The following is a 144,179-nucleotide window of genomic DNA, read 5'->3' as shown; positions in this document are numbered from 1 at the left end:
TAATTTTCTTTTTTTGTGATATCTTTTTCTGGTTTTGGTATCAGGGTGATGATGGCTTCATAGAATGAATTTGGTAGTGTTCCTCCCTCTTCAATTTTTTGGAAGAATTTGTGAAGTATCAGTGTTAGCTCTTCTCTAAATGTTAGATAGAATTCACCTGGTCCTGAACTTTTGTTTGTTGGAAGATTTTTAATTACAGTTTCAATTTATTTACTTGTGATAAGTCTGTTTATATTTTCTAATTCTTCCTGGTTCAGTCTTGGAGAACTGTACCTTTCCAAGAATTTGTCCATTTCTTCGTGGTTGTCCTTTTTATTGGCATACAGTTGTTTGTAGTAGTCTCTTATAATCCTTTGTATTTCTGTGGTGTCAGTTGTGATTTCTCCTTTTTCATTTCTAATTTTATTGATTTGCATCCTCTCCCTTTTTTTCTTCATGAGTCTGGCTAAGGGTTTATCAATTTTGTTTATCTTCTCAAAGAACCAGCTTTTAATTTTATTGATCTTTGCTATTTTCTTCGTTTCTATTTCATTTATTTCTGCTCTGATCTTTATGATTCCTTTCCTTCTACTGATTTGGGTTTTCTTTGTTCTTCTTACTCTAGTTGCTTTAGGTGTAGGGTTAGATTGTTTATTTGAGATTTTTCTTGTTTCTTGAGGTGAGATTGGATTGCTATAAACTTCCCTCCTAGAACTGCTTTTGCTACATTCCATAGGTTTTGGGTCATCATGTTTTTGTTGTCATTTGTTTCTCTGTGTTTTTTAATTCCTTCTTTGATTTCTTCAGTGATCTCTTGGTTATTTAGTAGTGCACTGTTTAGCCTCCATGTATTTGTGTTTTTTACAATTTTTTTTCCTGTAATTGATTTCCAGTCTCATAGCGTTGCGGTCAGAAAAGATGCTTGATACGACTTCAGTTTTCTTAAATTTACCAAGGCTTGATTTATGACTCAAGATGTAATCTATCCTGGAGAACGTTCCATGTGCACTTTAGAAGAAAGTGTATTCTGCCACTTTCAGGTGGAATGTCCTATAAATATCAAATAAATCTATGTGGTCTATTGTATCATTTAAAGCTTGTATTTCCTTATTTATTTTCTGTTTGAATGATCTGTCCATTGGTGTAAGTGGGGTGTTAAGGTCCCCTACTATTATTGTGTTACTGTCAATTTTCCATTTCATGGTTGTTAGCATTTGCGTTATGTATTGAGGTGCTCCTATGTTGGCTGCATTATCATTTATAATTGTTATATCTTCTTCTTGGATTGTTCCCTTGAACATTATGTAGTGTCCTTCCTTATCTCTTGTGACAGTCTTTATTTTAAAGTCTATTTTATCTGAAACAACTATTGCTACCCCAGCTCTTTTGATTTCCATTTGCATGGAATATCTTTTTCCATCCCTTCACTTTCAGTCTGTATGTGTCCCTAGGTCTGAATTGGGTCTCTTGTAGACAGCATATGTATGGGTTTGTTTTTTTATCCATCCATCCAGTCTGTGTCTTTTGGTTGGGACATTTAAACCATTTACATTCAAGGTTATTATTGATATATATGTTCCTATTACCATTTTCTTAATTGTTTTGGGTTTGTTTTTGTGGGTCTTTTTCTTCTCTTGTGTTTCCCGCTTGGAGAAGTTTCTTTAGCATTTGTTGTAAAGCTGGTTTAGTGGTGCTGAATTCTCTTAGCTTTTGCTTGTCTGAGAAGCTTTTGATTTCTCCATCGAATCTGAATGAGATCCTTGCCGGGTAGAGTAATATTGATTGTAGGTTTTTCTCTTTCATCACTTTAAGTATATCCTGCCACACTCTTCTGGCCTGCAGAGTTTCTGCTAAAAAATCAGCTGATAACCTTATGAGGATTCCTTTGTATGTTGTTTTTTGGTTTTCCCTTGCTGCTTTTAATATTTTTTCTTTGAATTTAATTTTTCTTAGTTTGATTAATATGTGTCTTGGTGTGTTTCTCTTAGGGTTTATCCTGTATGGGACTCTCTTGTGCTTCCTGGACTTGAATGACTATTTCCTTTCCCATGTTAGGGAAGTTTTCCACTATAATCTCTTCAAATATTTTCTCAGACCCTTTCTTTTTCTCTTTTCTTCTGGGACCCTATAATTTGAATGTTGGTTTGTTTAGTGTTGTCCCAGAGGTCTCAGAGATTGTCTTCAATTATTTTCATTCTTTTTTCTTTATTCTGCTCCTCGACAGATATTTCCACCATTTTGTCTTCCAGCTCAGTTATTCATTCTTCTGCTTCAGTTATTCTGTTATTGATTCCTTCTAGTGTATTTTTCATTTCAGTTATTGTGTTGTTCATCTCTGTTTGTTTGTTCTTTAGTTCTTCTAGATCTTTGTTAAACATTTCTTGTATTTTCTCAAATTGGGCCTCCATTCTATTTCAGAGATTCTAGATCATCTCTACTATCATTACTTTGAATTCTTTTTCAGGTAGATTGCCTTTTTCCTCTTCATTTATTGGGTATTTTAGGTTTTTACCGTGCTCCTTCATCTGTTACATATATTTTTTCTGTCTCTTTTTTTAATGAGTGGGATTGTGTTCCTGTCTTACTGGTTGTTTGGCCTGAGGCTCCAACACTGCAGTTTGTAGGCTGCTGGGTAGAGCTGGGTCTTGGTGCTGAGATGAAGACTTCTGGGAGACCTCACTCTGATGAATATTCCCTGGGGTCTGAGGTTCTCTGTTAGTCCAGTGGTTCTGACTTGGAGCTCCCACCACAGGAGCTTCAGCCCGACCCCTGTCTCATTAACCAAGATCCTGCAAGTGGCATAGGGTGGCAAAAAAATAAACAGATAAATAAAGGAGAACAATAACAAAGTAAAAAATAAAATTAGTCTAGGAAACTAACAGCTATATTAGAAAAAAATAAAAATATAGATGAAACAACAATCAGAATGTAAAACAGAACCACAATAGTAAAAAAGAGGAGGAGGAAAAAAAAGGTGGAAAAGGCCTTGGTTGTGGAGGGTGGGGGCCTAAGAAGGGCTGAGGTTTGGGTGATGGGCAGGGCCTATTCTTAGTACCCACAGGGTAGGAAAAGGCGGGGTGGGAGGGTGGGAGGTGGGGCTTAGGCTCAACAAAACAGAAGGGACCCAAGCATGCTTCTCTCTCCCACCTCTGGTCTCAGATGGTAGGGGACCCCACCTGGGAGCCCACCAGGCTTCCTGGGCTCAAGTGGGCAGGGCAAACACCCTCTGCTCCTCTCCTGCTCCTCCTGTAATGGAGAGCCCCTCCCACCTGCCTCTCCTGATCTCCCCAGCCTCCCTTCTACACCCCCAGGACAAACCCAGCCCAGAAGAGACCTCTGAGAGCTGGGAAGACTTCCCCAACCGGTTAGGCAGGGGAAGTGCTGTGGCTGCTCCCCCTGATTCAAGCCCTTGAGGGTCCCTCCAGGTGTGGGAAACCCTCCATCCTCTCAGCCACCCCTCAGGGGCACTGGTCCTGTCCAGCCTCCACTTCTCCCCTCCCCTCAGTCCCCCCACATCCTTTCGGTTCCCTTGGGGGTTCTTCCCATCTCCTTGGATGTTGGGGTCCTCCACCAGCATCTGCAGGTGCCCTAGTTGTGAAAGCATTCTGTTGAAACATGTTTATACTCTATGTGAAGTAGTATAATATTATTTGAATTCTTACTACAATAAGAATGAATACTGTAGTCCTAGAATAATTACTAAATACAACACAAATTACAGGTAATAATCCAATAAATAATATAGAATGGAATCATAAAATAGTAAATTAATCTGAAAGAAAAGAGAAAAATCAGAGAACCTAATAACAATTTCAAAACATATTTAAAAAAACCTGATATAACTGAAAAAGGGACACAGTCAAATCCACAATTAGAGTTGAAGATTTCAACACTTCACCCTTAGGAATAATTAGAACAACTAAATAAGGCTATAGAATACCTGAGCAAAGTCATTAGGTAATTTTGCCTAAATAATAATTACAGTAAAATCCACTCACAAAAACAGAATCCACATTCAAATCCATATTGATCATTCAACAAGATAGGCAATATTCATAATAAAATTAAAAGGAATCAAATTACATAAAGTATACTCTTTGAACAAATTGAACTTAACTACAAATAAAAAAATAAAAACCTGTCTGAAACACCCTCAAATAATTGAAAACTAAACAATATAATTTACATGTAATTTTCTTTTTTTGTAGTGATTTTATCCGGTTTTGATGTTACGGTAATGGTAACTTCATAAAATAAGTCTAGGAGTGTTGCCTCTTCTTTAATTGTTTGGAATAGTTTGAAAAGGATAAATATTAATACTTTTTAAAATGTTTTATAGAAGTGACCTGTGAAGCCATCTGCTTCTGGACTTTTGTTTGCTGGGATTTTTTTTATTTTATTACATATTCAATTTTATCGCTAGTGTTCAGTCTGTTCAGATTGTCTGTTTCTTCCTGATTCAGTCTTGGAAGATTGTATTTTCCTAGAAATTTATCCATTTCTTCTAGTTTGTTCAATTTGTTGGCATATAACTCTTCATAGTATTCTCTTATGATTATTTGTATTTCTATGATATCAGTTGTTGTTTCTCCTCTTTGATTTCTTATTTTACTTATTTGGCTCATCTCTGTTTTCTTCTTGATGAGCCTGGCTAAAGGGTCATCAACTTTGTCTGTCTTTTCAACATACCAGCTCTTGGTTTCATTGGTCTTTTCTATTGTTTTGTTTTTGGTTTTGTGTGGGTTTTGTATTATTATTATTACTTTTGGTCTCTATTTCCTCTCTGTTTTTAAAAAAAATATTTATTTATTTATTTGGCTGCACTGGGTCTTAGTTGCAGCACACGGGACCTTTTAGTTGCGGCATGCAGGATCTAGTTCCCTGACCAGGGATTGAACACAGGCCTCCTGCACTGAGAGCGCACAGTCTTAACCACTGGACCACCAGGGAAGTTCCTCCTCTCTGATCTTTATTCTTCCCTTTTGCTGACTTTGGGCTTTGTTCTTCTTTTTCTAATTTCTTTAGGTTGTTTATTTGAGATTTTTCTTGTTTCTTGAGATAGACCTATATCTCTATAAAACTCCCTCTTAGAACTGCTTTTGCTTTGCCCCATAGGTTTTGGAAAGTTGTGTTTTTATTTTCATTTGTCTTGAGATATTTTCTGATTTCCTCCTTGTTTTCTTCATTGACCCATTGTTTTTTTTTTTTTTTTTTTTTTTTTTTTTGCGGTACATGGGTCTCTCACTGTTGTAGCCTCTCCCGTTGTGGAGCACAGGCTCCGGACACGCAGGCTCAGCGGCCATGGCTCACGGGTCCAGCCGCTCCGCGGCATGTGGGATCTTCCCGGACCGGGGCACAAACCCGTGTCCCTTGCATCGGCAGGCAGACTCTCAAAGAGAGGGAAAGTCATTAGATAATTCCTAATGAGGAGGTCCAGCAGAATCACCTGGGATTCTTTTTCAGAATAAGCATGTCTGAATTCATCTCAGGCTTACCTTTATAGAGGGGGCTGGAGAATCTCCATTTTAGTTTGGACTCACCATTGGGAAGGCCCCTCTCCTATTTTCATCTTTTGGAGCACCGGGCTCCTTGAGAAGATTTTCCCTATTGATGTAGACCTAACTTCCCTATCAGCTCACATTTGGCAAGAAGATGGCCCTCTGTGTGTATAAAGCACAGGACCTGGTAATAAGGGGACAAATTGTTTTCTGAAACGCCAGCAGAGGGAGCTGAGATACAAGTTTTCCTCTTGCCAAATATTCCCATGGCTACAGATGAAAAAATACAAACTTTTCCCTACTAGGTTATAATTTGGAACAGATTAAGCGAAGATCCTAATATTCCAGAATTTGGCAAGTGAGTGTGCCTGGTATTTCAGTACCACTTTCCTTCCTGAGCCAGCCATGTGGTCCTTGTCTTTGAGTGATGGGAGAACAGATGTAGCACTGTGTCCCAATGTGGACATTTATGCTGCCTTATGATCCTCTTCTGGTAGAGACAAAGAGAGGAGAATCAAACTGGATTACAAGACAAATGGTTAATACATTTCTCTTCGGCTTTTTTCCTAGTAAGTTAAAGAATGATTTTACTTAAAGTAATAGTGTTATTTATTCTTTGTGAGAGGACTTATTGAGGAGTCTGATGACAAACGCTTCCATTTGATCCATAAAAAGAACAGCTAATTACTCAGGACGGATAGTATGAGGTTGAGTTTATGCTAGGTCTGTAAATGAGTCAAATAGATAATTTATAAAGGAAAAGGAGAGTCAGTCATAGAAAGGGAGGAAAAAATAATAATTCAACCTAACTTTGCAATTGTGAAGAGAAATGGAAATGCTTAAGAGAAAAAAATTACAAATTTGAAATGTTAAAGACATGCACTGATGAACAGAATCCATTAAGTTCTTGAGTAAATGGAATAATGGCAATAATTTTATATTAGTGGCAGAACTTCACATTATTTCCTGGGTATTAGTGGGGCTAATAATCAGGCTAAAAACAGCCGTAGGACTTCTATTTATTTATTTATTTAGCCCCTATGATAAGTCAGGCCTGGCTTTTCTGATTTCTGCATAGATGAACACCAGCCTAGGAGCCCTCAGAGTTATTTCATCTGAAGAACATGCTCAGTTTTTGGAATAAAACTCCCAGTCCAGGTGCGAGCTCTGGACACACCTGGACCATCCCCTCTTCCTGGAAGATGTCTCTGCAGCAGTTGAGTAACAGTTTCTTCTCAGGAGTTCAAAGCCCTCAGTCATCTGGTTGAAATATTATTTCCTTGATATGAACTTGGTGGCTTTTTCTAGTTCTTATATAACTAACTGGTATGTCAATTGGGGGCTGACCTGCCCCTTGAGATGTAGGTAAAATTACCTTCAACTCTCTAATAACTGGGCCTGTGGAAAGTGAAACAAGATTTCTGCTACATTCCCCTAGGGCAGACCAGTCTTACATTGTTCTCTGAGTCTCCTCTGCCTCTCTGGCTTTCCGCTTCCTCCTGGGTTGTCTAGGTCATCCCATGCCAAATGTGAAACATAGTCGCTTTAGCTTCCACCACAAAAACTCACTCAAATAAGCATGTGTAAGACTCTTAACAGAAGAGGGCCCTGAGGAATTGATGAAGGATATCTAGGTGAGAGGTCACAGCTCAAAATGCAATTCCTCCTTCTCAATGGCACACAATTCTCTCCCTCCTCCTCTCTGCTTTCCAGTGGATTTCCTGAGGAGGTCCAATGACTTCTCCTTTTATTTTCAGAGTATTTCAGCCCTTTTCTCTTGAGCCTTGGTTTTGGCCTTCATGGAGGTCCCTGGTGATGGTGACTGAGGAGAAGTGGAAGTGAACTTTTCCCCCAGGTTCTTCTCAAATTATTTTTCCAAAGGGGAAGAGTCTTCTTCCTAAGACAAATTTTGGTGCAAACCATAGGTTAATATTTTGTCAACCTCATGATGATGATTTTAACTCAATTACTCAATAGCAACTCCCACCTACATTAAGCTCCATTCACAACATTGATATTGATACATAGAAATGACTGGTTGGAAAAAGGAGGAGCTGAAAATATTCTTTAATAAGAAAAATATGCACTACAAAAGCATTCTTATTAAAGCAATAATACAGATGAAAAGAAAAATCCAATCAGTTCAGATGGGCATGTAATAACAATAAAATATCTCATTACTTCCTTCTGCCCCCTCTGCTCCCACCTGCTCCCCAGAGGCAGCCACTTTTGACAATTTCTGCTTTTAGTTCTTCTGATGGTTACAATCATAACTTCCCTGAATGAGAGAAATGACTAAGCCCTGAGCATGAGTGCAGACCATGTGCATTAGAAGGTTTAACTTGAAACATGTGGGCAGGAAGTTAGGTTAGAACTACTTAAAATGCTGAAAGAGGATAGGCCCTTTCACTGCTGTTTGCCTCCTCAAACCCAGTGATCACGATCAGCATCATCTGGGAACTCTGCAGAAAAGCAATTTCTCTGGCCCCATCCTGGGACTTACTGAACCAGAACCTATGGGGTGGGGCCCAGCAATGGGTGTTTTAGCAAATTCTCAGGGTGATTCTGATGCATGCTCAAGTTTGAGAGGCACTGCTCTAAATCAGCCACAGAAATCCTATTCCTCTTGCCCATGATTGGCTTAGGGTGGACACGTGACCCTGTTCTGGCTAATGAGATGCCACAGGAGGTTTGTTTGAGGGGCTTCTGGGAAAAGAGTTCTTGCTCTTAAAAGAGGCGCATGGAAGATTAGGAGCCATCCTTGGTCCTTCCACCAGATATAGTCACCTCTAGGTGAGAGGATGGAACTGCTGTGGCGTCTATTGGTGGTGGGGTGAAGTGACAGAGTGAAGAGGGTGGAGTTGAGAGGTGGAAAGAATCTGATGCCCTAATGATATCCCAGGGCTCCAAAATTAACAATCTTGGACTCATTCTCCCATGGACTTTTTTTTGTTGTATGCATAGGGGAGGAGAGGGGATAGGTGAATGAACCTACTCCAGCATTTATTCCATAGGCATTTGTCCAATCATTTTCACACCTGACATGCCTGAATCCAGGACCCCTCTTCTGCTGCAGCCTTCTCTTGGGCATGTTCTGAGCTGATATCCCTTCTGCCAATGTTTATCCCTCAGTGTAATTCTACCCAAGAATCATGAAAATCCTTGGTCTGCTGATCCTCTCCTATGCTCTCCACTCTTCCTGGTCCTTCCTTATTGCCATTTAGATGGGATGTGGGGAGAGAAGAGAGAGAGGAATATGCTTAGTTTGCTAACTTGAATCAGAAGGCCTAGTTTGTTTGTTTGCTCTTATTGAGACTTGGCACTCATTGTCCCTGGTGACCCATTTCAAAAGGAGAAGGAAAGATGAAGTTCATGGAGAAGGAGGAGAGCTGTTCAGTGTGGTCTCTTCTGGCACATCCATGTAACCCTTGTGGGACGTTTCCGTATATGGAAATTATGCTTAACTCTTTCATGCTCAAAATGTAGATCCTTCAAGAGAGACAGGAATACTGCAGCAAGTCATTGTGGCAATAGAGAAGGCCAGCAGGGCTCCTGAGCTTGCCTTATGTGGCTTCTACCCTTTCCTGGAGCTTGGGCCAACATCCTTCCCTCCCAGAAGTTATTGAAACTGAAGTTTCAACTGCTGAGCACAGAAGGATTGAAAATGTGTGTATAGTTATATCCAAAACCTCAACCACATGATGTAATCTTTTTTAGCATACCTTAATTTAACATAACTTATTTTTTTATTTTTAATTTTATTGGAGTATCGTTGATTTACAAAGTTTTGTTAGTTTCAGGTGTACAGCAAAGTGATTCAGTTATACTATACATATATTCATTCTTTTTCAGATTCTTTTCCCATATAGGTTATCACATGATACAATCTTGAGTTAGCACTTACACTGGTGAGAAACCACCAGGGTCTCTAGGGACATCTTGGATAGGCATCTGTATTCTACTTTATAGAATAATTTTCCAGCTTATACTTCCTTCAATCTGATGTGCTTTTGCCACAGCTATTTCAATTTACTCTTTGATCGTAATTGAACAATACATGTGATTCTTTTTCTCTCTTTAAATGTCAGAACATGACATTCTGTTGTTTAGAAGAACAACCCTGGGTTGCTGAGGATGGCCCAGAATGAGGAGGCTTTTACTGCCTCTAGAACTGAGTCAATTCACTCCTTTCTTTTTGAGCTTCAGTTTCTTCCGCTGCAAAAGATGGAGATTAATCACAGCTTCTGACAGGTTTTGGTGCTGAGGCTTGACAGCAGTGGTAGGAAACACTGCAATGTTGTGTAAGAAGAGCCAAAGGTCTGAAGTATAAGTAAGTACACCATCCCCACCATTGAGAGCAGCAATAATCACTTGACCTTTTACATTTTCACTTAAAAAGTAGATGCAAGAGTGCGGTTCTTTCCAGGGAGACATCCGCGTGGTACCAGGAGTGTGTCTGATGAGGAGGAGGTGCCACATGGCCTTGGCTTCGTAGTGGTCCAGCCTGAATGCCAGTTCTTCTTCTCCAGATTGCAGGTTCATCTTCCACAGGTTGAGCAGGGCTAGTGGTGCTCACCCATCCCAGGTGGGGGTCCCTGACGCCAGGCCTGGAGTGGGGCTCCTCCCCCACCCCACCCCCAACCCGGCTGGAGGCTGGGCCACGTGCAGTTCTGAGTCCCCCAGGGCCACAGCCCAGGAGAGTGAGGTGCCCGAGCCCTGGGCAGCTGAGGAGATGTTGAAAGAACAATGGCAATAGAAAATCAATACAACATGAAAACTGGAATCTGCTTCCTGAATGAATTGGAAAATCAGGGACTAGTAGAAGGATAGCATACCACACAGAAACACTCTTCCATTCGTTGTTGCTGTGTGGCTGACAGGGTCTTGGTGCTCCAGCTGGGTGTCAGACCTGAGCTTCTGAGGTGGGAGAGCTGAGTTCAGGACACTGAACCACCAGATTGGCGAGAACTCTCCCAGAGATTTCCGTCTCAATGCTAAGACCCAGCTCCACACAATGACGAGCAAGCTCCAGTGCTGGACACTCCATGCCAAACAACTAGCAAGACAGGAACACAACCCCATCCATTACCAGAGAGGCTGCCTAAAATAATAAGTTCACAGACACCCCAAAACACACCACTGGATGCGGTCCTGCCCACTAGAAAGACAAGATCCAGACTCATCCAGCAGAACACAAGCACCAGTCCCCTCCACGAGGAAGCTTACACAACCCACTGAACCAACATTACCCACTGGGGGCAGACACCAAAAACAATGGGAACTACGAACCTGCAGCCTGCGAACAGGAGACCCCAAACACAGTAAGTTAAGCAAAATGAGAAGACAGAGAAATATGCAGCAGATGAAGGAGCAAAGTAAAAGCCCAACAGACCAAACAAATGAAGAGGAAATAGACAGTCTACCTGAAAAAGAATTCAGAGTAATGAGAGTAAAGATGATCCAAAATCTTGGAAATGGAATGGAGAAAATACAAGAAACCTTTAACAAGGAACTAGAAGAACTAAAGAGCAAACACATGATGAACAACACAATAAATGAAATTAAAAATTCTCTAGAAGGAATCAATAGCAGAATAACTGAGGCAGAAGAACAGATAAGTGACCTGGAAGATAAAATACTGGAAATAACTACCACAGAGCAGAATAAAGAAAAAATGAAAAGAATTGAGGAGACTCTTAGAGATCTCTGGAACAATATTAAATGCACCATCATTCAAATTATAGGAGTCCCAGAAGAAGAAGAGAGAAAGAAAGGGGCTGAGAAAATATTTGAAGAGATTATAGTTGAAAGCTTCCCTAGTATGGTAAAGGAAATAGTCACTCAAGTCCAGGAAGTACAGAGAATCCAATACAGGAGAAATCCAAGGAGAAACATGCCAAGACACATGTTAATCAAACTATCAAAAATTAAATACAAAGGAAAAATATTAGAAAGAGCAAGGGAAAAGCAACAAATAACATACAAGGGAATCCGCATAAGGTTAACAGCATATCTGTCAACAGAAACTCTGCAAGCCAGAAGAGAATGGCAGGACATATTTAAAGTTTTGAAAGGGAAAAATCTACAACCAAGATTACTCTACCCAGCAAGGATCTCATTCAGATTTGTTGGAGAAATTAAAACCTTCACAGGCAAGCAAAAGCTGAGAGAGTTCAGCACCACCAAACCAGCTTTAAAACAAATATTAAAGGAACTTTTCTAGGCAGGAAACACAAGAGAAGGAAAGGATTTACAAAAACAAACCCAAAACAATTAAGAAAATGGTAATAGGAACATACATATCGATAATTACCGTAAATGTAAATGGATTAAATGCTCCAACCAAAAGACATAGACTGTCTGAATGGATACAAAAACAAGGTCCATATATATGCTGTCTACAAGAGACCCAATTCAGACCTAGGGACACGTAGAGACTGAAAGTGAGGGGTTGGAAAAAGACATTCCATGCAAATGGAAATCAAAAGAAAGCTGGAGTAACAATTCTCATATCAGACAAAATAGACTTTAAAATAAAGGCTATTACAAGAGACAAAGAAGGACACTACATAATGATCGAGGGATCAATCCAAGAAGAAGATATAACAATTGTAAATATTTATGTACCCAACATAGGAGAACCTCAGTACATAAGGCAAATGCTAAAAACCATGAAGGGAAAATTAACAGTAACACAATAATAGTAGAGGACTTTAACACCCCACTTTCACCAATGGACAGATCATCCAAAATGAAAATAAATAAGGAAACACAAGCTTTAAATGACCCATTAAAAAAGATGGACTTAATTGATAGTGATAGGACATTCCATCCAAAAACAGCAGAATACACTTTCTTCTCAAGTGCTCATGGAACATTCTCCAGGATAGATCATATCCTGGGTCACAAATCAAGCATTGGTAAATTTAAGAAAATTGAAATCATATCAAATATCTTTTCTGACCACAATGCTGTAATACTAGATATCAATTACAGGGAAAAATTCTGTAAAAAATACAAAGACATGGAGGCTAAACAACATGTTACTAACTAACCAAGGGATCACTGAAGAAATCAAAGAGGAAATCAAAAATACATAGAAACAAATGACAATGGACACAGGATAACCCAAAATCTATGGGATGCAGCAAAAGCAGTTCTAAGAGGGAAGTTGATAGCAACACAATCCTACCTCAAGAAACAAGAAAAATCTCAAATAAACAAACTAAACTTACACCTAAAGGAACTAGAGAAAGAAGAACAAACAAAACCAAAAGTTAGCAGAAGGAAAGAAATCATAAACATCAGAGCAGAAATAAATGAAATAGAAACAAAGAAAACAATAGCAAAGATCAACAAAACTAAAATCTGTTTCTTTGAGAAGATAAACAAAATTGATACACCATTAGCCAGACTCATCAAGACAATGAGGGAGAAAGCTCAAATCCACAGAATTAGAAATGAGAAAGGAGAAGTAACAACAGACCCTGCAGAAACTCAAAGAATCATGAGCGATTACTACAAGCAACTATACGCCAATAAGATGGACAACCTGGAAGAAATGGATAAAATCTTAGGAAAGCACAACCTTCCGAGACTGAAACAGGAAGAAATAGAAAATATAAACAGACCAATCATAAGCACTGAAATTGAAACTGTACTTAAAAATCTTCCAACAAACAAAAGCCCAGGACCAGATGGCTTCACAGGTGAATTCTATCAAACATTTAGGGAAGAGCTAACATCTATCCTTCTCAAACTCTTCCAAAATATAGCAGAGGGAGGAACACTCCCAAACTCATTCTACGAGGCCACCATCACCCTGATACCAAAACCAGAGAAAGATATCACCAAAAGAGAATACTAGAGGCCAATATCACTGATGAACATAGATGCAAAAATCTTCAACAAAATACTAGCAAACAGAATCCAACAACACATTAAAAGGATCATACACCATGATCAAGTGGGGTTTATCCCAGGAATGCAAGGATTCTTCAATATATGCAAATCAATCAATGTGATACACCATATTAACAAACTGAAGAATAAAAACCATATGATCTTCTCAATAGATGCCAAAAAAGCTTTTGACAAAATTCAACACCATTTATGATAAAAAGCCTCCAGAAAGTAGGCATAGAGGGAGCTTACCTCAACATAATAGAGGCCATATATGACAAACCCACAGCCAGCATCATTCTCAATTGTGAAAAACCGAAACCATTTCCCCTAAGATCAGGAACAAGACAAGGTTGCCCACTCTCACCGCTATTATTCAACATAGTTTGGGAAGTTTTAGCCACAGCAATCAGAAAAGAAAAAGAAATAAAAGGCATCCAAATTGGAAAATAAGAAGTAAAACTGTCACTGTTTGCAGATGACATGACACTATACATAGAGAATCCTAAAGATGCTACCAGAAAACTACTAGAGCTAATCAATGAATTTGGTAAAGTAGCAGGATACAAAATTAATGCACAGAAATCTCTTACATTCCTATACACTAATGATGAAAAATCTGAAAGAGAAATTAAGGAAACACTCCCATTTACCACTGCAACAAAAAGAATAAAATACCTAGGAATAAACCTACCTAAGGAGGCAAAAGACCTGTATGCAGAAAACTATAAGACACTGATGAAAGAAATTAAAAATGATACAAACAGATGGAAAGATATACCACGTTCTTGGATTGGAAGAATCAACATTGTGAAAATGACCATACTACCCAAAACAATCTACAGATTCAATGCAATCCCTATCAAACTGCCAATGGCATTTTTCACAGAACTAGAACAGAAAATTTCACAATTTGAATGGAAACACAAAAGACCCCGAAGAGCCAAAGCAATCTTGTGAAAGAAAAATGGAGCTGGAGGAATCAAGCTCCCTGACTTCAGACTGTACTACAAAGCTACAGTGATCAAGACAGTATGGTACTGTCACAAAAACAGACATATAGATCAATGGAATAGGATAGAAAACCCAGAGGTAAACCCACACACATATAGTCACCTTATCTTTGATAAAGGAGGCAAGAATATACAATGGAGAAAAGACAGCCTCATCAATAAGTGGTGCTGGGAAAACTGGACAGCTAAATGTAGAAGCATGAAATTAGAACACTTCCTAACACCATGCACAAAAATAAACTCAAATTGGATTAAAGACCTAAATGTAAGGCCAGACACTATAAAACTCTTAGAGGAAAACATAGGCAGAACACTCTATGACATAAATCACAGCAAGATCCTTTTTGACCCACCTTCTAGAGAAATGGAAATAAAAACAAAAATAAGCAAATGGAACCTAGTGAAACTTAAAAGCTTTTGCACAGGAAAGGAAACCATAAACAAGGTGAAAAGACAACCCTCAGAATGGGAGAAAATATTTGCAAATGAATTAATGGACAAAGGATTAATCTCCAAAATATACAAGCAGCTCATGCAGCTCAATATCAAACAAACAAACAACCCAATCCAAAAATGAGCAGAAGACCTAAATAGACATTTATCCAAAGAAGATATACAGATTGTCAACCAACACATGAAAGGATGCCCAACTTCACTAATCATTAGAGAAATGCAAATCAGAACTACACTGAGGTTTCACCTCACACCAGTCAGAATGGCCATCAAAAAACCTACAAACAGTAAATGCTGGAGAGGGTGTGGAGAAAAGGGAGCTCTCTTGCACTGTTGATGGGAATGTAAATTGATACAGCCACTATGGAGAACAGTATGGAGGTTCCTTAAAAAACTAAAAATAGAACTACCATATGCCCCAACAATCCCACTCCTGGGCATACACCCTGAGAAAACCGTAATTTAAAAATAGTCATGTACCACAATGTTCACTGCAGCACTATTTACAATAGCCAGGAGATGGAAACAACCTAAGTGTCCATCGACAGATGAATGGATAAAGAAGATGTGGCACATATATGCAATGGAATATTATTCAGCCATAAAAAGAAATGAAATTGAGTTATTTGTAGTGAGGTGGGTGGACCTAGAGTCTGTCATACAGAGTGAAGTAAGTCAGAAAGAGAAAAACAAATACCATATGCTAACACATATTATGGAATCTAAAAAACAAAAAAAAGGTTCTGAAGAACCTAGGGGCAGGACAGGAATAAAGATGCAAATGTAGAGAGTAGACGTGAGGACACGGAAAGGGGGAAGGGTAAGCTGTGACGAAGTGAGAGAGTAGCATTGACATGTATACACTACCAAATGTAAAATAGATAGCTAGCGGGAAGCAGCCACATAGCACAGGGAAATCAGCTCGGTGCTTTGTGACCACTTACAGGGATGGAATAGGGAGGGTGGGAGGGAGAAACAAGTAGGATGGGATATGGGGATATATGTATATGTATAGCTGATTCACTTTGTTATACAGCAGAAACTAACACACCATTGTAAAGCAATTATACTCCAATAAAGATGTTAAAAAAAAGAAAAAGTAGATGCATATCCCTATAGCTTTGCTTGTCTAAGGCTTATCTGTAATGTACTGGCAGGAAAGTTTTGGTTTCTTTAAAATGGAGTGAAAATTTATAGGCATATTTTAAAGCATTCTAAGTGTAGACATTTTTGTGATTCTCCCTTGCATTTACCCACCTGTGATTTGACATATTTTATAGTGCTATGCATTTACTCTCTCTTTCCAAAGCTAGTAACTTAATTTTCATAGAAAGAGTTATGTTTTTTTCTTTGCAGAGACTCATATTTCATTAGTTTAGGTAATCAACTTCATCCTATAATTAGAATAGTAAGTACAGCTTGTAATACCTTGGGACACACTCACTTGGGAACAGATCCAACTGAGTTTATATGTACAATATACTTGGTAGGAGTGGAAGTGAATGAGGCGTGACCAGCCCTGGGCACTCAGCGGGCCTTGTCAAGTTTTACAGAGTAGTGGACAGAGTTGGCAAGGTGGTTTAGGGCAGGTCCGTTAATGCAGCCTTTTGTGTGCCAAGCAAATGTGTTCCCTCACCCTCCCACACTGTTGGTAGAAATTTGTGTAGCCACTATGGAAAACAGTATGGAGGTTCCTTAAAAAACTAAAAATAGAACTACCATATGATCCAGCAATTCCACTCCTGGGTATATATCTGGAAAAGAAAAAAACTCTAATTTGAAAAGATACACGCACCCCAATGTTCACAGAGCACTATTTATAATAGCCGAGACACGGAAGCAACCCAAGTGCCCATCAACAGACAATTGGCCTTAGAAGATGTGATATACATATCACATATATATATATATGTAATGAAATCTTAGCCCTAAAAAAGAATGAAATATTGCCATCTGCAGCAACATGGATGGATATATAGATATTATACTTAGTGAAGTAAGTCAGACAAGAGAAAGACAAATATTATATGATATCACCTATATGTGGAATCTAAATAAATACAAATGAATCTATATACAAAACAGGAATAGACTCACAGACAGAGAAAACAAATTTATGGTTATCAGAGAGGAAAGTGCGGGTGAGGGATAAATTAGGAGTATGGGATTAACAGATACAGACTACTATGTATAAAATAGGTAAGGAAATACTGTATAGCACAGGGAACTGTATATTCAACATCTTGTAATAACCTATCAAGCAAAAAATATCTGAAAAAAAATATTACTGAACCACTTTACTGAACACTTGAAACTAGCATAATATTGTAAATCAACTATACTTCAATTTTTAAAAATGTGTGTTCCCTTCGAATTGGTCCTCTAGAGCCTGGCTACTCAAAGTGTGATCTGGGGACCAGCAGTGTTGCATCATCTGAAACGTGTTAGGAATGCAGTGTCTCAGGCCTCACTCCAAACCTCCTGAATCAGAATGTTCATGTTAGCATGAACTCTAATAATTCAGAATCATAGGCTATTCTGAGAATAACTGGTCCAGTGTCTGCTTTAAGGCCTCTGTTCTTCCCACTCTACACACTGAAATAGGTACGTCATGAATATGTTCTGAAAAACCGGGAGAAACTGCTTTGTTGGAAATTGGCCCCCAGAGCCAGCTTATGAACTGCCCAAGAAAATCAGTTTTAGAGTCTTTGTATGAGTTTTTGCCTGCTATTACAACAAATTACCAGAAGCCCAGGGCCTTAAAGCAGCCCAGATTTATTCTCTGATAATACTGGAGGTCAGAACCCCAAAACTGGTCCTAATGCGCTAAAGTCAAGGCGTCAGCAGGGCTAGTTTGCTCTGAGGGCTCTTAGGGAGGACTTCTCTCCTTACCTTTTCCAGCTTCTAGAGGTCATCTGCATTCCTTGGTCTGTGGCCCGTTTCTCACCTCATTCCAACCTCTGCTTCCGTAATTCACATAACCTCCCCCTGCCTCCTTGTTAAAAGGCCCCTTATGATTACACTGGGCCCACCTGGATAGTTCAGGATCGTGTTCCCATCTCAAGATCCTTCTGTTAATCACATCTGCAAAGTCCTTCTACACATTCTCAGATTCTGGGGATTAAGATGTGGACATCTTTGGGCTGGCCATCACTCAGCCTTCCACATCCTTGTCGGATATTGTTTTAGGGAAAGTTAGCATCATTATCATTACTATTTAACAATGCTTGCCATGTCCTGGTATTTTACATACGTGAAACCTAATCCTCACAAGAATAGCCCACAGTAGATATGATCATCTGGTCCTTGTAGATGATAAGCCTGGGCTTCAGACATCACAGTGACACAGAGCAGAGATTGGCACCCAGAGTCCAGGCCTACTGAGCACCCCTTGACACCCGGCTAATTAACTCAGCATGAGTGACGTCGGACAGTCCAGGGTGGTCCAGTTGCCTGTTATGCCCACTGATCTAAAGCCCATGCTTATTTTGAGAAGGAAATTTTACATGTTATTCAAAGACCAAAGTGATGGTTTTGATGAAAACCCTGAGAGGCTTCCTGTGCGCTATCAGCTGAGTGATCAGGGCCCGTTTCTAGAAATCACACACCTAGACAGGAAAGGTCCCACGGTTAAAATTGCAGGAGTCAGACAGAAATGCTGTCCCTTGGCAGGAGGCAGCTTGTGAGATGCCACTCTAATGAGCTTCCATGGTTAAGTGTGGCTCAAACTTTTATGGGAGCAGAGGAATGAATCTGGGACAGAACAGAGGTGGCAGATGTGGAGACGTTTCAGGGTATATATATATACATGACTGAATCACTTTGAAACTAACACAACTTTGTTAATCAACTATATTTCAATAAAAAATTTAAAAAATAAATAAAATTGAAAAAAAAGAAATGAATTCCTTTCTTTATTTTGAATTTTATACTTTAAGGATTATATTGTATGTTTTTGGACTATTAAGGTTTGCAACAACTCATGGACAAAATATAGATCTCTGACCTGACCCTTAAACAAGTTACCTCTCCAGTACATGCCTCAGTTTTCTTACCTGTAAAATGGGATGAGTCATCCAAGTTTGTGATGAAAAACATGCGGGGAAAATGAGTTTGACTGAAAGTCAAAGTGTTCTCTTTGCCGATGTGTGGAGTTAAAGTGAAGTTACCCGCTCGCGTTAACTCTTCCCTTCCCCCAGCGGGGTCTGTCTGTTCTGTGTGTAGTTACTCAAAGGGAACCGTGGGTTTCATATCACTGATGAAATCAGCTGCCTTTGTCACTTCCTGTTCTGGCAGCGCCCTGCTGAGCTTCTCGTGATCTCAGGAGACTAGAAGCTGGCTGACGGAGCAGTCCAAGATGGACTTAACAGTACAGTTCCCGGATTGTTGGGTTAGATTTCCTCTCGGTGGCAAAGCTCCAGGTACACAGGAGACTACACGTTTACCTTTCTGCAACTTGGATCCCTTTCTCTTGTCTCTATGTCAGGATTAGAACTCTGCCCCTCCCCACAACACCACTTCCTTCCTCTAACTTGTCCAAGCTGATAAAATTGGGTGTGTCATTGTTTGCCCACGTGCTGGGCTGCTGGGTGGGCGAGGAGGGCTCTTGAAACTACACCACTGGTTTGTGGTCCAGAATTAGTCACCACCCTCAGCATCTCAGCCCTGCAGTGCTATGTGGACAGACAGCGCCCCTCCTCACTCTTGTCCACACCCCTCCCCAGCTGGCCCAAGTTGGCTTTGCAGCCTCATACGCCGTTTAAACAAGGCAGGTCCCTCCTGTTCACCAAGTTAGAGCCGACACCGCACATGTTAATTTGTTAACTATCAGCTTACTTTCTTATTAGATCACATGAAATGGAGCTTTACGGACTCTTCAGGTCACATAATTTCACCAGTGGAAATTAAATTCTTCTCTAAGCTTTATTAAGAACTACATGGCAGACATTATCTTGAGTGTTTTGTTGTTGTTGTTGTTTTTTTTTTTTTTGCGGTACTGGACCAGGGCACGAACCCGTTTGCCCTGCATCGGCAGGTGGACTCTCAACCACTGCGCCACCAGGGAAGCCCTATCTTGAGTGTTTTTGATGTATAATCTCATCTGATGGTCTCATCAGCTCTTTGAGATAGGTATAATTACCTTAATTTTGCAAATGGGAGAAGTAAATCTAGGAGAGGTTCCTTGACATGGTCACAGTCACACAGATAGACAGCTGAGCAAGGAGGATTCAAACCCGGGAGTCTGGTTCTAGGGCCCTTGTTCCCCATCGAGCTTCTGACTCCAGCTCAGGCTCCTGACCCCCCGAACTTTCCACAGCACTGATGGGCTCATGAGTCCTCAAGGACAGCTTCGTGAAGCCCTGAGCCAAGGATTCCGGGCAAACAGGAGCCAGTGCCACTAGGTGTGGATGCCCTCGGGCAGGAGGTGAAGAGGTGCGCCATTTCCCCACTCTCCAAACTGGGGGGAGTGAACTTGGCCTGGGTTCAGCTGGATGCCTGTGGGCCTGTGCTGCAGCAGAGGGACACCACCTCCTCTCTGCTCTCTCTCCTTACAGGGCAAGTGTGACAGTGGCTGCGTTTGACCCTTGAGCTGGCCATTTCCGTGCTCACTTAGCCCCATGACTACAGATGGTGAGGAGGGTGGAATCGCCGGCAGATTCCATGATGCTGGGCCCACTGGGAGGCAGTGGTCATAAATGGAGCTCCTATAGTCAGAGATTCCCAGCACACAATAAAGGAGGTCATTTATCATCCAACAGTCTGTGGCCATCCATTTGGGAGAGGTGGGCAAAAGTGAAGCCCCTATTCTGGAGCAGCGAACCTGGGAAATTCATCTGCTAGTTGTGGCCAGACCCCTGGGGATTGAGGCCTGCTCACTTAGCTGACCAGCAGTGCGTTTCTTTGATAGATTCCTAGTTGGCCCTCCTGATCCTTGGTGGCTGTTACCTCACTGCGCTGGGTGTGAGCAGAGATCCCATAGGCCTCTGGGGTCTGTGGGCTCACTCTAGTGGCTGCTGTACCCAAAGGCTCGTTGGGGTTTTTCATTCCAAGTGTTGTTCTTTTTTTTTTTTTTTCAGAAGTGGACCTCCCAAAAAGCATAACCCCACACTTGTAGCCCAGAAAAGGGAGACCCTTAGTAGCAGCTGACCCTCGTGCCCGTGGTCCCAGCCTCCACAAGTGATGGCGCTGGTGCTTCGTCTGGTAGACAGTGCTGATACTGGGTAAATACTGCTCAACTAGGCATGCAGAAGGGCTCGACGGGGTCCTCCAGGGTGGAAGATGTCTCCCCCACCCCAAGGGTGCTAGCAGGTCAGGGGAGAGCAGTAATCAGGGTGACCATGATGTCTGTGGGCCACTGAAATCCCTGAGAGGGCAGGTCACGAACCCTAAGCTTCTCCTCGTGATTGTGAAAGACTAGGGGAAGGATGGGACCAAAGATTCCTCCCCAGGATAGAGCAGTTACTGTATGAATATACTGTCGGGTCTCTGGGGAAAGAGAACTGGGCTTCCTAAGGCCCAAGTCACCAGAATCTCTTGATGGAATCTGTGCAGTGGAGTAAGGCCAGTGACAGGCAGTAAAGGATTAATGCAGAACTTTTTTTGGAAAAATAGGTATGGAGAGGGGCTGATCAAGAAGGCAGACACACCTGGCCCGGTCCTTTTTAATTTAAATTTTTAAATACAATTTTTAAAGGTTACTTTCCATTTACAGTTATTACAAAATATTGGCTCTATTCCCTTGTGCAGTACAGCCTTGAGCCTGTCTTACACCCCATGGTTCGCATCTCCCGCTCCCCCTACCCTTTTCTGCCTCTCCCCCTACACCCAGCCCAGTCTTGAACCGGACTCACAGTGAATAAGTTTATATACCCGTGTGGGGAACGGAGGAGACCCCAGATGCAAAGTTGAACAGCCCTGCCGAGACCACCGGTAGCACCCGGCTCAGCCTGCCCTGTAAGATCCCAGGCAGGATGGGTGCAACCCACAGGGCTCCACCCAGGAAAGAGGGGACAAAAGGTAGAGGAAGCCCAGAAAGGGAAAGTGGGTCAAATCTGCCATGATAACCCATCACCTAAAGCAGGATGGTTAACAGCATTTTTGTTAGACGAGAAATGGAGGGGTTTCTAATTCTTAAAACATGGGGGAAAATACGGAAAGCTTGAAAGGGGAAGCCAGGCTCGGCAGAGTTTCGGGAGAACCTGGGCATGTGTGCGTGAGCTCTGTCTCTCTCTGCACGTGGCTTGGTTGGCCTACACAGGGCAGTGGGCTTGTGTTCAAGGCCAGGGGTACAAATCTGGGTTTCAGAGAGCCGGCAGGCGGCCACTTAGGTGCCAGCGCTGTGGTCGCTAGTTAATAGCAAAGAAGGCAAGATCATTGGAGCCAAAGCAAAGGAAGAGGGGTTTTCAGCCCACTGAGGGCCATTCTGGTGGGCTTACCCCCTCTGGGCTCCTTGGGCAGTGTGTCCAAGCCTGTAGACCTACTGTGGGACCAGCTGTGAAACAGGAAGCCAGTGGGCTACCCCCGAGCCTGGATGGGCCATTTTTCAAAAATGATTGGAATGGACTTCATTCATTGAGAAACTTCTCATGGCAGTTCGTAATAGTTGGACAGGGTAAGAAGGGGCAGAAAACAACCTAGAGTAGGTATGAAAAGGACGGTGACCAATCAGAACACCGTCAAGGTCAAGGAAGAGGTAGGGCAAGAAGGGCTGCCTTTTTGCCCTAGGGCTCCCTCTAGGGATCAGTGAATCCCTACCCCGCACTGGGTTCCGAGGACAAGGGGAAATAAAGGCACCGAATCTTGGCACCTTGACCATTTCCATCCATCTTTGGGCTCTGGTGTGAGCTAAGTGCTTGAGAAATGCTGGGATGGAGGGACTCCCTGGGGGGCAATCACGAGGCCCAGGCTCCTCTGCCATGGGGAGACCCCTGGCCCCCTGAGAGTGGATGAGTGAGGGGTGGGAGAAACTAGGCCTGCATCCCTCGCTCACATGGCCGGCTTGGTCACGTTAGCCTCCAAGTTGCTCTGACCACCTGTTCTGGGGGTTGATGCCTTAGCTGCAGGATGCTTTTAAAAGGGCTTGAGTGAGGGAGACAGGGAGGAGACAGGCCCTGGTACTGCCTGTAGCCTGTCACTCAGGGATGGACACAAATTGGACCTACAGATGGGCCTTGGGTGATTTCACTAACACACTTTCTGGTCCCTGGAGGTTACCTCTGGTGGCAAGATGGAGATTCCTGGGTCCCCACAGAGTGTATTGCTCCAAAGAGAGGCATACATCACCTGGTTCACTTTGGAAGGAGTGGAAGACCCCCGCTGGTTGGGCATGGACACATCCAACACTGGGAAGGAGGTGGAGTGGGATAAACCCCTAATCCAGACACCACAGAGCTATGCCCTGCGTGCTGAGCCACTGGGGTCAGACAGCCGAACTGGAGCTGAGCAGGGATGTCTAGTGGGGGCTCTGCATGGCCAGGAAGCACGGCTTCCCTTCTACCAGTGGGATAGGCTGAGACTCCCATGGACTCAACTTCCCACTGGACTGGGGAACCCCAACTCTCCAGGTGTTAGGGCGCGGACATTTCCCCTAGTCTCCTGAATACCTGGCCTGTCCCTGAGACCGCTTGACCTATGAGCCTATAGCGTGTATTTCTCTTGGGCAAGACCTCTCACGCCAGCCCCATAAGAAAGGAAAACACCCTGCTGGGCCAAGGTCCACAGTGCGTGATCTCTGCAGGATGTGGAGAGAACGGGGCCAGGGGCACCTGGGGCCCTTCAGGTTAATACCAATTGCACTTGCTGATGTCCTTCCTGAGCCACTTGGAGGACCAAAAAGTGTAAGGTCAAGGAAATGTCTATTTACATGATGCAAAATGTCCATCCAGGGGACCTCAGCCCTGAACACCAGACTCCTATCCAGCTGCCCACTGGACTGTCTCCACTTGGACGTTTACTGGGCATCTTTAGCTCACAACGTGCTGACCTTCTCCACCACTCTGCTCCACCCCTTCTCCCCAGCCCGCTCCTTCCTCGCCTTTCCATCTCAGCCAGTAGAAGCCCTATTGTTCCATTTTCTCAGGCCGAGACCCTTGTAGTTTCCCTTGATTCCTCTCTTTCTCTCACACCCCTCACCCAATCTGTTAATAGAACTGACAGGATTGTTCCAGGATGTATTTAGAATCTCAGCCCTTCTCACCAACTCCTTGGCCACTGCCAGAGCCTGTGCTGGTCCATATGGTGATGCTTTTGTAATGTTTAGAAAAACATCACGCACATAACTTAATGGGTGGACAGAGCCTTTGAAGAGAAATGTTCCCTTCCCTCTGGAGGGATGCAGCACCACACTTAGGCCTTGGCTGGATTCCAGTGCCCCTTCACCCTACCCATGAGGGCAGTGCCTCTGCAATGTATCAACTGCACAACCATGTGTGGTGTGCTGGCTGGTCCACACTGGTCCAGACCCACTGTCCCCTCTCACCTGCACTGTTGCAGTCAGCCTCTGAAGTCTCTGCTTCTGTCCTTGCCCTCCTCACCCTTCAGACAATTTACCTCCTTTTGCTTCCTTCCTGCCTACTTGAGCTGGGACCTCTTATTTCCTCTTCCCCAGCCCTCAGCATGGAAACCATAGTGATTTTTTTTTTTTATTATTGAAGTGCAGTTGCTATGCAATATTATATAAGTTTCAGGTGTACAATATAGTGATTCACACTTTTTTAAAGGTTATGCTCTATTTATATCATAGTTTTAAAATATTGGCTATATTCTCCATATTGTACAATACGTCCTTGTAGCTTATTTTATACCTAATAGTTTGTCCCTCTTAATCCCCTACCCCTATGTTGCCCCTCCCCACTTTCCTGTCCCCACTGGTAACAGTAGTTTGTTCTCTATATCTGTGAGTTTGCTGCTGCTTCTTTTTTTTTTGTTTTTTGTTTTTTGTTTTTTGCAGTACACGGGCCTCTCACTGTTGTGGCCTCTCCCACTGTGGAGCACAGGCTCCGGACGCGTAGGCTCGGCGGCCATGGCTCACGGGCCCAGCCGCTCTGCGGCATGTGGGATCTTCCCGGACCGGGGCACGAACCCGTGTCCCCTGCATCGGCAGGCGGACTCTCAACCACTGCGCCACCAGGGAAGCCCTTCTTTTTTTAATATTCCCTAGTTTGTTGTATTTTTTTTAGATTCCACATATAAGTGATATCATACAGCATTTATCTTTCTCTCTCTGATTTATTTCACTTAGCATAATGCCAAGTCCGTCCATGTTGCTGCAAATGGCAAAATTTCATTCTTTTTTATGGCTGAGTAGCATTCTATTATATATATATGTATATATAAAAATATATGTGTATATATAAAAATCTTCTCTATCCATTCATCTGTTGATAGGCGCTTAGGTTGTTTCCATATCTTAGCTGCTGTAAATGGTGCTGTTATGAATATTGGGGTGCATGTATCTTTCCGAATTAGTGTTTTTGGTTTTCTTGGAAATATATCCAAGAGTGGAATCACTGGGTCATATGATAGTTCTATTTTTAGATTTTGAGAACTGTCCATACTGTTCTCCATAGTGGCGGCACCAATTTATATTCCCACCAGCAGTGCACCAGGGTCCCTTTTCTCCACATAGTTGCCAACCTTTGTCATTTGTGATGGTAGCCATTCTGACAGGTGTGAGGCCGTACCTCATTGTGGTTTTGATTTGCATTTCCCTGATGATTATCGATGCTGAGCATCCTTTCATAGTGATCTTTTAAAAGTACAAATCAAGTCAAGTCACTCCTCTGTTCAAAACCTCACTCAAAGTAAAAGTCCCGGCTGGGTCCTAGAAAGCCCTGTGCAGTCGGCCCCCTGTTACCTCATCATCCCATCCCCAGCGATCTCCCCCTTCTTCCCTCCACTCCAGGGACATGGCCTCCCCGCTGTCTCTTGGTTATACTTGGCTTGCTCCTATCTCGGGTGGGGCCCTTGCACTCACTCTCCTTTCTTCTGGAATGGTCTTCTGCAGATATTCTCCTGGCTCATTCCTCACTTTCTCTAGGTCTTTACTCAAATGACACACATCCGACTATTCACAGCTGCAGCCACCCCTCCTGAAACCCAGCACCTCTTCTCCCTTCCCAGGGAACATCTACTCTTTTCCACAGCGCTCATCCCTCGTAACATAGCACACTCATCCTGCTTATTATTGTGGTTATGTCTCTCTCTCCTCACTGGAATAAGCTTCACAAAAGCAGTTTTTGGCTGTCTTGCTTTTGGCTATATTCCCAACACCTAGAACAGTGCCTGGTACATGATAGGTGAACAACTTATTTGCTATTTGTCGAGTGAATGAGCAGCAAGAAGCAGAATGGAACTCTTCCACTGAAACATATGAAGTTGTTTTTGCCAGTCGAAAGTGGTCAAGTATCAGAAATTTCATGTGGTTCAGCCTAATATAATGCAACCCATGATTATGTTATGTGGGGGACACTTCCCCTTGATTTGCTCTGTGTGCTCCCATTCAAAAACTTCAGGTTCTGTTTAGAGCCCTTCAGGGACAAATTTCCCATTTAAATGGACATTTCTCTCTCTAATCCTGTGATCCATGGGACAGCCTTCCTCCAGGGAAAATTGAAAGACATTATTTTATATATATATAAAATATACATAATATAATATTATTAATAATATAACTATAATATAAATAATATAATATATTATTATGTAATTATATATTATAGTATATTATATAGAGTATAGTATATATACTATATATACTGTAATATACAATAATATATTATATTAATTTATATTATGGTATATATAGTAGATACTGTATAGTATAGTACCTATATTGATATATATCATTATATATACTATATACTTTTATAATAGTATAATAATATAATATCATATATATACTATATATACTAACATACTATAGTATATTATAGTATACTATATATTATAGTATATATATAGCTTTATATACTATACTATATATAAAAATTATATATAGCATAGTGTATATATAATTTTTTTTTGGCTATGGGATAGTTGGAAAAACTAAAAGTTAATAGACTATCAAACTGTGACCAGCCATCAGAATCAACAGTAGAGCCTTAGCAGAGGTGAGATCAGTAATGAGCAGGGCATGTCCACCTCATGGCTCAGGCCTGGAGGAAAAAGGCTCTGAGCTAAGATGCCGGTACCACATCCCTTGAGCCAAACCGATTGTTCAGAGGGTAGAGTCTCTTCCTCTGCCAGTTTGGATTTTTTTTGTTCCTGTTTTACTCGTATAGCTAAGGGAAAGGGAATAAAACATTGAACTTGTGACTTTTAAATACAACTCTCTTAAAGACGTAGACTATTAAAATCCATATGAAAAAGATCTTTCTCTTGATGTCTCTAAATGCCACACTTCAGGACACACATTCTGTGAAATCAGTCATATCCCTGAAGGTACGGCCTTTAACCCTGCACAGTTGAGTAGTAACTAAAAGTACAGTTGCTGGTTGACTGCACCCCTAATATGGGACCCACATTCCAGCGCCAAAAGGAGCCAGGCAGGGAATATTAACACATGAAACTAGCTCACTCGCGTCCACAAAGAAATGTGTTTTCTCCCAAACATCTTGACCTTCCCAGACTACCTTTATTCTCCTCACTTTTGAATGAGACATGAGTACAAAGTGTCATACTTTTCTTCTCAAATCTATTCTAAGGAAAACAACAGTCCAAGTGTGACTATAAATGGCACCTGGCTCTGCCTCTCTGGAGCAGAAGGGTCTTGGCACAGCTGACCTCTCTGAAGAGGGTCAGCCTCTGCCGAGATTCTGCTGACCGTGATCTTGTGGACACGCTGGTGCCTGTGGCTGAATCGCTGGCTGTTTCAGAAACTCAGATTCCTTTAGGAATCTCTTGATTTTAAAATCATGGCAATGAAAAAAAAAAAAAAACTCTGTGTGAACAAGACGGGAGGATGTCACAAAAGTGGGTGCTCTGCACAGGGGACTTTTAGGGCAGTAAAACCATTCTGTATAATACCATGATGGTGGATACAAGTCATCAAGCATTTATCAAACCTGTAGAATGCACAACACAATGAGTGAATCCTAATGCGAACTGCGGACTTTAGTTAATAAAAATGTGTCAATATTGGCTCATCAATTCTATCAAGAGTACCACACTAATGCAAGATGCTAATGTAACAGAGAAGAACAAACCTGACTCCACATTGGATCTATTCCTTTAGCTCTAATCCTTGTGTTCTGTTGCCTCTGCTTTGTCATGCTGGCTCTGCACCTTTGGTAAAAGAATGTTGCCTATACCCTGAAATATACAGGATAACCCATTCTCAAGGCTCTGACCTTTAAATGTGTAACTCTTTTCCATTTATGTAGAGATAAAAAGTTGCAGAACAGAAAATAAAAATTGTCTTTTTGGAGTTTTACAGGATCATTGTGACCAGACCTACATGGACACAGGCAAGGACAAAGGATTCCAACACCAAGACATCTGCAACAACCAGCCACACACCCTCCACTTTCAGTATAAAAGAAGCTTGAACTCTAACTCAAGTAAGACGGTTCTTTGGGACATGAGTCCACCATCTTCTCGGTCTGCTGGCTTTCCAAATAAAATCACTATTCCTTGCCCCAACAGCTCGTCCCTCAATTTCTTGGCCTGTTATGCAGTGAGCTGTATGAGCTTGCACTCAGTAACACTAGTAGGCGGGAAAAGGAGGAATTGTGTGGGCGCTGGAGGGTGGATTGGTGGTATGTGGGAACTCTCTACTTCTCATTCAATTTTTCTGTAAACTTAAAACTGCTTAAAGAACAAAGTGTGTTCTTTTTTTTTTTCTTTTTAAATATAGGTGCTCTACCTGAATTGTCAGGATAAAGTCATCAAGATGCAGTCGTTCAAGGCTTTTTTTAGCATGGCGTCCTGCAGGTTTTATGAACCAATTCACCTGGTTCAAATTCCAGGCTTCCTGGAAAGCTCACGAGATGAGGGGCATTGTTATAGACTACTGCTAGGGAAAGTAGGATAGGGGCTGGAATAGGGGTTCAAATCCTCAGAGAGCTGGAGTGGGAAGGATTGGGAAGGATGGGAGATGGCGCTGATATTTTCAGGTGGGCAGTGTAGTCAATCAAAATACACGAGCCCCGGGCAGGTTCCACAGCAAGGAGAGAGTTCTCACGTGGACAAGGTGGGACCATAACCAGCAGGGCTTGTCGGGCCTACCAAGGTGAGGGGTGGAAGTGTCCAGCTAAGGGGCAGAGTAGTTTTAGCGCAGACATTATTTAGAATTATCCTGTGTGGTGATAATAATAAAGGAAAGCCGAGGGCTTTTAGTTTCGTTCTATTTTTTAAATTCTCTACAGGCAAACACCTCTATTGCCTGCTTAGGGCAGGTGCCTCCCCTTTCCTCTGGCCACCCCACACTCACTACTGAGAGAGAAAGACATTAGATTCAGGGACCAGCACCAAGGGCAGCGCCCTAACCTTTCACCAAGCAACTCTTCAGGGGCTGTGGGAGACAGGTGGGAAGGAGGTCAATCCCCAGCCACTTCTCTAGAGCCCATGATTTTGCTGTTGTTAGACAGTGAAATTAAAGCCTCTTTTGTTTCAACTCTGACACCAAGATGCTCAAGATTTCTCTTTGTTTCTATCCACCCCCCTCCACTGTAATGTACGATTAATTTTATTAAGAACAACAGCAACAAAACCATTGGGCCAGCACTAGCAACAAAGCTCCTCTCTGTCCTCCTAGGAGAAGCTTACTGATCAACAGGGCACTGTCCTATCGCATAAGGACCTGGGTTCAGAGAAACCTCCCCGACTTCGTTTCACGGGCAGAGACTTCCTGACAAAGGTGGGCACCCACAGCGTGTCTCTCCTCGAGTCTGTTCTTCACTCAGAGACACAGACTGTGGAGAATCCAGAAAACTGAACTCCCCTTCTCTGCTGTACATTTCTTTGATGCTCCTCAGTGAGGTAGCTAGGGTATCATCCTTCCATTCCCTCCCAGGCACTGCTATAAATCCCTGCAGAAAATAGATGATGATGGCAACCACACTTGGGGCATGTGATGGAGAAGGAGAGGGAGAGATCCAGCGGCAAAGGACTCTCTCCAGCAGACCCGATCACTACTGGTAAGATGCGACTCTGTTTTCATACCCAGCATCACTTACAAATTTGCCAGGCAGTGGGTAGGGGAAAGTGGTACTTCAGAATTAAATACTGCCAAAAGTTTGGTATGCTATTCGGCACAATGTACATCAGCTTCCCCTTAAAGAAGGTTTTAAAGGAACCAAAACAAAACAGTAGAGTTAAAACCAAAACAAAACAGTAGAGTTAAAGCCAAAACTGAAGGCTTAAGTTTTAGCTGAATGTGGTCTTATAGAAATGCACGTTCCCTGTGGCTACATCTGTGGACGTTTCAAGAAGCAGAACTTATGCTTTGGAAAACCAAACCAGCCAATAAGCACATGGAAAGACACTCAACATCACTGGCCATCAGGGAAATGCGAATCAAAACCACAATGAGATACCAGTCCATACCCACTAGGATGGCTCAGATAGAAAAGAGAGATGATAACAAGCTTTGGGGATAATGTGGGGAAAAAATGGACCCCTCCTGTATCGCTGGTGGGAATACAAAGTGGTGCAGCCACTTTGAAAAACATTCTGGTGGTTCAAGAGTTTAAACATGAGTCACCGTATGATCCAGAAATTCCACTGCTTCGTACAGACCCAAGAGAAACAAAAGCATACGTCTACACAAAAACTTGAACATGAGTGTTCACAGCAGCATTATTCATAATACCCCAAAAGTAGAAGTAAGCCAAGTGTCCATCATCTGATGCATAGATAAACAAAATCTGCTACATACATACAATGGGATATGGTTTGGCCATAAAAGGAAATAAAGTTCTGATATATGCTACAAAATGGATGAACTTCAAAACATTACGCTGTACGAAAGAAGCAAGTCAGAAAAGACCCCATATCATATGATTCCATTTATATGAAATGTCCAGAATGGGCAAATATATAGAGACAGAAGGTAGATTAGTGGTTGCCTGGGGCTGGGTGGGGGAAGTGGGAAGGGGCTGCTAAAGGGTATGGGGTTTCTTTGGGGGATGACGATAATGTTCTACAACTGTGGTGACGGTAGAACAACTCTATGAGTATAGTAGAAAAATCATTGAATTTTACCCTTTAGATGAGTGAATTGTGTGGTACATAAATTATACCTCAATAAAGCCATTAAAAAAACAAAACCAGGGCTTCCCTGGTGGCGCAGTGGTTGAGAGTCCGCCTGCCGATGCAGGGGACACGGGTTCGTGCCCCGGTCCGGGAGGATCCCACATGCTGCGGAGCGGCTGGGCCCGTGAGCCGTGGCCACTGAGCCTGCGCGTCCGGAGCCTGTGCTCCACAATGGGAGAGGCCACAACAGTGAGAGGCCCGCATACCACAAAACAAAACAAAACAAAACAGTGAGATGAAGGACAAACATGAGAAACTGTCTCGAAATGCAGAGGACATAACAGAGGTGACAAAATGAAAGACAAAGAGGCTACAAATGAAGAACTAGCAGGCAGCTAACCAGAGTTTCTGAAGGAGATCCTAGAGCGAGTGGGATGAAAGTCACAAATAAAGGTATAAGATAACCTTCCTTTTGCAAGGTCACTCAGACACATAGATACCTAGACATATGTGACCCCTACAAATGGCCAGTAAGCACATTCAAAAGTAACTTGAGTTTCACTATTAATTAAAAAATTGTTTGAATAACTGGCAATGATTTTAAATAAAACAATGCCAACTTTTAGCAAGGCCATGAGGGAACTGGACCCTTCATATATCACCGATGTGAACATAAACTGGTAGAACCTTCTGTAAGACAGTTTGGAAACACACGTCAAGTCTTAACATTTTCATATCCTTTTCCACAGTATTTCCACCTCTAAGAATTCACCTGGGGGTGAGGGAAAAAGTGGGAGAATGGATTTCCGCAGATACTTAACTATAAGAAGATTATAAAACTTTGTGTATCTCTCAGATGCTCAGTGGTTACAGGGGTTTGTTGAATAAATTTAGCTTTCATTACACAATTAAAAACTATGAGGCCATTAAGAATGATGTTTTAGGAAAACGCTTAAGGATAGCTAACTATTCATTTTTTTGTCAAGGCATGATAGCAGTTTATAAAACAACATGCATGGTAGTTTTTGAATTAAAACAATATATATACAGATATGTGATATCTAACGTACAGCGCGGTGACTGTAGCTAATAATACAGTATTATTATTATATTATAATATAATATATATTATATAATATAATATATATATTATATATATTATATATTATATATTATATTATATAATATAATATATATTATAATACAGTATTATATTATAATACAGTATTATATGTGGGAAAGTTGCTGAGAGTAGACTGTAAGCATTCTGACCACACACACACACACACACACACACACACACAAGTAGTAACAATGTTAACTATGTGAGGTAATGGATGTGTAAATAATCTTAATCTTGGTAATCACCCATCTGCATTGTATATGCATATCAAATCATCACGTTGTACACTTTCAACATATACAATTATATTTGCCAATTATTTCTTAATGAAGTTAAAAATAGCATATACATACACTGCATCCAGAGAGGAGGCTGAGAAGGAGAAAATTTTTCTTTACATCTTAAATGGTAACAGTGATTTTTATTTTCTTTATGCATACTTAAAACTTGCATAGGCTTCTATAATGGTAAAAATAACAATAAAAGGAATGTATACGAAGTCCTCCAATGACTGTCACCTCAGAGTGGAGTCCAAGCCCTCAGCCAGTGCCTGAGGCCCTGGCCCAGCGGCCCTGCCCCCTCGGCCCATCTGTCTGTCTCCCCCTCTTCCAAACTTACCCCGCAGCCGTAGCCAGATGCCATTCCTAGCTCTTCCCTAAGTGGGTTTGGTGTTGTCGAGCTCTCTGCTCTTTCATCAGCCTGGAACATCTTCCTCTGGCTCCCTCACTATGCTTCCTGCCTGCCTGCTCTCTCCTGGGTCACCTTTCCTGGGAAGCCTTCCCTGGCCACCCAAGCAGAGCTCACAATTCCTGTTCCACCCTACTCCGTGCGTACACTATTTTTTTTGTCTCCAATGGCACTGGTTTACACTTCTCTCTCCTGAGTCATTTGAGGATTAGGCCAGGTTCTTAATCATCCTGTTTACTCAGCATCCAGCCAGCACAGTTCTGGATAAATGTTTATGGAGTGAATGAGGGAACGAATGAACGTGAGCTCTGGGTTCCCACAGCTGCAGGACATCTGCATTGAGCACCCCGCAGCTCTCTAAATGCCACCTCCCCTGGACTGACAGAGCCCACCATCTTCTCCTTGAGGTACCTTGACTCTCCCTCCTCATCAGTAGCCCTCACTCTTTCTGTCCACACTCCATCTCTGTGATTGGAGCTTCCATCTCTGCAGGGACTGGGGCCAGGACTGTGGGCATCTTTTTTCTCCCATAGAAACTCCCCGGGGCCATAAATCCTACCACCTGGATGGCTTTTGCCTTGTTTTCCCTTCTTTCCCTGAAAGCGGCCATTGATGTCTCCCCCGCTCTCACTCTCACCTCCATGTCTGCCACAGCCTCTGCAACCTCGCTCTAATAAAAACTCCCCGGTAGCTTCTGTTTCCTTCAGTGTAAAGTCAAAACTTTTCCCAGGGATCCACCATGATCCAGCCCTGGTCTCCCTCTCCAGCTTCGTCTCTCCTCCATCCCTCCCCTTTCATCCTTTTCTGGAGCAACCTGATGAGTCCTTTCTTACCTCTGTGCCTATTGCATGCTGCTTGTTTCGTATGGAAAACTTCTGCAACACTTTTCTTCCCTAACTCATTCATGAAGCCTTAATATAAAAGACACTTCCTTCAGAAAGCCTTCCCTCACAACCCAAGTCCCAATTAGGCCCCTCCAAGATAAAGTCCCATACTCCCCAAACTGCCCCCAGTATACCCTTCTCACGTAGTATTTAATTGTTGACTTAACTATTCTCTCGCAACAGACTGTAAGTTGAATGAGGGCAGAAACAAAGTCAGCTTGTTCATGAACATTCCACCAGTGTCCAGTAAAAAAAATAAGCTCTTAATTAATGGTTAGCATTCAGTAAGCAAATAGATGAATGAGTGTTTGCTTTTCCTTTTGCTATAGCAGATGCTGATTCAAACTTGGGAACCAGACGAGACATCTATAGTTCTTCATTTTCTGAAGGTCAAGAATCGGGGAGCAGTGCTGCAGCGACGCTGCCCGTCACCCCTACCCAAGCAGCTGACTGCTCCAGGGCAGGCTTTTCGGAGGGACGGCAGCTGTGCTGGGCCTTTCCAGGGGTGCTTTTCTTCTGGCTGCCTTTCCAAGCATTCATGAACAACTTCCCCATCAGTCATGAGATTTTTCCCAAGACTTTCAGGAACCTACCCTGAAGAGTAAGGGAAGTTCTCTCCATGTTTCTAAATGCTACCTTCAAGATATTTTCAGAGTTCTTGAGTTTAGGTCCCAGGATTGAACCTTTGCATGATGTCAAGTTCCCTGTGGAGATGTTGCTGGGCTGGGACTCGGGATGGCTATCCACACTTGCCTCCACCCCGAGTCAGGATAGAACAGAGAAGTGCTCTTTGGGTCAGGCAGGCAGTAATGCCAAGCGGGCGCTCCGAAGTCTCCAACTGACTAAGTTCAGAGGAATCCAGCACGCCTGGGGTGCTTGGAGGGTAGCTGAGCCGTGTTGGTGTGATGCACTGGAGCATTGATCAGCGGACATGTACTCCTTTTCCCCCCTGTCCCCCACCCCCGGGTTGTGTGTACTTCCTGTTTCACTGACTTTGGACTTGGTCACGTGATGTGTGTGGGTCACTAGAATATGAGCAGATATGATAAGAGCAGAGGCTTTAAATAGGCTTATGTGGTTCTTCCCTCTTACACTCCTTTCATTCACAATGAGAAGAATATGCCTCAGGTCACCCCTGCTCCTTCAGCCTGGTCCCCCGGATATAAGTTTTGGATTTTTTTTTTTTTTTTTTTTTTGCGGTACACGGGCCTCTCACTGTTGTGGCCTCTCCCGTTGCGGAGCACAGGCTCCGGACACGCAGGCCCAGGGGCCATGGCTCACGGGCCCAGCCGCTCCGCGGCATGTGGGATCCTCCCGGACCGGGGCACGAACCCGTGTCCCCTGCATCGGCAGGCGGACTCTCAACCACTGCGCCACCAGGGAAGCCGGATATAAGTTTTGGACAGTTTAGTTTGAGGTGGTTATTTGTTATATAAGCAGAGATGTGTATGATTTGGGGTTCAGGGGGCAGTCTGGGCTAAAAATCTACCTTGGATGGATCAGCAAATGCATGGCATTTAAAGCCTTGAGACAGATGAGCTCACCAACGTGTGGGTATAGATGGAAGAGTAGTCCAGTGAGTGAATCCTGGTTTCCTTCACTGTTAAGAGGTCAGGGAGATGAAATGGAATCAGCAAGGAAATGGAGATGAAGCAGAACGGCAGGCAGACAACCACACCAGTGAGGAACGCTGGGAGCCAAGTGGAGAGAGGGCTTGGGCTTGGAGAAAGGAATCAAATGTGTCAAAGTGAGATGACATGTGGAATTGACCAGTGGATTCAGTGACAGGGATGTGGTCGATGTCCTTGATCAGAATATATTCAGTGGAGTCATGGGAGCAAAAACATCAACCAAAAAGATTCAGGAGAGAATAGCAGGACAAGTGTTTGCAAGTATAGACAATTCTTATGAAAACTTGGCTCAGAAATGAAGGAGAGAAATGGGGCTGTAGCCAAAGGGGGAAATGACATCGAGAGAGATTTTTTAAACTGTAGTATATAAAAGAATAAGTGTGGGGCTTCCCTGGTGGCGCAGTGGTTGAGAGTCAGCCTGCCGATGCCGGGGACACGGGTTCATGCCCCGGTCCGGGAGGGTCCCACATGCCGCAGAGCGGCTGGGCCCATGGGCCATGGCCGCTGGGCCTGCGCGTCCGGAGCCTGTGCTCCGCAAAGGGAGAGGCCACAGCGGTGAGGGGCCTGCGTACCGCCAAAAAACAAAAACAAAAAACAAAAGAATAAGCGTGAATGCTGGTGGCAATGATCCAAGAGAGAGAAGAAACTGATGAAGCAGTAAAGATAGAGGAGTGATGACACAGTTTATCCTTCGGAACTGAGAGAAGATTGAGTGTGTGAGCTTCCATGCATGGAAGTGAGGGCGCTACAGTGATGGGAGCTTGCAGACGTTCTCCTCCAGTTGCATCAACTTTCCCAATGGAACAGGAAGCCAGGGCATCAACAGAGTGAGTACATGGAGGCAAAGAGGAAAGTATAGCAGAGTCATCCAGGAGGGCTGAAGAATGAATGGACCAAGGATGTGTAGCTCATATTCTGGCCAGTAGTGACTCTTGTGAGCACTCTTACCTACTATCTTATTAGTTCCATTACCTTATAGCCTTATTAGTCTTATTATCTACTCTCTTTAATAAGCCTCATGATAGCCCTCTGAAGTAGGTCCTATTATTTGCCTCATTTATAGATGAGACTATTGAAGCACAGAGTAGTCAAGAAACTTATCCAAAGTCACACAGCAAGAAAGTGGTTGGGCCAGGATTTGAACACAGGCATTCTGGCTCTTGGACCAAATACTTAATCACTAGGTCAGTCTGGCCCAGTTGAACATACGAAAGCCTGTCACAGAACTGAACTAAATGGAATAAGGGTTGAATTGATGTTTGTGGTGTAACCACTATGCGTCCAGCTCTGTACTAGATGCCTTCACAACTCTGTGCAGTCACGGTTATTATCAACCCTTTTTACTGCTAAGGAGACTGAGGCCCAGAGAGATTCAGTTGCTTGTTAAAAGCTGCAGAGCTAGGAAGTGGAAGAACTGAGTTGTGAACATATATCAGTCTGATTCCCAAACCCACACCCTGTACACAGGGTCAAAGAACCACGATAACACTTAAGTGGGTCTACCCAGCTAAAGCTCACTTATTAGCTAAATACATCAGCACCCTCCTGACATCAGGCTGAGATCACTTGGAACCTTTGTCCTGAGTAGGTGGAGAACTTACTATGTGGGCCTTATAGCAGGAAGAAGGTGACTAAAAGAAGTTGACCTAAACGAAGGTGACTTTGGGGGAAAGCTCTTTGTCTTATTGACCGTTTTTGTAAGCCCACTCTGTTCAATGAGAAGGGAGCCTTAGAGGTAGATGGCCAGAGTCTTAGAATTTTCTTTTCTTTTTCTTTTAATCAAACCTCTAGCACTCACTCTACTTATATAAGCATTTCCAAAAACCATTTTCTCAAGAAAGAGATTATAATGTATCATTACACTGAACAACCACCCACTTCCTCAAATGCAAGGAAGCAGACAGTTAAAAAAAAAAAAAAAAAAGCCAAGAGGCAGCCGTTGTTTATCACGACCTCGCCTCAGTGAGGCCTGAGATTCTTTTGAACAGGAGCTTTGCTTCCCATGACGCAGAGTGAAGTGTCAACTGGGATATTTCTGGTAATACTGAAAGCAGGAAAAGCAGGGTGCACACTTCATGAGGTACCAGCCCCCCGAGGGACCGTGGGCAGGTTTGGGTACCATCCCCGGTGACAGATGGATGGACCTTTCATCTGAGAAAGGAGAAGACATGCTGGCAGACCAACCTCAAACCGAAGATTGCTTGTGAAGCAATCGTAAAGGGGAAAACACACACACACAAGCTTGTGGGGCAAGAAGATCAAAAAGCCAAGAAGGGCGTGAATTGAGGCAGACTCCCTGCTTCAGCAGCAACTCACCCAAACCAGAAGCAAAATGTCCCTGAAGTTGCCAAGAAACTGGGATTTCAACCTGCGAGGGGAGGCTGGGAAAATAGGTATGGTCAACGTCTTTTTGCTGCCTTTGTGGTTCTCATGCTTGAGTTCCCACCATTTGCATGTCGGTCTGCAGGGAGCAGAGTCTACTTAAAAATGAATCTGTCGGCAGAGCTGGGTTTGGGGTCAAATTTGCATTCAAACTGATATGATGGCTCAGAGTTCCCAAGTGCTGGGGAGGGGTTCTTTTTTGTTTGGAGGTGGCGGGAATGGAGCTCCTTGGTGTGTGGGATCTGGGGTACTTGGGATGGACTAAGGCTACAGATCTCACAAAACATGGTGAGTTTTTCTCTGTTTATCATGGAAGGATAATTTCCCTCCTGTTTGGACACTCATCCGTATTTTGAGTGGATTTTGGTAGGAGTCTTTGGAAATGCTTGCTCTGTAAAGGAATGCAAGGTGTTCTATTTTGTGAGTCCACTGGGTCCCCAGACCTTCTCTGTGGACTCGGGGCTAAGGTGGTGTTACTTGTAGCAAAAAGTAAAGAGTGTGGACAAGACAGGAATACAGAGACCTTTGAAGGTATAACAAAGACACGTTTAATTAAAGGGACAGAATACATTTTAGATTAATTACCTTAGGGGACTCTGGTATGTTTTCTGAGATATTCTGGCCTTTAATTCATACCTCTTCCATTAATGATGTTGCTGATACATTGATTTTTAAAAAATTTTTTTATTGAAATATAGTTGATTTACACTGTTGTGTTGGTTTCAGGTGTACAGCAAAGTGATTCAATTGTACATGTATGTAAACATATATATTCTTTTTTACATCATCTTCCATTATATGTTATGACAAGATATTGAGTATAGTTCCCTGTGTAATACAGTAGGTCCTTGTTGGTAATCTATTTTATATATAGTAGCGTGTATATTTTAATCCAAAACTCCTAATTTATTTCTCCCCTGCCCTTTCCCCTTTGGTAACCATAAGTTTGTATTCATGTCTGTGAGTCTATTTCTGTTTTGTAAATAAGTTCATTTGTATCATTTTTTTTAAGATACCACATATAAGCAATATCATATGATATTTATCTTTTTCTCTGGCTTACTTTACTTAGTACGATAATCTCTAGGTCCATTCATGTGATACACTGATTTTAATCTGTTCTATAATTGTTATCATGAGTTTCTTTATACGGGTTCCGTCTACTATTAAATTGACCCCAGTAATTTAGAATAGAACAGTTGGGCTGGAAATGATTCCCTGTGTTTTGCCCTTATGCTTGTATAGTGAGATAACTTCCTTGTTAATGGACATAGATAAGTATTAAGGTGTTTCTAATGGCTAGGAAAAGTTTTGCTTGGAACAGTTTTAAACCTGGGCCTCTAACAGTGGTTAATGAGCTACTAAAGCAAGGGGTCCACTGCAAAGTCACATATCTGAGTGTTAATGATATAGGTCTGAGAAAGAATTTGAAAGAAAATTGAGAGTAATCAGAGAAGCCATTTATCTTGGTAACCAGGGAGGATTAGTGGTCCCTAACCAAGCTGGGAATCATCGAAGGTCGGTTCAGAGAATGAGAGATTTTACGTAATCAGAGGTTTTTCTCCTAACTACTGTTGATATCAATGTACTTGGCCAATGCTCATTCTATTGTATGTCCTAAAAAATTTGTTTTTAGAAGTAAAACTTCTCTGATTCTGTTCCTTTTGAAAATGTCTTGCTTCTCTTTACATGGGGTCATTCTACCCTCTCACCATCCGTGTTTGAACAAGTCTTATTCTCCTTCTTTTAAAAATGGAAGCTTGAGACAATTAATGGTTAGATGATTAATTGATTAAATGGTTAAATGATTTTTTTCAGGGATAGAGGACGTTACCACATTAGAGTGCAGGTCTGCATAATCTCAGACCTGGGATGAGGTTGGGTAGATTTCATGATTTCTACCAACGTTTCTTAAAACATGGTCCCATAGTTAGCCTGTGTTAGAAGTCACCACAAGTGCTCACTAAAAATGCAGATTCCTGGGCATCACCCTGACTTGTAAAATCAGAATCTTTGAAGGGAGATCCAAGCATCTGCAATTTAATAAGCTCCCAGCCCTCCATCTCACCTGATCAAGAAGTCCGGCTGTGGTCTAGGTTAGTAGACTTGGACAATTACCATTCATTTAGCATAGAGCATGGTGCCGGGTCCTACTGGGCACACAACAAATATTTGTTGACTGAATGAATGAGTGAGTACAAGCAGATATTATTTAGTATTTTTTAATGAAAAAAATCATAATTACATAATGAAATACAGAGGAGCCCTTGTCATTATCCATGCCATTTACAAGTTTGTCACTCCAAGAGATTGAACTGCAGCCAGAACACTTTTTGTGAGTGTCACGTTGATGAGAATTCAGATGACAGGCTGAGCCCTCTGAGGGAAGAGAGTCATTGACTCAACCATGGGACCTCTGGTCCCTTCTCCAGCACCCTGTGTCCAGGTGTGACGGTAGGAACTGACTTAAGAATAACCAAAGAAGCTCACATCTATTAAAAATTGTGTGGAGCTGGGAGTCATGACCTGTGGTTTTTCCAGACTGGGCTAGTCAGGAGTAGGTCTGGGTTTCTCAGTCTGGACACTACAGATATTTTGGGCTGGTTAGTTCTCAGTGATGGAGGCTATCCTGTGCATTATAGGATGTTAGCAGCATCCTCAACCTCTATCCACTAGATGACAGTAGCACTCCCCTACCACTATCAGTTGTGACAACCAAAAATATCTCCAGAAGTTACTGGATGTCTGGGGAGAGATAGCTCTCCTAGTTGAAAACCACTGGAATAGATCATCACCAAGAGGGTGTGGTTATCAGGTCACTTGGGACTGGAATCCAAGTATTACCTCATGATTCATTGTCAAGGTCAACTTTCAAGAGGCTCTTAGTAAGATATAACTTCAGGGAATGGGCAGTGCCCTAGGAGGACACCAGGTTCAGTACTCAGGGAAATAGCAAGGCACTGACCCATGATGTGTCCCAGGAAGGGGCTCCAACGTCTTTTTGGTGAGCGACACTTCTAGTTCCCTCTGAATCTTGTGAGTGCTGAGCCAGGGCTGGAATGAAAGTGGAAGTCTCCGAGAGAGGGTGGAGGACTCTCTGTACTTCCATCTCAGGGAGTGGGGAGGGCCCCAGTGGCTGGGAGGCTGACCAGAGACCACACCATGGGTCTGGAAGCGGTGGGAGAATGTGACCCAAGCTACCCTGTGTCTGACCTATTGGTCCTAGGAGGGAACAGGGGTTGGAGGCAAGGGAAACACAGAGCCAACAGACTTGACTTGAGGTGGAGCCGGGAGCACATACTTCTTCCTTCGATCCTTTGTCATCTTCAATTTTAGTCCAATGGTTAAAATCACGATAGCTTTCCATTTCTTTCATGTAGTGTTACTCATATCTTTTACTCTTTCATTTATGTGTCTTTCTAACTGAACTGTAAGCCCTAGAGGGTGGGTTCTAGGATGCAGTGTCCTTTCTTGCACACTGTCCAAGGGCATGGCGCATCCAGAGGCTGGCATGTAGGTGCTCTATTGAGAGGGTATTGACCATCCAGGGAAAGCCCTTCCTGCCCGGCTGCTGGGGAGGGCTTAGTTGGAAGATCTCCGGGTGAATTTCAGGGCCACCCACATTGTATCCAGTTGCAGGCACGTATTACATTGTTCTCTGCTCCCCTAAGCCGAATGAGGGGAGAATGTGCCCTAGAGAGCATATGACTCTGAGATACGTTAAAAAAGTGACTTTGGAGGGACAGTTGTTTTCAACTTTCTTTTACCCTCTGAAATTCAATGTTGAAAAAATATTATCCAGAAACAAAAATTCATTATTCTCATCTCCCAAGTAGTGAAGTGAAAAACAAACAACAGTAGTGGAGGGCTTTTTTTCCACTTGATAAATCATTATTTGTCTGATATGGGATCTAGTTTTGCTCTTTAGAAAATCAGAGTAAAGGGAATAAAAATATTTGTTACTTAAGACCCTGTAACTAGACCAATTTCCAATGTAGGTTATTATTCTTGTTAAAAGCTGTCAGATTTGAAAGTACAGTTTTAGATAAACAGATGCATAGATAGATACAGAGATCCACAGAGGCAGAGAGAATTGAATATATAAATAAGTCCTATGAATCAAAAAATAGTTTAAAAAATGAAGAAACAACATGAATAGGCATTTTACAGGATAGGAATAATACTGCCAATAAATATATGGAAATATGGTTGATCACAGTAATTAGGAAATGTAAATTAAAAGCACAATGACATACCTAACCTCACCCACCAAAATTACTAAAATGAAAAATTCTGACAATACCAAGTGTTGTCAAGGACACGGAGCAATAGGAACTCTCAGACACTAAGAATAAAACAATTTTGGAAAACAATTTAGCATTGATCAGTGAAACTGATGATGTACAAACTCTATGAAGCAGCCATTTCCCTCTGGAAACTGTCCCCTGGAGAAGCTATTGTGTATATGAACAAGAAGAGATGTACGGAAGTTCCGTAGTAGTATTTCCTGAAATAACAAGGGGCAGGAAACAACCCAAGTGCCCATCAATAACAGAATAGAAAAATAAATTGTAGTATCTTTATAAAATGTAATGCTACCCAAGAGCAAAAACTAATTAATTGTGGTCATATATTTCAATGAGTCTGAATAGCAAAAGCTTAATTTTAGGCAGAAGAGGGAAGTCACAGAAGATCAGAATGGGGATTCATTTACAGGAAGCTTAAAAACTGTGTATGTATATGGCAAAACTATAAAGAAAAATGAGGAATTGATTAACATAAAGTTCTGGATGGTTGTTACTTCTGTAGGAAAAAGAAAGGGAAATGCATTTGGGAAGGTCCAAATGTACCTAACTAACGTTATTGGTAGTAACATGAGAAGTTATTTTATTATTGTATATAAAATGAACAAAGAAACGAATGCGTAAATAAACACCAAAAATCTGGAAGGAGATATACAATTTGTTAATACAGTTGACCCTTGAACAATGGGGTTGTTAGGGGCGCAGGACCCTCCCTCCCCATTCCGTGCAGGCAGAAATCTGAGTACTACTATCTCTGCCTCAGAAACAAAGCAATTGATAAATGGCTCACTCAAGGGGGCAAGACGTTGAAATAGCAAAAGGATCTCCAATCGAACACAAACTTTTCGCTGAACTTAAAGATCTGTAAAATGAAAACACGGGAACTACATTTATCAAAAAAATTCACCTATAAGTGGAACTATGCAGTTCAAACCTGTGTTGTTCAAGGGCCAACTGGAGTAGCTAATCATGGGTGAAGGATTTATGGCTGAGGTAGACCCACACATGTATGTATTATTACTTTATAAGTATTTTCCAGAGTTTCTATAGTGAACAAGTATTAACTACATGATTAAGAATACTCAAAGCTAAAACAAATTCCAGTGCTTGGCCAGGTGTGTTGGCACAAGGTCTGGCGGCACGTGTTCTTTGGCAGTCGGCAGCCAGGTGCCAAGCCCTCCTGCAGCTGCAGAGGTTGCAACCAGCCAGGACCTACACGTGGTCATCGGCAAGCTGCTCATTATAGGGGTGTTGGAAAGATCCTGGGACTGGTTAAGAAGACTAAGTTGGTGATGATGGTCCCATCACACACAAGACAGCATGAAAGAAAAAATGCCTCTCATGAGGCAGCTCTGTGGTTGTTTCATTGGACAGAGGAGAAGGGAGTGTGTAAAGAGCTTATGTGAAGCCTCAGCGTTGGCACAGCAATTGAGACAAAAGGGCACCCATGGAGACTCAGGGAAATACCACAGGGAGAGCCAGGGTGAGGGGCAGGCCAATGGGACAGATTCCAGCCTGGGCGTGGTATGTAAGTTTTGTGGAGTCCCCAGAGGGGAACTGAGATATGGGAGTTACAAAGAGAGAAAATAATTTACATTTCTTGTCTTGTGCTTTACTCATCACCATTTTTCTCCTTGAAAGCTTTTTTTGTTCTTCCTTTGAATACGTTCTAAAAAATCAAAATCACTTTACACACACACACAAAATGACACCCATAGGTCTGGCAAGCAAATCTAAAGGCAGTCCTGCTCTCTGCTCCTCCAAGGCTTACAGGCTAGTGTGGCATAGACAGAGAAACAATTACAGGACATCAAGACCAGTCCTATGATAACAGCCGTGGGAGCCACAGGAGGGCTCCTAGATAAAAGATATCTATAGATATATCTTTAAGATATAGATGTGTATGTTCTTCAGTGAGTCCCAGACTTGCCATCCTTCTCAGACTGATTTTCCTGTACATGGTCCCTGTTCTTTTGGAGAAGAAAAAACTCTATAATTTTGTGTAGCTCCTCCTTGTGAAGGGATTAGACCTGCCCGCTTACTCTTGCCACAGGTGCTTCCCCAAGCAGACGCACGCACACTCTAGACCCCAGCCATGTCCTTTTCAGTTCCCTGCCCTTTCTCATCTGCCTGGAGCCCTCTCTACTCAGGGCTCCCTTACTACCACCCGATTCCTGCCCGTGCTTTAGCCCACACTTTGTCTCCTTTGGGGAACTGGCGTGCTTCCTCGTTTCTGTTAAGACAGCTGTGAAACTCATTGTATTTCTCTTTTTGTCTTGGCTGCCAGGAAGCTCAGAGCTAAATTAGGCTCTATCACATTTCAGTCACAGTGTAGACATCTTGTCCCCTGGGAGACCTTGAGTCTACCTATCACTGGAAGGAGAGTGTAACAAACTTTTCCCAGGCCATTTAAACAGAGAGACTCACAAATCTAGAAACTGTGGACTTCCTTTGCAGTGAGCTCAGCGAAGGCTCCTGAACTTGAGAGATTTGAGTCAAACCTACCAACTGATCGATTGGCTTTTATATTTTTAATTAATTAATTAATTTTAAACATCTTTATTGGAGTATAATTGCTTTACAATGGTGCGTTAGTTTCTGCTTTATAACAAAGTGAATCAGCTATACATATACATATGTCCCCATATCTCTTCACTCTTGCATCTCCCTCCCTCCCACCCTCCCTATCCCACCCCTCTAGGTGGTCACAAAGCACCGAGCTGATCTCCCTGTGCTATGCGGCTGCTTCCCACTAGCTATCTATTTTACGTTTGGTAGTGTATATATGTCCATGCCACTCTCTCACTTTGTCCCAGCTTACCCTTCCCCCTCCCCGTGTCCTCAAGTCCGTTCTCTAGTAGGTCTGCATCTTTATTCCCGTCCGCTTGGCTTTTAAACAAAGAAATTTCTCCTTAATCAGTAATGTGCAACCCCAGCACTCTAGGCCCTCTCTGGAGAGAATTAACTCGAATTGCCTGTAAAAAGTAGCACCGACAGAAGCTTGTCTAAGGGATGAATTGCCCATTGGCTTTTCTTGGTAAGAGTGTAGGAGTGCAGGAAGGTGTGTGTGGTACAGAAGAGAGTGCGTGAGCTTGGGACCCCTTTGCTGATTTGCAGTAAATCCCAGTAAAACATTCACTTAATTATTAAACAGAATTAATAATATGTATGTTGAGAGGAAGAAAACATTTCATGCACATAACACGTTAGGTGTTTAGCAAACACCTGTTTCCTTTCTTTATAGATAATCTGATTTCTAACCTCAGATCAAACTAGAAGCTGTGCTTGGGCTACATGACCTTGGCATCCTTACAGATGGTCTCACTAAGCTGCACTTTACTGTCACCCCATCAGTTTTAGTCATCACTGCAGGTAACAATTTCATGAAATCTGCTCCTCATTTTGTAAAAATGAGAACAAGAAATGAACAATGCAGGCGACTCCTATGTGTAACCCTAGATGAGAAAATTCACTGAGACTTCAGTGCTCATACTTTGTCTCCTTTGAGGGACTGGCATGCTTCCTCCTTTCTGTTAAGACAATTGTGAAACCTATTGTTTTTCTTTTTTTGCCTTGTCTGCCAGGAAACTCAGAGCTAAATTGAAGCTCAATCACAACTTTTACCCATTCAATTAGCAGACTTATATTTTCCTTTGTCTTTGGTATAAATTTATGTGCTCATTGCAAATGAGTTTTCTATTTGAAGGTGAAAAACCCATGAAGTCTTTTAAGGAGAGAGTGTGAGTATATGCAATCTATCAGTAAACAACTCCTCAGGTAGCCTGTGAATAAATTTCATACTTATTAGTGGCTACTGGGCATTATAATTTCTCTAAAAACAGTGTTCAAAGAACATGGGTGCTCAGAATCAATTCTTTTAGTTCATAAATGAAAACACAATTCTATGACCACTCGTATTTTATTTATTTATTTATTTTTGCGGTACGCGGGCCCCTCACTGCTGTGGCCTCTCCTGTTGCGGAGCACAGGCTCCGGACGCGCAGGCTCAGTGGCCGTGGCTCATGGGCCCAGCCGCTCCGCGGCATGTGGGATCTTCCCGGACCGGGGCACAAACCTGCGTCCCCTGCATCGGCAGGCGGACTCTCAACCACTGCGCCACCAGGGAAGCCCCACTCATTTTTTTGCTAGTTATATGTAATGATGGTGGCTTCAGGACGCCGAGGCCGATCATTTTCATTTCATTCATTCATTCATGTAACATGTATTTGCTCACCTCTACATGACAGGTCCTTTTCAAGGAACATTCTCAACATTGTGCCCTGTGACAGCCGCTTCACTTCATCCTTATGCTACTCACCCACCTCCAAAATGTGTACACACAGATGTTCCAGATGGGGCTGGTGATACGCTACTGCTGGAACCCTGGTCTATGGCTTCTGAACCATCTGTAGGCTTCCTTGTTGGTCTGAGAGTTTCAAAGTGAAAGAGGAAGTGGTACAGTATGAAGTTTCTGATGCTGATATAAAATATTTTTTAATATTTAAAAATGATTTTTATACAGTTTACCAAAAACCTTTCTAACAAAGTCTGAACTAGCTACAGTGACACACGCCAACTGTGCACAATTATGGTAGTTAGAAAGTTACCTTAAAGTAAATTCCACCGTCACTAGTTGCTAGTCATGTGACCTTGGTTCTCACTTTCTTTATCTGTAAAATGGGCATAATCACAGTGCTAACCCATATGGCTGTTGTGACGATTAAAGGAGACCATCTTGGTAAAACCCTTAGCATAATAGCAGACATCGGCATGTGCTTCGTATATCACTTGTCATCATCACTGCCGCCAAGCGCATGACTACAATGTGGGTACGCTATCAACTCCTTCTAGCCAAGTCTTTGGTGAAAGCCCCAGCCAGCAGTGTTACTTTAGTTTGTCTTGGTCCCGTTTAGTTCTTCTCTTTTCTCTTTAGACAAATGGCCTTTTCAGCATCTGCTGATCCCCTTTGCTGCCCAGTGTCAGCCCCCGGCTCACCACAGCACTGCTGCTCTGGGGTTGCCTGGCGTGTCTTGTTTCTGACTCCTTCACCTCCAGTCTTTGACTCTGCAGCCCTTCCTTAAGGCATGCAAATTTCATCCACTATGTTTACACAGCTACATCACTTTTCACCGTTTGTCCTTTTCCTTTCCTCTTGCTTTTCTTTTTTTTGTTTTGTTTTGTTTGTTTTTGCCATTTCTTTCCTAAGTTGGTAAAGTACCTGAGTTGTGACTTTCCTATAAGGGTGAGGAAGGGCTTGTGGTAAGTGTCCTGCAGGATGTTTGCTGTAGAGAGGTCCCTGTCTCCGTGCTGCTGTGATAGGGACCGTTCCTCATACTCCTCTTACTCTGGGTAGGAAAAGAGTGACTCTGGGCTGTGCACCACCTGGGTGACCCTCCTCCATTGCTGAGGAACCGCTTCCGCCAGAGCTGCAGACGTCTCCCACTGTCACGAGTATCTCTGGCCATCGAAGTGAGGTTGCATGCTGTTTGTTTGGGCCTCATTGGGGTCTATGGTTAATGTCTGTGATGTCTTACATGTGAGTTACAGCAGCAGCAGTTTAGTTTTTCCAGTTCTGTAAGAATCCCGCATGTGGCCAACTACTCATTTCCAGGTCGTTATTTTTAGATACAATTGTGAAGAAACAGCAGGACCTTCAAAATGAGACCTCTGTCTTCCTTGGCCTCAGTTCTCCTGTTGTAACCCAAGGGTCCTTGCGAGTGCACTCTCCCCTCTCCTTGCTCTTTTGCAATTTCCTCTGGGCACTTGGTCGTTTAGAACCCAGAAACCCATTTTGCTGGTGGGTGAGGAATCGCACCGGGCTCACAACCCAGATCTATGATGATCACAGGTACAGAGTAAGTTGGCATCCCCTGTCCATTCTCAGCCAGGGCCCTTTGTGCTCTGTCCCGAGCCCAGCTTGGCACCAGCCTTCTCCATCTGAGCTGTTCTGAGTTCCCCTGCTCAGCTAGGGTGACCAGCTGTCCCGATTTGCCTGGGACTCAGGGGGTTCCTGAGATATGAGATACTCAGTATGAAAACCAGAAAAGTCACCCTGGTCCCACGCTCTGTGTCTGAGAAAACAAGGCATTTTGAGAAAAGAATGCCATCATTGTAAAAGTGCTCTGTATTATCTATTGAACCGAATTTCCGGTGAGGTCGCACAGTTTAGGGTAAAAAAATTACGGGGAATCTTTAAACCTTGAATTGTTGTTCTTTTTTCAGTACTCATGGTTAAAAATCCTTCCAGATTCTTCCTTCAGCCTGCCTGAATCTGCCATGCTAGCTTCCTCTCTCTGCTTTTATGAAATTTTAAGTTTCTTGTTCATACTTTCTCAGGAAGGATTGGGAGCCACAGCTGTCAGTCATATAGCAGGGAACTTCTTTCCAGAATCACACAAAAATCCCTGCCTTGTGGAGTCTCTATCTGGCCCCTAGGTTTGCTCTTCTATTTTCTGGATTCATTTCAACTTTACCTGTCCCTCCCCATCCCCATGGCCACCACCCTTCTCCTCTTGGAAGCCTTCCTGAATTGGCCAAGTAGGATTAAACCCTCCTTCTTCTGTGACATTGTACCACTTTGCTCATTTGCTCATTGCCCTTCTGTTCTGATTGACACATATTTATCAGACACCTACAATATGCTGGGCACAGTACTAGGCTCAGGATGTAAGAAGATAAAAAAATATTAAGATCTTGACTTCAAGTAGCTCAATCCCATTGGAGAGACCCTCAAGGTTAGGGTTAAGCAGGGCTCTCTGTAAAGAGAATCAGAAAGTCATAAATGACGTAACTGAGACTGTGACATTTAAGATGCTGACGTAGGGTTTGTTCCGTAACTAAAGTTTCCTTGCCCACTTGAGCCATAACCCCTAAATATCTATAAGGGGCAAGTTTCACTCGTTAATTAAAACACACACACACCCACACACACCCCCAAAAGCTTCCAACCCCACATGGCTATTCTGACTAAGTGCCAGTAGAGGGCGCCCACAGACAACATAACTACGTTTCTACCCGTAAACTAGGTCCATTTCCCTTATTTCTCTCCAGAAAGACCTAGATTTAACCAGTCCCTGGTCATCACAAAGTTATCCCCATATCTCATCCTCTGTGGCCTGAAATGCCCAGCATTATAACGGAAGCGACGGATGATTTAATCACCTTTTGTGTCTTTACAGATACAAAGTAGGGTTCCAGATAAAAAATGTTTCTTGAAAGAAACGGCTCATGGTCCTAAGTAAACCATGTCCTCCCTCATAACTGTACCATCTCTGACGTCTCACTTGCAGGCACCCACTCCAGCGATTCTCGGCCCTCAGTGAGCTCCCATTCCATTGGTTCTGCCACTTTTTCACCATCAATCCTCCTTTATGTCCTCTTGACCACAGACTGCTAATTCTGGCATTGCAGAGCTGTGGAACAAACACCCTTAACTCCTCTGCCCCTAACCCTGTTTAAACCCAACAAGCCACTTTCTTGGCACCTGTACATGGGCTCCTGAACATTGCTGGGGAAAGTGAGACCACTGAGCTGCCTGGATTTACTTAAAATTTGTGAACCATCACGTGAGGTGTCTGTTCAACAGACCCAGACAAGCCTGCTACGCCTAGCTAGTAAGTTTCCTTTCCTTTTCCCCAAAACATTTTTTCTCTCCTCAAGGCCTTAACACCTACTCCCACTGTCACCCTCACTTTTATTTCTTAGAGAAAGGTATGTGCACCTGAATGAGAACCAACTCATTTTGCTACCTACAAGTGCTTCCGTCTACCCATGTCGTCACCTCCAGAACTGCCCTTCGATTTGGGCACGGGGCCACCGTCTGGAGGCCTGGATCTTACAGGGTCCTGCTCTGGTCGGGCTCTAGCTGCCGAGGCGTCTGCCCACCCGTAGCCTGGGCCCTGCTAGCTGTCTAGACCACTCGGGAAGGTGAAATTCCCCGCAAGGATAGCCAGAGCTGTTTCCAGGGCCGGCCCGGCCTGTCTTCCTGGGTCCTCCTAGTGGTTGTTCTGCAGAAGGTTGCTGGCAGGGAGGCCCGGAACAGAGCTTGGATGTCTGGGCTGGCGTGTCGACGTGCATGTGTGTGCGGCCTCTCACTCTGCGAAATGGAGCGAGCGGGCAGCGGGAAGAGAAGAGGTGTGGGCGGTAGGATGAGGGGGCCTCCATCTGTATAGTCTTGCCACACGTTCTCCAGTGCTGGTGGTCACTGGTCTCTTGTCATTCTGTAGTCAGCCAAATTAAGGACTGGTGCAGGCCACACTGCCAAGAAGGTCATCGTCAAAGTCACTGATTGTTGGGAACTTGGCCAAGGGTGCATCTATCGCTGTCCTTGTCTCACTCCAGTGCCCTGCGGTGTTTGACACAGTTGGCCATTTCCTCCCAGAAGTAATCTCTGGGCTGGCTTGATACCGTACTCTGGGCCTTCCTTACCCCATTAATCACTCTTTTTGAGCTTTCTTTGATGGAGTCTCTGTCTCCACCAGATTCTTAACTTTGAAGTGTCTGAGGCAGAAGTGGCTTCATCATCTGCAGGGCCTGGTGAGGAGTGAAAACGTGAAGCTTCTAGTTCCAAATTATGAAGAATTGCAAGATGGCGGCCGCAGAGGATTGAACCAGGTGCGAGGGACCTGAGGTTCAGCACAACCGCACAGGTTGCGTGTCTATGAGGCCAGCTCCGGCCCCAGGGCTCAGTTCCCTCGTCCTCTTCTCTCATCCGTCCTCACTTGCTGGGTAGTCTCATCCCTTCCCATGGCTTTAAACCCCGTCTATCCTTTTGTACGTTCACCCTGGTCTGTCTGCTGGGCTCCAGACTGCTCACCATCTCCACCTGGATCCCTCTCGGGCTTCTCTCTCCCGGTACGTCCGACACAGAGTCCAGAATTGTCTCTCTTCGCATTCCTCCCCACCCAGTTTAGCTGATGTCAATGAAAGACTCTACCTTTCACGCGGTTGCTCAAGCTTCCATCTACGGTCATCTTCCGTTCATGTTTTTCTCTACCACCCCGCATCTAATCCACCAGAAAAAGACATTTGGATTCGTTAGCGATTTGTGTTTCTCATCTGATTATTTTCAATTATCTCTGATACTGTAAACACCATCATTTCTTGCTGAGTCTTCTGCCATTTTTTCCTAACTAGTCTTCCTGCCTCCACTCTTGCCCTGTAGAACAGGGGTCCCCAGCCCCCCCGGGCTGCGGACTGGTACCGGTCCGCAGCCTGTTAGGACCGAGGTCGCACAGCAGGAGGCGAGCCGTGGGCCAGCGAGCAAAGCTTCGTCTGCCGCTCCCCATGGCTTCCCATTGCTCGCATTACCGCCTGAACCATTCTTCCCCCCGTGGAAAAATTGTCTTCCACAAAACTGGTCCCTGGTGCCCAAAGGGCTGGGGACCACTGCTGTACAATGTACGCTCTGCACCATGGCCAGACTTGATAGAATTTAAAAGCAGAAATCAACTTGTGGAACGTCTTCTTGAAAACCATCAGTATGAGATTCAAACTAATTATCCCTGCCTGTGGGGTCTGACCCCCAACCCCTTCCCCCAACCCACCTGCCTCTCCTCTGCTCCTCTCACACTGCCCTTCAGCCACGCCCACCTCCTAGTTCCTTAAACACTTGGAGCTCAAGGCCACCTCGGGCCTGTCTGCCACTCTCTCTCTGATATACCCTTACCCAGATCTTACCGTGGTCTTTCCTCCACTCCATTCAGCTTCGGCTCAAATATTTTCTCTTTAAAGAGGTCTTTCCTGACCCTAACACCTACTATAGCATCCCCCTACTGCAGTCTCTCTTTATCCCATCACCTTATTCTATTTTCTTCACAGCACTTTTGTACCGGAAATGATATTCATTTGTTTTCATGTCTATGGTCTCCACCCCCACTAGACTATAAGCTCCTCGAAGGCCGGGCTTTGTCTGTTTCCCTCACTTTTAGGCCATTGCTGCCAAGAACAGTGCCTGTCATACAAATAGGTGATCTCGGAGATTTTCGTGGGATAGCTGGGGACTGCCCTGTGGCCTGCTAACTTTGCCTCACCCCAGTGAAATCTGTACGTTACAACAACACCAACGCATGTTTTTCTGCTGCCCTTACTGGTGTGGAGCAATGGTTTGATCCAGACAGACAATTCTGCCTTTCTTTTGGAGAAGGAAGTAGAGCTTTTGGTTTCTGAAGCTAATTTGGAAGCACATGCAGGTGACTGAGAATCTAGCTGTTCTCAAGACAGGCTGGGACCTAAGTCACAGGGCTTAGGCTGCTGCATAGGGTGCCGAGGGATACTTCTCGCTCCTGTAATCAAAGTCTTTTTTGAAAACTTGAAGTATAGCTGATGTACAATGTTACATAAGTTACAGGTGTACAAGAGCGCGATTCACAATTTTTAAAGGTTACACTCCATTTATAGTTATTATAAAATATTAGCTCTATTCCCCATGTTGTACACTATGTCCTTGTAGCTTATTTTATACATAGTAGTTTGTACCTCTTCATCCCCAAAGTCTTCTTGATGATGGGGATTGAAGTGAGGCCAATGAATTAATCCCTCCACTTCAGACTCAGGGACTGGGGAGACATGTTCAGCAGCCCCAAACCCTCTGCCTCCCCCCTCCCCTTTTTTTTTTTCGGTACGCAGGCCTCTCACTGTTGTGGCCTCTCCCATTGTGGAGCACAGGCTCCGGACGCGCAGGCTCAGCGGCCATGGCTCACGGGCCCAGCCGCTCCACGGCATGTGGGATCTTCCCGGACCGGGGCATGAACCCGTGTCCCCTGCATAGGCAGGCGGACTCTCAACCACTGTGCCACCAGGGAAGCCCTGCCTCCCCCTCTTTAACTGGATATTGGTTAGCGCTAGGGTTAGGGTATCCAGGGAGCTCCTAAGAGGCGCAAAGCAGCTTTTCTCAGGAAATGGAAATATTAAAGTTGTACGTCAGTGTTGTCGTGTGATCAGTTAGTCTGGGTGGGTAGCTAAGATGAAGAGCGAGGGGGAGCAATGGAGAGGAGAAAGGAGGAAAGACAGAGGGTGGGAGAGGGACCCAGCAAAGGCAGAGGGAGGGAAAGAGGGTGCAGCAGGTGAGGTGAGTGGAAGACAGGTCTTGCCGTAGGGGAGGATGCTCTTCAAAGCCCTGCAGGTTGGCTTTCACCGACCAGCAGTCAAACTGAACTCATCAGCTGCGGATTCAGAAAGTTACCATGCTTTCAATTAGGGATGACAAAACCGGCTATGATTGTAACCCTGGACTCTCGCTGAAACGTCCTTCTACCTTTCCTTTCTTTGGAGAGACTGAAAACCTGAAACCAAGGTTTCTCAGACTCCCTCGTAGCCAGGATTCTAGAAATAGATGACGTTCTGCTGGGTCAATTCACTGGTATGCGATCCGGACCGTAGAAGTGAAGGGCAGGCATCTCCCTGTGTCTCCTTGGTTATTGCTGGCAAACAAGATGGGAACCCGTGAGGCTCCTGGACATCGCAGCTCCAGCGCCCGCTCTGTGGGGTCTCGGGCATGGGGGGCAGTGGCGGCAGTCTCTGCGGAGGGACCTTACTTGTGGAATTTCCCCAGAGGTGATCTGTCTCTGAGGGAATCAGGTTTGTTTTGCCCTGGTGCCTGAAGTCTGCTCTTTGAGCTCCTCCAAATATTCGATAAACGCTTAAATCCTTAATAGGCAATTCCTACTTCCCAAACTGAAGTTGGATGGATAAGTTTTCAAATGTCACCATTGCAGTTTGCACACAACCCTTATCATCTTCTACTCCCAGAATGGCACATTCCACAGACTCCTCCACCAAATGCATCTCCACAGTCCCCGGTGCCATTGACTCCCCAGCAGCCAATAGCAAACCAGAGCCCTCAGGGTAATCCTGCCGTTCAAATATTCACAAGAAATTCACCGACAAACAGGAAAATCTACAATAACAAACAGAAAATCTACCTCCTACAATAACCCCAGCTAGCACTTCTGTGAGTCCTTCAAAGAGACAGAGTCATCACCCAGTGGCCTTTCATTTCTAGGTGTCTCTCTCCACACACCCCCTGTATCGTCCACTCCTAAAGTGGCCAAGATCCTCTCAGTGCTGGTGCTTGGGTGTGCGACCTGGGCAACCGCGCAGGGTCCCCGCGCTTGGTTAGAGGCTCTTGAAATTCTTAATTATTTTTGAACAAGGAGCCCCACATTTTTACTTTGTACTGGGGGCCACAAATTATAGAGTCAACCTTGATGTTTTTCTACCTTGTGTCCCAAGAATGGGCTGATTGTTGAGCCGGACCTTGACCTCTTGACCAGGACCCCTTCCTTCCCCAAATAGAGCACATCAGTCCTACTAATTCTCTTACCTGTATCTCAGATCCACCCTCTTGTCTTATCTCCAGATTACTGCGAGCTTCCTAACCATTATCCAGCCTCCAGTTTTCACGGTCCTTAACTTATTCTCCACGAGCTCCCCAGTGCCTGCATGTGTTGATAGTTTCATCTATCAGAGCCATCATTCCAGGGCTCAAGAGAATCACATGAAGATGGCATCAGGTTCTTGAGCTGAACCTTCCCTACCCCTCCTCTAAATCATTGGTTCTCAAACTTGGCTGCTAAATTCCAACTAGCAGAGACACTGATGTAAGTGACAAGGGTGCCACCTTGGTATCTGGCGAAGTTTGGGTTCTGCTGCTGTGGGCGTGGCCAACATACAGGGCCAGCTGACACTATTTCACCAGCTCTAAGCATGAATTGCTTGTGGGGTAGCCTAGAAGGACTTATTTTGGGAATAACACTGTAGACTCCAAAATTTAAAGACAAATTCTCTTTCCATGTTTTTCATCTCTTCACAGTGTCTCATTCCAGCCCCAAAGGGATTGAGAGATGTTCATCCCCATTCAGAGCCCAGAGACAGGGTAGTGCTTGTAATACTCACTCGGTGAGGTGGGGATGTCAGCCTAATCCCACCCGGTCCCAACTCAAGCCTCACTGCCAGCCTGCCAGCGACTCTGGCCAGAAAGCACAGGGGGATGAGAAAAAACACAGGTGTGTAAAACAGGAACCCAGTATTAAGGGTGAAAAGAGAAGGTGGGGATACACAGCATAGATAAATATGTCTAAGGGGCCATACAGACATTTGGCACGTTCTAGAGGACAGTAAAGGGCTTAGTATCCTCCAATTGGCATAGATTTTCTCCTCCTTCTCTCTTGCCTACCCCTGAGCTTTTCCCTTTCTGTTCCAAATGGCTTCAGAGTGGCTTGTGACATACATGTATTACCCAACAAACATGTTTGTCAGGCCTGTATCCAGTGTTCTTCCCTCTGTGTCCTGGACTGGCTTCAGTAAACGCACGACCCTCCCAAAATTGTATGAAGAATTATATGTGTACGTGCAGACTCTCAAAAGGGTCTATACAAAGGCTAAAACCACTGTTTTACGTTTCCAAGCAACAAACCACTCCCAGCACCCCGCCCCCAGTAAGGAACCCCGTGATAATTAGACACAATGTGGTGCGCACATGGGTCCATCCTCTGTCCTGTCCAAGGGTATTTTCTGGGTGTCGTGTGTAAGAGAGTGGAGGGAGAGAAAGCTGAGTAGAGGGAAAATGCCACATGGTTCTCTAGTCTACAGCCTTTCCTGGCCCACTGTTCCTGGCCTGGGACAATACAAGGGTGACAACTAACTGGGAAATTCTTAGAATTGCTTCTTGGGACTGCATGCTGGTCCTTGATGTGTAAGCTAAAGCTGACTATGGCCACCAGAGGGCAGCACACTCAGCCGCGGCTGGGTCAGGCCTGTTGGTCCACCTGGACCTTTGGAGCTGCCTTGGGCAACTGAGCAGGTTCAAGGTCGCCCTGCCATTTCATTAGCTTCAAAATAACGTGACCTTATGCTGTAGATGACTGATTTTGGCCCCCACTGACTGTGTCGGGACAGGGATTTACTGTACTTTCCGTTATCTCATTCGGTCCATATAAACTTCAGGTGGCAAAATTACCCTTCATATCCTGACAGCTCTAAGCGGGTAAAACTTGGGACTGACATAAGGAAGCAAAACTTATTAAAGTTCATGGAATCAGCTGTGCAAACTGGGGAACATAAGTTACGGTTCTATTTGTTCTGTAGTAGCATAACAACCGCAAACTGTTCTTCAAGATAAAAAGGGAAAAAAAGGGAGATTATGAATTCCATTTCAAGGAGAGACCTGCCATTTCTGCTTCCAAGAGACCTGCGGCCCACGGTCATTTATTTAATGGTAGGCTTCTAGAGGGTAGATGGCCTTATCATCCCTTTACAGATACATTTAATAGCCTCTTTGGGGCTGTTTTCCCAGCTCCCCCTCTTGGCTTCCAACCCGTCTCCATGGGTGGCCACAGGCTTGGCCTTTGCAAGCCTGTCCTTGGACAGAGCTGACTCAGCGGCAACTAGCTTGTTTTCTCACAGCCGGAGGTTCACAGAGAACGGGCATTTAGAACCGAGCCTTGCAAAACGTAGGACACTAAGAGGAAGGGCCTTGAACTCTAAGAGCTCAAAACTTGCAAAATCTACCTTGATTTCTAATCATCCTGAGCCATGATCTTTTCCCCAAAGTTACCTTAGTGTTTTGAAAGAATATTTTCTTTTTAAAAAATTATACACACATGCACATCCATCATTATGTTTATACATGTATGTGTGTGTCCATACTTATAGCAGGGTTTCTCAGCCTCAACACTGTGGCCATTTTGGGCCAGACAACAGTTTGCTGTGGCAGCTGCCCTGTGCACGGTAGCGTATTTAGCAGCAACCTTGGACTTCTCCACCTCATGGCAGTGGCAACCCTCCTAGTTGTGACAACCAAAATATCTCTAGACATTGCCAAATATCCCTTGGGGGTCAAAATGTCCCCAGTTAAGAACAATGGGTTGATCTAATTATTGGTCCATGTATGTATGTGTCGATCTATCGTTCTAAGGATCTATTATCTATCTGTATTAAACCAGCTTGATTCAGAGTCTGTTTTTTTCAGCCAAAAAAAAAAACCAAGTCTGGTAAGACAATGATAAAACATGCACTATGTAGACTGCTCAAATATGAACACAGCAAGTTAGCAGCAGAACCAGGCCTGGCTAATTAAGTCTCCTGAACACTACCCAGTGGGCTTTCTACTACTTTCCACCAAAGAACTCCTTTTCAGAGTATTTAACGCCACCAGCTTACCTATCATTGTGCTTTCCCTTGTACTAAAACCTGGAAGCACTGGAATTCAGAGACCGTGTTGATGGGAGGAAACACCCCTGGCCAGGTTCCCTTATTAGTCTGAGACACCTAAATTAGTCATCCGGGTGAGGATCATGGTCAGACTTTCTTCGCAGGAGTGTGGGCTCATTGCTGGGGACGGCATGCCATGAGGTAGACCAGCCTTTGAAGGGGTACCATCCGCCCTCCCTGCTCTCTTACCATCTGGGGAGATTTAGCTTAATATTTTGGTCTTCCCTACATTCCCATGTTTTTCTGAGGCCACTCACCTAATCCAAGTCACTGTGGGATGGTAGAAGTCACTTTCTTTTTTTCTATTCAGAACTTATAACAAACAACCCAATCCAAAAATGGGCAGAAGACCTAAATAGACATTTCTCCAAGGAAGATATACAGATTGCCAACAAGCACATGAAAGAATGCTCAACATCACTGATTAGAGAAATGTAAATCAAAACTACAAGGAGGTATCACCTCACACCAGTCAGAATGGCCATCATCAAAAAGTCTGCAAACAATAAATGCTGGAGAGGGTGTGGAGAAAAGGGAACCCTCCTGCACTGTTGGTGGGAATGTAAATTGATACAGCCACTATGGAGAACAGTATGGAGGTTCCTCCAAAAACTAAAAATAGAGTTACCATATGACCCAGCAATCCCACTACTAGGCATATACCCTGAGAAAACCATAATTCAAAAAGAGTCATGTACCACAATGTTCATTGCAGCACTATGTACAATAGCCAGGACATGGAAGCAACCTAAGTGTCCATCGACAGATGAATGGATAAAGAAGATGTGACACATATATACAATGGAATATTACTCAGCCATGAAAAGGAATGAAACTGAGTTATTTGTAGTGAGGTGGATGGACCTAGAGACTGTCATACAGAGTGAAGTGAGTCAGAAAGAGAAAAACAAATACTGTATGTTAACACATATATATGGAATCTAAGGAAAAAAAAAAAAGGTCTTGAAGAACCTATCTCTACAGACCTACTAGAGAATGGACTTGAGGATATGGGGTGGGGGAAGGTTAAGCTGGGACAAAGTGAGAGAGTGGCATGGACATATATACACTACCAAACGTAAAATAGATAGCTAGTGGGAAGCAGCCGCATAGCACTGGGAGATCAGCTAGAGGGGTGGGATAGGGAGGGTGGGAGGGAGGGAGATGCAAGAGTGAAGAGATATGGGGACATATGTATATGTATAGCTGATTCACTTTGTTATAAAGCAGAAACTAACACACCATTGTAAAGCAATTATACTCCAATAAAGATGTTTAAAAAAATTGTAAAAAAAAAAGTCATGTACCACAACGTTCATTGCAGCTCTATTTCCAATAGCCAGGACATGGAAGCAACCTAAGTGTCCATCGACAGATGAATGGATAAAGAGGATGTGGCACATATATACAATGGAATATTAGCCATAAAAGGAAACGAAATTGACTTATTTGTAGTGAGGTGGATGGACCTAGAGTCTGTCATACAGAGTGAAGTAAGTCAGAAAGAGAAAAACAAATACCGTATGCTAACACATATATATGGACTCTAAAAGAAAAAAAAAAAGGTTCTGAAGAATCTAGGGGCAGGACAGGAATAAAGACGCAGTTGTAGAGAATGGACTTGAGGACACGGGGAGGGGGAAGGGTATGCTGGGACGAAGTGAGAGAGTGGCATGGACTTATATACACTACCAAACGTAAAATAGATAGCCAGTGGGAAGCAGCCGCATAGCACAGGGAGATCAGCTCGGTGCTTTGTGACCACCTAGAGGGGTGGGATAGGGAGGGTGGGAGGGAGACGCAAGAGGAAGGAGATATGGGAATATATGTATATGTATAGTTGATTCACTTTGTTATACAGCAGAAACTAACACGCCATTGTAAAGCAATTATACTCCAATAAAGATGTTAAAAAAAAAAGAAAGAAAGTCAGCATTTGATATTCAAAAAAAAAAAAGAACTTATATTAGCTACGGAAACTTTTGAAGGTCAGGAGGAAGTGAGAATGTCAGGTGGTTCTGTGTAACAAACATGCAACAAATGAGAGCAGATGAAAAACTTGTTTTGAAATTGACATCTAGTAAAACGTATTTACTTTGGTCTGCAGTTGTATGAGTTTTGGCAAATGCCTAGAGTCATGTGATAACCAACATAATCGAGATACAGACAGGTCCAGCACCGTCTCTTTTTAGCCAACCCCTCTTGGCCAACCCTGGGCAAACCCTCATCTGTTCTCCATCCCTATAGTTTTACTTTGTCCTAAATATCGTATAAATGGAATTGTATAGGACGTAGCCTGTCTGCAGTCTGATTTCTTTTAGACAGCAGAATGCATTTGAGATTCATCCATGTTCCTGCTTGTATCAATAGTTTCATCCTTTTTATTGCTGAGTATTATTGTATTGTGTGGATGTGGCCATTCATCAGTTGAAAGACACTGGGTTTGCTTCTGATTTTTAGGAGTTAGAATCGCCTGCTATAAATAGGTGCTTACAGGTTTTGGTGTGAATATAATGTCTCATTTCTCTTTGGTAAATTTTGAGTAGTGAGACTGCTGGGTCATATTGTAAGTGAATGCTTAACTTTGTAAGAAACTGTCACATTATTTCCCAAAGTAGCTGTACCATTTTGTATTCCCACCAGCCGTGTTTGAAAGTTCCGGTTGTTTCTCATCCTTAGCCGTCCTTAGTACTGTTAGTTTGTCTTTAAATTTTATTTCAGTCACTCTAATATGATTGTGAAGGTACCTCATTGTGGTGTTACTTTATGGTTTCCTGATATGGTTTCCTGATGTTTGGCATCTTTTCATTTAGTGAAGTCTCTGTTCAATAGTTTGCCCGTTTAAAAAATCGGTTTGTTTGTTTACTTATAGTTGAGTTTTAAGAATTCTTTATATATTCTGGGTACAATTCCTTTGTCAGAAATGTGGTTTGCAAATATTTTTTCCCAATCTGTGGCTTGCTTTTCATTCTCTCAGTGCCTTTCAACGAGCAAAGGTTTTAATTTTGACAAAAACCAATATCAATTTTTTCTCTTATAGATAGTGCTTTCGGTGTCAAGAGTAGTTTGTAATAATCCCAACCCAGGACACTCCATGGATATCAAATATGTTTTGTAAATTTTATAGATGCTCTGAGTCTCTCATTCAGCTCCTGCTTGCAATGGTTTGCAAACATTTGCTTTCATATTTCCTCTCCAGCCCTGCCCACGTGAACACACCCACACACTTAAGCGTTACAAACACAGATTTCCTGTGCCACTCTGAACCCTTGGCCCTCCCTTTCCAGCCCTCCTCCCAAAGATCACAGAAGTCACATTTTCCAAAGTATTTTTTATCATGCAGGGGAAAGTGCTGGAGATTGGAATGGTCAGTGCTATTTTTATGGCCAAACACTCCAGAAGGTCATTGTGAAGCCTCTTTCTCAAAATTATGCAAGTAGAAGTGGCATTATGGAAATTCATCCCCCAATATACATCCATCCCTCGTATAACAAAACTCACACTGTGTATCAATGGGATTTAACGTTCAAGTGAATTAATTAGCTATGTTTGTCTATTTGTATTTTGAAAGAGCTTTCAATATATTCAAAGGAACAGATGTTTTCTGGGGCTATTTTTAAGTCTGAGTACAGCTTCCTTCCACTTCTCTTAGGTTGGATTTGAAGTTCTCACATTTCACAGTTGATACAATTAAGGAAATGCCAGAAAAGTGAAGGAGAGAGGGGAAGGGCGGAGATAAGGAGCTGAAGGAGAAAAATGTATGATCCATTATTGAGCACACGAATAAACCCTTTCTTCCATGTTTTAAATTCCACATTAAGAGGTTTACTACTTCTTTCCTGATTGTACCCCATGCAAGTTCATTATAAAACATGTCAGTTATTGTATCTCCATTTAGTGCATACACTGAGTTGAGTGAAATGATTCCCTTTCAACAAAACCTCATGAAAACATAAGTGATTTTTCACCTTGAAAAGGTCTTTTATGCTATAAGATGCGCCAGACCAGTGGGACTTGGAAGTGGGGGCAAATCCTGCCTGTCACGGTATCAATCACCGAGTCACCCATGCGTGGTTCCCCATCTTCTGCTTCCTGTTTGTCCATCTGGGCTTCCTGCTTCTTCAGGTTCTGCACCTACCACTTCAAGGCTTAGTTTGTCTTTCAGTGGCCATCGGCTAAAAGCAAACAAATGGATAAAGGAAAAAGAAAGAAGAACGATGTTCTTCTAGATCTTCAGGTGATGTGGTGCAGAGGCTGGGAGGACTGTCAAGGGGTGGCCAGCCACAGAGAGAAGGATCAGGGCGAAGGTCTGTGTCTGCCTGTCGAAGAAGCCCACACTTCAGACAGATGCTTTCAGAAGAAATCCTAACATTTTTCTGAGGACCTTGGCCGATAATAGGGGAAACCCCTAGAGCATTTTTTTCAGACAGCTGATAAAGTTTGACAGCTTTGAAGAGGAAACAGAACTGCAGGATGTCAGCGGCAGAGTCACAGGGGAAACTCTGCCTCCTGCGAAGCCTCTCTCAAGTACCGTGAAGCATAGCCTGAAATGGATAGAAATGCTGGTAAATAATAATATTTTATGAAGGAGTAAAATCTCAGTGATTTCCCACATCAGTAGCTCTAAGCAAGACCTTGACATTGATTTTTTTTTTCTATTGGGTTAAGTTTCATGGATTTTAGAATGATTTCTTCTGTGAATCCTCAAAAAATTTTTAAAGGAATTGTAAAATGTCACAGCAATGGAAATGTTCACACATTCCACAGCTCTCGAGTATATGCCACAGTAGAAGTGTCAGAAATTTTCTGTTGTGTCATTTTGTGTTTCTTTGAAACTCTCACCTTCATCACTTTTCCTTATACAGCTAAACACCAAACACTTGGCCTTGCTCCTAAGAACTTTTTCTTGACGTTTTCTTGAAGAGTTTTTCAATTTTCAGTAGTTGAATTTTCAGCAACATAGAGCATTCTTTCAGCTACCTCTCATTGGTTTGAGATAGACACTCCTTACCACCTAAGAGAGTATTCTATTCTTGATAATTAATTTTGCAATATCAATCGATATTGAAATTTATCAAATGTAAATTCACAATGTTTTGAAAACATATGGCTTTTCAATTCTTTTACCTATTGCTGTAATAAACCATTGAATAGTTTTCCTAACATTGAAATAACCGCATTCTTGGAGTATTCTAGACACTTGGGCTACCTGAGTGGCAAAACAGGCAAATCTCTCACTTTGTGAAGTTTATGGTCTATTTTAAATGGTCTTTATAAAATGAGTGAGGAATTGGCCCTTGTACAGCAATGACCACAATTCAGTTTTAGAAGACTTTCATCTTTCCAGAAAGTTCCCTCCTGCCCATTTGCGGCCAATCTCTACTTTTACCCTCAGCTCCAGGCAACCTCCCATCTGCTTTCTGTCTCTAGAATGTTGACTTTTCTGGGTACTTTTCTTCCATGGATTTGCAATATGCTGTCTTTTGCATTCAGTGTCTTTCACTTGCATAAGGTTCTTGAGGGTTACCATCTTGTAACTTGTATCAGTACTTCATTCCTTTTTATTTGGGGGCAGTGTTGCATTGCACAGCTATGCACTTTGTGTTCATGCATCCAGCAGCTGATGGACTCTAGATCGTTTCCAGTTTGACCATTATGAATAACGCTGCTGGAAACACCTGCATACAAGAAATCTGTGGACATGTGCTTTCACTCCTCGTGAGGAGATTCCTAGAAGTGGAATTGCTGGGCGGCATGGTAAGCGTACCTGTAACTTTTTAAGAAGCATTCAGTTTACGGAGTGAGGCTCTGTTCATGGAGAATTTCTTTTTTTTTCTCCTTGGCGAAGCCCCAGGTTAGTTGGAAAAGGCTTCCCTGCTCTCACTGGTTCAATGGCCCAGGTTAGGAGCCAGCAAGACAGGCCCTCCCACCCTGGCGGGACTTTCAGCCCCTGGGGTAAGCAGATAGCACAGCATGCCCAGCCAGGTCTTTGTGCTCTGGGGGCCTCCCTCCGTTCCCCCCAATGAGTGCTGCTGGCCCCCTCTAGGAGGTGGTGCAGATTCTTTGGGGGACCATCCCACTCTCGTGGACAATTTCTCCTCCACAGACACTGAACTGTGGGTTGGTCGGCTCTTTCAGTTTGGTCCTGCCTAGCCTCCAGCTCACAGAAATCCTCCTCTCCACAAATAGCTCACAGACAGCATGCTTCCTTACTTTTACTTTCATTTCCCATTTCCCATTGTTATCACTGAAGTCATTCTCTGGTCATTTTGATGGAAATTTGGAAATGGGGCTGTTACACCATGGGGTCAAACCCTCCAGAATTTCAGGGGCTCCTTCCTTCCTGGGGTCCCCCGGAGCACCCCCTTGTGCTCCCTCAAGCCTTTCTGCTGACTCTTCTCTTTCCCCAAGCCCTGCCCTTTCTCAGCCCCAAAGAACTTGTTCTGGTTCTATGGTTTCTGTGATCTCCTCCAAACTATACTGATCTCCCTCCCTCGCTGAGCACATTCTCTCTTATTTTCTTTCCTAAATAATGAGTCTGCTCTGCTCGCCTTTTCTCTAATTCGACACTCTGAGCACATTAGGGTATTAGTAGAAACTGCTCATATACAAAGAGTAGAAGAATTTGGGGTCTAGAAGGACCTTAGCAAACCTCCTGTTCAACAGCCTCATTTTACACATGCAGAAACTAAGATCTGCAAAACTTATTCTTGTAAATGACAACAATAATAAGCAAACCTATACCTACTGTATATTTCATAAAGGACATTTATATATTGTATCCTGCTGGTAAGTAATCCCATCAGGCAGGGAAGGGTGATTTGCCCAAGAAAGCATAGCTAGCTTCTGAAATGCTCTATTTGAAAACTTTTGGAATTCACTTTGGTTTAGATTATGAAAATTCTTCCTAACATTGGGACTGATTCCTCTCAGTCAGTTCTTTCTTGACTCATGTTAAGTTTTAAATTTTTTAATTGGGGAAACAGCCTGCAGATCATTGAAGAAAAAGCTGACGTTCAGATTTTACAAATAACTTTTGTTCCATTTTGTTTGAAAAAATGACAGCATGAGAAGACATAAAAATTACCCATAATCCCACCTATCAGGAAAATAACCTATAACCCTACACCAGTCTGGTGTGAATCTTGCATTGTGTTTTTCTGTGCTACACCACACATGTATTTATGACTTTCTTACACTATAGTATGTTGTGTGTGCGTGTGTGTGTGTGTGTGTGTATTTTTAACAAAATGGAGTCATCCTGTGTATATTGGAGTAAGCAGTTTTTAACCAAACTACATAAATTCAATGTTTTCCATGTCATTATTATTTTTTTTCCATGTCTTTATAACTCAGGAAAGCATCAACTTTAATGGTATATAGTATTTTACTTTATGAGTATACCATGCTTCGTTCAACTGATTCCGTGTTGTTGGACATTTACTTGTTTACATTTTTCAAGCAACAATGCTGCAGTGAATATCTTTGTAAATAAATTTAAGATACATTCATTATTATCTCAACTAAATTAGTAGAAGGCTTCTTGGTCAAAAAGGCGTGGATGTATTTGCAGATGTTTGTATGTAAAGCCTGGTTTAAAGTTGGAGAGATGGGGCTTCCCTGGTGGCGCAGTGGTTGAGAGTCTGCCTGCCGATGCAGGGGACACGGTTCATGCCCCGGTCCGGGAAGATCCCACATGCCGTGAGCCATGGCCACTGAGCCTGCGCGTCCGGAGCCTGTGCTCCACAACGGGAGAGGCCACAACAGTGAGAGGCCTGCGTACCGCAAAAACAAAACAAAACAAACAAACAAACAAAAAGTTGGAGAGATGCATCCAGAAAGATGATGGGGTCCGTAATATTTGGGGGCTAAGGTATCACCCCAGAATAAATCGATCACGCAGCCTGTTTAATTGTCAGCCCTTGAGTAATAGTTGCAGTGGCTTTTGTCTTTGTACCTCCTACCCTGTATTATTACTGGGACTTCTCAGGGGATCTTCTTTAGCCTAATATCGAAATTCACACTCTAACCAGGACGTGTCAAACCATCTGTGTTTGATTAAAATCACCAAGATTATGTCTTTTGCCAAATTCATTTTTCTTAATCAATTACATAAACGTATCACTACAGACCTGTGACCTTGATATGGAACTGGATTCTTGCCTGAGTTGGCAAATTAAGTTAGTCATGTTGCACATTAAAAACAGGATTACAGCACAAAGTATCGGCTGAAAGATGTTTGATAGGTCAATCAAAAAAATTTAGAGTTGAAAAAATTTTTTTTTAATTTAGAGTTGGAAAAGCATTCAAGATGGTTTATTTCCATCCTTTTATTTTACAAATGAAGAAATGAAGACTCAGAAAGGCCCTGAGAGTTACACAGCTGGTTTGTGTCTGAGCTGGAACTTGAATCTGGGTCTCTTGATGGCCAGTCAGATACGCCTTCCACTGCTCTAGGCTGCCTGCCTGCCTGCTTGCTACAGGGCTGGAAGGGAGTCTATCATCCAGTGTTGGCCATCTACCAGGCCCCAATAGCCTATGAACTAGCACTTCCGCCCATGTTGTCATTGTAAACTCTGATAATCAGTCACTCTATTCTTTCCATTGATCTGGAACTAGGCCTCCGATGTCCCAGACATTACTTCCGGTCAGAAGGAATTGTCTAGCAAGTCTCTTTGCCTTCCTTGCAACAGCTGTTTTTTTAAGCTCCTTCTGTGACCCTGGGGAATTATATATGTGCGTGTGTGTGTGTGTGTGTGTGTGTGTGTGTGCGTCTGTGTGTGTGTACATGTACACAGACAGACCATCACCACCATGAACAGTTTGAGTACAAGCTGACTTTACAGGAAATATTATCCGTAACTGGAAGCATCAGGAGTCCCTCGGTTCTTCCCCTTCATTAACTGATAAAGTGACAGCGCGGGGGCAACGGAGGGGCTGGATCTGTCCGGGGCGGGGGAATGTGTACGTGTGTGGTAGAACATCTGTGTAACATCACTTCGCTGTGCTCAGAGGAATAACTAACAGGTCTGGAAATGCAGGCCTGGGAAAACCAGCAAGTTGAAGTTCAGGGCAAGAGCTGATGTGTGAAAAAATCTTAAGCCTAAAAGAATTTATTTTTTAAGGCCTAGTAGAATCTTGAAAAAGATTTTTTTATTATACATACATTTCAAACACCAACATAGAGAATAAATATAATGAAATGTCATGTAGATCCATTACTGAAATTCAAAATTATGAAGAATTTTTTACATCTGCTTTATTCCTTTGTTTCTCTTTTCTTTGCTGAGATATTTTAAAGCCAATCCCAGACACTGTGTCATTTTATTCCCCATGCTTAAGTATGCATCTTTGAAAATACGGACATTTTATTTCCTAATCACATGCCTAATCACACCTACGAAACTAATTCATAATTTATGGGTGTCCTCTGTCCTCCATCCATAATCTAATGGCCTCCATTTTTAATAAAATCTTTTATCAGATTGTAGAAAAATGATACAGATGAACTTCTTTGCAAAGCGGAAATAGAGACATAGACGCAGCGATCAAACATATGGATAACAAGGCGGGGAGGGGGGCGGGATGAATTGGGAGGTTGGGATTGACATATACACACTATTATGTATAAAATATGTAACTAATGAGAACCTGCCGTATAGCACAGGGGACTCTACTTGGTGTTCTGTGGTGACCTAAAGGGGAAGGAAATCCAAAAATGAGTGGAGATATATATATATATATAGCTGATTCACTTTACTGTACAGCAGAAAGTAATGCAACATTGTAAAGCAACTCTACTCCAATAAAAATTAATAAAAAATGAATCTTTTAATCAGATTGTAGAGTAAGAGAGACCTATTATGACTTGTATGCCAGGCCCATTCCACTGCAACAACTGTTCGTTGTTCACACTCTTATTAGAACCGTATGGTTAAAAATCACTATTCCCGAGGACCAGAGAGGGCCTCAGGAACAGACTGGAGTGACATCTGTAGGCTGGTTGATAGCTTGTAGCTTCATCAAGGCCCAGTGCTTGATTATTGAGGCCAGCCAGCCCTTAGGCAATGGCCTGGTTGGGTCACTGCTGTGAGTTCCTGGAGCCACAGAATTTAGCTGAGCTTATAAAATATAAATACTTCAAGCATTCTAATGCACTACCTATTTATGAATGCTAGTGACTAAGCAGAACCCCTTACCTGGAGCAAATGACTGGCTTTGACCGTGGAAGGGTCAATAGTTCTGGAGCTTACTGTGTCAATGATGCAAAGTCCTTCCTTCCATCCATATCTGGGAAGCCAGTTAGCTTGGATACAGTTAAGGGGCCACAGTGTGGACCTCGGGGTGTGTGTGCCCCCCGATTGCCAAATCTCCACTACACCGTGTGCTGAGGAAGAGGCAGTTCCGAGCAGTGTTTAGTCGGAAGCACTCACGATTCTACATGCTTCTTGTTTTTATGCTTGGCTTCCTGTTATGCAAAGATAGGCCGAGGGGGCTGGTGAAGTGTTGCAATGGATGGAGACACAGGCCCACGAGAGACAACTGCTCTCCACATTCCCAAGACAGGCGAGCTGCAGAATGAACACCAGAAGGGTGGCCCTGGAAAGGTAGCCTAGTCAGGCAGATTCACAGTGTAGCACTTGCAAGCCTGAAGAAGAAACCGAAAGCCAGCTCTCTCTCTCTTATTCATATGCTACAGAGACCGCATTTTTGCTTCTTCCTGCAAAAGACGTAGCTGCGTGTGCTAAATCTCTTTGTGAAGCAGCGTTTGCTTTTTTACATTGAAAGGCTTACTTGTCAAACAATACATTTCTATGAGCTATAGAACATGGGGCAATTAAACCTGCTCAGTTCCTGGGTCTGGAGACAGGTATTCAGGGAACAACCTTAGGTATTTCTTTGAATTAGGTTGTGTAAATGTGTCTCAGGGCAAGCGGCCTGGGAAGGCCCGTGTGACTGAATTCTGGGTGCCCAGAGAAAGCCCCTTGGCTGTCCTTAGTCTCACATCTCATTACCTTTTGGGGGGTTGGGGGTGGAGCAAAGTTTTTTAAGCCCAAGTTAAAAAAGAAACTGAGAATTAAAAAAAAAAAATCCAGGAGAGTAATCACAGGATAAATTTATCCTGAAGTCTAAATGCCAGGTTTTGAGAGTGGAAAGATTTTTAAATTTCCCCACCCCCCTGAATGGTGGGTGTTTCAAAGAAGAGGTCAGTTTGCCTTTGACAAGGAAAAGAGAAAAGAGGTAAAGAAAGTGGGCCTGGAGGTTCTGAAGTTAAAAGACTTAATTTTCTTCTAGGAGGGCTGTCTTCCCACAGTCTGATAACTAGACAGGCTGAGGGTCTGCAAGTGTGTTGGGGGTGTGTGTGGATGTGGGTGTGAGTGTGTGCATGTGTGTGTGTGTGTGTGTGAGAGTGTGCGTGTGGGTGCGTGTGGGTGAGTGTGGTGTGCGAGTGTGTGGATGTGGGTGTGAGTGTGTGTGGGTGTGTGAGTATGGGTGTGAATGTGGGTGAGTGGGTGGGTTAGTGCATGTGTGAGTGTGTGTGAGAGTGTGTGCGTGTGTGTGAGTGTGTGTGGGGGTTAGTGTGTGGGGGTGTGTGGGTGTGAGTGTGTGGGGGTTAGTGTGTGTATGAGTGTGTGTGTGTGGGGTGAGTGAGTGTGTGTGTGGGTTAGTGTGTGTGGGGGTGTGTGGGTGTGAGTGTGTGGGGTTAGTGTGTGTATGAGTGTGTGTGTGGGGGGTGAGTGTATGAGTGTGTGTGGGTGTGGGTGTGGGTGAGTGTGTGGGTGTGGGTGTGAGTGTGTGTCGGGTGTACACAGTGGTGTCTGGACCCCTACTGACCATCTCCAGGGAGGCAGCCATGCGGGGGCCTGCTGTTTCCCACGGCTTCCAGGGCTGCCTCTTCAGCAAGGGTGGGGAGCCCTCTGTGAGCTGCCCCGTGGGCCGAGTGCGGGGCCCCCCTCGGGTTGGTTCCGTGCTCCTCTCTCCCACGCCTCAGCCCCACTGGGCTTTGGTCAGGTTCCTTAGGTCTCTTCAAAGGAGCTTGTGCAGAGAGCCAGTAAGTCGTGGCAGGACCAGTAATATGTCCATTTTCCTGACGGGGCGTTAGGACAGCCTCAGGGCTGGGCTGGAGGCTTCAGTGTTACTTCCCCATCACTCTTTCATCAAGGCCTGCCGAGCCTTGCAGAGGTTAGGATGGAAGGAAAAGGTAGCACAAAGTGATTTATGCATAACATTGCGGCAGAATGGGTGGAGGCCGAGGCTGGTGTCTCCGCGATGGGAATAGTGGCCCGTCCCCTTTTCATCTCACCCCTACTGTCTAACCCTGTGAATTATTACACACGATTCTCAGTCTAGGCACCTCTCTTTACCACTAGAGCATGTGCCTCTCTGTGGGCTGTGTGGCCTAGGTACGGATATTGGGCTTTGAAATTAGATTTCTAGCCGTGTACCTGGGCAAGTCACTTCAGTTCTGTGAGCTCCGGTTCCTGGTCTGTAAGATAGAGCTTACCATGAAGAGGTAGGGTGAGCCTTCAGCCAGGATGCCTTGATAGATAAGTGTGCTTGCACGGTGTCTGGCGCAGGTAAGACCTCATTGAATACGTCACTGTTGGTGGGGCTCATTATTACATCAGGGATTCTATCTTCCCCGGCTGCTCTGCTTGCATGGGCTCAAGTGAGCACATCTAGACGTCCCACAAATGGGTAGATCAGTCAACATTTGTTGCAAATGGAAAATGCCTCAAGGTGACTCACATTTCTCTCTAAAATGTTTCTTTTATTCACTCAAGAAATATTTATTGAGAACCTTCAATTGGCCAAATGCTCTTCTAGAAGGTGTGGTTTGATTGGTGAAAATAATTTATAAAAATCCCTGCCCCTGGGAACCTATTTTCTGATACCTGAGCCTCCGTCTTTTCCCATTTCATGGTTTGTGATTGATTATGAATCTCCTTCTTTATACAAGGAGAACATGACAGAGCTCTGGCCCGTCAAGAACTAGGGCTGGGGGCTCCCCTGGTGGCGTAGTGGTTGAGAGTCCGCCTGCCGATGCAGGGGACACGGGTTCGTGCCCTGGTCCGGGAAGATCCCACATGCCGTGGAGCGGCTGGGCCCGTGAGCCATGGCCGCTGAGCCTGGACGTCCGGAGCCTGTGCTCTGCAACGGGAGAGGCCACAACAGGGAGAGGCCCACATACCGCAAAAAAAAAAAAAAAAAAAGAGCTAGGGCTGGGATGGAGGCAACTATCGGCAGCAGGGTGCGGTAGGATGCATTTTTGTGTGCCAGGGTGCACAGCAAATATTTGAAGCCTCACAATCTAGAGTTCACTAATTTAGAGAGCTTCCTCTATTTTTTAAACTCTGCACATTACCTAGCTCCACTCCCTGCACATAAGACATGCCCAAGAAATTTTTCTGATTGGTTAATTTAAAGGATATGAATTTCTTTGTTAAAGAGAATCCATCCTATGAATTTTCTATTTGAACTTTAGTCAACATTAACACACACACACACACACACACACACACACACACACGTACACTTCCTTCCTCTCTTTGTTCCTTCCAATTAACTTTTCTAAGCCAGACACAGTGATGGTCCTCAGGATACTAAAATGAATAAGACGTGGTCTTTGCCCTCAAGAACCTCTCCATAGCTCTAGCACCTTGTAACCTGCAGACATGCCATAAAAGCACGAAGATATTTATTCCTCACTACTCAGCCATAAAAAAAATGCGATAATGCCATTTGCAGCGACACGGATACAAACTATAGATTATCATACTAAGTGAAGTAAGTGAAAAAGAGAAAGACAAATACCATATGATATCACTTACATGTGGAATCTAAAATAAGGCACAAATGAACATATTTGCAAAACAGAAACAGTCTCACAGACATAGAGAACACACTTGTGGTTGCCATGCGCGAGGTGGGGGGGAGAGGGATAGACTGGGAGTTTGGGGTTAGTACAATAGCTGCAAATTATTACATTTAGAATGGATATACAACGAGGTCCTACTGTATAGCACAGGGAACTATATTCAATATCTTGTGGTAAACCATAATGGAAAAGAATTGAAAAAGAATGTATATATGTGTAACTGAGTCACTTGCTGTACAGCAGTAATTAGCACAACATTGTAATTCAACTATACGTCAATAAAAAAATAAATTAAGAAAAAAAGATATTTATTCCTGAGCCATGGGGCCTTCTGCTCACCTACACAGCCAAATATCATTTTCTGAGAGAGAACACTGAGATCAGAAACTCAAACACTTCTTTGTGGGCTTCCCTGGTGGCGCAGTGGTTGAGAGTCCGCCTGCCGATGCAGGGGACACGGGTTCGTGCCCCGGTCCGGGAAGATCTCACATGTCGCGGAGCGGCTGGGCCCGTGAGCCATGGCCGCTGAGCCTGCGCATCCGGAGCCTGTGCTCCACAACGGGAGAGGCCACAACAGTGAGAGGCCCACGTACCAAAAAAAAAAAAACCCCAAAAACCCCCACTTCTTTGTAAAGTACCTCTTGCTTCTGAATGGTGCTTTATGTCCTTAAGGGTCCTCTTGCAGAACGTGGATGTCTGTACAGGTGCATGGTCAAGAGTCTTGGCAGAAACGGTGAGCAGGGCTGAAACCCAGTTGGTGCTCCTATCATCAAGCTGTTACCCTGGAGAGTGGCTGCATCCATCCACCCAGGGGCACCATCTTCTCCCCCAGGACAGCTCCTGGCCCAGGGGTGTGAGATGGACCAAAACTGGCCCTGGATCTTTGCTTGGCATAAGAGGGCAGCCTCTCTCCCCTCACTCCCCTTCCAGGAAGCAACCCCTGCTCCATTGCGAAGCTCTTGGGGATAGTGGATTTTCTTGCTGCGCTTCTTTTCTCCCACACTGTTACCTAATGCAAGCTCTGTAAAGTCCCAAGGAAAACAGTAACCTTCTCTGTCTTGTATCTAAGTTGATCTCCAGTGCTTTGAGTTAATGCTAGTCTCCTCTGGGATCAGCCTTTTCTTTGATTTCTGAACATCTATTATGTTACTTTCCGGATCAGAGATTCTCACATCCTGGCTTTCACTTGTACCTCTTTTTCCCCAATAAGCTCTTTCTGAGCGCACAGGCCTCACCTGTCAAAACTAGAATTCTGGGGAAGTCGAAATCTCTCAGCCCACCCTCATATAGCATCACACCCAGAACAGGACTTTCCTGCCTATTCCAACCCACCACGTTCTCTGCTTCCTTCCCAGCTTCGACGAACGAGTCTCTCAGGTCTCTGAATGTTTGTGGGGCAGGGTTGTGTCTGATGGATCTTAGATCCCAGACCCAGTCACTGCTCCCGGCACGTGCCAAGGACTCAGCCAATGTGCATTGGATGAATGGAAGGAGAAGGCCCCTCACCTGAGCCACCCAAACCCCAAACTCCCACCCACCTCCTGTTCAGCCAGCTCTGGAGCTCTGGTGGTCTGCCTCATCATTGCCTCTCCTACGCTTTCCATCTCCCTGGCCGCCATCCTAATTCAGGCCTCCGGATTCACACCTGGAATTTTGCTTTCCTCATTCTCTCTCCCTCCTTTCCTCTCTTCCCTTTCATCTCTTCTTCCCTTTCTCTCATATAACATAATATCCAGTCCATTCTACGATAATACTGCTAACAATAATAGCTTCCATTTAATGCCCATGTTTTAAGAGGCAGACATTGGCTGGGGCCCGTCCACTTATCTTTGTTAATCCTTATAGACTGGCCACTCCACGAGCTATGAAATTAGCTGTATGTTATCACAGTTTCACAGAGAAAGTAACTGGCTCTCAGAGACAGAACATGATCCACCCAAGGCTGCATATGTAGAAGCCTGTGCTCTCTGCTACCTCACCCTGCCCTCTCTTTGTCAGCACTGTGTTAGATGTGGGGGATACAGGGCGAACAAGGCTAAGCATGAAAGCAGAGCCCCTGTCCTCTTAGAGTTCAAGTTGAGAGAGAAGACAGAGTAAGAAAAAACACCAGGAGGAACGATAAGTGATTTGAAGGACATGTGTCCCCAGTTAAGAAGGAAGAGAGCCCAGGGTGTGACTCAGTCTGCCTGGGCTGAGAAGGCTTCTCATGGGAGGTGTGGCCGGAAGTAAGTCTTGAAGGACGAACAAGAACATTTCAAGAACTGGGGGTGGGTGAGAATGGGTGGGGAGAAGAGTCCAGCAGAGGGAATGGAATACCATCATGGATGGAGTGCAGAATGGGTATGCAGGAAGAGAGCAGGACATGCAACAGGAGAATCACAAAGGACTCTGAACCCCATGGTAGGGAGCTTAGTCTTCATCTTTTAGGATGAAGATGTTGGAGGGTCACTGAAGGCTTCTAGGTCAAAGAGTAACGTGATCAGATTTGTGTTTCAGAAGGACCATGTCACAAACAATGTCATCAGTGGATTAGAGATGAGATTGGTAGGAGGGAGACAGGACAGGGAACTATTGCGGCAATCCCGGGAGAGGATAAATGGGCCAAGAAAACCAGGTAGGGGTAGAGAGAAGGGATCAGAGAGAAAAAGAGCTATTGATTGTGAGGACTGTAGGAATGGGTCAGCCTTCTGGTTTGGCTGGTTGACCGGGGAGAAGTCAGTCACAGCAAACCATAGAAAAGCAAGCTTGGGTGTGTTTGTCACATAAGCCCGGGGAACGGTAGGAGGTAGGGGGACAAAGACGGTAAGTTCAACTAGCATCACGTGACCTGGAGATCCTTACGGAGGTACCTGCGGGCGGTCGGGTAGATGAGTCTACAGCTCAGGAGAGGGTGTCTGGGGGTAAGTTATGTATATTCTACTCCCTTTTCAACTTTATTTAAACAAGGTTCCCAGACTAATGCACTGCTCAGATCAACATATTGAGAAAATACCTTCAGTGGTTTTCCAGCTTTGATTGAACTATTCCCATCTCACATGTTCGGAGCCTCTAAAACAGAATCTAAACTCATGCAGAGTTGAGAGAAGATGGAAGAAATATCTCAGAAGTAGACCCTAGAAGATTGTGTGATTGATTTTCTGTGGGGGGAGGGTGGAGTCAGAGGATGAGAAGATAAAGAGAGGAAGTGATAACACCTCCCCAGCCGACTTCCCTGTTTATACTTCCTCCTTTAACTTTTTCTCGCTCTAACTTGGGGCAAAAAGCAGCTACCTTCTACTGCAGAAACAGCACCCCTGAGACTGTGGAACTTCTTTCACGTGTCTTCTTTCTATGTCTCTCCTTGCCCTCCCTCACCTGCAGACCAAAATGCAGCCTATGCGGTTCAATGACTTAACTTGTCTCTATTTTATCATGAACCTCCCTTGCTGAGGTACGTGAGATTGGTCCCTGTTAGCTCTCAGATCAAGGTTGAACTTCTCACTCTGAAAAGAAGCTACTTTTCGGGACCTTCCAGTTTGATTTCTCACTTTGATGAAATGCTACCCATACCTTTATGGCCCAGTTTGTCTCATGCTTGGTAATGATACTATTCAGATTCCCGGAAGAGCCAACCAATAGACCTTTCTGTGATGATGGAAATATTCTCTTCCTGTGTTGTCCATTACTATAGCCATGAGCCACATGGGCTACTACTGAGCACTTGAAATGCGGCTGGTGTGACCGAGGCACTGAAGTTAATTTATTTTAATTCATTTCAATATCCGTATCCAGTCACGGCAAGTGGCTACAGTACTGGACAGTGCAGTGCTGGGGGCTTGTTCTTTCTTTATCTACTAGAGTACGGGTGGGTTTCCCACCTCCCTAGAGTGTTCTGCAAACTCTTAGCAACTGCCTTCCAACTACCTGCCTTTTGCTGGTCTTCCCTCGGCCCCCGGTCCAGCCCACAGCCTGGCTCAGACGTCCTTCCCGAAGGGCTGGGATCGTGCGCTCTGTATGTGATGACTGGCTCACAAGCAAAGCTTATCATGGTTATTATTTTCATTATGAGAAACAGCTCTAGAAATAGTAACAGATCTCTTTGTTTACTTTATCCGGGAACATGTCACACCCACAGACAAGAGAGACTGTTCAAAGGAACGAACGAGGAAAGTCATCAAAAACAAGGCCAACTCAGGGCCCACCAGGCTTTCTTCTCTGCTATTTGAATCACCCCATGATAGGGCTGGCCGACGAGCCATACTGAGGGCCGAGGTGGCAGATGGCTCTGATATGGGACGGAAGGAGCCCCTGCTTCGTTACTGTCTCATCAGAACCCCTGCTGTCATCTCCCCAGTGTTCAGGCCTGATTCGAGCAGTGACAGTTTGCTCTGAGTCATCTGTACTCATGGCCCAGTGCCCACAGTCATATCACGTATGGTGGATGTATGGGTGAATGGAATCATTTCTGAAATATAACAGATGGTTAGCCAAGACCTTGATCCCATGCATACGGACAAAGTGTCCACCTACTTGTCACCAGGACATCAAGACCCCTCTTGGCCAAGTATGAGAACATAACATTCTCATATCTACTCTTCCTTCGCCAGGCCATTCTGCAATGCACAGATGCTTCTAGGGGGTGGTTTTGAGTGTTGCATATTTGTTTTTGCTATTATTGTTTTGGCCACTACAGAGCATAAAAAAGTTTCCCAGAGCTATCCCAGCAGCTGAATTCTTCTGTGCTGGGTTCATTCTCTTCAGTCTATGGTGTCTTTTTGGCCCCTGCTCCCCCTATCCTACTCCTACTTCTCCAATTCTTGTTGGAGTTCTTCAGTTTCTCCCATTTTCTAGAGCAGTCCAAACAGTTCCTGTGGGTCTCTGGGGGTAGCCTGAGTCTGCGGGGACCTGAGTCTTCACAGCCACCATGTGGCACCCACCTGCTTTCCTCCTCTCCTGCGCTGGCTGCCTTTGGTGGTATCGCCCTAGAAGCCTAGAAGCCCTCCCTCCCAAGTCTGATACTGCTTCAGCTGGATAAGCACAGAAGTCACTCTGGGCTGGGCAGAGGCTACCGAGGGGAGGGAAAGTCCCCGTGCGTCTGCCAGAATCCCTCACTCTTCAGAAATTCTGCGTGCCAACCATTCTTTCCATCTCTGCCCTGTTTCTAGCACGAATATGAGTCTTTCCATGTTACAGTTTCAGACTTAGAGAGACACAGAGCTGGGCACAGTTCTTCCAGCTCCCTCCTCCCCACTGTATTCCTGCCCAAACCCTCCTCTGTTTCCTTCAGATCATTTAAACAGCCTTAGAGCAAGTGATCAGCCCCAGAGTGGCTGTTCTTTGAGTTACAGGTGGAAGGCCTTGAAGACTGCAGTGAACTGAAGATTAAGATCAAAGATAAAATTCTTAACTGGCGTGCCGGGACACATGGATATAAAGCAAACCCTTTGCTAACACACTGCTAAATTTTCATCAAAATGTCAAGTTACTTTTTACTGCAACAGGGTATGGGAGTATCTGCACTCTTATGATATCTGTCTAATAGGAGGTTGAATCAGGTGTGTCTTGTGCCCTGGTGTACAGCATAGTATGATCTCTCCAGTCCCCGGTGGGAGGCGAGGGGTGACTGCAAGTTGGCACCTTGGGAATGAGGGTATGTGACAGGAGCGCAGACCACTTGTGGGGTTGAGGGAGCCCAGTTAGGGCAGAGTCCGCTTCAGACAGCAATCCAGGATGAGCTATGTAAATAGGGTGATAATTCTGGATCCAGTTAGACTCAGTGGAAGAAAGACTCTGTAATGCTGTATAAAATTCTGGTATTTGAAAGCAAGTCATGAATGTAAATAAAAGACAAAAACTATAGGCCTAGAGGGAGATAGAAAGAAAGGAATCAAAAGCGATGAGAGAAGCTGTTGATTCAATTCATTGAAAATGGGAATAGAGGAAGAGGGAAAGTTTGACAATGCAGCAATATTTTGAAACGAAGAGGGAAGTTTAGGAGGTTCTCGAAGATGATCTCCATCTTCGCAGTAGGAAGTAAAGTCATCTGTTGATAAAAATAATGAGTGACATTTGCTCACCTTGGACCAGGGACTGTGCAAAGTGGTTTATATATATTAACCTGTTTAATCTCCCCAACAGTTCCATAGAATAGGGGCTATGATGATCCTAATTTCACAAGCAAGGAAACTGAGGCTCAGAGAAGTTGCATAATGTACCCAGGGTCAAAAAGCAAAGAAAGGAAAAACTGGTCTTTACCAGGTGAGATGAGATTGGATGAGAGTGGAGCTGGCTTAGTTCAGCTTCTTCGTGAATGCTCTGGGGACTGACAAAAGCTGGATAAAGGGGTTATAAGACGGAGACTTCCTTGCAAGGAGGAGAATGCAAACACTGGGGACTGGCAAGTGTGGAGCACACCGCATAAGGTCGAGGAGACACGGAGCTCCAATGTGGTTTTAAGGGAACTGTGGAACCAGCTGCGAAAGAAGGAAGGGGAGAATCAGAGGAAGGACATGTTGACTCCCAGGGGACCACAGGCCGGCTGATGGATCGCTGTGGAGAGGAGGAAAGGAGAGAGTTATCCTGGGTGGGAGTTACCATGGAGACGAGCTGCAGACACCTGGATCTAATCTGATGAGAGGCAGAGCTCTTATGTGAAAACAAAAGCAAACTACAGGATGCAGTGGGTTGGGGGGGTCTGGATTCAAATTCTGCATCTGTGTCCTGGTGGCAGATTCATGTCATTTTCAAATGCTTGTGTGCTGTCAGCCCCGTGGGAGGGACAGCCCAACTGAAAACGTAGTAGGAAGGCAGCTACAGGGAGGCCCTTTGGTCCAGCAGAAAGGGCTGTGAACACTCTCCGTGGGCGGGGAACAGAGAGTACTTGACGACACTGGGCAGGAAGATTCAGGAGGTGCTGGCATCCTGCACGCTGGCTGTGTTGTCAGGGGTCGGGGGGCTTTGGGGGGCCGCTGGGGCAGGGCAGTACTGGACAGTGAGGTTGGGGAACACAGTGACTCCTTGTGAGGAAGAAGCCGGGCAGCTTCTGACTGCCTCTGCAGCTGTGTGGGACTCACCCTGAACCCTGAGAGCAAGAGGCATTATTTTCTCCCCTCTCTTGTCAGATATTGACTCCCACGCAGGAAAAAGGAAGCACCTTTTGTCAGATGCTGCGGCCACTTCCTCTTCAGAAGGCTCCAGCCAATCTCTGGCTTTGCAGAACGAGGGCGCTGACTCCAGCTGCCGGACCTTGAGGGTGTAGGGCCCCAGGGCCGGCGCTGATGGGAGCCAGCCCCTCGGCTGGCCCGCTGGGTTCCGGGGCAACCTCTCTGCTGCAGATCTGGACCCCTGAGCCCGGCCTAGCTGGGGCCCAGCGCTTCCCGGCCCCTCCCTGCACACTGCTCACAGCCCCTGTCAGCCCGCCTGTCTGTCCCTCTCCACAGCTCGGTCAAGGAGTGTGATGACCGGAGAGCAGATGGCGGCCTTTCACCCCGCATCCATCCCCAACCCACTGGAAAGGCCCATCAAGATGGGTTGGCTGAAGAAGCAGAGGTCCCTCGTGAAAAACTGGCAGCAGAGGTACTTCGTGCTGAGGGCACAGCAGCTCTATTACTACAAGGACGAGGAGGACGTGAAGCCGCAGGTACCAGCCTGGCTGTTTGCCCCCTTCCCAGGGCTGTCCCCTCCTGGGTGCGGGAGGTGGGTGGAGCCCCGGAGATCACTACAGACTCGCAGGGGGGCTTCTTACTAGGATGAGACCCCTGTCCATTTGAAAGGACTTCTCTCTCTCCTTCTCACCCTTTGTGAGATACATAAACTGAGTTGCAGAGATGACAGGGTGATCTTCCTTCACGGAGCCCCAAGATGAGCGCTGGGGCTCTTCCTAAACGCAGCGCTAAGTCAGGGTTGGCAGCGTGGTCTTGATGGGAACGTGGAGCACAAGGGCTCAGGGAGAGTGGATTTGCGTTCAGGAAAATTGATTTGGGGCTTTCATTTATTTGTCTGTTCAATCAATATTTATTGAGCATCTACTGTGCGCCAGACACTGTTCCAGGGAGTTGAAATAACTCAGTGACTAAAACAGATAAGCACCCCTGACACGTGGAACTTAGAAGATGGGGAGGGGGGAAGCAGAAAGATAAACATAATCAATAAGAAAATTATGTGGTTTGTTAGAAAATGACTAGTTCTATGAGGAAAAAATAGAATGGGCTAGGAGGATCAAGCATTTGGGGGAGGTGGTACAATTTCAAGAAGGGTAGCCAGAATGACTTCATGAAAAAGGGGACATTTGAGCAAAGATTAAGGAGGAGAAGCAATCCGCCAGGCAGATCTCTGGGTAAAGAGCACTCCAGGCAGAGGGGACAGCCAGTGCAAAGGCCCTGAGGTAGAGCATGTCTGATGTGTGTGGGAAATAGCAAGGAGGTCAGCGTGGGAGCAGCAGAGTTAGGGAATGAAAGGATCAGAGGAGATGAGGTCAGAGAGTGGAGCGTTGGGGGTTGGGACACAAATTGTAAAGAACATTGTAGTCCACTGTAAGGACTTGAGTGTTTACACTGAGGGTGATGGCCGGCCTTGCAAGGTTCCTGGCAGAAAGGGGTCATTCCTGGGTTATGTTGTAAAAAGATGGTTCTGGTTACCATGCTCAAAAATAGATCCAAGGCTGAAGGGAGGAGGTATAAGGGTAATTTAGGTGAGAGGTTACTGTGTTTAGAATCTCAGTGGGCTGGAAGAAAATGATCAGATCCCTGATATACTTGAAAATACAGCAAACAGGGCTTCCAGATGGAGTGGATGGGGCTAGAGAGGGCTTTGATCGTAAATCTTGGGCCCGGGTCTTTTCTTCCTGCCTCATTGATTCCTCATGGCCATCGTGGTGAATGAGAGCAAAAGGGGATGCTGTTAACAGCTGAGAGACCCCAGGTGTAAATTGTATGTCTCAAGGCAGCCAGGAGGACTGGACACCCTTTCTAGAGTCATGCCTGTGGAGGTGGAAGAGTGGGCAAGGAACTTATTAGGGAGGACAGACTCTAAAACTTTCTGGAGCCAGAAAAAAAGCCCCAAGAAGGGTGGGGATATTGAAGGTGGATGGCCGGGTAAGCAAAGAAGTGAGAAGGTCATTTGGAAGAGGACAGTTCTCTCTAAGGGCAGGCTGGAGGCTCTGTGAGGCACCGGCAGTGCCCGGTTAATCAGGCCCTCCACTCAGAGGGCTGTGAGTGTCTGTCCCTGCAGAGGCTGGAGAGGGGCCAGAGACCCCACCACTGCCTGGGTTCTTGCCCAGTGTCCTGCGCGTGGTAACCAGACTTTCTTCACTTTATGAACAGACCCTATCAGAGGCAAGCAATTACAAGCTAAGATGGGGTTCCTGGTACATTAATAGCCAAGGCAGGACGTCTTCCCGTCTGCGGAGCGTGAGGGAGATGGCAGTAATGTGTTAGCCTTCCCAAAGCAGCAGAAAGGGAAGTTCAGTGAGGCTTACTTCCGCGAGGTGTAGCAGGGAGCTCGTGTTCTTTTCCTGGCTCTACTACCATCTGGCCGAGTAATTATTTAATTTTTCTGGACCCCTCGGTTTGTCTTTTGTAAGATGAGGCAATCATACCTGGCCTGCATCTGTCCCAGGATTAAATGATATGAAGCACATGTAAAAAATTGTTTTGTAAAAACATAAACGGATGTCAAAGAGTAAAATAAATTATTGGAGGCCCTGGCTTGTCTCCCTTACTTTTGGAGGAGGAAACTCTGAGTCCTCTCAGGATTAAATTAGTCTGATAATTAGGTAGAGCTTCTTCTAGAATGACAAGTATGGTTTATGTTTTAGAAAACCTATGAATGTATCAGACCAATAAGTCAAGATCAAGAAGTCGAATGAGAAAAACCACACAACCCCTAAATAGATGGCTGAAAAGAGCATTTGATAAAATCCAAAACTCATTTCAGATATAAAAAGTATTTTTTTAAAAAGGAATAAAATGATAATTTCTCAGAATATTTTATTTTATATGAATATCTTGATTACAAAAGCTATATGGGTATATAGTTGGAAATCTGGAGGAAGCAGAAAATCACGAAGTAGAAAATAATAATTATCTCTTCAGTGAGAAATAACCACCTAAATCCTCAATTCTTCCAGTTTTTTCTATGCATGTACATTTAGAAATACATCTAAATGCAAAATTAGTATAATAGTATTCTTTAATTAAAAATCAACAATATGTCTTGAATATTGTCCAGTGTTATTAACTATTATTCTACAATGTAATTCTTAGTTGTGGCAAAATAACTTATTTTATGGACATTCTATAAGTTATTTAACCAATTTCCTCCTAGGAAGTAGTTGAATATTTGGGCTGATTTTTCTGTTATTATAATAGAAATATTATAATAAACAAGAATTAAGTGGATATCCTTGTAGACTTTTCAGATATCCATCATTATTTTATTAAGGTAAAGAAAAGTCTATTCAAAATAAAACACTTTCATTATGCTATCATTTAACATTGTTTTGGGATTCATAGACATTGCAAATATCTAGACGTGAAATGAAAGATATGAACTGAATTCTTGGGAAAAAATAAAGGTCTATTTCCACACTACGTTTCACACCATTCATGATTCTGGATGGGTTAAAGACTTAACGTGTGAAAACGAGTTCATAAAAATCCTAGAAGAAAGTGTAATTATCTGTGTGCTCTTTGGGAAGCAGGTGTTTCTTAAGCATAGCAACAAAGACAGCACAAGAAAGAGACTGATTTAATTGCATAAATAGAAACGTCTGTACCTTAAAAACCAAAATAATAAGGTGAAAATGCAAAAGTAAACAGAAAAAATTGTAAACAGCTATTCTTCCTATTTAAAATAGTCTCAAATCTTATAAGAAACAGCAATAGGAAAATGAGTAAATGACGTAAATGGGCAATTTCCCAAAGAAATGTAATAGCCAAAAAGCATATATAAAAACTCCACTCAGTCATAATTAAAGACATGCAATGGAAGTTAATGAGATACCATTGTCCCCTTATCAAAATGGCAAAGATTTTCTAGAAATTCCAATGTTAGTAAAGACCAGGGAACAGGAATTCTCATGCACAACTGGTGGAAATGAAAATCTGTACAACCTTTCTGGAGGGTAATATGCCTCTTAGAAATGCAAATTCTTTGACCCTGCATTTCTAATGTAGGGGTTTATAATAGTGATGTGGAAACAATGCCCGGTGGTAGGGGCTAAGTTATGTGAGGCAACTTTTATATATCTATCCGATAGAATATAATTCAGCTGTTGATGCCCTAAATTAATACTTTTTAAAATTGAAAGATGTCCATGATATCATTGCTTTGAAAAAAGCAGTTAACAGCAGAGGATGATTTATATGCTAATCCTATTCTTTTTTTTTTTTTTTTTTTTTTTGCGGTACGAGGGCCTCTCACTGTTGTGGCCTCTCCCGTTGCGGAGCACAGGCTCCGGACGCGCAGGCTCAGCGGCCATGGCTCACGGGCCCAGCCGCTCCGTGGCATGTGGGATCCTGCCGGACCGGGGCACGAACCCGTGTCCCTTGCATCGGCAGGAGGACTCCCAACCACTGCGCCACCAGGAAAGCCCGCTAACCCTATTCTTGAGGGGAAAAAAACAATGAATCTGTAATTTATGGGAAAAGCCTTGGAAAGAAATACACAGAGATGTTAACTGAGTTATCTCTGAGTACCGGAGTTACACATAACTTTTACTTTTCTTCTTTCTCTATGACTAAAAAATAAATTAGTTGTAAATTTAAAAAGAACACACATACACTCCGATTCCTAAAAAACTCAAAAAACAAAAATCACTCCAGTAATCTTAAAGCAATCAGATGAAAAATGCCCTCATGTATACTGATGATGTGTACGCTTGGTGCAGTCTTTCTAGAAAGCAATTTGGCCAGATTTCTAAAAGCCAAAATATATCATATCCAGAATGACCCAGTCATTCTGGTTTTAAGAAGCTATCCAAAAGAAATAATAAGATATATGCAGTGCTATTTGTAATTAGAAACAGTAGACCAAATGTCCAACAAAGGAGAATGATTAAGTAAATTATGGGGCCCTCTATGATGCACCCTTGTATGTGCTCTTCGAGGGGACCCTGGGGTTCAGGAGAAGGCAGTCTGTGCAGTTTTTCCTCTGAGTTCTCAGAAAGGTCTGTCTAGCTCTAACAGTATAATGCCCTGTAAGTCCATGACCTAGCTTCCTATAACTCATTCCAAAAGTTTCTTTGTCAAGGAAGTTGTTTAAAACAGAATCTCAGTGAATTGCCCTCGAGTCTCTGCTACAATGATGGTTTTAGACAATCCTGGCTTAGATGTTCCATTGCCTCATCTGCTTTCTCTGAAGTTAGAGCAGAGAGTTGTCTATCAGGGGTGAGCTGGGAAATGTTTAATCAACAGCCCTGTGGTAGGGGAGTTGCTCTGGACACAGCATCTGCCAATTTCTGTTGTGTAAATACTCCCACTGTGGCTGATTCAAGCTACCAGCATCCCTGAACACAGAGTTGAGAAGGGATGTACAGTAGCAGCGTTAGATAGTATTTCTACCACACAGATAGATTTGATGTAAATGACCGTACGAACAGAAATAATAGTAAAATAGAGCAAATAATTAGGTAAATAGAAATTTTTCTCTTTTCTTTTGTATTTATATGAGATGATGGATGTTCACCAAACTTATTGTGGTGATCATTTCATGACGCCTGTGGGTCAAATCGTTGTGTTCTGCACCTTGAACTTGGACAGTCTGGTATGTCAATTGTGTCTCAGGGGAATTGCAAGAAAAAAAAAGAAAAAGAGAATTAGAAAGTGTTGAATTCTGAGTAGTACTACCTTTATTTTTAATATAAAATATTTCATTGTAAGTTTATATAATTTAACTTTTAATAATGGCTGTGAGTTATGTCACCAGAATAAAACACTATGTTGTTTTTTCAGACAGGAGGAAGCACTGCCTGGTAGGAAGATAAAGAAAGTGTCATTTCAGGGGTACCTGCCTCTCCTAAGTTTGTCTCTAAACTATTATTTGATAGTTTCATCCAAAAACAGTAAAAATAAAATACAAAGTATGTAAATACCATTTATTGAACACTTACTAGGTGCCAGGCTCTGTGTTAAATTTCCTGAATATACCATCCAGCAGCACAATTTAAGGGTCATTTTTTTTCTGAGACAACTGATATTATTTAAAGATGGCGGGGAGCATGTAGGTGGTGGTTATTTTTAAGTAATAAAATGAGAGAAGTGTAGGCAGAATTTTTTTTCTTTTCTCTTGTCCTCCTTCCGCCGGCTCCCCTCCTTCCCCTCCTTCTCTTCCCCTTTCTCTACTCCACCCTCCTCTTCTGCTTTCGCTTCTACTCTTTTTCTCACTCAGTCTTAGACATTTGCATTCATAGACCCCCAAGAAACATTTATTCTTTCAGGATTCTGAGCTGATCTGGGAGTTCCTTAAGACTCTTCCTTTATAGCTTTTCTGCTACCAATCCTTTTCATCCATGGTTTGTTCTAGAAACAAGACATCACTGTTTACTCAGCTCAGAATCAGACACCCTACCTACGACAGCTAGTGAAATGTAAATTATGAGTAAGGAACTCTAGGACAATTAACTGTGCCCCCTCGTGCTGTTACTTAAACTTTGAAAGTGTTGGTTTCCTCATCTGTAATGTGGGAGTGGCCATCCTGCCACGTTTCTGATTTGGGGGCTGTTCTGAGGTCTAAGGAGATGTTGCATGTGACGATGCACTGTCAATGGTAGAGCAATGAGCGTACACGTGGTGGAAGTGACTTGGTTTTCTGATGACATATTCACGTGTAAGGTCACAAATGCCACCCTCACTCCACCCCTCCCCCACAACGGATCCATGATCCTCCTCCCCTTGCCTGTTCAAGGGACATCAAGCTGCTGGGTCCCAGCACTTCCACTGTGATGGTGAAGAGCACAGGGTTTGAACACACTTCTGAGATGAATTACCATTCTGCCACTTACTAGCTCTGTGACATTGGACAAATCACAGAACCATTCTGACCCCCAGTTTCCTCACTTGTAAATTTGTGTAGCAATACCTTGCCTGGAGAATTGCTTAAAGGACTAAGTGAATAATACACATTCAAGGTGCTTAGCAGAGGGACAGACACCTGGAGTGTGCTGCTCAGAAGCTCTTGCTGCTACTAAGTACTGCATCGCCTCAATGAACCTGTGGTTCAGTCCCCAGTGCCCCCTTTGGCAGCCCGGCAGGTGGTATGGTCCCGCCAGTCTCAGCATGGCCTCCACAAAGATCAGGTGTCTTGTTTGGCAGGGAATTTTAGCTCTTGGAAAGTAGGAAGAAGCAAGTGTTGGTGATGGCATCCTCTCAGTTCATTCTCCAGTCAGAACCTTGTCCTCCTGTCTCTTTAGGCACCTTGCTTGCTGCCACATAGCCGCCACTTAATTTCACCAAGGTCTGAGTAGCAGAAGTGCCCCATTCGAAGCTGGGATGCCAGCTTTCCATGCTCCTCTCTGCTATCCCATCATTATCCTATCTGTCCTCCACCTTTATTTTAGTTCATAGCTGGTAATGTTTTTGCTTACCTTAAAGGCCTCGTTTTCAATCTTTCAGGGTTGCATGTATCTACCAGGGAGCACAATCAAGGAGATCGCCACAAACCCAGAAGAAGCGGGGAAGTTTGTCTTTGAAGTCATTCCAGGTAGGTGACGAAATGTGGGATAGACGTGCATCACGTTCCCATGTTACTTCTGACCCCAGAAGTCAAGGTTACATTCAGTGAGTCCGTCAACCGGCTAGCCAACCAACCTAGTAAGAATGCATAATAGTTCTGTATATAGTTAATGGTCCCATACTAGTTCATTAACGACACGTGAACTAAGTGCGTGTGCATCCGGTTGAGCTCTGTAAGCATTTCACGAGCACCTGCGTGGAGCCAGGTATCCAGTAGGCACTGGGATACTGATCGGAAAGTGCATCATCCCCGCTCGCTAAAAGGAGCTCAGCTTTGAAGACGAGTGGGACAATAAAATGAACAGTTAAATTATAAATTGAACCATGTGAAATCGCCATGTTGGTAGGTCAAAAACGGTCGACAGTCAACAGTCTCATATGGTTCATTGTGACCTATTAAGAAATGACAACTCCGACTTCCTGAGCACTTACTGCATGTCAGGCGCTGTAACTTACCTATTGCACAAGCTAGCCACGCACTGGAGGGTGTCTCTTTCTAATCAAGAGTTACCTTCCTCGAATGCATTTGGGGAAAGGGGAAGTTTGTCTCAGTTTGTCTCAAGGGAAGTTTGCTTGTGTCTGTGGAAGTCTATCACACTGAGGCTCTCCTCCCTGTCTCTTGCTCCTTCACCAGCCCCCCGCAACCAACAGGAACTACAGAGCTGCTGGTCCAGCTATGCAGCCAGGTTGTTGCTGCCATGCTGACACAGCAGGGGAGACCAATGTCCCCTGAGTGCCCCTTGCCTTAAATTTCTTCTTACCTCTCACACAAGGCAGCTGTGCGCATAAGAAACTGGATGGCAAAGTCAGTGTAGCAGAGAGGGTAGACATGCCCCATCTGGAGCCAGCCTTCCCGGGGCCACATCCTGGCCCTGCCACTTACTATGTGTGCAATTGTGATCAATTATTTAATTTAATAATTTAATTTCTCTTTGCCTCTGTTTCTTTACCTGGGAAATGGGAACAATGATGATGGTAGTGAGGATTAAGTAAAGAAGTATATATGCCGCACTTGGTGCAGTGCCAAGTGTCTGAAGTTTTGGCAATAACTAGAGGAAATTATAATGTAGAAACCAATCCCCAAACTGGCTCTGACTATTTATAGAAAACAAAGAAAAACAGGTTTTTTTTTTGAAAGTTCAGCTCTTCCCAAGTGGCCCCCTCATGGGCACTCCCTTGCTTTTTATCTGAGAGTCTATTCATTTTTCTTCCTCCTCAGAGGAAGAGCCTACTTTTCCAGTCTCTCCTTTCTGGGATAACCCCACCCTTTTCCCACAAGGTTTCTTCTATCCCTAGGATCCCTTTCCCAGCACAATTCAAGGGATGTGACCATTCATGATGACACATGTCCCAAAACCTGATTTTTCAATCTGGGGTGACCCTATTGAGAGCTCCAACTGCAAATTTACTGTGGACTTTGCAGTAAATTGAAGATTGCTGTCACTGTAGGATGAAGATTTGTCCTCTCATTGTCACTCACGCTTACAGCTGTCTCCTGGGCTGCTGGGGGAATTCTTGGACAGATTCACACATGTGTGTACGTGCACATGCACACACTCAACTCATATGGACAAACAACAATTCTAAAGCAATAGTATGGCAGGGAACCATTTTCCTAAAGACACCATCATTCTCAAGGCTCCACCTAACCTAAAATGAGACAACCCTTTATGTTATGATGTAGAGAATTTTCAGTTCCTCTTTTTGTCGTCCTCTTGTGCAAGACAATTCTCAGGGGCCAGAGCTGGCATCAGAAATGGCCTCCCTAATCGGGGCCCCCTCTCTGTGATCACCAGTTTTAGCTGCACAAAGGCCATAGAGAAGAATTTGGTTGTGGTTATGCTGTTTTTCTTTACTTGGAGCAGGCAAAAATTTGAGGCAAGCTTCTCTCTCCCTAACTACCTCAAGCAGAAGAACTATCTGTTCTCCCACCCAAAGGGAGTCATCAGGGATGGGGGGGGGGGTTATTCCTTCTGTAGAATAAGTAGCATTTAATTCTCATACTGCCTTCTGAAATGTTACACCAAAATTATTGAGCACCTGCTACGAGCCGGGCACTATTGTAGGAACTGGGGATCCAGCAATGAACAAAACAGCCTGTATGCAGCTTACAGTCAATGGGGGGAGACTGAAAACAAACCAAATAAATGAGAACATTGTACAGTTTTATTATGGGATAAGTATTATGGGAAGAAAGCAAAGAAAGAGAAAGTACTGGATGGGGTGGGGATGGCAACTGTTGATTTGTCATTTGAAATAGAGCGGGAAGAATAGACATCCTTGAGAAGGTAACCTTTGAGCCAAGATGGAAGGAAGTGAAGACGTGAGCCAAGTGCACATCTGGAGGAAGAACATTCCAGGAAGGGGAGCAGCCAGTGCAAAGTCTCTGAGCCTATTTCTTGTGTCCAGGAAACATCAAGGAGGCCAAGGTGGTTACAGTGGAGTGCTGAGAGGGGAGAAGAGTAGGTGATTTGGTCAGGGGTGGGCACAAGTTTTACAGGCACTGGTAGGCAAGTGTAAAAAGTTTAGTTTTTGTGCTACAAGGATGAAAATCCATTGGGAGGTTTTGAGCAGAGAAGTAACGTGATCTGACTTTTGTTTTAAAACTCTTTTGAGTTGAGACTAAAAGACTAATAATTATTGTAATTATCCGAGTCAGTGATAGTAACAATGAAGGGGGTGAGAAATGATCAATTTCTGGACACAATTTGAAGCTAGAGAGGACTTCATTTGCTGATGGATTGGATGTAGGAAGAGAAGTCAAGGTTGACTCTAAGGTTTTCACGTAAACAACAGGAAGGACGGCTTTCCTGAGATTTGTGCGTGTGACCAGTTTTGGGTGGAAGATCAGGGCTTTAGCTTTGGACGTATTAAGTAATTAATTCAATTTTAATGATAAGGAAACTAATGTTCAGGATAATTTAGCTACTGCTGTGATAGAGGTGATGATAGGATGTTAAGAGGTTTAGAAAAGGGAGTCCCCACTCCATCTGGAGTGGGAGGGGGAGGTTTGAAGGAAGGGTCCTTAGAGAAGATAACATTTGCACTAGGTTTTAAAGGATGGATAGGAGTTCCTTAGGCAGGGGAAGAAAAGAAGGGAGGTTCCTTTCTGACAGGGGTAGCAGCCCAGTAGGTGACACAGGCTGAACAGACTGTTTAAGTCAGAGAAAGTATGTGCCTGAGGGCAGAGATGCTGTTCATGGGCTTTGTGTTAATGTCATGCAGTTTCCCTCAAAGACAGCTCTTCCTCGCACCCCAATGTGCCCAAACATTCATTTTTTTGAAGGGTAACAAAGAATTTTCAAATTCCCTTTGGCTCTTGTCTTTTGAATCTATCTTAATATTACCCAGCCTCACCTTCCTTACCCTCTGGGATGACTGACTTCTCAATCCATCTTGTCGTCAGCTCTTCTAATCAGAAAGATCAGTCCATGGAAGCCCCGGTCATTGCGGAACATCCTGAGAGGTGGTTGCCATGATGGAACTAAAGGAATCTCTCAGGAATGAGAGATAACTGAGAAGGCATGTTCTTGATAACGTAATAGACTGGAGTGTAGGCATGGTGGAGAAGGATACCAGATAAATTTTGGCCAAGGTCAAATTTGAAGCGCTATGGGCTGGTGGAAACTATTGGGAGAAAGACCCATGGCCTTGCCTTGAGTTTGGTGGTAACTTACTGGGTACCAATGGGCAAGGCCCTTTGCACCTCTGGGCTTCAGTTCCATTATTTGTAGAGCAGAAATGATACTAGAGCTCTACTCTATTAGTAAAGGATGTTGTGTTTCCTATGGGATTCTTTAGTTCTGCCCTGAGGGCTTTTTACTGCCCATCTTACTTCTGGAAACACCCAGTTTCAGGATGTTCCTCAGTGACCAGCACTTCCATGGGCTGACCCTTCTGGGCAGAAGAGCTGATGACCCAGTGATAAGATGGATTCAGAATCAGGTTGTCTCAAAGTGTAAAAGAAAGTGAGGCTGGGTAATATTAAGATAGGTTGAAGAGACTGAAAACAAAGGCACTTTGAAAGTATTTTGTTGCTATGTAAGAAAATACAGGTTTGGGCCCAACTGGGCAGCTAGAACAGGGTCTTTTTTTTAAGCTTTTTAAAAGTTGAAATATAGTTGATGTACAATATTATATAAATTACAGGTGTACAATATACTGATTCACAGTTTTTGAAGGTTATAACCCATTTACAGTTATTATAAAATATTGGGTATATTCCCATGTTGTACAATATATCCCTGTAGCTTATTTTATACCCAATAGTTTGTCCCTCCTAATCCCCTACCCCGTATTGCCCCTCCCCATCCCTCTCTCCACTAGTAACCACTAGTTTGTTCTCTATATCTGTGAGTTTGCTTCTTTTTTTGTTATATTCACTAGTTTGTTGTATTTTTTAGGTATGACATATAAGCAATATCATACAGTATTTGTCTTTCTCTGACTTATTTCACTTAGCATGATGCCCTCCAAGTTCATCCATGTTGCTGCAAATGGCAAAATTTTGTTCTTTTTTGTGGCTAAGTAATATTCCATTGTATATATATACCTCATCTTCTTTATCCATTCATCTGTTAATGGACACTTAGGTTGCTTCCATATCTTGGGAATTGCAAATAATGCTATGAACATCAGGGTGCATATATCTTTTCAAATTAGTGTTTTTGTTTTTTTCAGATAAATACCCAGGAGTGGAATTGCTGGGTCATATGGTAGAAAAACAGGCTCTTTTTGAAGGAAATGCCCTGATATTTTAAGAAGAATGGGTTGATGTCCCCTAAAGCGATGTGAGATTTAATAGTATCCTGTAATTGAAAGGGATTGCTGTTATTTTCTTGTACTTTGTAAGACCTATGTTTGATGTGCCCCTTCTCCCTCTCCTCTCCTCTCTCCCTATTTTTCTCTCTTTGTCACTTTCTCTTATTCTTTCTCTTGGTCTCCTCTCCCCACTCTGCCCCCTTGCCATTTCTTCCACCCTTTTGTCCATTTGATAACACCAACCCAAGACATACTACAGATGTCTGTCTGTAATCTTGGGTTTAAAGTGAAAACGATAAAGAATGTCCTAACAAACTTCATTTGTCCATCAGCTATGTATCGAGAGCCTACCACTTGCAATGTCTTCATGCAGGCAGGAGGGCAGTAATCCTGAACAGGAGGCACAGATTCATAAGAAAGGCACACGGTGCTCATTGCCCCTCCCTCCTGAGTTGCTGTTCCCTCCTCCAACCCCACGGCTGAGCTCAGGGTAGCCTAGGAAGGTATCCATGATTGGCATGATGGACTTAGGTTTCAGAATCGTATGGGCTGAGCCTGTCTCCTCTTGTACTGACACTGCCCCTTGAACTTCCTCTTAATTTTTGATAGGAAATGGCTTCTGTCCTCCATGGGGACAGATCTCAGCCCAAATCATCTCAGTTGCAAACCACTGAGTTCAATGATTTGTGTATAGGATTAGAGCTCCAGCAAAAACAATAAAGATGCGTAGATACTCAGTTGTGCTGAGGAAAAGTAGATGCCTTTGTGCTGTTTGACCGCTTGTTTAATTGGACCAAAGAAGCAATTCAGGCTCAGCTTCCCCTCGCTGCCCCTTGCTCTGGCCCCTGACCAATGTATGACCTTCATTAGTGTTCCTTCTTCCTCCAGCCTCATGTGACCAGAGTCGCACGGGACAGGACTCCTATGTCCTCATGGCCAGCTCCCAGGCGGAAATGGAGGAGTGGGTTAAATTCCTTAGAAGAGTCGCTGGCACACCCTCTGGAGGTAAGGACTCCTGCAGGCTTTCCTGGACAGGTGTCTGTGACATCTCAAGGATGGGAAGGAAGTCGTTTCAGACAAGAGCTTTCCTTGAACAGTGTTCAAAGAAGACCACCAGAGGACAACTCTGAGGCCATGCTCATTGCCAAGGCTCTAACTTCCCTCCCTGGGTGATGTCAAAGCCAACTCCAGATTAGCTGGAAGGACTGCAAGCCCTTTGCACTCATCGGCAAATGTGTGTGATGCCCTGAAGCAGTCCTTTCTCCTCTCTGGACACAGTGCTCTCATCTGTAAAACGAACGGGTTGGACCAGCTGACCCCGGTTCCTGGCAGCACTAACCTTCAGTGGTACCAAGAGCCTGCCCAGTTATGGGGGTTTGGGAACCCAAGAAGGTTGATGGCAAGATCTATGCTGAAAGCATAAGTTAGGCTGATCAACACAGGAAACTAAAGCTGCTGTCCAGAATTGGGGTGGTCACAAGGAGGAGAGGTTCCGGAATTGTGTCTGCAGTCTTACAGGTACACAGTGAATTCAAGGTTGAACACTTTTCTGGGTTACAGGTGTTTGAGTTTATAAGCTCAATTTCAAGGTTACAAGCTCAAGTGTTTGAGCTCTCTGAGAACACTCAGTGTTGTGTCCACACTGCAGGAGGGCCCTGCCTGTGAATAACTAATGTGAAAAAAATCTGAAATTAACAAACAGGTGAATTCAGTATGTGTTTTTTCCTTTCATAAAAATATGAAAGAACTGGTGACGCAATCTCAAGTGACCATTTTCCTTCAACTTTTTTAGGAACACACTCATTTGTGTCAACTCCAGGATAACGATATAATTTATGATTATTTATCACTTATGCTGCCTGTTATTTTGGAAATTATTTGGGGGGGGCTGTTATAGCTCAAATATTAAATATTTATTTGATTTCCCAATAACTTCTTTCAAAAATTATGAACATCTTAACAATTTTGTGGACATTTGAAAAAATATAGGAAAACAATCACTCCTAAGACTACCAGAGGTGTTTTTATATTTTCCTTCCAGCTGGTGTTCATATATACATACTTGTTTCTCAGGATGACAAACACAGGATTTATGCAGCTCGGCACGGTTTATTTTCGAGCTTAATTTTCCCAAAGGGCTGTATAATCTTAATTGATAAATTTTATCCAAATGATGTTAAGCAAGAAAAAGGTATTTGCGGGGCAGGTGCAAGTTACTCCAAGAAACCAAGGGCAGGAACTTCCAGGAGGACTGAAGGGACTGGGGCTGAGAACTGATGTTTCCCTGGGGCCACGCAGCTTCCCATTCCACTTTTCTCTGCCTGCCTCTTTTTGTCTAGTTAACAGCCCTCTGGCGCTCACGCCCGTCCCAAATACTGCTGTGCCAGCCCCGGCTATCCTATATTTATCCCCGGAATACCAGCAGAGGCTGAGCTCAGCCTCTAGTGCCTCCCCCTTCCAAACTCCTGGCTCAGCTGTGGTCAGGATCTGGGGCAGGGAGGAAGTCCTGCGGCCAGTGACCTGCCCAGGAGAGGCTGCGAGAAAAGAAGTGACTTGGTGGGACAGCCTCATTTGAGTGCCCGCCTCATGCAAACAGCTGCAACCTATTACAAAAAAGAGGAGTGTAGTTTCATTAACCATTTCCCAGTTCCTAAACACAGTATTTTTTATGGTGCTGATCAGGTTGAGATGAGCGGTTTATTTATTAAAGCTCTGTTACGTGCTGCTCAGCCCGGATGGTCTGACCTGTGACCTTCCTTACTGCCCTGGATTGTGTGAGGGCTGACATTTTCTGTTTTCCCTGGTCCAGTGCTTTCGGCTGTCTGCAGCGACAAGGGTAGCACATGTCGTCTCAATTATGTACCTGTTCTGAGCCAAAATGCTGTAGAGGGCTTCCCTGGTGGCGCAGTGGTTGAGAGTCCGCCTGCCGATGCAGGGGACACGGGTTCGTGCCCCGGTCCGGGAAGATCCCACGTGCTGCGGAGCGGCTGGGCCCGTGAGCCATGGCCGCTGAGCCTGCGCGTCTGGAGCCTGTGCTCCGCAGCGGGAGAGGCCACAACAGCGAGAAGCCCGCGTACCGCAAAAAAATAAATAAAAATGCTGTGGAGGCACTGTGACCGGCATCTATGCCCCGTGTGGTGCTCTGCTCAGCCTTGTCAGGGTGAACCGCTGCAACGGTCATAACCCACATGGGGATTTCTCCCTCACCCCACTTGGAGGCCACCACCGTCAGAAGCAAGTCAAGCGTAAGTCCTGTAGGCAGAGGAAAGTCCAAGGGAGGAGAAATAAGAGTCCAGCACTATTTATGTATTCAAAGAACAAGGTTTGGATTTGATGTGGCATCTCAGATTGAACCAAAATCAGAGATCTCAGGAGGAGAAGGCATTTTAAGACAGCAGAGTCCAGTCTGTGGTCTTGGGACAAGTCAGACATTTGCTCTTCCTGTTTGTAAGTCAGGAAACTTCAGACCTGAGGAAGTAAACGATTTGTCCAAGGGACCCAGCCGTCGAGGGGCAGGGCTGCGGCTCCTGCCCCTGGGGAGCCCTCTTTCGCCTTTTCAAGTGCCTCTGATCTGGGTCTACTAGATCGGCAGGGTGTGCCCCCTCACACTCTGGAAAGTCACTGAGGTATGTTGCTGCTGTCTCTTTGCAGCTCTTCATGAAACTTTCTATGACTTTTCCCACCCAGAACCTACCCACTTCTCACCACCTTTGTTACTTGCCATCCTGGTTGAGGCGCCAGACTGCCTTGTTCGAGTTGCAGCAGTGGTCTCCAAACTCTCTCCACGCTTCCAGGCTCGCCTTCTTCTATTCTGTTTTCAACAGAGAGAAGAGTGAACCTATTAAACCTGTCATCTCAAGACCCTTCTCTGCTCATCACTGTCTAATAGCTTCCTTTCTCTCTCAGAGGAAAAGTCGGACTCCTTATAATGACTCCACACACAATCTGCCCCCACCCCCATAAGCTCTCTGACCTTGTTTTCGAGAACCCTCTCCAGTGCCCATTTCACTCCAGCTTCACCAGCCTCCTTGCTCTTCCCCAAACACCCTAGGTACACTGCTGCCTCACGGCCCTTGCACTAGCTGCTTCCTCTGTCTGGAACCCTCCTTCCCCAGGGTGCTGCACGACTTGGTCCCTTGCTTTCCTCAGGTCTTTGCTCAAACTTCACTTCAGTGAGCCTTCCCCTGATCGTCCCGTTTCACATTGAACCCCTTCCCCACCAAGTCATTCTCATGCCAATTCTGCAGAGCTGAGGCTTCTTCCTGCCCCGACTCCTTTTCTGGCTCCCCTGATGGGAGAGAGGGTCCACATGTTTCCCGTGGCATACCTAACTTCTTCCCCGCAGCTCCTCCTGCATCTGAGCTGACTCTGGACATGTCTCTTATGTTGTCCGATTTGATTCTGGGACCAATTCCAGTGGGTGCGTGTTGGGGAGAGGGGGAGGGCTCCCCACACGTCTAAGCAATTCTTGGACACCAGCTCGGTGTTCTACAATTTAACTCAATTTTGATGCTGTCTACCTGGAGACAGCTTCAGATTTCACAGGTTAATGGCTCAGTCCTACAAAACTGCCCTCATATGCCTATGGCAAGTCCAGATTGTACCCTGTGCATCTAACCAACCAGCTACAGACAGGAAGTTCCACAACCCCCTCCTTGGGTTCAAATAATTTGCTAGAGTAGCTCACAGAACAGAGGAAACCGGTTTACTTACTAGATTACTGGCTTATTATAGTAGAACAAAGCTCTGGAACAACCAGATAGAAGAGACGCATAGAGAAGGTACGGGGAACAGGCACGGAGCTTCCATGCCCTCTCCCAGCGCCATTCTACCTGCACCTCCTTGGGTTCACCAACCCGGAAGCTCTCTGAACACATCCTTTTGGGCTTTTCTGGAGGCTTTAGTACGTAGGCACGATTGATTAAATCATTGGCCATTGGCGATTGAACTCAATCACCAGCCCCTCTCCCCTCCCTGGTGGGTGGGACTGAAAGTTCCAAACCAATAATCACATGGTTGGTTCCCCCGGCAACCAGCCCCCATCCTTAGCTGGGATCCAAAAATTACCTCTTTAACGTAACGAAAGATACTTTATCGCTCTCATCACAGGAAATTTGAAGAGTTTTAGGAACTCTGTGCCAGGAAGTGGGTGGAAGACGAAAAAATATTTATTATTATAAATCACAATATTGCACCTTGGAGAGCAGCTCTTTGGTGCATCTGGGTGTTCCAGCCTTTTCCTTCCTAGACAGCCAATTTATCTCTCTCTCTCTCACTCCCTTTTTTTTTTTTCTTTCTTTCTTTCTTTTCCTACCTTTTCTTAAGGGCCCAGCTGGAAAGGTTAGATTAATTTTTTCCCAGAAATTCTGGATGCAGTTCTAGGTTGTCCCGAATTACGTAGGAGAAAGGGAAGGGAGGTGATCACACCTCAACTTCAGGTGACTTGTTCCCAGGCTCCCAGCTGCCCACTTTCTCCAAACCACCTCCTCCTTTTAGTAAGGGGGCTCTGCCTTCCCTGGATCTCCGCATTGAAACCTGGTCTCCATCCCATCCCCAGGAGGCTGGCAGCCACCCTGCTAATTGTTACTCAGTCGGGACCTGCTTTGCCTTCTTCCTCTGGAGGATGGCCTCTGGAGTTTTCCCTGGGCCATCACTGGGCGCAGAAGCACGGCACTAAATTATGCATAATTCTGCTCCACCCAAGCAGGTTGAAAGACCCTGGGGCAGGTCGCATGGTTTAAGCGTCTTTGTGTGTTTGCCAGCACTAGGTATGGATCATATAAATATGGAATTGTTCTATGCCTCAGGTTCCCTTTCTCCCTCTCATTTCTTTAGGTCTCTGCAGCCTTCAGAGCAAGATTTCACAACCCACAGCCCAGCGTAACCTGTGGGAGTGTGGTCTCTGTGATTCACTGTTACCTCATGTGTCCTGCTTTTTCTCTGTGGCTAAATGGGACATTACGAGGGATGATTTTTATTTATTTTCAATAATTCCCTCACCTCCCTTCCCCTGAGATCCTAACACCAGACGGATACTTAGTTAATTCATTTACTCAACAAATATTTCTTGAGCATGTGTCACGTGCCAAGCACGGCACCAGCACTGGGAGTACAACAATGAGAGAGAGAAGAAGAGAGAAAAAAAGAAAAGACAAAGTCTCTACTTTCAAGGAGATCACAGTCTAGCAGAAGACACAGAAAGGAAACAAAAACCCCAAGGAAAACCATAAAATTACAACGGCGAAAAGTACCATGAAGAAAAAACTCATGATGCTATGTAGGGGAAAAAGAATGTCTTTGTTAAGAAGTTCAGGGAAGGCGTCCCTGAACTAGTGATGATTAAGCTTCTATCTGAAAGGCCAGTAGAGGCCAGCTAGGCAGAGAAGGGGGAAGAGGAGCAGTGTCCCAGTCAGAGGAATAGCATGTGCAAAGGTCCTGTGGCAGAAAGGAGAATGGGCTCTGGAGTGAGAGGAAGGTGAGAACAGTGGAGATAGCGATGTTAAAGATGTGGGTCTTCATCCTAAAGTGGCTTGGATGAGGGTGGGGGTGGTGGAGGTGGAGAGAAGTAAACAGGCTTGCTTGTTTCTGTGGTAGCATTGCCAGGACACGGGAGTGAATTTGACATGGAAGGAGACTGTGGCGTCAAAGATGAGTCCTCCTTTCCTAGGAGCACGTGGAAGGGTGAACTTGGTTGGCAGCATCCCACTGCCCAGGACCCTTCCTGGCAGTCCTTCCCTGCCCCTGCCTATCCTGCCCACAACGCTGAGAGTCCATTTCAAGTCTCCTGGGCATGTCTAGTTGGCCTGCTGCACTCTTTGCTGAATCTTCTCAATGGGAGGGGGGAAATCATCTCATTTTACCCGGCAACCCACCTCCAAGATTCTTCTCTCTGAACGCTCCACTGAGCCACATGCAACTCTGTCACTTCCAGGGAAGGGTAGGCTGGCTTCATCAGCGCTAAGTGAAATCCTGTGTTCCTGCCAGAGGCTTTGATATATGGAGCGATGTTGGTAAGGGCTGTGTGTGGGATTTTTCTTTTTTTTTTAACCCACGTCCCTGGTATTCCTTGAATGGCAGTTGACAATTCGCTGCTAAGTAAAAGGAGGTACTTATTTTTATTGCGGGGGCCTTGACAGCTTTATGTTCACTCTTTAAAAGCCAAGAGTCGTGTGTATAAAGGTGAGTGGGGAGGAGAAGCAGTGTGGGAAGGAGGAAGGGAGGGCCGGGGCAGGTGCCGACACATCCCATGGTTTCAGTGCCGGAATCAGAACCTGAGCAGTATTGACAAGCATGTGTTGATCTGGAAGCAAGAGGGGATGGTTCTTGCAGCTTGGGGAGGAGGGAAGGTCTGAGCCTGGCCCAGCAGAAAGTACGATTCCTCGGCCCCCGCCATGCCTCATATTCCCAGGATGCCGCGGTGGGAACTGGGCTGTGGCTTTCCTGCCCTGGCACTGCCCTTTTGCTGGAATTTCAGGAAGAAAACCCCCAAGCTCCAAAAGAAAGGTATTTCTTTCCTATTTTGTGATTCAATTCTTCCACGAAAAGACACTTCGCCCAGCTCCCCTTCCCTCTCCCGTCTGAGAGGGGGATGCTCCTGGGACTGAGTCTCTGGGGACGGGGCCAGTGGGGAGAAGGAGGAGAGGGGCAGGGTGGGCTCTCGGTGACCTGCGCCGGACTGGAGGTGGGGTGGGAGGGGCTCTTGTCCTGAATCCAGGAGTGTTGGAGCGATGATGAAGTAGGAGCTATATTAAAGGGAGGTGACAGCTACTCTTTCTACTTTTGCTTACCGGAACCAACACAGTGTTCTGGGGTTTTCCAGCAAATCTGGGGAGAGGGCTTAAGAAGTAAAGAATGGAGGATGGTTTGTGAGTAGAAACGGCGCAGCTCACCCCTCTCTCTCTTCCCTTGAGCCTTGCTGCTGTCTGAAATTTCACCTAGACAATTTTATTCCACTGAGTTTAAACAAGAAGGATTAAAGTACTGATTTTAGAATCACAGGGCAAATATGACCTTGGACAGATTCCTAATCTGAGTCTCAGTTTTCTCATCTATGAAATGGAACAACTGTAGGGTTCTTATGAGGACTAAATGAGAGCACACGTGAAAGCTTTTAGGGTAGTCTGTCATAAATTAGCTTAATTAATTAAATGTATTAATAATTAGATTACATATTATAATTAATTAAGATTTGTACCTGTTTAGGTGGAAATGCGTCTGTTAAGGGTGACGGGTCCAAAGCGATGAGCAGTTCCGGGTGGATGCGTGGCCGGCAGAGGTTAAAAAGGGTAGTAGGGCACTAGTTCCCTGAAGGACTGAGTGCAAGCTAGGAGGGCTTGGCACAGAAGGGGGAGCTGGGTTTCACCTCTCGGAATCCTTGGGGTGGGAAATGGTCGTTGAGTACCTGTCTGCCGTCTTCCTCCATCACTGGTCCCTTCCCTAGTTGCCCTGGATTTTTTGGGTTCATCTATTATTCCCTTATATTTAGGCTCTTTCATGTCCACCCAGGATCAAAGGGTAGCAATTAGGATCCACAAGTCAGCAGTAGGCAGAACTCACGATTGGGTCTTTGGAGTTCCAGGGATATGGAGTTCATCATATGCGATGTGAGATGAAAAGTGACCAACCCTGACCTAGACAAACTGAACAAACAAGGATGCCCTTTCTCTCACGTTAGAAGGGACCTGTGGGTCCTGATGTCTCTAGAGCAGGTCGTGGTCATTTCTTGGTAAGAATAACTTGGACTGATTTCTAGGCTGGAGATGGAAAGTTTGGAACCTTTGACATATGGGTGATATTTAAAGCCATGAGATTATGAAGTAGACGCAGACGCAGAAGGAAAGGCCTGAGACACTGCAACCTTTAGAGGACAGGGAGGAAGCAGGAATCATCGAAGGAGGCAGGGAACGAGAGGCCAAACAAATAAATGGAGAACCAAAAGTCACGTGGGAAATTGTCTCAAGAAGGAGGGGTGATTTGCTGGGTCACATGTTGCTGATGGAGCAGTTCAGATAAAGACTAAGAATTTGACCCTGGATTTTAGAAACGTAGAGGCCATTGATTTCTTTGACAAGCCCAAGTTTGAGGAAGTGCTGAGAAGAGTACATTTAGGAGAGGAGAGATGGGCAACAGGAGGAATGGAAGATAGCAGGTAACATCACTTTGAGGACGAGTCTGTCGTGTGGCAGGTTCTGTGCCAGGAGGTAAAAATAGATGGTGAGCCAGGCAGGCTGTCTGCCTCTGAGGAGCCCACAGTCCAGTGGAAGAGAGATGCTTAACTAAATCATCATAAAGGGACACGAGAAGCGATGAGGTATGCACAGGGAACGCCATGAGCACAGCAGAGGGAGTAACCGGTTCCCTCTTAGAAGAAGGTGTTTGAATTCAGGCTGCAGGAGAATCAGGTTTCCAGGTGGGCAGGAGGGAGGGCTTTCACTCCAGAGATTTTCTGTTTTTGTTTTTTGCGGTACGCAGGCCTCTCACTGTTGTGGCCTCTCCTGTTGCGGAGCACAGGCTCCGGACGCGCAGGCTCAGCGGCCATGGCTCACGGGCCCAGCCGCTCCGCGACATGTGGGATCTTCCCGGACCGGGGCACGAACCCGTGTCCCCCGCATCGGCAGACGGACTCTCAACCACTGTGCCACCAGGGAAGCCCCTTCACTCCAGAGTTTTTAAGAGAAAGACTGTTTTTCCTTCTTTCTATCATAATCTCCAGCTACCAAAGAAGCTGGTCCACAGCAGACGCTCAGTCTATATTTGCCAAATGATTTCATGAGTTGCAGTGGAAGGAATTCGCAAGAAAAAGAACTGCAAAAGAAACCATTACAATAATGTGGACAGTACGAGCGAGGATAGAGAAGAGAAAGAGTTTAAAGGGGATTTAAAAGGTCCTGATCTGTTAAGAAGGAAGGAGGGTTGTTGCAGATACTTCGAATGCTCACACTTTTGCTAACTGGATTAGTTGAGGGCGGGTACCTTGCGTTAATGGCTTTGTACTCTCAAGGTCTAGGAGAATGCGTGCTGCTTGACTGCTTGATTGATTGAAGGCCATTGCCTGTGGGGAAGTGTGTAGGAGAAGCAGTGATATGGGAGAGTTGGGGACGGGATGAGAGTGAGATTGGAGAAGACAGTGGGAGAGCTGCCATCAGATGTTGGGCTTATAGGCACAGAAGAGGGACAGAAAGAAATGAGGGAGATAGAGATGATATAGAGAGAGAGATTGGACCAGGTATGCGGATTTATGTGTCAGTTTATAGGTGATATCCAAATGCATGGACTTTCGCAAGGATAACATCTAGAGTGAGGAGAAGTCGGAGTCAGAATGCTAGGAGATGACACACTGAAGGGGCAGGTGGAGGAAGGGCAAGTACTGGAGCCTGTAGAGCAGCCTGCAGAGAGATGAGACTAGAATGAGGGTGGACTGTTTCACAGCCACATAAGAAGAAAGTCTTGGGGAAGGAAGGAGAATCAATACCACAGAGTCTTCAGAGAAGACCAGTAGAGTGTGGAATGAACATAGGTCTGATCTGGCCATTAGGAGGGCACGAGAAATCTTAGTGAGCAGATTGGATGGGAAGATGCAGCTTGTGAAACAAGGTTGAGATGGATTGAGAGTTTACATGAATAACAAGGGAAACAGTAGAGGCTATGAGGGTGGATGACTCCCTCCAGAGGTAGACATGTTTTTCTATGAGCATATTGGTGAAGAGAAGAAAGGCAGGTATTAGTTGATGGCATGAGAGCAGGGGTGGGAGATGATTCTTTAATAAATTGGTAAAGATTTAGACTCACATGCTCTTTCAATCTAAGATATAAAAGAGGAGTGAAGACCTAGGAGAGGTGAAAAGGATGGAACCCACAGTTCAAGAAACATCATCTTAGAGGAAAGCACAGGGTACTTTTCTTCCCCTGAGAGAGGACAGACAGACGGACAGAGGAGGAAGGATAGGAGAGGCAGAGACTGGAGACCAGGGGGCTCTCTCATGATGCCCTTCATTTGGGGAGATAAGCGAAGGAGGAGACAAGGTCACCTGCTGAGGCAGAGGGGAGGGGATTGCGTGGTGAAGATTTGGACTGAAGGTCTTGTGGAGATCGGTATGCTCTGTACGTCTGCGGCCTGAGAAAGGCATGGAGGGGGTGGTGGAGATGCTGGACGGAAAAGGAATGTTGGAAAATGAGTGTCTTGAGGAGAATGACATTGAAAGGCCTGACTGTGGACATGGGAGGAAGAGAAGATGAACACAGGACACGGCTGAGAGACTCGGTTGAGGAGAAAAGCTGGTGGGCTGGCTGTGCAGAGGGCTGGAAGAAGGAACTTGATTCCAGATCGTCTGCCTTGGGACCTCAGAGTTGGAGATCATGTTTGATAGCTCTGACGTCTCCATGACGGTATCCTTCTCCATGGGCATCCAATGGGCTCCTTGAGCCCAAGTTTCAACTGCTCTGAAACACATCTGCTTCTCCCTTTGGGGTGCCCTCCCTGGACCCCTCAAAGGGAATTTTACAAATGTCTCCTCGTCTGTGTTTTGAGTCAGATCATTTTAATCATTTCCTTCCAGTTTGGTGAAAGCAGAAACCTAAGGCTGTATAGTTCCTCACATCCTCTAACTGTTTCTCATTATTTTGCATGGAGTCCTTTCATTTTCATAACTTGGTAGTAAGCTAATTGAAAGTGAGAACCACATCTTACAGTCCCTCCTTTTCTGTATAACCCATTTCACGTGACCTGCTGTTAACACATGCAGGGCACTCAGTAGATGTTAGTGTGAAGCTGGATTCATTTACTGATGGGGTCCCTACTATTGTTTAAACTATAGAAATGCCCAAATTGTCATGAATCACGGAAAGCACTTGCTTAAAGATGACATCATTCATCATTCAGCAAAACTGGTTGACTGTCTACGGAGCCCAGGCCCCATGCTAAACAAGATAATAACAAGAGACCCCTCCCCATACTCCCGGCCTCAGGAAGCCTACAGTCTTGCAGAGGGCACAGTACTTACAAATGACAATAGCACAGTGGAAAAGGGATTGGGGTATTACAGAAGGGATACAGGCGCACAGAGTGGCAATGGAGCCCCTCGGGCTGGGTCAGGGAAAACTTGGCAGAGGTGATGATACTGAGTCAGGCCAAGGAACACATAGAATCTTAGTAGACAGGGAAGGGAGAGATAAACAGACTGCCTCAGCAAGGGCATGAGGACTAGAGAGCACTGTGGGCTTTGAGATCATCAGGTTGAAGTGTCAGATCAGGCAGAAAGGTAGGTAGGAGCCAGTACAAATGCCAACCTGGTTTTCAAATTTTAGCCACAGAAATATTTAAGCAAACAGTCTGACTGGAATGCTGTAAGTAAAACAGACAACAACCCAGCAGGTCAGGTTGGGAGGAGGGAGGAGGGAGGCCCACGTGCTCAGCTCCTCCGAAATGCTCTCACCTCTCAGCATCTGAGGGGCCTCTGAGGAACCCCTGGAGTTTTGAAGGGGGAATTTGAAAATCGCTGCTGTGGCAATGGGGGAAGAAGTGGGTGACTATTAAAAACAAGGACAAACGTGCTCAGGTAGACCAGTTGTTTAAATAGCAGGAGGGTTTTGAACAATTACAGGAGAGGAGACCACAGCAGGGGGAGGTGAGAGAGGAGTCCAGCCTGGCCTAGGGCAGTGGGAAGCGGGGAGGACACGGTGGATTCCAGAGAGATCGCTGCAGCTCTTTACATGTGGCATCCGCGTTAATTAGAGACTGGATAAAGGGGACCAACCAGAGAGAATCATGGGGGAAACCAAAGGGCTTTGGGAGCAGTGTCCTAGCGACTGGAGTGGTCAGTGTAACAGAGCCCTAATTATGCCAGAGAGAAAACCAGGCAGGACAGAGCTGAAACCATGACTGTCTTCTGAATCTCCAGGACACAAAGGCATGGGGCCCTGGGGCCCTATGGGGCCCAGCCAACCAGTGTCCTGATTTATAAACAAACCTTGTTACACTGCTGGGGTGGGGAAATTATAGAGCCAAGTGCTGACAGGGCTCAGTGGAGATGGTCCACACATGCTGAAGGGAGGGAGGGAGGGAGGGAGGGAATTACACTGAAGGCAGTGTAATTTGGAAAAATATTTTTAGAAAGCAATTTGCATACTGTAGTCATTAAAATGTTCAAACCACTTAAACTAGGAATTCTACATGTGGGAATGTAGAATGCCCCAAGGAAATAGTCCAAAAGAAGGAAGAGCCTAGGTTCATCCATCCAAATGTTAATTAATCAATTAATTGGGAATTATACATTGCACTATATACATTCCAGGAATTCTGCTAGGGGGGGTGGCCATGTTCGCTGTGGCCATGCTCATAATAGTAGAGCCCGGTAAACAACGTAAATTATTTAAAATGCCGCAATGGTTTAATACAGTATGAGACATCCGCATGATAGACTATTATGCCTTAAAGCTGCATGACACAAGCAGAATTCAATTGCTTCTCTTGAGTTTACTACCTGGGCTTGAATTCTGACGGTCCTGTGTGCTGGCCCCTGACCTCTGGCAAGTTCATTAGCACCTCTAAGGCTCAGTCTCTTTCATCGGAAGGCGGGCACAATGATATCAACATCTCATGGGATTCCTGTCCAGATTAAATGAGAATCTGGTGTACACATTCAGCATGGTGTACACAAAGGTGTACACATTCAGCATGATTCCTAGCACAAAACAAGCACTCATTAAAAGCGAGTTGTTATTTTAAATATGATAAATGTGGACAAACAGAAAAAGACTGACAGACTGCTTCAAGTGGACCTCCCCCAGTTTATAGCCCCAGGAAATATTCTGTGTGATTTGTCTTCTGTGGTTTGTTTAGACAATCAAGACATAGACAAAGCACTTTGACCTATCAGTTCCTCCAAGGGAAGTCAGAGTGACGGGCAGGCTCTGCTTTTTTCTCTTCCCAGCGGTGTTCGGCCAGCGCTTGGATGAGACCGTGGCCTATGAGCAGAAATTCGGCCCCCACCTGGTGCCCATCCTGGTGGAGAAGTGTGCCGAGTTCATCCTGGAGCACGGCCTGAACGAAGAGGGCATCTTCCGACTGCCTGGGCAGGACAACCTGGTGAAGCAGCTGAGAGATGCTTTCGACGCAGGGGAGCGGCCCTCCTTTGACAGGTATGCCGTCCTCGCCTCGCCTCTCCTGTGCCCTGCTCGGCCGAGAGGACCTCTTTCTACCAGTTGAGCTATGGGACTCGGACAGATGCTTCCAAAAGCCCTGGTTTGCAACAGAAAGAACCTTTTGTTTTGCTTGCAACTCAGAATTTGGGAGCCTGGAACACAGTTAGAGGAATATTCTGATCATTTAGGTGAGAGATGATGGAACTAGAACTGGGGCCTTGCAGGGCGGTCAAGAGGTGTTTAGGATATGGTGGGAGGGGAAGGGTGGACCAACGGAGCAAGATGGGACTTAGCTCAAGGCATGCACTTCGGAGCGGATGAGGGGTGGAGAATTGCTGAGCTGCCTGTACTTACTCTGGGTGGTGGATAAGGCACCATGTCCCTATCCAAGGGCTCCCTGGTCTTCCTCAGCTTTCCAGAAACGGCCAGAGCCAGGACTTCTTGTTAACTTGGGCGACCACAGTTCCGTGCAACTCTGAACTTGGTTCTGAACCCTTTGGGAGGGGGTGCATACCGACATCTTGGCGTTCTCCCAATCTCCTCTGTGGAGGTTGCCCAGTCCTGTTTGGGGCATTCCAGACGCAATGACATTTCTTCCACCATCCCCCTCCCGCCCCTGCTGCTGCAGCCACCCTGCCAAGGTTTCCTTCTCTGCCCTGCTCAGCAGGTACGACCGCCACCCGACATTGTATACTTTCTGTCTGTTGTGCAATATTTGCCCCAGTTGCCTGCACGCGCTTGTCCTGCTGGCAAGAAGGAACCACTCTTGTTTCCAAATCGGCAGCCCATAAAACAGGATTCATTGAGACGGGCCTGAACTCTTCCAGTTTCCAAAGGCTGAAATCCCCCCAAGAGCTTATTTACGATAGAGGACTCGGGCTGATTCTGGGAAAATCGTGAACAGCTAAGTGTGATGCTGTGTGGAACGTCTCACCCTCCCTCTCCCTCAGCTCCCACTCCAGTCACCAACGATGCCCACCCTCCCTCGGAAGCATCGCCGAGACCCGTCTGCTGCTCTCCATTCTCAAAGCCACTGTCTTAGTTTGGATCACCATATGTCTGTCTTTGCTGCCCTTGGCATGCAATAGGTTAATTTATCAAGGTGCTGTATTGTATCAGGAAAGCAACAGGTGAAGATGTTACTGGAACTAGAGCAGGTTAGGGGCATCAAATTTACAGAGCTTTCAGCAGGACCATAAATCACATTTCATTATCAGGCACCTATTCAATCAAGTTCACTACCTTTATATTCACTTTTCTTTTTATGGTTTTAACTAGCTTTATGTTGATCAAAAAATACAGGTGGGTTGTTGCGAAGGCAATGAGAACAGTCAGCCAGGAGGACTAGAGGTGATGGTGGGGATTGCCGAACACCTGCCCAAGCCTTGAGCTTCTGCATCTGTAAAGTCAGCCTGGGTGGTAGACTTGGAGTCTTTGATTCTGTGAAATATTTGGGGCTGGAGGGAAGAGAGTTACCACACCTTGTCATGATAGCTCCACCCTCTAGAACTGAGGGAAAGAGTTTACACATCCAGTAATAGGAAGGATGGCCTCTGGCTCTTTGGAGTCCTCCCAGGGATGACTCTCGTGTCCACGTGACCCGTGTGGGTGCTCACCTAGATCCTCTACACGGGTCATGTATGCAGTTCCACCAGAGATCCCCGAAATTGCCTCGCTAGAATGAAGAAAAACAAAGGCGCTCTTACTAGGTAGATTCTACTGGATGTATTTGGTGCTCATTAAACATATAAACAGTATGGGATGGATATCCATCTACTGGGATGGATACTGCCAATACACAATACACTTCCCGTACCTATATTTCTGTGAGAAAATGACATACATGCCACATTATAAGGTCAGTGCTACAAGGGAAGAGTAGGCGGACCACCTGAGAGGCCCTGGCTGATCTCTGACGGGTCAGGCATTGAACTCAGAAGTTCATATAACCTCATATAGGGATGTTCAATTAGGTTGGAGGAAAAGCAGACTCAGGAAAAATCATGCTGGAAACTTAGATTATAAGCATGACATCTGATCCAGCTCTGTTACAATGGGGGCACAAACATTAAACCAAAAATGTAAAGACATAACTGTAGAATTTCCATTGTGTTAAATGCCAAAAAATGAAAAATAGATGGTATGAATACCATCTATTTTTCATTTCATTCCATTTTTTCATCATTTTTCATTTCAACAGGAGGCTTTTGACATGGTCTGCTGGATTTAGAATGCCCCCCCCCCAAAATGACACTTATGCTGAGACAATAAACAAGCGTGAGGACTTAGCCCCAGACCAAGCAGCATCATCTTCCCCTGGCAAAATGAATTGCGAAGTTTTCTGTGGTTTGCAATATTCTATGATGACTTAGATGGCTAACTGTGTTTTCTGATGATAATTTTGAAGTATCATTCCTATATGTGTGGTTACACCCCCTTTCTCTTTTCTAATGTTGGCTATTAGTTTCTCCTGATTGAACTATCTATAAAGTTTGTCTTTTTTTATTGCTGTTTCTCTTCAAAAGTTTCTGGCTCTTGATGTATCATCTATACTGTTTTTCTCATTTCCAATTCTTGGTTTTCCATACTTGTTCTGTGGGTATGTTTTGAGTGTCGGGGGCTGTGCCAGTGATGGACAGTGCATTGGAGAATGGAGTTGAGGAGCCAAGAGGCCAGAAAGGGGCTGGCAGAGTCCTAGCAAAAGACCGTGGCCTTCTGGAAAAGGACAGGGAGTGAGGCCTAGAGGGATTGCTGGGACATTAGCCGAGTGGGATTAGAGGATGTGGGGTGAGGAAGAGACTTCAATCGAACCTGAGACCCTGGACTCTGATGAAGCCCACCGGGTGGACTGTGATGCAGAAGATTTGGGACAAAGGAGATTTTAGGACTTAGGAGAATGCTGCTCCTGCAAAGTGTCAGCTGGCTGCTGTCCTACCATTTTCTGGGGAACTTCTCCTGCCTTTTGACGAGAGGGCTTTGCCAAGGTATTTTTAGGCAGTGACTCAGCAGGGAAGGCTTTTCCAGAATCCCCACCTTAAGTGAATGGTCTCCACCCCCGATTTCCTGAGGGCAGCAGTGGAGCAGAGGCAGGGCTCTGTGCCAGCTCAAGTTCTCCTTTGGAGGCAGAGTTCACAGGCTGCAAAGTGGGGAACCTTTCCAGAAGACAGTTCCAACCACTGGCTGTCAAAAACCAAAAAGAAAACATTTACATGAAACGTCAAGATAGAGAGCTCCACAGTCAAGCCTTGATGTTCTGGTTTCTGAGGCCTCAGATGCCTGCCTTCTTCTCCTGCGCAACTCCACCCCTCCCGGCTCTCCTCCAGGATGTGATCCCACCCAGCCCAGCCGCTTCTATGTCCCCATTGCTGAAGCCCAAGAGCCACTCAGATCAGCTGGACCTCTTGCCCCATCACAGCTTTTCAAAATACTACTGGGAGTGTCTCTTACAGATACCAGTTTTTCTTTTTCTTTCTTTCTTTTTTTATTGAAGTATAGTTGATTTACAAAGTTTCAGGTGTATAGCAAAGTGATTAATTTATATAAATATGTGTGTGTGTATATATATATATATATATATATATATATATATGTATTCCTTTTCAGATTCTTTTCCATTGTAGGCTATTACAAGATATTGACTATTGTTCCCTGTGCTATACAGTAGGTCTTTGTTGTTTAGCTATTTTATATATAGTATTGTGCATCTGTTAATCCCAAATTCCCATTTATCCCTCCACCCCCCTTTCCTCCTTGGTAACCATGTTTGTTTTCTATGTCTGTGAGTCTATTTCTGTTTTGTTAGTAAGTTCATTTGTATCAAATTTTTTTAAGGTTCCACATATAAGTGATATCGTATGATATTTGTCTTTCTCTGTCTGACTTACTTTACTTAGTATGATCATCTCTAGGTCTATCCATGTTGCTGCAAATGGCATTATTTCACTCTTTTTTATGGCTGAGTAATATTCCACTGTGTATACATACCACATCTTCTTTATCCATTCATCTGTCGATGGACATTTAGGTTGCTTCCATGTCTTCGTTATTGTAAATAGTGCTGCTATGAACATTGGGGTGCATGACCAGTTTTTCTTGATATGGAATAAATATTTTTCACTAATGAGTTTCAAGTATATGGTATATTCAGACTCATTTTCTCTTATAGAGCTGCGGAATAAACACAATAGCTCCATAAACCAGGGATCAGCAGACTTTTCTTAAAGGGCCACATATGAAATATTTAGGCTTTGCAGACCAGACAGTCTCTGCTGCAGCTACTCAACTCTGTTCTTATACCAGAATTCAGCCAAAGACAATACAAAAATGCATGAGCATGGCTATGTTCCTATAACACTTTATTTATGGATGCTGAAATTCAAATTCCACATGATTTTCACGTGCCATGAAATATTCTCCTTTTGAGTTTTTTCCCCAACCATTTGAAAATGTTAGATCCATTCTTAGCTCACAGGCTGTACAAATAAAGGTGATGGGCCAGGCTTGGCTGGTAACATGTATATGACTTGGTAACATTTGAGTCTGCATAGCTCTGTCACTCCATGAGGACAGGGATCTTGTGTGTCCCTCAGGTTCAGTGCTGAAACCCCAGTGCCTGACATAGTGTCTTGCACCTAGTAGGTTCTCTCAACACATTGGTTGAATAAATGATTGTGTGAATATGTGAATGAATCCCAGACCTACTTTAAGCTCTCTGATAGACTAAAGAGATCAATGGGTCATAGCTATAAGGAGTTACCACATGAAAAACTAGAGACTAAGTAGAGAATGCTCAATTGTACTAAGTGACTTGGAGAAAGAAGAAAGCAATGAAGACTAGAATAGTTTAACAGGCTTATTGGAAGAGTAGACCTTAAACTTATCTTTGAGGCAGTTAGGTAGAAGAGATAAAGGAAAAGGTCTTGGGGGTTATTATTCCAGAAGGGGGAGTTGCAAAAATATTTTGGTCAGATACATCTTTATCAGACTCTACTCCTCTGCAAAATTTCTTTTTGGAAGCTGGGATCTTATTCAGTGGATCACCAAGGGGGAGGTGAGGAGAGTTCTGGAGTTTTGTTTTCAAAAAACATTGTTTGTTTTTTTCCAGAGATACAGATGTGCACACGGTAGCCTCCCTGCTGAAGCTCTACCTCCGAGACCTCCCAGAGCCAGTAGTCCCCTGGAGCCAGTATGAGGGTTTCCTGCTCTGTGGGCAGCTCATGAATGCAGATGAGGGAAAGGTTTGTATCTCAATAGAGTTAGTTGTCCTGCTTCAGAAGGTGAGGGTTACTGAACACTATTCTGGTAGGCAAGCAACAGTGGGTCAAGGGTGAACCCCATAACTTTTGGTGAGATACTTTGTCAAACTGGAACTCTCAGCAACAAAAGTCCAATGAATCCAATCATGGTGACAGCCTTTATGGGATGTTGCACTCCAACAAATTACTGGACTATCATTAAATACCCCGAAGTCACTCTAAAATTAGTAAGAGAATGAGGATGCTTCTGAGAAGGGTTTCAAGCAATATGGCCTTGCTAAGACCCGCTGGGACAAAAAGACAGACTGACCCACCTGGAGGGCAGGTGAGAGGTCCAAATGTTCTAGATCTGTGATGACCATGCGTGTCACGCATGGGTATACAAGAAACACATGTGCCAGGGAGAGGAAGGACAGAGCTTTTCTTGGTTCCTTTCAGCTGCAGCTGCCTGTAGGGTCTGCAGTCCCCATCTGCAGCATCATGTAGCTCCTCATCAGCAGGAATTTTGATCCTTATGTAAATTGTTTCCTTAAAGCCCTTATAGTCAACATGTTAAAAAAACTAACCAACCAGTAAGAGGAAATCTGACTGACAATAAGCTAGCCAACCAGCAAAAGAAAACCTGACTGACAACAATAAAACCATTATGGTTTTTAACCAAGATTTGCAAAACTAAATGGCCCATGAATGCATTTGTTACGCAGCTAATAAAGGGGTCTAACTGCCCATTTGGGGGAGGTTAGTGTTTAGCACTACTATGTTAAAAGTTCTCTCTGGCAAAGTGGTGCACAGAAAAACTTGCAATGAATTTCACTTTGATTTTGCCATTTAGCAAATGATGCATCTTCTGTGAGACTCAATTTATTTACTTAGCCCAAGAGAACTTTCTACAATGATGGAACTCTTACCTAACTGCGCTGTCCAATGTAGTAACCACTAGTTATACGTGGCCACTAGGCACTTGAAATGTGGCTGGCACAACTGAGGAGCCAAATTTCTAATTTTATTTTATTTTATAATAGTCACATGTGTCAAGTTGCTGTTGTATTAGACGGCACAAACTTAGACACATTTCATAATATCAGGATTGTTTTGGGGACCATGGGATATGTGTCACAAGTGAGTGACATTTTAAAATGATTGATTCAAGGGGATGTTTAGTCTCTGCTCTACTTCAGAATTTATTATATAGTATGCTCCCAGAAAAAGTATATATATACACACATACACACACATATGTGTGTGTATATATATATGTGTGTGTGTATATATATATATATGTATATATATATATATAAAATCATTGAAGAGATAGTGCCCTAGCCCTGGAAGAAAATACAGCTGTGAGAACTTCCATCCTGATTCAGAGGGAGGAGACGCACAAATTAAGTAGATCCTGGTACAAGAAAAAAGGTGGTTTTATATTTTAGCATGAGGAAAGAAAGAGCACAATAAGGATGCAACTAGTACACTATAGCCTTTGTAGCTATTTCCCAACACAAAAATTAGGTTGCATGATCTGATTTTAGGATATTTTGTGTATGATTTATGAATTTTGGGGGGGTTAAAATAGGATATGGAAAGTCTTAATTTATACAGGCATATCAGCTCACCTTTGCAAAAGTAATACAATTTTATGGAATAAGGTTTAAAAGTTGGCTAAAAGATGAATGCTTCAGGTGATGTCTTGCCCCACAGCTTCAGGGAAAGGAAAGGAGGTCCGTGGATGCAGTTCTGACAAGCAAACTCCCACCCCTGAACTTCCTTGATTTAGATCTGCTTCTCCCAACTTTTCTCGATCTCAACATATTTGAGAGTTTCTAATCCATGGTAACACAGATCTGGACAGGGTGAGGGATCACAGCCTCTCTCATGGGTGAAAACGTGGCAGAGGCAATCACTGGGAGGCGTGAGTCTAAAGCAACCTTTGCAAAGAATTTACTTGACTAAACTGAAGAGGAGGGAATCAGTGTGAAGCAGGCATTCTAGATCCAGTGGGGCTTCACCAAGTCACTGCATGCAGGCCGACACGCCATAGGGTGCATTTTCTCCTGGAGGAGCTGCTCAGGTTTGAGGAGAGCCTGTGTGTCTCATGTGCACTGGTGCACTTTCACACTCATGATGTTGTAGATGGTGACTGCAGACACTATAGGCACTGCGAGCAAAAAGAACAAAGAAAATTCACTGTCCTTCCTCTTCCTGGCACTTGCATTCCTTGTAGGGCTGTCTCTAACATTCAGTGTCATCATGAAGCTATAACCTTCGGACCTCTCACCTGCCTTCCAGCTTGGTCAGCTGTCCCTGGGTTCTAGCAGCTCCCAGCAAAACCATATCGCATGAAACCTCAGTTCTCAGAAACATCCTCCTTTTCACAATACTTTTAAAGTGACTTGGGGGGCATTTGGTTCTGGTCAAATTCTTTATTGGAGAGTTACAGCTCAAGCATTTATTAAGCAAACAGTTATTGGGAGTATGGTTATCAAATAGTTCTTGCCTTAGAGTAGCTCTGAGGCAGGGAGGAGGACATAATCGCAGATGAATAAAAAAATACAAGGTACAAAAAAACAGTGAACCTCTCCAGGCTATTCTTGCAACTTCCTGTGGATTTATAGTGATTTCAAAATTAGAAGTTTTATAAAAATAAACAAATGGGACCTAATGAAACTTAAAAGCTTTTGCACAGCAAAGGAAACCATAAACAAGACGAAAAGACAACCCTCAGAATGGGAGAAAATATTTGCAAATGAAGAAACTGACAGAGGATTAATATCCAAAATATACAAGCAGCTCATGCAGCTCAATATCAATAAAAGAAACAACCCAATCCAAAAATGGGCAGAAGACCTAAATAGACATTTCTCCAAAGAAGACATACGGATTGCCAACAAACACATGAAAGGATGCTCAACATCACTAATCATTAGAGAAATGCAAATCAAAACTACAATGAGATATCATCTCACACCAGTCAGAATGGCCATCATCAAAAAATCTGGAAACAATAAATGCTGGAGAGGGTGTGGAGAAAAGGGAACCCTCTTGCACTGTTGGTGGGAATGTACATTGATACAGCCACTATGGAGAACAGTATGGAGGTTCCTTAAAAAACTAAAAATAGAGCTACCAAACGACCCAGCAATCCCACTACTAGGCACATACCCTGAGAAAAGCATAATTCAAAAAGGGTCATGTACCAAAATGTTCATTGCAGCTCTATTTCCAATAGCCAGGACATAGAAGCAACCTAAGGGTCCATCGACAGATGAATGGATAAAGAAGATGTGGCACATATATACAGTGGAATATTACTCAACCATAAAAAGAAACAATATTGAGTTATTTGTAGTGAGGTGGATGGACCTAGAGACTGTCATACAGAGTGAAGTAAGTCAGAAAGAGAAAAACAAATACCGTATGCTATCACATATATATGGAATCTAAAAAAAAACAAACAAAAATTGGCTCTGAAGAACCTAGGGGCAGGACAGGAATAAAGACGCAGACATAGAGAATGGACTTGAGGACACAGGGAGGGGGAAGGGTAAGCTGGGACGAAGTGAGAGAGTGGCGTAGACATATATAAACTACCAAACGTTAGGTAGATAGCTAGTGGGAAGCAGCCCCATAGCACAGAGAGATCAGCCCGATGCTTTGTGACCCACTAGAAGGGTGGGATAGGGAGGGTGGGAGGGAGGGAGACGCAAGAGGGAAGAGATATGAGGATATATGTATATGTATAGCTGATTCACTTTGTTATACAGCAGAAACTAACACACCATTGTAAAGCAATTACACTCCAATAAAGATGTTAAAACACACACACACACACACACACACACACACACAACTATGGGAACAGGAGTGACTGCCAAAGTGTTGCTTCTGCAGAGATACACCAGTTATGCTCCAGGGTCCCATTGCTGGCAAGTGAGCAGGCTCTTCTACTGGCATTAAAAATCTCTTCCCAGGCTCAGCAGGAGTTGATGAAGCAGCTCTCCATCCTTCCTCGAGACAACTATAGCCTCCTGAGCTACATCTGCAGGTAAGAGGCACCTGGTATCAGTTCCATAACTTTCAGCCACACCAGAATGAATTCCCCAGTTAGAGGAGGAAAGAGTAACTCTGTGAACTTAAGAGATTCTGTTCCAAACCTCTGGAAGGTCAACTCTATTCACATAGCACTGAGGTAGTTTCCTGTGTCCCCAAGACAATTGAAAGGATCCCGGAAAACTAATCAGCATAAAAAAGAAACATGCTTCCTTCTTCAAGCCTGCCCCAGTGCTGCCCAGAGTCCTGGGACAGGCATTAGAACCCAGAATCCTTATAATATTTCTACAATTATCTCCCATCTTCCTGTCTCTGGACCATAACTTAGCACCCCAGAGACATTCATCCCAGGCCACCTTTCTTAATTCCCTTGCTGAGGACGGACCTGCTATGTGCTGTCTCTGTGGCAACACATAGCATGTGGATTGACCCAGATCTGGCTGAGTTGGGAGCCTGGATCTCCATGTCAGACGTAGCTGAAAGTTATCTTTATTTTTTTTTAATTTATTTATTTAATTTATTTATTTTTGGCTGCTTTAGGTCTTTGTTGCTGTACGTGGGCTTTCTCTAGTTGCGGTACGCGGGCTTCTCATTACTGTGGCTTCTCTTGCTGTGGAGCACAGGCTCTAGGCGCATGGGCTTCAGTAGTTGTGGCTCGTGGGCTCTAGAGCACAGGCTCAGTAGTTGTGGTGCACGGGCTTAGTTGCTCTGCAGCATGTGGGATCTTCCCGGACCAGGGCTCAAACCTGTGTGCCCTGCCTTGGTAGGCGGATTCTTAACCACTGTGTCACCAGGGAAGCCCTACTTTTATTTTTTTTATATAATTTTTTGTAGTTTCCAGATGATAAAAGAGTTACATGCTTGATACGGAAACTAGGAGAATATGAAATACTGTAAATAAATGAAAATTTCCCCGAATCCCCTCACCCCGAAAAAGTCACTGTTAATATTTGAGTGTGTTTCCTTCTGAATGTTTTTGTCTCTGTGATAGATGATCACATGCATCAATATAAATATAGGGAAACAATTTTTTTTTTTTTTTTTTTTTGCGGTACGCGGGCCTCTCACTGTTGTGGTCTCTCCAGTTGTGGAGCACAGGCTCCGGATGTGCAGGCTCAGTGGCCATGGCTCACGGGCCCAGCCGCTCTGCAGCATGTGGGATCTTCCCGGACCGGGGCACGAACCCGTGTCCCCTGCATCAGCAGGCGGACTCTCAACCACTGCGCCACCAGGGAAGCCCTATAGGGAAACAATTTTTATACCAAATTAGAAATATATTTTTAATAAAATATATATACATATATGCTTGTATCCTGCTTCTTTTGGCTAAATGTATTGTGAGCATTCTCCTATGTCACAAAGTAGGATTATACATGACTCCGTAATATTCCATAATGTTTCCTTATTTGGACACCCCTCCCCTGCCACTTATTTGATAATTTCTCTGTATTTGGAATTTTATGTTGCTTCGGCCGATCCACTTAAAAATGGTTTTGAGAGACAATATTTAGAAGTGTTTTTTTCTGATCTTTTCAGGTTTTTAAAATAGTGAATCTGAGAGCTTCATTCCTCAAATAGGTAGGATTACAGCAAAAATTCAGTGTTAGTTTTTGAGCACTTGCTGAGAATTTGAGACGCTTGGTGTTGTAACCTGAGGATGAGAGCAGGGAGGCACCATGAATTCCCATGTCTGAGATCTTCCCACGATGAAGTTTTCTTCTCCGGAGACTCTGCTGGGATAGGTGCTGAGAGCCTGGGAGAGAAGCCTGTAAAGTCAGGACCAGGGAGAGTCAAACACCCATTTCAGTCCTCTTGTCTCCTCTTAGCTCCCTGAACTGGACCCTGCCTCCTGCTGATGTGACTCCTCACCCACCCCTGGCCCCAGTGCCACCATCAGCAGCTGGGTTGCGTGTGTCTCTTCTTCCTTGATCTTGACTCTTTCAGGGGGAAGCTAAATCCTTGTAGTCAGAGCAGACTGGTCCCATTCCTGGGACCAGAAGTAGAGTTGAGACCCACCTCTGGGATCCTGTGGGTACCTGGAAGTGCTTCCTTGTGGCAACTTCCTATTTCCTACTCTGGGATTTCCTGGTTGCCCACAGGTTTCTCCATGAAATCCAGCTGAACTGTGGCGTTAACAAGATGAGTGTGGACAATCTGGCTACTGTGATTGGTGTGAATCTCATCAGGTCGAAGGTCGAAGACCCTGCTGTGATCATGAGAGGTACGCTGGTCCTGTGGTGAATGTAGGGGCAGAGGAAGTAAAGACAGTGACATTGCTACCAAATTGCTCTGCAATTTGCCAAGCATTTTCCGTTGATCATCTTGTCTGAGTTGTAAAATAGCCCTGTGAAATAAGCAGGCAGGAATTATGTTCATTTTCCAGGTCACAGCAGAGCAGAGAGGTTAGAGATTTACCAATCATCACACAGTACGATAGGCTAGCACGAGAACAGTTAGTTAGTGTTTCTTAGTCTTTTAGTACTTTTAAACATCCTTAGCCAGAGAGAGCAAACAAGTGTGATTTTATAAGACAACTCCCAAAGAGGTTACTTGTTAAGCTGCGCTGAAGAGACTTCTGAGGTAGTGTCTTGGTTCAGTGAACAAGAGTCCTGACACAGAGTACTGATGTCTGCCATGGTTTGGGGGAGGCAGTATGCCTGGTATGCGTCCTCTATGCATGCAATAAGAAATCAGATGTCATATTGAGGGTCACATCAAGAGAGAAAGATGTATTCATTTTCTTTCCTGTCGTATTGCCTATAACCTGATCAAAGACTGATCCAGAGGACTGTTGGCCGAAAATAACCCTCTTTCACCCCACTGCCATATTTCTTCTTCTGTCCCATCCCATTCACCACAATCTCCTACCCCAAGCAATTAAGAAGGATCCTGTGAGGAGCAAATGAGGTCCTTTGGGGCCATGTGGTTTTAGAGTCAAGTTTAGAGACAGACATCTCATGGGTGGAGAACCTTGAGGACCACCTGCCCTCTGCCCCATAGTCCAGCACTACAAATCTCTTTCTTCTTTCTTTCAGGGACTCCTCAAATCCAAAGAGTGATGACCATGATGATCAGAGACCATGAAATCCTCTTTCCCAAATCCAAGGATGCACCCTTGTCACCCCCTGCCCCCAAAAATGACCCCAAGAAACCTCCAGTGGCGCGAAGCTCTGTGGGCTGGGATGCCACTGAGGACCCTCCAATTTCTAGGACAGACAGCGTCAGTAACATGGTAAGGTGCAGAGAGCCTTCCTCCTTCCATCCGACTCTTCCTTCAGTCCAGGTCATTCCATGTAAGAGCTGCTCTGGAGTGGCGATTTAGGGAGTCCTGGGTGATGCTGTGGCAGTGGGCACAGCTGATATAGACCCATTTGAATGAATCTTGAAAGCCTGGCCTCTTTCAAAATCTAGTTTCTAGTTGGTATCCTGGAGGTGGGATTGGTGACATGTGTGCCCATCCCCCAGTGACTAAGCAATGGGAGTCCTCACTAAAGCCCACTCTAAACCCTTTTAAGCTCAGTCCAGGGAATTTCGATGGGGAAACTACATATCGCAGTGTTAATGTTCTAGTGAGAGTTGTTGAAAATTCCGGGTGAAAGTCCAGAGAGAACGGTTTCCTGCTAAGCCATGAAACGTGATTCCTTTCTCAGAGTATGTGATGTGTTTGTGTAATATTTCTCATTCCCTGATAAGCTGTCTCAGCAATGTCAACCCCCTCATTTGTACTGAAGGGTTGGGGCTCACGTTCACAATGTCAAAAAACTCTGCAGACTCTGAAATTTAGACTATTTAGGCCAATAATTTACAAAGCTCAAATATTTTAACGTATTTATAGAGGCAAATATTTTTTAAAAGAACGTGTGAACTTTATATAGCAGCTTAATTCTTTATGTGTGGTCAAGGAATGAATGTAAAATTTCCAGTTTGCCAGGGAATGTCAGTTGCCTACTGTTAATCCCGAGGATGATTAAGAATGTATTGGAGGGCTTCCCTGGTGGTGCAGTGGTTGGGAGTCCGCCTGCCGATGCAGGGGACACGGGTTCGTGCCCCAGTCCGGGAAGATCCCACATGCCGTGGAGCAGCTGGGCCCGTGAGCCATGGCCACTGAGCCTGCACGTCCGGAGCCTGTGCTCCGCAACGGGAGAGGCCACGACAGTGAGAGGCCTGCATACTGAAAAAAAAAAAAAAAAGAATGTATTGGAAAAAAGATGGTGGTAGTTGTGATTTTTCTTGGGTGATGCCTGCCTGGACACAGTGCATTTACTAATACTCTAAAATCAAATTAATATTTAGAAATGTTTATACGTCATATAATGAAATCATCCTAGACATCCTTGAGAGTAGCCAGTGTTGTACTCATTTGACAGGTTTCTTTATTTATTGTAACGGTACGGGCAGCAATGGACAGGCAGTGTGCTGGGAACCTTAAATAGATCACATCTGGAGTCCTCACCGTTACTTTGTAGGGCAGAATTTATCATCCACATTTTATAGATGAGGCACTGAGGCTCAGGGAGGTTGACCAGCTGTCCCAAGATGACAGCAGTAGAATGGTAGAGTGGGACTTAGATCTAGTTTGCACCTCAGGACCCAGGTCCTTCTGATTCCAGGTGGGGTTGCCAAAGCAGGTGATGAGCTAGAAGCATCAGACAGACAGCTTGAGACCTGATTCTCTCATTTTAGGGCTCAATCTTTTTAATTTAATCTAAAAATATATACGCATCACTCAAGAAAGTCAAAACAAAAGAGATATGTTTAGAACTCCTGCTCCCTCTGCTGTCTTCACCCACTTTATTTTTCCCTGCCTTTATCAGTTTCTTTTTTATCCTTCCAGTGTTCCTTTATGCAAATATAAGCAGATATGAGTGTAAATTGTTATTTACCTCCCTTTTTACACAAAGCATAACATGCTCACTCTCTCCCTCTCCACACACACACACACACACACACACACACACTATTGTGTATCTTGAATTTTTCTGTTTAACAGATACCCTGGAGACCTTTCCATGTCAATACATAGGCAGTACCTCATACAACCTCAAGTTTCTGGCAGATGTATGGTGTTCCATCCCGTGCATGTACCGTGATCTACTCAGCCAACCTCTATAGATGAACAGGTTTCTTTTACTCCTTTGTACTACAAGCAAGGAGGCAATGAATAACCTTGACCATACTTCATTTTGTGCTCAGGCAAATGTATTTCTGGGATAAATTCCCAGAAGTATGATTGCTGAGTCAGAGGGTAAATAGATTTGTCATAGGTAATTTTGATTAAAATTGTTAAACAGTGGTTGTACCATTTTGCACTTCCACCAGCAATGCATGAAATAACCTATTTCCCTATAGTTTCGCCAGCAGAGTGTGTTGTCAGATTTTGGAGGATTGCCCATCTGTTAGATGAGAACTAATATTTCAGTAATTTTCATTTCAGTTTGAGTTTTTCCTGTTATAAGAGTGTTCAAACATTTTTTTATGTTGCATTTTTCCTCCATGAAATCTCTGATCTTGCTCTTTGCCCATATTTATATTAGTCTTTTTCTTCTCAATTTTTATGAACTTTATGCATTACGGAGAGTAGCCTGTTGTCTGTGATATACATTGCAAATATGTTTGTCAGTTTGTCATTTCTTCTTTGATTTAGCATGTGGTGGTTTCTTTGTTTTATTTTTAATTTTGTGGGTCATGGAAACACATGTGGGTTGAATTTATCAAATTATTCTTATATGGCTTCTGTATTTGGGCCATAGTTAGAAAAGCCCCCCTCCCCCCCATTCTAAGGTTATAAAAGAATCCTAGTTTAGGGCCCCTTACCACAAGCAAACCATTGATTTTAGTCAGCAGTTTACCTCTAGAGCATGAGTTCCTTCAAGTATAATATCCTTTTGGAAAAATGCCACACAGATAATCAACTAATGTGACAAATTAGGAGATTGTCTTCTAATTGAGTTTCATAGGTGTGTGGCCAGGAGATACTTTCTTTCAAGTCTCTAATCCTTATCTTGGGAACGTGACACGTGTGGGAAAAACCCATGTAACATCCGTGGTCACTTTCTTCTAGGCCAGCGACTCAGATGCAACCAGCCCCACTGGACAACGGCCAAGTGATGGGTGTCTGGAAGACAAAGCATCCAGGGAAAAGCCAGGAGATTGGAAGCTGCAGTCACGAAAAAGGACTCAGACGCTCCCTAACCGGAAATGCTTCTTGACATCAGCTTTGCAAGGTGCCAACAGCTGCAAAGCAGAGATCTTTAAAAATGAGTTCTGGTCTTCTTCGGAGGGGAAGGCAGGGGACGGGCACAGGAGAACGATGTCTCAAGGTGTGCCACAGTTTCTCGACTCCCAGCGGACTTCCACCTACGATAACGTCCCCACGCAGCCGGGGTCCCCTGGGGATGAAGCCGGTACACTATCATCCCAGGCCTGTGACTCCAAGAGTGATGCTCTTGCCAGCTTAAACTCTGAAACCGGGCCTGGGAGAAATAACTCTGGAGAAGAGGAACTTGAATCTTTGCAGAGGATGGTCCAGAAGCTGCGAAAGGAAATAGAAACACAGAAGCAAATGTATGAGGAACAGATTGAAAAGTAAGTCAAAAGTAAGAGGGCCCTGGGCAGCCACTCGCCTTCCATCTTAAAAGCAATAGGGATTGTTCTCCTCTGCCAGAGAAGTGACATTATAAAACTTCAGTTACAGAAGACGCTATCTACAGCAGTTGGACCTAATGAGGAACAGGGCAAAGGCATTGAGGAGATGACTAAATTAGTGAAAACTCTAAGCTTTACCTTACATTCATGAAAAGTTAAATATGTAGCTTAAGTAGTTTAATCAACTGTTTCCAAACAGTGGTTGTTTAAGCATCAACATGTCTTAATGAATTAAGAGAAATTTTTAAAATTTTCATATTAATGTCATTCATCAACTCTGCAAACATTTATTGAGCATCTACTACATGCCAGGCACCATCTCAGCTGTTAGAGAATAGCACTGAACAAAACACACAAAAGCCCTTTTGCTTATAGAGCTTTCCTTCTAGTGGAGACAGACAGAGAATACAAACAGATAATTTAAACATATGCTATGTTAGATGGTGGAAAATGCTAGGGAGAGAAATAAAGCAGGGCAGGGGGTTGGGGAGCTCAGGAAGGGGGTTCCAGTGTTACATAGGGTGGTTGGGGAAGGCCTCACTGAGAAGGTGACACTCGAGCAAAGGCCTGAAGGAGGGGAGGGAACTAGTGAGGTCCACGTGGGAGGGATTGGGGTGGGTTTGGGGGAGAGCAGGCAAGGCAGAGAGAACCGAAGTGCAGAGGCTATGGGAAGGGAGGGGTCTGGCGTGTTCATGCAGAGGAAGAGCGGTGGTTGGTGGCAGCAGGGGAGTGACTGAGGGGAGAGGGCAGAGAATGCAGAGGGCCTGGTCAGCCACCTGAAAGCGTAAGTGAGGCAGAGCTTCTGGGCACCCCTGACCTGACTGAGGCTTCACTGGGTCAGGATCACTAACTCTCCACGATCTCCGACTGCAGGGGGTGAACGGAAGCGAGGCCAGTGACATGGCCATTGCCACCATTTCACACAAATCTCTAAGATGCTCAGACATGATTTGCTCACTTGAGTAGATAAACTACTTCCTTGAAATCTTTTTCACACCGCTGATTTTTCCTGAGAAGAAACCTCAATCCAGATTTGCCTAAAGTCACGCTAATCAAAAGTTAGTGAAATGTGAACCTAGTGGGGTTTTCGAACGACGGGTACTTTTCAGTCCCTAGAGACTCAGGTACATGAAAGAAAGACTTTGGTTAGCCTGATCCTTTGTTCCCTGCAGAGGGCCGCCCATCTAGAACAACACATCAGTTCTTGTCTAAGAACCTGAAATCAGCTGTTTATAGACTCTGAGACTTGGGCGACATCTTGGCAGTGACCAAGGCAGCCCCAGAGCAGACACTGAGCCCCAGTTTCTAGCACGGGGGTCTTTGACAGGGTGGGGAAGAACTAGCTGCCCTTGAGGTGGCCGCTCCTCCTGAAGGGAACAAAGTCTTCTGAATCCACTGTCAGGGGAGCCTCCCATTCCATTCCCGGGAGAGGAAGGAGAATTAACATTCTACAGTGCCTGCTCTAAGCTTCATGCTTCAGACACAGCTTCTCATAGAATCCCCTCAGTTATCCCGTGAAATAGGTAATACCCCCATTTTACAGAAGAAATGGCAGTTTAGGAAGTATAAAAAGGTTGCACAGCTCGTCATTGGTGGGGCTGGGATTCAAACTCGGGTCAGCCAATCTCCCAAACCCACTCAGATTCTACCTCTCCACTGGAGTCAGTGGTCAAGATCTAGCATGGTGTCTCTTTTGAGGTTTCCCCCCCAAAACAAGAAAGATATGGAGACCTCAGAGAAGAAAACTAAATTTGTAATGGGTGGAATTCCAGAGGAATGAGACTAATTTGGCTTTAAGAAGAAACAGGCAGGGGCAAGCAGGGCTCTGAAGAGAGGCCATTGCCTGCAAAATGGACCAAGGCCCTTGAAGATAGAAGCCAGAGATGGGCTCAAACAGGAGCTCAAGTCTCCGTATAAAAATGAGCAGGCCATTGGGTAACAGGGAAGCTGCATCTCACAAAGAAATTCTGAAGCCACTTTCCAATCATAGTCTCCTCATAGGCCTGAAATTCCCTCCTTTGGCTCAAAAATGTCATATGTACTCTCATTCCCAAGGGTTAATTCAGCACAGCCTGGAGGGAGAGAAATGGGCACCTGAGGCTAGACTAGGATTTTGGCCAGTAACAGTGAAAATCCTGCGAATTCAGGAATCCAACAGATCCTTCACTTGGAGTGGGATTCAGAAGCAAGGGTGGGACTGGCAGGACAGTTGCTCCCAAGGGGCAGCTCCCCCAGATTCTCCAAATCTCGGTCCCCAGGAGCCTTCATAAGAGAAGGCTCTGGTCCGTGCTCTGCAATGAAGCAGGATGAGAAAGCATGCATGTGCACACAGGTGCCGAGAATCTGGAATCTGGATGGGGTTCAGCAGTCAGTCAACCTTGCAACTGAGCAGGACAGATGCAAGGCGCTGTGGGGCTGTAAATATTAGAGGTGGTCTCTTCATTCAAAGACTTTATTGTGTGGTGGGAGATACAAAACACAAAACGGCATGAAAAACAACACAAGAGATGTCATGATATGGATGACAAATGACAAAAATGGGGACAGGCTCTGGGAATTCAGGTTTACTGGGAAGTCCTCCTGTCGGGGGTGGGACATAACTAGGAAGTACAGGTTGGAGATGGGTCTTGGGATGTGGAAGGTTAAGTGGACAGAGGGGGTTGAGGGCAAGGCTGAAGAGAAAGTCTAGAGGTCACACCCCATCCTTTCATTCTTTTCTTTCCTTCCTCGTAGCCTTGAAAAGGAAAATTACGATGTGTGGGCTAAGGTGGTGAGGCTCAGTGAAGAACTGGAGAAGGAGAAGAAGAAGTCTGCAGCCTTGGAAATCAGCCTCCGCAACGTGGAGCGCTCCCGGGAGGATGTGGAGAGGAGGAACAAGGCCTTGGAAGAGGACGTCAAGGAATTTGTCAAATCGATGAAGGAGCCCAAGACCGATGCTTGAGCGTCCCAGGAGCACCACAGAGACAGCCTGCAGAGACCTAGCAATGCTCCCTTTCTCGCTGCTAGCTGATGACCAGGAAGCGATATTCCTCCCTAAGAAGGAGAGGACATTTTGGGGGGGAAAACATCACATTTCCCAGTAGATAAATCAGTGGAGTTTGCAGGAGGATAAGCGTGAGCAGGGACTTGTGTGGACATCTCCGAGCCCCGGGGCTGTATTCAAAGGGATTGCATTATCCCACTGTGGTCTCAGGCCGAGTGAAGTGGCACCTCCCATGGCTGAATAGCTGTGTCCAATGGAGACTCTGCTGCAGGCCACATCCCAGGACCCAGGCAACGGGCTGACCCCAACAGAGGCTGCGCTGACGAGTTGGTTCTTTGTTTCCTGTGTGGGACATTTCACCTAGTCAGATGGCCTCCGGGTGTCTCTGAGACACAGGGGCCAAACATGATATTCAGCTTTTGATTTCTCAGCCGTGGTGGGCTGTGGTTTGAAGGGCTGCACCTACTGAAGCCGGGACCCCATTCTGCCACCCGTCCCCCCGCCATGACGCACATTCTCCAGGGCTGCAAACTCAAAATTAGTATTAGGCAAAGACAAAACAAGCAGTAAACTGGATTCAGGAAAGCAATTAGAAAATTAGATTCAAATTTAAAAAAAGCAGAGCTCTTGGCAATCCATACAACACCATTATGAGAGTAAAAGTCTCCCCTGCCTGGGGAAAGATGTGCCGCTCTCTGGGCACATGGCTTGATGAGCAGGTCACGGGCTGCATTCCAATCCCACTTGCCTTTCAGGGGCCACGGCTGCATAGGGCAGGCCCACTATGATACAGCTTCCTTAGATGCTAGTTGGGTGTTTAGATAGTAACAGTCATCCTCCTGCATTAAGCCACCCTGGCCAAGGCCCCTGGTGAGGCCCCAGGCCTTGGTACATAGGATGGTGGAGTCTTTCGTGGTTTTTGTCATTGTTCTAGTTAGGTGGTCTCCAGGCTCTTTTGACCATGTACCCCATCAATAGAAAATATTTGAGCATACATTCCTCAATATAGGTATATTTATTTATTTATAAATTATACACACGTACTACTGTATTGCTATATCATAAAACATACACAGGACAAAAACTGAATCATGATGAGATAAAAACAAATATAAGTAGATATTCTCAAATGTGCTTTTAGCTCTGGAAACTCCTGGCCCAATTTCCCAGCAGGTATTACCTGTACTAATGTTACATAGTTCATCCCATTACTCCCATAATTTTCTTGAACTCTTGAAACCACGTGGCTGAATTAGTGGTTTGGAATCTCTGGTTACCACAGTGAGAGTTTAGCCTTCTGCAGCATCTGTGTCTCCTCCCTTATTCCTTTCTCTCCCTTCGTTTTCTACCTTTTTCTCCTCCTCTCTGTGCTTTCTTCACTCTAGTTATTCCCCACTGCCTGTGGCCGTGACATATTACTCACAGAGTGAAAGGGATGGACAGGGGGTCGGTGTTTCTCAGTCCTGCTACCCAGACCCTGCTCCGCCCACCTCCAGCCCCCCAAGGACCAGACTGACAGAGGGCAAGGATGACCCCTAGAGCTCCTCGTAGAGACTTGCTTACAGCAGACTGGGGGCGGGGAGACTGATTTGGAACATCGTTAAGTAAAGCAATAAAATATTTGATTTCCTGAGTTGATTTGTTTTTCAGTTACAGAGTAGCAAACATAGAAACACTTCCTGAACACCTAATGTCCACTGATGAGTGTCTGTAATTCTGCCAGACGTGTGCCATGTTCTCCCATGGGTTCCTGGCACGGACCCTTTGAATGCTAACAGACTTGAGTATGGAAGTAGCCGGCTTCACAGTTCCAAAGGGAACATTTGTTTGAAGTAGCAAAGAGGAAGCCCTGAAGCCTGTTTTCTTGGGGGTCCACGTTATAGGACCTTGCTGGGTCTCAGGCTGGGTGGAAGGCCCATGTTTGAATCCCAGGCCCCTCCTGGTCAGGTGATACCTCTCATTCCACACCTTTTGCCAGAACTGCAAGATCACAGAGCGGCAGGTCCAGCATCAGAAGACAGAAAGTCAAGTCTTCACAATCGAGAGGGGACCTGGCTTGCCTAAACTGCTCCTGTGCCACCCTCCATATGAGGAGAACACAAGAAAGAGTTTCTCCAGGACCCCAGGCCGTCGTGAGTCCAAGGAAGGGCCAGGGAAGAAGATCTGGGGTCTGAGGCCACTGTCCTCAATGCCCCAAAAGACCACCTATGCTATGCATGGCAACGTAGCTCCAGGCCTTACCTGGACCTGGGAGCCAATTTCTGGAAGGCAGAGCCAGACTGACGTATGTCACCGGTACTCTCTTGGACCCAGGAGCTCCCACTGTTACTTTCAAAGCCCTGCCATGGGCAGGATCTACTGAATCTGCCTTTTTCCAGCCACCCACTCCTTCGCCGTCCCCTCTCTTCTACCGGCACAGGTGCTGAGAACTCCAAAAGGTCTGCAATATGCATGTTCAAACCCCTTGCCCTCTTCCCACCAACATTCTGCATGTCCTCACAGCCTCGAGCATGACACGTTAGGGCATTTTCTCCTAAGCGTGAGGCACATCTGATGGTTTTCCATACGTGTGTGCACTGGGTAGGACACTTTGTATTAGGGGATTGGCTGGGATGAATCCTGTCTACATCCGCTTGGACGACTCTAACGAAATCCCACGGACGGGGTGGTAGCTATTTGCCACAGCTCTGGAGGCTGGAGGCTGAGATCAAGGTAGGTGAGGCTCCTTTTCTGGGTGGCAGGCTTCTGGTTGTATCCACACATGGCAGAAGGGGGTAGGGAGCTCTGTCGGGCCTATTTTGTAGGATATTAATCCCATTCGTGAGGGCTCTACCCTTATGACTCACCTCCCAAAGGCCACATCTCCTAATACCATCCCTTTTGGGGGTTAGGATTTCTACATGTGAATTTTTCTGGGGGGTGGGGTGACAAACAGACCAGAGCAAATCTTTTCCAGTGAATCTTGGTCAGTCTGAGGCCTGGAGAGATGGAATGTGACGTCACTAGTACAGAGTTTGCTGCCGAGGATGCAAACAATAGACGTTTTGTTGTTGTTGTTTTGATCAATTGTTTAAGTCCTGCTCAGAGGCCCATCCTCTCAGGAAGCATGGAGCAGGGGACTTCAAAGCAGCCCAAGGCTCTCGAGAAGCGGGGGAAGAGATGAGCACGGCACAGTAGCTGATGGCTGGGCTCCCAGCTCAAGACAGGAGGGGATGTGTGTGCACTGACATCATGTAAACTTCCACATTCCATCCCTTCCTCTGCAGATACCATCAGGCTGTGTGCTGGCCCGGGAGCAGAGAGATCACTTAGAGGCTAGTCCTGCCATTCATGTGGGCTGGCTTCACGAGAATGGCATGTAATCTTTCATCCTGCAGGAGAAGCCTGGGTGAAGGGAGGCCCCAAGGATGGAGATTCAGCTGTTGCTCAAGGCTGGCCTTTGGTCAGCAAAAGAGAGCTGCCGAGTGACTTCAGACAAAGAGTGAGCAGAGAGTACCAACAAGGATGTGCAACGCCAGCCTCTCTTTCCTCTGATGCCTGGAAACTATCTTAGGATCCTAGAACAGCACTGGAAGGCACCCTTGAACTTGTCTAATCTAACCTGTTCATTTAATGGATAATGAAACCGAGACTCAGAGACAAGTGAATTGCCGGTGTTTATGCAGCAATGAGGAAGAGGATTAAAGGGCTCCTCTGATCCACTGTGCAGGGATTCTTGGCTTCTGTCCAAAAGTTCTCTCCCCCAGTTTCACAACCATGCTGTGAAGCTCATTGAACACCAGTCGCTAAGTGCTTCCAGAACATAGAGCTGGGCTCAACTCTTGGTCGCAACAAGACCCACCTCATATGATGCCAGTTTCCACTTCCTCTGCATTACCAGTGCTGTCCTGAGACAGTGGTTCTCAGACTTGGCCTCACAGTAGAACCTCCTTAAGGATTTGATGCTCAGATCCCACCCCATATCAACTGAATCAGAATCTTAGTGGTGGGACCTGGGAATTTTCTTTTCTTAAAAAAACTTTCCAGTTAAGTCTAATATGCAGACAGGATTGTTAAACATGGTTCTAAAACTGCTAAGTTTGGCTCAAGTCATGACTAATGATAATATTAAATCTACCTGCTCCCCTTTCCCATCTCCAGTCAACACAACGGTTGATTGGAGGATACTCTCTGTCCTCCCTTCTTGTTGGTTTATCATGTGTTCACTCATTTAGGATAAGAGATGCCTACAAGATAGAAAATGGATTTAGGATATGAACCCATTTTTTAGATGGGGAAAACTGAGCCTGAAGATGTTACCAAAGAATTTCAGTATAACAGTAGTTTAGTTATTGAAGAAGTCCCAGGAGTTTGATACTTCCTTAATACCTGGAGATACACTCAACTTATACTTTAAGGGTTGACATAGGCCAAGGAGATAAGCACTTCATGGCTTGATTTACAGAGTCGTGAGAACAACTCTGATTAAAACCATCTCCCTTTCAGACTCATAGTAGATTGAGAAATCTCTACCAGGAGCCTTTGGGATATTAACCACAAATGTGACATTCCTGGGAGACACCCATGAAGCTTGCGTTAATCATTAGTACCATCTTTATACCATGTAGTTATCTGATTCCTAGCAGAGAGCTGTGTAATTAGAACGGGAGCCTGGTGGGGTCAGTTGTGCTGTGGGTGGTGAGGTGGATGGAGTGTGAGACTTCACCACGGAATAGTGAAGTGGGGGACGCTGGTCACCTGAGAGCACAGGGTGTACAATCTGAGATGGGTGAAGAGGTAGGGACTTAAAAGGGGACAGGGGGACTCAGGTAGCAGGACGGAGAGCTCATTTGCTCTCAAACAAAGCTGACAACTGATCAAAGTTGGCACTTTGACCACCTTTTCTGCTCCCTTCTCCCCTTTACAGATTGGTGTCCTCCCAGCCTGCAAGGCCCATCATGTTCAGACATCATCCTGGATCCTTGATTGTTGTCATCATCATCATCGACCTCATAACAGGAACTACCATTAATAAGGAACAAATACCATATATTCTCTGTGCCAAGGATTTTGTACACGTCATCTCCTTTAAATCTTAAATCGACTCTTGGATTAAATGCTACTCTACCAATTTTACAGATGACAAAATTGAGGTTTCCATGTAGCAGAGCTGGGAACTGACACAAGTCTGTCCAATTTGCCCAATGCTATGGCCCTCATGTAGAGGAGTGCAACATAGAAAATTATCTCTTAAGTAATGATAGATTAAAATAAAATTTCCAAGAACGTTCCAAGTTTTTTAAGGAGAGAAGACAGGTGTGGGTCCAGGAAAAAAAATCACTAATTTCGCCTTTTCTGACTCAGCATCAATGTGGAGAAATATCTGCAGGCAGATGCCTCCCCACAACCCCAGATCTCACCCCACCTGCTTGCCCTGAGGATGGATGGAGGCCACACATCACCTGGTCTTTGCCTGGAGTCAGTTCAGGGTCCCATGTCATCGGCTCCACACTTAAAAGATCTCTTGGGAATAACTCTGGGACTGGGGTCTCCTAAGAGCCTCTGGTTCTACTGTGCTAAGTAGTCAGTCTCTCTACTCTGAACTTTCTCACTTATTCTCAACCCTCTTTTCCATTTATTTAGAAAACACTTTTCTCTTCCCAGAAGCCTAGAAGGGCCCTCAGTGGGCATGCTGGATGCTTTTGAAGGATGTACTGCCAATGAGATCGTTGGGAGAGAGAAAAACCTCCCCCTGTTCCACGTGGAGGCGGATGTGGTGGCAGGGGTGGGGACACAGGGTCACGCGTTCCCCATCCTTTCCTCGTCTTAAGATGTGTCATAAGTTAAATATATGCTCTGCCCTGTGGAACCTTAGCTAAAACAGACCATTCTGGCTGGAAGCTTGCAGCTTCTGAGCAGAAGACACCGGACAGTCTTCAGTCTGTTTCACGTGGTCTGTTTCCTAAATACTCCTGGTAGATCAGCGAGCAGAGGAAATGTCGCCATATGAACTGCTCTAAAAATAAGGCTCATCTAATGATGCGTTTACCCACACCTGCCCTCTGCTTCTTGCTTTTTATCATTACTGCCTTTCGGCTAGGATGCAAAGCCCTAATTTCCCTTAGAAGCTGTCCTGGGGCTGCCACCAAACACGTTCATCGGGAACTTGAACTTGATCACCAGGAAGCAGGTGGTCTGGATTAGATATAGTGTTTATTTTAGGACCGGATATTACCTTCAACGAAAAAACAACCCCAATCAGAAAAAGCCAATACCCTGTTCTGCAACTGAGCTTACTCACCTGCGGAAATGCTGGTCCTTAAACAAAACTAATACCCTCAGAATCCAGCTATCGCCTTCAAGATTCTCATGCAGGATTTCATGGTATTGGACCCAATTGTGTGCACATCGGTTGTTTGGTTTGCCCTTCGTAATACTCACTTAGTCTTTGACAGACATTATTGTGTGTCTTCCTTGCTGTTCTGAGAGTAGTGGAATCTGTGCCCCAAAGAATTTGAGAATGACTGAAAAAATAAAATACATGAAAATCATATGGCATCTAGAATTTTCCATTCCTGATGGTTTATCTCTACACAGCGATAATCTGGGTAGCTGTGTTGCCAATGATATCTTTACTCAGTACAAGTAAACTGCACCTAAGATACAGCAAAATATTACAATACTGATTCTTCCTCCTACAGTTGAGTGTTTTAGAAGGGCTACATTTGTATGGACATTTTAAAAAACATAATATACTTATTGAGTGCTTCTATTCCCTAAGCATGGTAGACTCTGATTTACCGGCAATATTTCTATTACATCTCACAGTAAACTATGAGGGAGGCGCTGGTATCATCTCCATTTTGCAGATGAGGAAACAGGCTTCCAGAGGTTAAGTAATTTGCTTAGGCTCATAGTTAGTATCCTGCTAACTAATTTCAAGCGTGCAGATGTTTTTTTTCATTTGCATACCTGAAATTAATATGTCCAGTGTGTGCTTTTCCAACACCACAAGCAGTTAATTCTGACACTCTTTGCGGGGAGATGGCATCTTCCGTGGGGAGAACCCACAGGTTAAGGGCTTAGTCCTGCAGGACCGCTCCCCCATTCAACCCTTCAGATACCAATTGTCACCTGTGCCTCTAACTGACCTGCTACAGATGGGGATCCCACCATCCCCTCCTCAGTTGTGATTAATTTACTAGAGTGGCTCACAAAATTCAGAGAAGGATTTTACTCACTAGATCATAGGTTTATTATAAAAGAATATAACTCAGGAACAGCCAGATGGAAGAGGTGCACAGGGCCAGGTACTTGGGAAGGGGCGCAGAGCTTCCTTGATCTCCCTGCATCTCGATGTGCTCATCAACCCGGAAGCTCTCCGAACCTCATCATTTTGGGTTTTCTGAAGGCCTCATTCCATAATCACAATTGGTTAAATCATTGGCCATTGGTGATTGAACTCATCTCCAGCCCCTCTCCCCTCCCCGGGTAAATGACGAGACCAAGGGTATGGACCACTGAATTGGCCCTAGTGATTGTTACCTATCTTCCTTACCTGGCATTCCTATTTAAATTGTTATTTTAATTTTTCATCAAATGTGATGAAAAATTAATTCATGAATTAATTCATGAATTCATATAATTTAAATGCAAGTGTCAATTAAAAGTAATAATTATTATAATGGTAATAATCACCAACTTTTATTGGGTGCTGAATATCGCCGGCCAGACTGTTCTAAGTGCTTTTTTTGTATTAGCTGAGTTAATCCTAACAAAACCCCCAGAACTAGATAGCACTCTCCCCTTTTTATAGCAAAGGAACTTGCTTCTGCTTTTGCTCCTGCCTTTTACTGTGACTCTGCAAACTGTCTCGCATCCAGAGGAAAGCATTTTTCTGACAGCTTCTGGGGTCGGAGATGGATCTGGGGACACATGAGGGCAATGCTAACACTTCAAACAATCTCCAGTAATTGGGTGAATTGTTCATCTGACAAACTGACTTTTGGCAAATTAGTCTGCTTCACATGCTAATAGCCAAGCTCGGCCAACTGGAAACAGAGATTTACCGGAAACCCCAGTAAAGCATAAGTGAAGTTCGCACCTGGTAGGAAAAGAATTAGACAGAGGGTACAAGGAAAGGCAGAGGCCGCTTCCTGGACCACTGAACTGAAGATCAGGGCTGGGACAAGGTGGGATGAGGCAGTGGTTAGAGACCCTGCAGAGAGGATCAGCAGGGCCAGAGAAAGCTCGCCATTTGGAACTCCAGGGGGAAGACTCCTGTCTCCGGGTTGCCTGTGCAGTTGTACAGCTAAGGGGGGCAAATGCAGCTCCTTCGCTCTGCTGTTGGCAGCCTGCACTCTGCCCTCCAAGCCTCCATCCTGACCGCTCACCCCAAGGAAGGGAGCCTTTGCTCCACACAGAAGCACGTGCAGGTTGCTAAGCCCAGCACCTGCAGGGCTGCACCAGGCCACGATGGGCACTGTCTCCATCCGACACCAAGGAGCCGCACAGGCTGCTGATGACTCTCCAACAGAGGTCTTGGTGGAGCGGAAATGGAAGCCTAGCTGTTGAGAATGAGGAAGTTCAGGCCTGCCAGGCTTGTTATAAGTAACTTGGTAAAAACTCAGAGACAGAGGGGGAAAGAAGTTCCTTAGATCTCAAGAGATCTGCAAGGGGTCCATCTTAAGATAGTTCTTTATTAGTAATTGAAGATACTATTATTACTTATAGCAGATGAAAAGCTCTCTTGTGGATAAAAAAAAAATCAGTATCAAAAAGATTTTGGAATGAAATAGAGTTGCCGTATGATCCAGCAAACGCACTCCTGGGCCTATAACCAGACAAAACTATAATTTGAAAAGATACATGCACCCTAATATTCAGAGCAGCTCTATTTACAATAGCCAAGCCATGGGAACAACCTAAGTGTCCATCAACAGAGGAATGGATAAAGAAGATGTGGTGTATATATACAATGGAATATTACTCAGCCATAAAAAAGAGTGAAATAACGCAATTGACAGAAACATGGATGGACCTAGAGATTATCATACTAAGTGGAGAAAGTCAGAAAGAGAACCATATGATATCACTTATATGTGGAATCTAAAATATGACACAAATGAACCTATCTACGAAACAGAAACAGACTCACAGACAGAGAACAGACCTGTGGTTGCCAAGGTGTGTGTGTAGAGGAGGGAAGGATTGGGAGTTTGGGATTAGCCGATGCAAACTATTATACATAGGATGGATAAACAACAAGGTCCTACTGTATAGTACAGGGAACTCTATTCAATATCCTGTGATAAACCATAATGGAAAAGAATATGAAAAAGAATATATAGGGCTTCCCTGGTGGCACAGTGGTTGAGAGTCCGCCTGCCGATGCAGGGGACACGGGTTCGTGCCCTGGTCCGGGAGGATCCCACATGCCGTGGAGCAGCTGGGCCCGTGAGCCATGGCCGCTGAGCCTGCATGTCCGGAGCCTGCGCTCCGCAACGGGAGAGGCCACAACAGTGAGAGGCCCGCGTATCACAAAAAAAAAAAAAAAAAAAAAGAATATATATATATATACACAACATTGTAAATCAACTACACTTTAATAAAATTAGATAACAAAAAGTTTTAGGAATGGAGAGAACCATTGGGCTGAGAATTTAGCAAGAGAGGCCCAGACTTCCATTCTAGAATTACTTCCTTTCTCTAGGGGGTGGGTCGTACTCCTTAAGTGTAAACAGGGTTATTACCTTGGAAGAATCGTATCTAGTTTTTAATTATTTAGTCTACTTCGAGGTGTCCACTCTGCCTCCTAAAGCTTTACCTGCCAGCAGGACAAGCTCAACTACCTGCACTCGGTGTAGGGGTCACTTAGAGCATGGCCAGGCCAGCGCCACTATGTAGGACCTGCACCCCGTCCCCGGCTCCATGCATGCACACACCCGTGGTCCCTATGTTACCCTGGGACCCGCCGTGTCAGCTGAACATGGTCCTCGGCCCAGCTTGGCTGTCTTCCTCTGGGGCCCAGGACCAATGCCACGACAAGGCTGCCACAGCAACGTGCAGTCCGCCGCTTTAAGGTGTCTCCTCTGTCCCTATCGTCATGCCATTCATTTGACTAGCAGTGCAAGTGCCCTTCAGAGTGACCTGTGAGACATCACTTCCCTCACCCATAAACTGGGCCAGTGGGGAGATCTGTCTTACCCATCACGCATGATGACTGAATAGGATGGTGCCTGTGAAAGGACGATACAAATGTGAGACCTTGGTCTGAGGATTAGGGTTCTGCTCTTCCAGATCCCCAGAACAGGAATTCTCCTGAAAGCAGGCTTTGCACCCCGTTTCCCTGTCAGCGCTCTGGCTCCCAAGCGGCAGCAGGGCACAGATTCTTCCCAGCCCCTCTGACTGCCTGGGTTGAGGATGAGGGTCCTTGCCCAGACGGAGGGCACCTAGGCCTCCTGATGCAGCCCAAGAAAATGGGCTGTTCGCGCACATAAACTCACTATGGGAAGTTTCACGTCCCTGACCATCGGGGAGCCTCCAGGGCAGGAATGTGCTTACACAGCTGTGGAGACCCCAGGGATCTGGCTCCTCCCTTTTGCCTTCCAGGAACCGTGTTCGCGTCAGAGCACTTGGTGTGGAGGAAACGTCTGAAAGAGATACAGAAGCAAAGCTTGCGCCTTCAGCCGAAGCCTCCTGCACTAGGACAGAGGGATGAAGAGACTCTGATGCAGGTCGAAGCTTCCTGTTCACTCCTGCACACCACTAAGAAAGCAGTCTTTCTATTAAAAAAAACAAAACAAAACCCATTTCTCCCTCAGATGTTCTTTTTTAAAGTTTTTTATTGAGGTATAGTTGATTTACAATGTTGTGTTCTCGGAAAATGTTCTTTAATAGCCTTTTAAAAGGCATTGTTTCAAAACAGCTCAAGGTGGTGAACAATGAATAACATTACCATTTGTGTAAAGACTCCTGAATTTGAATCCCAGTTCTTGTCTATTCAATAATGTTATTTTGAATTCTGCATCACCATTAAAAATCATCAGAAAACCTCCCACCCTTGCTGTATTAGTTTTCTAGGGCTGCCATAAACAACAAGAATTTATTTTCTAATAGTTCTCGAGGCTAAAAGTTCAAGGTCAATGTGTGGGCAGGGTCGGTTTCTTCTGAGGCCTCTCTCCTTGGCTTTCGATGACCGCTTTCTGCCTGTGTCTTCACGTGGTCTTTCCTCTGTGTGCATCTGTCCTAATCTCCTCTTCTCGTAAGGACATCAGTCATATTGATCTAGAGCCTACCCTAAGGACCTCATTTTACCTTAATTACCTCCTTAATTACAAAATTACAAAATCTCTCCAAATATAGTTGCATTCTGAGGTGCTGGGGGCAAGGACTTCAATATATACATTTTGGAGGGGGTCACAATTCAACCCTAACACTTGGTAATATTTTTATCATCATCACTTACACCTCCAATGAAGAGGCATTCACCACTTTCCAGAATTTCCTCTGCACATCAGTAAAAATTTTAATATCTTCACAACTAGAAACCAGGGGCTATTGTTTCATTTAGTTTTAACTCCCCATTCTGACACTGGAAAAAGGCAGACCTAGGGAGAAGCTTCATCAGGAAGAGGAGAGGAGGAGAGTACTCTTCTTAATCACTGTAGTGAGCTTTTCTAAGCTCTCATTCCAGACTCCCCAGGAGCCCTACCTATCTCCCAGCTGGCAGAAGGCAGGGATAACCTAATTGTTTGTGTGTGTGTGTGTGTGTGTGTGTGTGTGTGTGTGTGTGTGTGTGTAAAATTCACATCTCTTGATTCTGAACAGTCCTCAGGAAAAAAAAGTAGTGGGGGTCAGCGGAGGTGGTGGCAGGAATGAGATGACCTTACACTTGCCTCCTAGTAGCTGAGGCAGGTCTGTAGAAAACTGCTAAAATTTGGAGAGATGTCCCCATAAAGGTGAAGATGGCGTTTTTGAATGCCTCTCGGAGACCATAGGCCTAGCTGTTAAACCCACTGTGAATGAGGGAAGAAACCAATGGAAAGTTGAGAAGCCCTCAATGAAAAGTTGAGAAGCGTTGGTGGCCCACTCCTGCCACTAGTGGGAGCTCTAGGTTCATGCCGCCATCAACCCGAGGATAGGCTAGAATATGGGGTGAGGATATTTTGGTGGGGCCTTGGACTAGGGGATGAGGGGCTGAGGTCAGAACTCTCCCCTGCAGTGCTATCTTTTGAGAGTCTCATTATTCCACACAGTTAGTTTGGCAAGAGAGGCCCCCTCTTCGGTTCCTTACACATTGTGAGATCTAGAGACGAGGGTGAGGGCCCAGGAAAAAACACCCAGGAGGCCAGAGAGCCTGCTTCCAGGTTGTAAGCTTTAGTTTGGCTGGGAATTGGACAAAAGGCATTCATCTTAAAAACTCCAGACATTCACCCCGGAGCAATCTCTAAGATGTATAGCAAAAGCTTTCTTGAAATAAAGTGGTCCCCTCTGAACATGCTGCCTGAGAACCAGGGGTAAAAAGAAGATGCTGAGGTGGGCATGGGCATCTTCATCCCCACCTGGATGCATCTCATTAAGACTAACATGATTATTTTTAATTCTGCAATTTGGGACATACCAGGTTTCTCCTCCTTCCGAGTCATTGTTTTAGGAAGTTTGGTGCTGAGCACAATAGTAGCTCTGTGGCTGCCAAAGGAAACACCTGCTGAGAAGCAGATGTGGAGAGATTCTTCCCCCAGGCCTTAGAACAAGGTCCTGCTGGCAACACACTGTTTTTTTGTTTTTTTTGTGTTTTTTTGCGGTACGCGGGCCTCTCACTGTTGTGGCCTCTCCCGTTGCGGAGCACAGGCTCCGGACGCGCAGGCTCAGCGGCCATGGCTCACGGGCCCAGCCGCTCCACGGCATGTGGGATCTTCCCGGACCGGGGCACGAACCCGTGTCCCCTGCATCGGCAAGCGGACTCCCAACCACTGCGCCACCAGGGAAGCCCAACACGCTGGTTTTACTTCGCTGTACTTATGGCTGTTTGTAGTAATGCATTTCGGGTAAGATGATTTGATTAATGTCAATCTCATCTACTAACCTGCGGACTCACGGGGCACAGACTGTGTCCATCTGGTTCATGCATGAGCCTCAGGGATCAGCAGAATTCCTGGTCCACAGCCTCTGCTCTTTTAAGACCTAGAATGGAATACCCAAGGGTGCTTCCAATAATTCCAAAAGGAGGTGTTTTAAAAGAGAATACACTTTGGCTCAAAGCTCTGAAGAACCACTACTTGTACAGAAGTATTTAGTCCTTGTCACCGGAGAGACACTATCCCATCATAAAAGTCTTTTGCGTGGTTTCCACCTAAACATTTTGGCTTTTGTGTGTATCATGTTAATGATACTGGTTGGCATGAAGTAGAAGTTTCCACAACAAAAAATACAGATAATTAGTTTTTGGAAAGATATGCAGTAAAGCAGCCCTGGATTGAATTTTAGGTATTTTTAACTATAATGTGCCAGGCATTATTTATTCTAACTAATATTTTTGGAGCACCCGGTGAATGTCAGCCTCCATGAAAGAGACAAGAAAACAGGATCCTTGTCATCACACAAGGGTCCTTCTAGAGCAGGAGGGAGAGAGATGCAAGAAAGCAAACAAAAGAACTGCAGATTGTGGTTAATGCTAGTAAAGAAATAAATAGGGTGCTCTGCTCGAGAATAAACAGATTTTCAGAGATAGCCCTAAGGACATTCCGGCAAAGGAAATGGCAGGGACACTGCTCCTGGCAGATATGGGCTTAAATTATTAAGAACACAGTCCTTGTGAGTAGACTTGTCCAGTCAACAGGAAACGTGTCGTAATAGGAGCATGTACAGGTTGCTGTTGGGACACACAAAAAGAGAGCACCCAACACCAGATTTGGGGGAGCTCCATGGAAAAGATGTCACCTGAGCAGTAGACTTATAGCGAGCAGGTCGAGAGACATTCAGAGGAGGGGAAGAAAGGGTTCCAGGCAAAGAAGACAGCACATGCAAAGCAGAGCCTTCACTTAATTCAGAAACCAGCCATCAGTCTGGCTGGGTGCTTTTAGGTCCCAGAAGAGGCTAGAAAACAGTGTATTGAAATCAAAGTGGCAGGATTTTATACTAATTGTTCAAAGTTGACATCTCTGAAGAGAGTCATCAACTGTTGTTTGTCCTTAGTTCCAGCTCAGACTTATAAAATTTTCTGCTGAGCACACTGGTGCAAAATCTGAAATTTAAGAACTTTATTTTTCTCTTCTGCTAATTTTCCTGGTGCCAGCCGTTTCTCATCTCTTTCTTTCTTTGATTCCGTTGTCATCTCTATTCATTATGTTTATCACATGGCAGCTGGAATAGTTATACAGTCAGACTAAGAATTTTGGAAATGAATTGTTGCCTTAAAAAGGTTCAGTCCAGGGCTTCCCTGGTGGCGCAGAGGTTGAGAGTCTGCCTGCCGATGAAAGGGACGCGGGTTCGTGCCCCGGTCCGGGAAGATCCCACATGCCGCGGAGCAGCTGGGCCCGTGAGTCATGGCCGCTGAGCCTGCGCGTCCGGAGCCTGTGCTCTGCAACGGGAGAGGCCACAACAGTGAGAGGCCCGCCTACCGCAAAAAAAAAAAAAAAAAAAAAAAAAAAAAGGTTCAGTCCATCAGCTGCACAGAGCCATTGGGTTTTTATTATTTTATAGTAACCTGTGGCGCCAAGCCCATGGGGGCCACTCTCTGTATTACTTCTTTTGTCTCTATATATGGATAGTCTTGAAGACAGTGCAGAGAGCTCAGAGCATTTTTTAAATTAATTTTTATTGGAGTGTAGTTGACTTACAATGTTGTGTTAGTTTCTGCTTTACAGCAAAGTGAATCAGTTATACACATGCATATATCGACTCTCTTTTAGACTCTATGCCCATATAGGTCATTACAGAGTATTAAGTAGAGTTCCCTGTGCTGTACAGTAGGTTCTTATGAGTTACCTATCGTATATATAGTAGTGTGTATAGGTCAATCGCAATCTCCCAATTTATCCCTCCCCCACTTTCCGCCTTGGTAACCGTGAGTTTGTTTTTTACATCTGTGACTATTTCTGTTCTGTAAATAGGTTCATTTGTACCATTTTTTTAGATTCCACATGTAAGCGATATCATATGATATTTGTCTTTCTCTGACTTACTTCACTCAGTACATATATACAATGGAATATTACTCAGCCATGAAAAAGAATGAGATAATGCCATTTGCAGTGATGTGCGTGGACCTAGAGATTCTCACACTGAGTGAAGTCAGAGCATGTTTTATTAAAAAGAAATTCTTGGTTTTTTTACTTCTATCTTTTGAACTCGCCACGCCACCGCCAGCAGTAACTTCTCTTACCCAATCTTTTATGCTCTACCCTCATCAGAGTCGCAAAATCACTTTCCCTACTGGAGATGTGTTATTGATCTGTGTGTTTAACCTTAACTCCCCCCGACTTCTCTCCTTGCCTTCTCCTTAGTCAGTCTATCAGTCTAGCTCCTCTCGCTTTGTCCTCTCCTGATGCCTTTTCTTTATCTGGCTCTCTCTTTCTTTGCCCGTCATCCAACTCCGCACCACAGAAGCCTCATAACCTGGCAGAGACAGACACAGCCCAGAGAGCAGGCGCTGGCATCCAGCTGTGTGGTGTGTGCAATGCCAGCCTCCCTCCCCACTTGACAGCCTCAGCTAAAGTCAATGACCATTCCCAAGTCTCCGTTTCTTCTTCTAATACTGGTTATAAGCTGATTTAGTTAAGAGTGTTTGGCTGTAAATAAAAGGACACCCAACTAAGAGTGACCCAGGCAATAGAGACATGTAAGAGTCTCTCCTCATGAGAACTCTGGAGGCAGGTGGTACAGGCATGGCAGGGCACCTCCACAATGTCTTAGGAGCTCAGGCTCTTCCACGCTTCCCCCTCCCTTGTCATCCTCAACCTTTTGGCTTGTCTCATGCTGGTCACCTCCTGTTTCCAAAATGGTCACTTCAGCTCTGGGCTGCTTGATCACAACTGAAGTCAAGGAGTAGAAGACAGAGGCTCCTCTCTCTCTGAGGCATTGTCCTTTGATCTGGAAAAAGAAGCCTCCCCAGAAGACTTGCCTTAACTTCCCATTGCTCAGGATGGAGTCACGTGACCACTCATAGCTATAAAGGCAGCTGGGGAGGCGCACATCTGGCCAAACGGGGCAGGACACCTCGGTTTATTCAGATCAGTGATGAGCCATGCCATGGTGCAAGCTAAATTGGGGTTCTCTTAGCAAAGAGGCAGGAATAAGCAAGGGATCAGTTGGTTTTTTTTAACATCTTTATTGGAGTATAATTGCTCTACAATGGTGTGTTAGTTTCTGCTTTATAATAAAGTGAATCAGCCATACATATACATATATCCTCATATCTCTTCCCTCTTGCGTCTCCCTCCCTCCCACCTTCCCTATCCCACCCCTCTAGGTGGACACAAAGCATCGAGCTGATCTCCCTCTGCTATGCGGCTGCTTCCCACTGGCTAGCTATTTTACATTTGGTAGTGTGTATATGTCCATGCCACTCTCTCACTTCGTCCCAGCTTACCCTTCCCCCTCCCCGTATCCTCAAGTCCATTCTCTACGTCTGCATCTTTACTCCTGTCCTGCCCCTAGGTTCTTCAGAACCTTTTTTTTTTAGATTCCATATATATGTGTTAGCATACAGTATTTGTTTTTCTCTTTCTGACTTACTTCACTCTGTATGACAGACTCTAGGTCCATAAGGGGTCAGTTTTTACTTGCTACTTCATGATGCTGCCATGAGGATTAAATAAGGTGTCACTCTTGGAATGATGCCTGGCACTTAGTAAGAGCTTAGAAAATGTTAGCTATTATTTTTTATTTCGATCTCAATCATTTTTGGTCCTGTCTCATCACCCCCTGGCTGTAGCATCCCAGTGTCTTGTGAGTAGCCAGTTCATGCTCACTTTTAACTGTGTGTACCTGTGTGCTATGTGGCACAGATGAAGAAATTAATGTTTATAGGCAGAGCTGAGGTGATAGATGTGACCTACAGGAGGCACTAGGGGCTCAGAGCGTGAAAAGAGCGTTAAGGGTTTGGAATATCTAACCAAGTGAAAGATGGAGGTGGCTGGGGACACTTGGCAAGATTGTTGGACAGTATTGTGGTGAGAGACTCTGAGACTACAGAGACTGCACCCATCTCCTGGCTGCATGGTTTCCCCAAAGCAGCCCAAAGGCAAGATAGAAGAAGGCAGAAAGTAATATGAACCCAGGCTTGGAGCTTTGCCTTGCGGATGAGCTGACAGGACAAGGAGACAAAGTGACTTGAGAATACAAGTCCAAGAGTGGGTAGACGGATGGACAGTAGATCCATGACACAGACATGGGAATGAAACTCGGAGAGGCTGATAAATTAAGATGAAATGCATGGGGGGCGTGTGTGTCAAGGGATCTGGGATCTTTTTAAGTCCAAGAACAGGTACAGTCAGTGATGGTGAGGAAGCTGGTGGGGAGAGTGGGTACCTGGCTGAGTGTCTAGAGGGGGCAACTCAAGCCGTGTCCCTTACCAAGTGAGGACTGAACAAATCCATTCCTGCCTGCTTGTGCGACACACCGCAGGTTGACCTCATTTGGCATATGTATTTCTATAAGACTGTTTACAAGTTTCCATTTTTCTGTCAAGATTGATCAATTCCCATGTATTTCTATTACATTTTCACGAATGTGTTCCATCTCCCAATGTATCACCAGCAGAGCAAAGACTGACAGCACTGGCACCATTGCCTTCTCTTGGGTGATACTCGGGGATGAATCTTTAACTGGGGCCTTGACCTGTGACATGAGGACCCCACAGTCACTGCCCTACATTTGTCATGCTGACCCGAAAGCCGCAGGCACAGAAGTCACTTACCAAGAGAGAGAAGGTGTCCAGTAGGGTCTCTACCCTAGGATCTTAGGCAGAGACGCAGGTGGTCAGCCATGAACATGACAGCACCTGGTGGTGACTAGCAGACCAAGACCACCTTCCAGTTTCTCAATATTGGGTCCCCAGCCCTGACCTTTTCACCAGCTCCACATTTCTATTTCTCACTGCTGGACACATCCATGGGCAAGGGTGGGCATCTCACATTCAGTGTTTTCAAGCTGGAACTCTTGGTTTTCCCCTTCTTGCCTCCTCCTCTCCTTCATCATTCTTAGTTAAGAGTGTCACCATTCAATATATATACAATGGAATACTACTCACCCATAAAAAGAATGACATAATGCCATTTGCAGTAACATGGATGGACTAGAGATTATCATATGAAGTGAAGTAAATCAGAAAGAGAAAGACAAATACCATATGATATCACTTAGATGTGGAATCTAAAGTATGATACAAATGAACTTATTTACAAAACAGAAACAGACTCACAGACATAGAAAGCAAACTTATGGTTACTGAAGGGGAAGGAGGGGAGGGGAGGGATAAAATTAGGAGTTTGGGATTAGCAGATACAAACTACTATATATAAAATAGATAAATAATAAGGTATAACACAGGGAACTATATTCAATATCCTGTAATAAACCATAATGGAAAAGAATATAAATATATGTATATATTAAGTTTTATATATATATATATATATATATATATAAAATATATATACAGTTTCTGCTGTACACCAGAAACTAAAACAACATTGTGAATCAACTATACTTCATTTTAAAAATATACAAATATATAAAATTAAAAAAAAGAGTATCACATTCAACCCGTCATCCAAACTACAAAACACTGAATCATCTGGGTTCTCCACACCCTGCTCTCTCTTCCCATCACATCCAAGCTATTCTATTTTTGAAAATATCTCTTGAATCCCTCCTCTCCCCTCAAGCATTTATACCGCTTCAGACCAGGCCTTTTTATCAACTTCCCTGCTGGACGCCCTACCTCCAATATCTCTCAACTAGGAAATGGGGCTACCCTGGGAGCAAGTGACCCTGGTGGAAAGGGACAGACAAATAGTGTAAGTCACAGTAAGTGGCCACTGAGTCTGAATAGTCAGTGACCTACCACTGTTGCAGCTCCTGGAACTAGGGCAGCGGGAGACGCTCTCTAGTATCGGGTATGAGGGGAGCGGCTGATACTCCGGCAGGCCAAGTACCACGGCTTCTGATTAGAGCAGAATAAGCCACGCAATCACTACTATGATTAGCTCCGGAAATTCAATTCTGTTTTGATTCAACACTAGGCCTGCCACGGTTTCCAGGTCCTGGTCAAGGCATTAGGGCTATCAGGCAATGAGTGAGATCAACATGAGCCTTTTCTCGTGAAGGAAACTTACAGCCTAGATGGGAAGAGTCATTACTCAAGTGTGTTGAATGTTACAAAGGAGAGGGGCAGGGTCCAGTGGAGCGTAACACTGAAGAATTTAACCCAGTCTGGGGGTTTAGGGAAGTCTTCCTTGGGAAAGTGATTCGAAAAGATAAGAAGAGATTATGCAGGTAGGTAGAAAAGGGAGAAATTGTGTCCCAGAGAAATGGACAAAAGAGACAATTGCCTTATTCATCCAAATTCAAAATACATTGGACTTTGGCAGGGTATAGAAAGGTTCTCACATGAGGCACATGGCCACAATACAGCTGCTTCTTTAAGACATCTAGTTTTAGCACCACTATAGTTTTCTCAAATATTCCACTGACATATCTCTAAGCCACTGTAAGCTAAAATTTGTGATGAAATACCATGTCTTATTTTCAACATTCATTTATTCATTTGTTCAGCAAATAGATTGACTGTGAACTATATCAGGCACTGTTCTGGGAGCTGGGGAACAAGTGATACATGTGATATGAACAGAGGTCCATGTGATATGACATTTGTTTTTGGGTGTTGGCCTTAGTATAAAACTGTAACTCTAGGAAAATACCCTAAGTTGTATCCCTTCCCTTTTGTGTACCTTGTACACATAGCCACACATACATCTCCAGGGGAGCACATGGACCTCAATTTTGAGAACCCTGGAGAGTAGTAGAAAGGACTGTTGTTTGGGAATTTTTGACTCAGTCCTGCTATGAAAGCGACTTTTGATCCCAGAAGTTCATTGAGCCTCTCTGGCTTCCACTTCCATGTGGAAAAAAAGAGTTCAACTAGATGAAATCTGAAACCATTTCCAGCTCTGCAAATATATAAATTTATATACTATGGAGTTGGAAGAGCCCCTAAACTTATCTTGCCCGTCAGGTACTTAAATTGGTCATTAGTAGAATCTTGAGGAAAGAGTGGCCAAGTGTCTGGGGCACTTAAGAACAGAAATGAGAAACGCAGAGCAAGAAGCTCCACTCCAGAGACACACAAGCATACAGAAGCTTTGCCACGAGGTCACCTTCCCCTTATGTCTGCAATGCTGGGGGAATATACACATCTGTCCGAATTCTTCCCCCAGAACTCCCTGAGTCAGCCAGAAGCCAAGTCACAGAAAGGTCCACAATAAACCCAAGACGTAGGTGCCTTTGCTTTCCTATCTC

At 44.5% G+C, this 144,179-nt stretch overlaps 1 protein-coding gene across 2 annotated transcripts; it reads left to right on the top strand.

Moving 5' to 3' along the window:
* The first annotated feature begins 37,439 nt into the window (after window positions 1–37,439).
* Window positions 37,440–125,241, top strand: ARHGAP25 (Rho GTPase activating protein 25). Of its 2 annotated transcripts, XM_079940818.1 has the most exons (12): window positions 37,440–37,759; window positions 37,956–38,034; window positions 78,558–78,757; window positions 85,728–85,815; window positions 91,497–91,613; window positions 104,537–104,744; window positions 109,852–109,984; window positions 113,971–114,044; window positions 116,149–116,270; window positions 117,085–117,281; window positions 120,111–120,634; window positions 123,428–125,241. In XM_079940818.1, the coding sequence occupies exons 1-12, from the start codon at window positions 37,697–37,699 to the stop codon at window positions 123,633–123,635; spliced, it is 2,013 nt and encodes a 670-aa protein (XP_079796944.1). In that variant the 5' UTR covers window positions 37,440–37,696; the 3' UTR covers window positions 123,636–125,241. The 2 variants fall into 2 exon arrangements, with proteins under 2 accessions (XP_079796944.1, XP_079796943.1); XM_079940817.1 differs by lacking the exon at window positions 37,956–38,034 and having other exon boundaries at window positions 37,440–37,757.
* The last annotated feature ends 18,938 nt before the right edge of the window (window positions 125,242–144,179 follow it).

This window comes from Stenella coeruleoalba (genome assembly GCF_951394435.1).
Source record: "Stenella coeruleoalba genome assembly, chromosome: 13".
In the NCBI taxonomy this organism is placed as follows: domain Eukaryota; kingdom Metazoa; phylum Chordata; class Mammalia; order Artiodactyla; family Delphinidae; genus Stenella; species Stenella coeruleoalba.
Note: the sequence above shows the minus strand (reverse complement) of the source record. Positions and strands in the feature narration are given on the sequence as shown.

Bases quoted from the DNA above. Each gene is read 5' to 3' on its own strand.
- ARHGAP25 (XM_079940818.1), top strand. From the start codon at position 37,697: ATGTCCCTGAAGTTGCCAAGAAACTGGGATTTCAACCTGCGAGGGGAG. The intron at 91,614-104,536 runs GTAAGGACTCCT...TTCTCTTCCCAG, and splicing joins CGCTGGCACACCCTCTGGAG to CGGTGTTCGGCCAGCGCTTG. The intron at 109,985-113,970 runs GTTTGTATCTCA...ATCTCTTCCCAG, and splicing joins TGAATGCAGATGAGGGAAAG to GCTCAGCAGGAGTTGATGAA.